Raw genomic sequence first — 144179 nt, forward strand, 5'->3', positions numbered from 1 at the left:
CTGCTGCTTTTGACTTATATTTTGATATAAAATACTGATCAATGAAGCAGAGTATCATGGAGAGGTCATGGGTCAGAGCCAAGAGCCCTGATGTAACTGTTATTATTTACTGTCAGATGTCGTACTGTACCATGACAACTGTATGCAACCACCAGTGGCATGTTAGTCATGTAAACTCTACTGTGTGTTGGGAGCAGGAAACACACACCACAGGGCCTAATCAAATACACACTTGTCTGTGTTGTACCAAAGTGAGTGTTTTATCTGTGGTGGGGTTCTTGTGATCATTGTAACCTTAAATACCCCAAATGTGTGTGAGACGTGCGTGGTGCACACCGCTTATTGTGAAAGAAGTTGTATAAGATTGTGGGGTTTTTTTTGTGTGTGTGTGTGTGTGAATGTCACAGTGACACAGTCTCCGTCTCTCTGTGTGATTGGGGTTTGGTTTTCTCTCGTTATGCACTGCATGATGTTGCTGTTATGATTTGCACTTTAATGAGTATTTATTGAAAAACAATAAACGAACATATAAAAAGGAAATTGTTTTTGTCCTCAGGTCTTTTCGGTATAGGGATTTTTGCACATTCACGCACACAAACGCATATACACAAAAAACAAACACACACACAAACATCACATCAGATTAATGTTGCATTGTCCCAGACAAAAAGGCACATTACAATGTCAGTTATATTTTACATCAACACGACCCCAGGTGATTTACCTCCTCCTCTCTCTGTAATACTTAGTTTTCAATAGCTTGAGGGAAAGTCCTAGAAAATAAGATGCACATAAAAGTGATACCTGCCAGATATCAGCTCCATGGAAACAAAAACAGTTTGACCTAAGACTGTTAAAGGGATAGTTCAACATTTTTGGCAAATTGGCCCATTAGCAGTAGGTTTGTTACCTTTATTTGTCGATGCAAGCTATTTTTAGAACGGCAGCGCAGAGCCGTGAGCTGCTCAGAGCTACGCTACGGAGGCTAATGGGATTTATGGGTTTCCCTAATCAGACTCATCAAATACACAATCCAACAACTCCAAAACGCTCTGGTGGACAAGTTGTGACCTGCACATTCACCATGCTTTGAGATAACGTGAAGACAGAGTTGTTTTCGAGGTAAATTCATGCAAAACCGCTGGAGTTGTTGGATTGTGTATTTGATGAGTTTGATGAGGGAAACCAAGAAATCCCATTAGCCTCCGTAGCGTAGCTCTGAGCAGCTCACGGCTCTGCTCCACCATTCTAAAAATAGCTTGCACCGACAATTAAAGGTAATGGACCTACTGCTATGACTATAGGGATTATGGCAATGGGCTATGCCAAAATGTTGAACTATCCCTTTAAGACACAACAGCTGGCACCTGTGGATTCTAAAGCTTACAGATAATTACATGATATCTTACAAAGTAAGCCTTTACATACATAAGGCATAGGCACGTTCATACTATGTGTTCACAAAATAATGAGTGTAATTACAAAGTAGAAAAAAAAACATTTAAACACAGATATAACAGGGGCGTGAATGAAAACATCACATCATTTGTGGGGTTTTATGATGGCCAAAAGGGGGGGGGGGGGGGGGGGGGGGGTGTTGCTGTTTTATTGTTTGCTACTGTAAGGTGTTAGGTAAAGTCTCAGACACTGGTAACTCACTGAGAAATGGCCTGGTGGATGGAGGACTGATAGTTACTGGAAATGTGGGTGAAAAGGACAAGAAAACAGTTTCTACCTGCTTTTCACTGCAGGAGTTTGGCAAGAAAAATATGCTGGTGTGAGATTTTTTTTTTTTTTGCTTTTGTCCTCCTTTTACTCCTAGCATGTTGTATTGATTTGAGTTGGTATTCACACATGAAAGTGACACATTTTTCCAACAGTATCACAGAATTCAGAAAACCTGTGAGGGCGTTGTGGGATCAGCAGCTCATCCTGGTCCCTTGGAGCCACCAGCCAGACTGGTTTCACACTGAACGTCTCAATGAACAGAAGAAGATTTCCAATAGAGGTCAATGCTTGAAAAAAAATCCCCACTTCCTGTTCTTCTTGTAAGTCATCATACACGATCCATGAACAAGGTCACCGGATAAAGCAGGTCATATTGAGGGGAATGGGGTGGGGGGTGGGGGGTGGGGGGGTATACTGTCACAATAGTAGGTGACTGACATGGGCCACAGTGTGAATAATAACACCATACACAAATCCTGTTTCTTCTGCCCAGATTCTTTTCATTGTGCTGTGACGGAGAGAAAAAATAAACATGATGAAGCTCTAAATGCTTTCAGATGAATAAATCTAAATTAATGATATTTTGTAATGAAAATAAAAATAGGTATACAAAAGAAAAATATATTTATAGACAATATTGAAATAGCTCATATTCCTCACATTACATTCCTAGCAGTCACAGTAGATGAAAAGTTAACATGGAAATACCACATTGAATTTATCTGTAAAAAGATGAATGCATACCCTTGTATTTTAACTTTTTTTTAACAGCTGAATTCATCCTCATATTATGTATTGTAACACTGTGTGGGCGGCAACATGTCCCACTTTTCTCAACAAGACTTTGCTCTTTCAAAATAAATTTTTGAGAATGATTATTTTTGCTAAAAAAAGCGACTCTTCTGCTCCTCTTTTCAGTAAAATTCAACTTATCAACTACCAACGTTCATCTTCCATATTGTCGGACTTCAAAATACAGAGGACCATCTCTTTGGAACAATCTGCCCACATCACTACACTTAACATCTACACAATCATTGTTCAAAAAAGATTTGTAGCACTTTTTTGGATCCGCAAATCTGTGTCTTTCATTTCCTATGTAATACGCTCAATTTCTGTATTATCACTTAGTCCTGACACATACAGTATAAGACCATAGTTGTTTATATAGGGGAGGTATCTTTATAAGCCTTTTTTGGCTTCCAAACCCTCCTGAACAATGTTTAAACTCTTTATTATTCTCATACTGTGTGAATAAAGCAGGAGTCCAGGTCACTCATCCTCACCTTGATCCGTAGCAGCTACTCTGTGGTGAGGTCGGCGTACAGGTCAGGGGGGGGCAAGATGAGCAGGTCAGGACCATCAAATTCCACATCCTGCGTCTCACTTGGCTCGGGCCTGTGCAAAACAGACGGGAGATAACTCATCATTTCCTCTTACACCTGTCATTGTTCTGTGTACAGTTTGCAGGCGCCTCCGTGTTGCCTACTGCAGGAGGGTCACCTCCATGTGACCATGAACATGACACCAACATAGAGCTGAGTCATTCTCCAGCGGCTACTTCCCTGTGTGTCTGTCTCTCAGCAACAAAAAGAATCTCTCTTTTCATGCTCAGCAACCAAGTGCAGGCCACAGAGAAAAGAAACTTGCCCGTCCGCACATTGCACAACATGTTCAGCATTTTTCTGTCTGTGTTTACTTACAGGTGAACGGCCTCTGCTTTCACCGGCTCAGGACCTGAAATAGAACCAGAGATGATGGATCAAGTGATTATTCCATGATTTATATCATGTTATTAATGCTGTTACATGACATTTACATTACACTCAATACAGTACAATAAAGATATCACTTACTTGACTCCAGTTCAGTGATACTGTAATAAAGAAAGGAAAATAATTAATTAAAACCTCACCTGTACATGTTTGTGTGTGTGTGTGTGTGTGTGTGTGTGTGTGTGTGTGTGTGTGTGTGTGTGTGTGTGTGTGTGTGTGTGTGTGTGTGTGTGTGTGTGTGTGTGTGTGTGTGTGTGCATTCATGAATGTGTGTCTGTGTGCATGTGCATGTGCATGTTTGTGTATGAAGCCTACCTGGGAGCCGGTGCCACAGGTACGGGTGAGTGGAAAAACGTCGCCAGCTTCTGAAGTGCTTCATGTCTCGCTCTGATTAAAAGACAAACACAAATATCCTGCATTTCCACACTCTGCTTATGTGTGTGTGTGTGTGTGTGTGTGTGTGTGTGTGTGTGTGTGTGTGTGTGTGTAAGAGCATAAGAGAGCGACAGGTGAACTCACTGCAGGTGGGAGCTGTCAGCGATGAGGTCACTGTGACTGTGCTGGTGGTTTACGCTCAGATCTTTGTTTCCTGAGAAAAAATCATGTGGAAGATGGATTAATATATAATCCACTTACTTATCACACACCCACAGCATTAGCACCATCAGGCCAAAACCTTACCTACAACATAAGTCAATAATCAACAAGCTGTCTATGTGAGGAGTCACGAAAGAGGTCTGGGTCAGAACAGGAAAGCATCCTGATCATGACCCAAGGAGCTTTAGTCAGAGTTTAAGGAAGTGCAGAGTTGCCATGGGTTCAGTAAGTTAGCTGTGGGTGACCATATTTACTTTTTGGCACCATGAACAGTATGTTGAAATGGATCCAAAGATCCAGTGGAGGAAAACTTCACAACATGATGATTCTTAAAGGGATAGTTCAACATTTTGGCAAATTGACCCATTGCCATAATCCCTATAGTCATAGCAGTAGGTTTGTTACCTTTAATTGTCGGTGCAAACTATTTTTAGAACAGCGGAGCAGAGGAGGCAGTTTTTCGGCATTTACCTTGAAAACAACTCTGTCTCGTAACGTTCTGTTATTATCTCATAGCGTGGTGAATGTGCAGGTCACAACTTGTCCACCAGAGCGTTTTGGAGTTGTTGGATTGTGTGATGAGTTTGATGAGGATCAGGAAATCCCATGAGCCTCAGTAGCGTAGCTCTGAGCAGCTCATGGCTCTGCTCCGCCGTTCTAAAAATAGCTTGCACCAACAAATAAAGGTAACAAACCTACTCCTAAAACTATAGGGATTATATACAAAATGTTGAACTATCCCTTTAAGTTATAAAGAAGTAGACTTATGGATGTTTATCTGTGATGACATTCTTACCCATATCTGGCATGGACAGTGTCCTGGTGTGGCCCCTGCAGTGGAAGACAAAGAGTAAGAAGAAACATAAAAGATGACTGTAGTGTAGATAGAAATCTCTGAAACTGAAGAATTCACTCAGACAAAGGCGACTTACGCTGGAGCAAATGGGTTCGTAGTTTCATGGGCGGGAGAAATGGTTTCATCATCCTCACCGGTCCAGTCCTCACTGTCATCTGTGACTACACACACATAGACATCCACATCAAACCGCTGCCGAGCACATCATCACATACACGCTGAGAGCACGGGTGAGAAGATAGGATACTTACAGCTTTCTGAGTGTGGGTAGTGGTTTGACCCCCTGGAGAAAAGAGACACAAACAGCTCTAAATAAGCGTTTTTTCTTCAGCTCCACAGTGTGATGAGAGATGAGTGAGGACGAGCTCACGTACCTGCTGCCTGTCCTGGGGACCTCCTCCTCCATCACGATGGTCTTGCGGTTTTCTGCGGCCTTCTTCCCAAGCTCCAACATCTCCTTGATGTCCAGCTCCACATGATCCACTGCAACGTAGCCATCTGGAAAACACACTTGCACACTCACTGCTGGGATCCACACACAGTCATGGAGCACAGGACACACTAAACTGAACTCACAGTTCACTCAGCTACTGGAGTGTTAACTTTACTTGTCACAGCGTAACTCTGTTTTTTTTATTTTATTTTTTTTATTGTGCAATACAAATGACAAACATAAAGACAGGAAGGACCTAACACCGCAACACAGAAAAAAAGGAAAGAAAGAACAAAACAAGAGAAGCTGAAAAAATAAACATCAGCAACCAATCAAAGAGAGTTAAAGGGATAGTTCAACATTTTGGCAAATTGGCCCATTGCCATAATCCCTATAGTCATAGCAGTAGGTTCGTTACCTTTAATTGTTGGTGTAAGCTATTTTTAGAACGGCGGAGCCGAGCCGTGAGCTGCTCAGAGCTACGCTATGGAGGCTAATGGGATTTCTTGGTTTCCCTTATCAAACTCAACAATCAACAATAGAGGCAAATGCAGAGACTGCTTGCCAATAAACTGCCCCCGACGGGAACACGCATCAGCAGTTTTGTATGAATTTACCATGAAAACAACTCTGTCTGGTAACGTTCTGTTATTATCTCATAACGTGGTGAATGTGCAGGTCACAACTTGTTGGATTGTGTATTTGATGAGTTTGATGAGAGAAACCAAGAAATCCCATTAGCCTCCGTAGAGTAGCTCTAAGCAGCTCACGGCTCTGCTCCGCTGTTCTAAAAATAGCTTGCAACAACAATTAAAGGTAACAAACCCACTCTTAAGACTATAGGGATTATGGCAATGGGGCAATTTGCCAAAATGTTGAACTATCCCTTTAAATAATTAAAACAGAACAAACCTTTCTCTTTTATCCCCTTTTCCTTTATTTCCCTTCCCATTTCCCCCCTTTTTTTCTTGTCCCTCCTCCCTCCTCTCCTCCTCGACCCCTCCCCCCACTTTCTATTTATTATGTGAGGTGACATACAAAACGTATCGATAATGAAATGAGACAAAACAGTAGGGATCAGCTATAGGTGTGTGTGTGCATGTGTGTGTATGAGAGAGAGAGAGAGAAAGAGTGTGTGTACCTACTACATATACATATTGTAACACCAGTTAGTTATAGTGCAATCTGATACCATATAAAGTTGAATAACATGATAAAGAAATAAATAATATAAAATGAATGGAGGAAAAGAAAAACTCACAGTTGTTGCTGCTGTCCCGGGCCAGCCACTTCCCTTTGGGGCAGTTGGTTGTTCGGATGATGCTGATGATGTCGTCGGTCTTGACGGGGAGATCGTTCTTGCGTCCTTTTGTTGTCACGGTTACCTTTGCCTGGTACATGGCATCCTCATGTCCTGTGATCTAGACACACAGTAACAGCTTGAAGGCTCACGTTCACAAGGATAATGTGTCTTTATTTGGCTTGTTCATTGTACAGTGCCTTGCAAAAATATTTATACCCCTTGAACTTTTCCACATTTTGTTATGTTACAACCACAAACTTAAATGTATAAATGTATTTTATTGGGATTTTATGTGATAGACCAACACAAAGTTGCTCATAATTGTAAAGTGGAAGGAAAATGATATGTGGTGTTCAAGATTTTTTACAAATAAAAATCTGAAAAGTGTAGCGTCCATATGTATTCAGCCCCCTGAGTCAACACTTTGGCTGCAATCTACATGCTGCAACTTTTGCCTGTTCTTCTTTACAGAACAGCTCTAGTTGAGTCAGATTGGATGGAGAGCGTCTGTGAACAGCAGTTTTCATGTCCTGCCACAGATTCTCAACAGGATTCAGGTCTGGACTCTGACTGGGCCGTTCTAACACATGCACATGCTTTGACATAAACCAGTCCACTGTAGCTCTGGCTGTGTTTAGGGTGGTTGTCCTGCTGGAAGGTGAACCTCTGTCCCAGTCTCAAGTCTTTTTCTGCCTCCAACAGCTTTTCCTCCAGGATTGTCCTGTATTTAGCTCCATCCATCTTCCCATCAACCCTGAAGAAAAGCCTCCCCACAGCCTGATGCTGCCACCACCATGTTTCACAGTGGATGGTGTGTTCAGGTTCATGTGCAGTGTTAGGTTTCTGCCACACATAGCAGTGTTTTGCTTTTTTGATTTGTAAAATATCTTGAACACCATGGATCATTTTCCTTCCACTTCACAATTATTTATTATTACTATACTTTGTGTTGGTCTATCACATAAAATCCCAATAAAATACATTTAAGTTTGTGGTTGTAACGTAACAAAATGTGGAAAGTTCAAGGGGTGTGAATACTTTTGCAAGGCACTGTATATACTAATATATGTGATGTTCTTTTGAAGTCCCTTGACATTTATGGTGATTGTCACAACTAGTTAATTAATTGTGTGTTGCAGAGGTCAAGCTCATAAAATCAACAACACAGGCACGTGTTCCTCTGCTCAACACTGGGAGGAATGAATCCGGACAGGTTTTTATGCCAAGACATGCACCCCGCCCACCCCCGCCACTCTCAATTTCCATACCTCCGATCTCAGACAAACAACTTCACTCACTTTGAATTTCTTCTTCAGCTCGTTCTCTTTCTTCTCCCTCTCTTTCTGCTCTTTCTTTTCACGCTCCTGTTTCTCCTTCAGTTCTTTCTTCTCCTTCTCCAGTCGCTGCTTCTCTTTCTTCTTCAGCTCTTTCTCGTCTGGCCCCTCTGCTGCGGCTTTCTTGTCGATCCTACAGAAGAAAAAACAGAGCGAGGGACACCATTGTGTTCATTCAGGTTAATCCCGGCAGTGAGTTTAAATGGCAAAGGAGATTGTTGAGGAAAACAAAAGCAGGCCAGATTGTGTCTTCACTATCAGTATCTGTGGGGTAACTGAGAAGTGGGTCAGAAAATAAGGCCTTACTTGCCAAACCTGCCCGTCTTGCTCTTTTCTTCATTCTGTAAACACCGACAAACAGATAAGGTTTGAATCCTTTTACACACAGTCATTAGAATCTCAAACAGATAAGCAACACTTGGTTTGTGATGTAAAACAGCTACTTACTGTCGGCTGTGGTGCCTCGTCATATGGATCTGTGGTGAACACACAAGATGTTTTAAAAAAAGTGTTTGAACAAATTGAGAACAAAAGAGAAGCTCAGATCATTAGGAAACATGAGGTTCAGTTCTGTTACAATTCAGATAACAAGATTAAAACAACAGTCGGCAGATACACTGAGATCTATGTGTGATGAGAGTAACCCTACCATTTATCATAATCTCAAAGCTCCCACATGATAATAAGGCAACTGCCCATGTGTTCTTTGATCATAAGTCAGGTACGTTCTCTATTAAAACTGGGAAAGTATTAAAGCCTCAGTCCCAAATGCATAGACTGAGCCTTAAAACCAATTTCTGTAACTTTGTGATGTCACAACAAAGCACTTTGCCTTTTGTTTTGTTTGCTTTTATAATGTTTCTGTTTTTCTGTTTTCTTACTGTACATATAATTCTGTTGGACTCCAGGAAGAACAGCTGTGGTTTTGCTGCAGCCAGTGGGGATCATAATAAACTAAACTAAAACCTGGACCCACCATCCAACTTCACAGGATTTAGTTCCTTTATTATTATTTTTTTTACCTGAAATCTGCTCTATTCTGTTGGATCACACAAAAAACAGTCAGCCAATTAGAAAAAAGACTCACATCCTTCTCTCTTCTGATTGGCCCACCAAACCGTTGTTACAAGAGCTCAAGAGCAAAAGAGAGAAGATGTAAAACTACACTCAGATGGGTTTTTTGCTTCTTAAAACCACAAATATATCCCCTTTTGGATCAACACTTCAAAACACAAGCACTTCAAAGAACAAGAGAAAAAAGTAAACTGAGAGACCTCAAACAGAATAAACTTAAGTCATGGTAGGATCTTATTAATAAGTCACATTTTTCTAGAAAGGCTTTGTGGAGCTCAGGCTGTAGTTTAACTTCACACACTACCACTGAGTCGAAGTGAACATTAACACAACTGGTTGATTCTGATTGTTATTATATTGAGCTTATTGATATAAATGCTTGGATATGGCATGTGTTCCAAGAAAAGTCCTTACTCTTTGGAGGTCCTTTGCGTTTCTTGCCGTTATCAGTCTTTCCTTTCTTCTTAGTGGCAGAGGTGGCAACGTCCTCATAGACGTTTTCTGTGCTCTCGTACATGTTGTTGCCAACTGCAGCTATAGGCCTGAATGGGGCATAGATAGGAGTGAGGGTTGTCAGGGATGACCAACTATGTCAAAGCAAAGAGATGTGACTTTAATTCATGTGTCTTACCCCGTCACTGATGGAGACTCTTGAGGGACAGGGAAAGAGGACTTTGGGAGCGGAAAATCTTGGTATTCCTCATCCAGCCCTGACCCTGCATGGAGCTCAGCTCCTGGAGCAGATATGCCATTGGTGTAAATCTCTGAAAGGTCCTGGCTGTCCACAGTATCTGCACCAGTGTACTCCCTGTTCCCCCACTCTGAGTCCTGCAGCTCTGGAGAATGAGCATCTGAAGTCTCCTCGTCAAACTCAGGGATGTCCGTCTCTGAGAAGTCGGCAGAAGCAAGGATCTCTGCATGTGGGGGGAGAAACAATATGAGAAAGGCTGTTAGTGGGTGGCTCAAACTTGGGTTTCACAAATTCTAAAGTCTAATGGTGAGATGTCTGCACCGTTATCCGCCGCAGGACGAGGAGGGGTAAATTCATTCAAGTTGACAGACAGAGGTCTGGCAGGCTTCTGTGGAGGAGGGGGAACCACCAACAGCTCCGGGACAACATCAGACCCATCATCGGTGACGCTCCCCGGCACTGGAGAGGCTTGTCCTGCAAAACAGTTACATTACATTAGACTTAATACAGGACTCAGAACACGTTGGTAGGATTGACAACCAGGACCCACTGAAGATCTCTGGCAGACAGAGTGAAAGAATCTGGAAACCAAACCAGTTGAACACACAGTGAAGGTTGTTGTGATTCAACTTTGCAGAGTGGAAATAATGTAATTATAAACGTGAAACCAAACCAGAACAGCTGGAAGAGGACTTAAAAGGTACTAAGTGATTTGAACTAATTACAGCACAAAGTATATCTCTTCAATCTTCCTGAAACTGCACTGACAAAAACTGTTTTTAAACCATCCAAATTATCCACTTACATGATTATATGTTCCACTTAAATCTTTGTTTCCTTGGACATACATGCACAACAAGTGCTATACAGATATAATGATAGAGCAATAGGATTAAAGACACATGGTTGTTTATAACTGATATCTATACAATTACTGTTACAATGAGCAGATGCACTGACAAGACATTCATGAGTTTTTCACTGTCTCCATGATGGACGTGCTCCTGTCATTGCTGACATACTTGTGCAGCTCTGCCCTGCCTGCTGCACTAAAAAAGGAATGTTGTGCTTGTTTTCATTGTGTATGAGTATGTGTGTGTGTGTATGTGTTCCTAACCAACCTTGTGTAACTCTGTGTCATAAACCATGGTACACATTCCAGATGTTCAGAATATTTGACAGCCTGCATTAACAAATAATGTTGTGCACCTGTGCAGCGCATACCGGATGTCGTGAAGAAGAGGCATGTTCTCGCATCAAGTGAGAAAAAGAAGTAAACAGGAAAAGGAAACTCACCAAAAATCAGCTGAAAGCGAAAAAGTAAGCAGGAGAAGAGAAGAAGTCAGAGGTCAGAGTGTGGGCTTACGCTGGTCGATGCCGTTAACTGGTTTCGCTGAGCGCGAGTTCCCTGCTTGATAATCAATGGGTGGAAGATCTGGGAGAGAGTGGGAGGGGCTCTGAGGAGGGGAGAGCTCTTCAGGCGGAGGGGTGATGGAGTAAGATGAGATGGGGCTAAGAGCAGAGGAGATCATGGAAGCTATTAGCATTCAACAGTAGACTACAATAGAATAAACAAGTCACAACGTGGAGCAGCTGCTCCGCGTGGTGTTTACCTGGTGGCCTTCTTACGAGCCTTCTCCAGAGCATTTAAGATTCTCTGGTCAGCTGGGGAAGTCCGTTTCCCCGGGTTCTTGTCCTCTGCCCTCTCCAGGGCCGAGAGCGCAGAGATGGGACGCTCAAGTTTAGGGGATGATGCGTTGGATAGCAGGTCTGCCACTTGAGGAGGGGGCTTCTCCACTGCAGCGTTGATTATAGCCTCTATATCAGGCTCTGATGCAGCCTCCGCCTCAGGAGTGGAGGCTACTGGCGGAGGAGCAGCAGAGATATCAACACTGGGTGGGGGGGTGGGGGCAGTGGTTTTGTTTTGGCTGTTGGGTCTGGAGAGAGACTGTGCAGGGGTTTCTATCTCAGGTGGGGTCTCACTGTCTGGGGTTGCTGGGTAATCAGGAATAAAGGCAGGAGGAGGGGCGAGGTCCGTGGAGGCTGGGATAATAGAGGGTGGGGTGGGTTTCACTACGGCGCTGTAGTCAGGTATAGTTGGGATGTTTGGCATAAGGGCCTTTGGTGCAGAGATTTCAGGCTCTGGGGGTGTGTCCCCGAAGCCAGAGGGGACGGGGACAAGCGGAGCGAGTCCTGGAACATCTGAACTGGGCATGTCCAGGATGGAGTCTTCTGCCACCTGCATTGAATCTCTCTTTAATGACCTCTTGAAGCCAAGGAAACCCTTCTTCTTGGTTGATGAGGTCTTAGGTGGAGGCGTGGCTGGCACCAGCTCTGCCGTGTCTTTACCGTTCTCTTTCTTCTTCTTCTGAGCTGAAGAATCGTCATCGTCCTTCACTTTATTTCCCTTGGTCTTGTCTTTACCGAGCTTCAGCTTCACATCGCTCTTCTCTTTTCCCTTAATGTTTATCTGGATCAGAGGCTTCTTGGCCTCCTTCTTGTCGTCCTTGAAGACCACTCTTGGGGCTCCCGCTGTTCTTCCTTCCAAGCTCTGGCTGATGGAGGTGAGCAGGGAGGGGCGTGCTCCTGCAGGGAGATGATGAGTAGGGCTCTGAGGGGGAGGGACTACCTTTGGTTTCTCTGGGAGAGCAGGTTTGATCCTGGGAGGCTTCAGGAGCAGTTCCTCATCCTGGAACTTGGCCCTCAGAGCCTTAAAGTCCAGTGTGTTTTCCTAGTGAAAGGGTTACACAATATCAGGTTGGACAGTCTGCAATTATCAGGACTTACATGTCATTACCTTGTGTGTTTGACAATAATTTAACAAAGAGGGCCTAATTCTCACTTCATGGATAAATGAGTACAGGCTACACAGCTAAAACAAGGCGATGTCTTTATACTGTTCGCAGGTTAATGAGTGTTTCTCTCAGAAAGTAGACCGACCTGATCAATGATGATCAGTCTCAACAAGATAATTACAACACTCACATTACATTTGTATGATGAATGTTCTTAAATCAGCCTCAGGTCACTTATGATTAATGTGAAGTGACAGTTGAAAATACATTATGACAAAAAGTCAGACACCCACAACACAAATGGCGATTACAGCAGTGATATAAGTAAGTTATAATCAGACCACTGGAGTGCAAGGATATGAAGATATTATAAGATGTACGTACCGGTTCCATAATGCGCTAAAATCTCCACCGAAACAACAGAGGCCTGTTTAGTCAATCAGATGAAGTCCAGTCAGTTTGTCCTTCACGCTCTCATCCTGTGTGTGATGAAGATTCACCACCAACAAAAACTTCTACCAGCGTTGTTGTCGATCCGTCTCAGATCACTGCGCGTTGCTTCAGCTCTGGTCGAAACAGGTGTGCGCCCCGTGCGCACAGGACACGGTTTCAGGGGAGGAATGAGGATGAGTGTGAATACACTCATTCATCTCCAGTCCGTCTCGTCAAACGGGTCCTGCTCTGGCGGAGAATTGAACGCCTCACAGTGCTCTGATTTTTTTTTTTTTTTTATGCTCAGGAATGTCGCCAAGCTCAGTGAGTGAGTCACTGTCATGGCACCTGGAGCTAGTTGAGTTTGCCTCTGTTTAACCTGCGACTCTTTTCTACACTGAACATTATATATGTTGATTTTGCTGTTTGTGGTGATCCATCATTATAGGCTTCATATGTGATTTGTCCTCTGTTGGCTTACAGGGAATCTTCAAGGCAAACATGGAGGAGAGGAAATAAAGAGGGCCGACAGCATTCCAAGTTGGTTACACTGACAGAATACTTAAGTGTTTAAAAAGGCATTTACAATATGACATAAACACAACATGTTACAGACACAGCTTCCAGAAGGATACTCAAATTCATATCCCGTCTCTCTGCCAGAATAACCTGTCATGATGGGTGTGTCAGGGACCAACACAACAGCTCAGTAGCTACAGGCCTAAAGTCAGCCTGACACACACTACTACAGCTGTCGATTGATTACAAACAGTCTCTGTGTAGCTGTACTGTCAGACTCATGAGATAAAGTCTATAAGTTTCTATATTTGACTCTATTCCTGTGTTTTCAGGCTTCTCAGGACTGGACTGTTTTGTAAGTGATCCAATAAAAATATATAGCATATTTCAGGTAAAATACCCAGAGAGACCAAAATCCTGCAGGATTGGATAGTGGGTCCAGGTGAGTGGGGTTTGGGACATGGCTGAAAGTGGTAACTGCTTTGTTGTGACATCACAAAGTTACAGAAGTCTTGAAGGCTGCATGGTTTCAAGGCTGTGTATTTCTCTGTGGACTGAGGCTGTGATACGTTCAGTGTTGATATACAATCTATTATAGACCTGCTTCAAAAACAGAGAACACAACCTTTAGACTATATTGGACCTTAGCAGTGGACATGACTTCAGATTTTAAAGTCAATTTACCAAAGCAACTTGTCCACATAGGTTGCATCTCTGCACGTAAATCACTTATTTTTACCTGCAGAGGTTTGGAGACATTGGTTTACACTCTGAGGTGAATGGGATTTTATTTGTGGTGCTCACAGGTATAAAAAAAAAAAAAAAAAAAAACATTTAAAAAAATTCAACTGCAGCTCGTCTTCCCAGAAATAATGTGCCAGCCTCCCCGACAATCCACACACCTCACTGCTGACAGGCCTCTGACAGTTCTCACAAAGGAAATAGTCCCAGAGAAAACTGCTGACAGTGAGGTTTTGTGGATTACCTGGGACAGAGTTCTCCGAGAGACACGCCGCTGTCGAATGTAGTCTTTCAGTGCTTTAAAAACCTTGAGCATAAATCTATTCGCCTCGGCAGTGTGCACGGCTGGTAGCAGAAACCCTTCAGATGAGTATCTCTAAAACTGAAACTGACAGGTACCAGATACTATTCTGGGTAATGGAGAAAATGTGTTTTCTTGTCATTTAGGTGAACTTACACTTTAAGTCAGCAGAGTTGCAGTTTGTCCTGCAAAACACGGAATTTAAAAAAAGTTGTTTTCATGCTTCGTCTTCTTCCGCGGGCAGGAGGAGGGAAGCAAATCAGGCATAAGGAGGCTGAAGTTTGGTTTCTAATAAAGCTCATGACAGCTTGCATTAGAGGATGCTGGTGCAGCAGAATGTGACAGGCCATTAGAGCCGTGTTAAATTACAGCAAAATACTGTGGCACTTGCTCTACACCAACTAAAGACACACTTGGGGTCACCTCTGCCAGACACACACCATTAGGCTCACTCTCTCTCTCTCCTTCTCTCTCTCATACACACATACACACACACACAGGGGTAGAGATATAAAGACATAAAAAGACACATTAGTCATTTGGGATGTGTTTATTTGTAACAGTAATACATGGTGGAATACGTAAATCAAGAGAGAACCAAAAAATCATCTAAAAACCCACTGTAGAATGTCATATTCATCAAGATAAAAATAATGCGTCAATTTACATTAAGAAACTGTTAGCTGAGGTAAAGTTAAAATAGGTCTAGAAATGTTATGTACTCAAACAGCAATGTTTCCCTTTTTATTCAACGTCTTTCTTGTCTTCTAGTCATCAGATTTTGAAGTTAATCAACATCACAGTCCAAAAGAGTGACATAGGGACTCTGGCCATAAAATAGGGAGTCACTGGCATCACAGTTGATGTAGTTGTAGCAGAGGAGTCTGCTGTCCACACACAGACAGACAGCAAGTGTTGTGGCACCTGACCAACAGACAGACAGCCAGACGGGCAGAGCATCGCACCGTCGTAAGGACTAGTCTGAGGGAGTGGGATGGAGGGAGGGAAGGGGGGGTAAGAGCAGTCTGAGCAACAGTGAGTGAGGCCACATCTGCTCCCTGCAACATAGGAATAAAGGCTTGTGGTGCAGGAACATAAACCATACAGAGGCTGATCTGCCTGGTACATAACGTGGGACAAATGCTGCAAAATTAGGAGCTGGAGTAGTATGTGAGGCTGAGACAAAGACCTACGACATCCATGCACAAGAAGGAAACATTAGAGGGAGGAGCTAAAATCAGTGGGGAAACAGGAAAAAGAAAAACATATGTTGGTATTGCTTGGGTTAATGTCAAGAGTTTGCATAACTAAAGCCTTCCTATTTTATGGCACAGAAGTCCAGTGGACAAAATGGTTGTTGTTGTTATCATTATTTACAAAATGAGTTTGGCAAACCAACGATCAGATGCCTTAAAGCCATGTTGACTCTATAACTCCTATAGAGCTGACCCCAGCGGCTTGATTGACTTATAAAATAAAAATTCAATTTTTCAATTTGTTTTGTTTTTTTTTAAATCGGTATTGTACAAAAGCTATAGAGAATGAAGAGTTCGATCACAGAATCTGTTCGACTTGCAACACTTCCCTCTCAGGGTCCGTTCCTCAGTGGGTCTGGTCCTCTGGCCTCTCAACCAGTCTGTCTGCGAGGAGAGACGTTTGGCAAATCACTGTGTGTGTCTGTGTGTGTGTGTGTGTGCATGTTAGAGAGAGTGAGGGATGACTGCATGTAGGTGTGTGTGTGTGTGTGAGTTGTCGTAGGGTGTGTGTGAATGGTGTGTGAGTAGCTCCCAGAGAGTCTGTTTCTGCATAGTGATCCAGCAGACGCTCACAAAAAAATGGGGAGAAAACACCCCAAATCACCAACCAATCAGAAGCAGCGATCCCAGAAACGGGCTGTCCCTCATTGGCCCCTTTAGAGTCTAGCTCCTCCTTGTGGGATCTCCCTGCTACCGATGCAGATTCTGTCCTTGTTAAGATGATCACTCCTGATCCCGATGGGTGTGTGAGTGCGTGCGTGCGGGTGTGTGTGTGTGTTGGTGTGTGTCGGAGATAGAGAGGCACTGCTTGATTCAGTCCCTCCTTGGCAGCACAGACTCTGGCCAGACACAGGAGGCAGAGGGAGGAGTGCGAGAGCGAAGATAGAGAAGGGGGTGGGCGGGGGGAGTGGTGGAGGGAAGGACGGAAGGAAGGAAGGAGGGAAGGAAGGAGGGAGAGAAGGGAGGATCAGGTGATGTCTGTAAGGCTGGGTGTGAGTCGCCACAGGGAGGAGAGAGAGAGGAGGAGACAGCGCAGTGGAGGGAGAACCGGATCCATCTCGGTGATTGATATCCCTCCTGCCTGGAGTGAATGACCGAGAGGCCTCTCTCCTCTCAGGAGGAGAGAAGACTGCAGAGAGGAGGAGGAGGAGGAGGACGAGGAGGAGGAGGAGAAGCACAGGAGGAGGAGGAGGAGGAGGAGGAGGCGGATAGAGGGAGTGTGGAGCTTCCTCCTGGGAGGTTGTTAGCTGGAGTAGAAGGAGAAGGGCTTGGCTGGGCAGGGAAATGTGCCAGACATTACACACACACACACACACACACACACACACTCCGCGCACGCACACACAAACACACACACACACACACACACACAGGTGTAGGTGAGGGTTCTCCTCCTGTTCTCTCAGTGCCAGTCAGGTCTGTCTTCCTGTGTGTCTCTTTATTTCTTCCCTTTGTTGATCTGGGCGTAGAGAGGGTCCTTCCCCTTCTGTGCACGGAGAGAGAGAGAGAGAGAAACTCATCAGATGTTGCGTTGCGTACGTGTTTTATTTTCTCTGCTGAAGCCGGTCTGGTTCTGAACTGAACGGCAGCTCTGCAGCTCATCTTGATGTAACCTGATTAAAAAGGGCGGAGCCGAGCTTCTGATTCATCCTCTCAACCGACTACGGCACTGCAAGACCAGACAAGCAGAGATCCAGACCTGCAGGTTTGTCAGCCAGTAACCCTGTACCGACCACAACCACCAGGTGGCAGTAGCACACTGCACTGCAGGGAATGTCCAATCACTTCATCCTCTCTGAAAAATTCACCCCTCACTCTCAAAACCTTTTTATTTTATTTTTTATGTGTGTGTGTCTGTGAGTTATTGTTGCTGTGTGTGTCATTGTGTGCGCACATGCATATTCCCTCCCACTTTAGGTTCCCTCCAGGACCAGTATGAATCAGAGGTATAAACTAGCGCCTCGAAAGACCAGTTATGAGTCATCATGTCTGTATTTCTCTCCAACTGAGCCGGAAACAGTGGATGATGGAACACCCTGCAGTCAGAGCACTGAGCCCGCTGCACTCACTCACAATGGGCCCCTTATTATTGTACACATAATTACAGCCAGCCACTCCATCTGCCACGCAGACAACTTGATTGGAGACTTCTGACTGGCCCATTACAGTCTGAGGGGCTTCTCTCACATGGTGCCGAGACGGGAGTTCAGAGTTTGGGGTCTCCCGGGCAACTCCTAACTTGCACAGTAAACCAGTGACTGCAGCCATTCACTCACACTGTATGACATGTGGTGAAAGTCAGAGGCACTGACACATCTAATGATGGTGTTAGTTAAAGGGATATTTCAACATTTTGGCAAATTCATAATCCATAATCCCTACAGTTTTAGGAGTAGGTTTGTTACCTTTAATTGTCGGTGCAAACTTTTTTAGATCGGCGCCGCATATACACAAACTGCACAGTATTTCCACATTTCATACACAGTGCAACAACTCCAAAACGCTCTCGTGGATAAGTTGTGGCCTGCACATTTGCTACGCTATGAGATAATAACCTATTATGTAACATAACGACACATGAAGCAAATACTCAGAACTACTTGCTTTTGAAATCACTCCGCCTAGCAGCCATGTCTGAAATGTAGTTCTGATTACATACAGTATTTGCATCGAAAACAACTCTGTCTCGTAATGTTCCATTATTATTTCATAGCGTGGTGAATGTGCAGGTAACAACTTGTCCGCATGAGCATTTTGGAGTTGTTGGATTGTGTATTTGATGAGGGAAAGCTGGAAATACCATACGCCTCAGTAGCGTTAGCTGAGCAGCTCGTATCTCTGCCCCGCTGATCGAAAAACAGCTTGCACCGACAATTAAAGGTAACGAACCTACTCCTAAAACTATAGGGATTATGGCAATGGGGCAATTTGCCAAAATGTTGAAATATCCCTTTAAAGTATGGAACTATATATACTATATTTCCATATAATTTATGTTTTCATTCATTAAGATACGTGATTTTGATGTAGTTTGATGGGGTAAACGTGGAAATACCGTGCAGCTCACGTCTCTGCCCCGCTGATCTAAAAACAGCTTGCACCGACAATTAAAGGTTATGAACCTACTCCTAAAACTATAGGGATTATGGCAAAAGGTGAATTCGCCAAAATGTTGAAATATACTTTAATGATCAGCCTCATACAGTGGTGATGGTGTGCAGATGATCAACATCCTGAGCTGTCAATAACAGACTTATTGATCAGCAGAAAATAAAAAGGCCAGTATTTGGATAATAGTTGATCACTGCCATAAACAACTAAACGCTCCCTTGTTCCAGCTTCTCAAATGTTGTTATATGAGAATAAATGAAGTGTGAGTCACACAAAAATCAACAATATGTCAACTTGGACTCTAGGATATTGCTGTTTTTCTGTTTTCTAACAGTTTCAGGGCAAAACAATAAATTGATCAATTGAAAACAATTAGCAGCATTGTATCCAAATGCAGCTCATATGCAGAGTGACAAGTCTTGGATGAAAACAGTGCAAACAAGTTGTTCCACACTCCACATCTGAGCAAGAGGCTTGGGGTCGGTGGGGGGGGGGGGGGGCGGCAGCTGAGGCTGTGGGTTATGGGATACAGAGCTTCAACTGTGGGGCCGGCCAAGGCCAAGACAGTCAGCAGAAAGTAGCTGCCAGCGGCTCTGAGAGAGGTGACGAAGAGGCTGAGACGAGCTGCGACAGCAAGCACACGCTGCTCGGCCTGGCGGTGTCAGCCCGCATCAGCCAACCAGGCCCACTGCACCCCCATCCAGCACAGCCCAGGACGGACGGACGGGAGGGAGGGGGGTGGGGGAGACTAGTAGCTAGAGGTATGAGTGATGTGCTGGTGCTACACAAGCATCATGTGCTGGGCCCTGGGCAGGGGCAGCGGTGTGAGATTGCTCAGTGAACTGTGGAAGCAGGCCATTTCACGGCTGAGACTCGGGAGCGTTCGCTGGACATGATGAGATCACCCCAGAAAAAAACACTTACACCCCCACCGGCCTGAACACATGTCTGTCCAAGCCCCACAGTGGGAGGGGGGGAGGAGAGGAGAGGACACACACACACACAATTTGGCTCCAATATGAGCACAGGTGGTGACACTATCGATCACAGGTGTGCTGGTCTGGGGAATAGCTGGGCCTATTGCGCAGGTGTGTGTGTGTGTGTGTGTGTGTGTGTGTGTGTGTGTGTGTGTGTGTGTGTGTGTGTGTGTGTGTGTGTGTGTTTGGGAAGATGTCTAAAGTCGATGTGATTGAGCAAGTAAACACCATATGGGAGCAGCGTCATTGGACCAGGACCAAAGCAGTCCACATACTACAGAGAAATAACTCTTGTGCTTCTGGCCATAACACAGTGGGTCTGCAGCCAGATCCACCGCTCACTTCTCCACTATCCGTCCTCCCACTTAAGGCCCACATCCACCTGCTGCCCTGCAGCTTCCAGACAGGCTGCATATGAGGACGGCGGCCAACAGGGGAGAGAGGCGGCTCAGCCAGCCCCTCTTCTCCTGGAGTGGAGGGGGGGAGGACTAGAAGGCTTCTTGGGTTTTAATTAAAGCCAATTATATCGGGGCAGTCATTAATCTTGGCACCTCAGTATTAGTTGATGAAAACAAAACCATTACATTTTTCCCTGTGTGAATGCCAGCAGCTATCATTAAGGAGCCACAGTCAGGAATTGAGTGGGCGAGGACAGCGGGTTGAGAGGCTGGGATCAAAATGGCTCTTCTCTTTGGTTTGGCATGTCCCTGTGTCTGTGTGTGTGTGTCCTTGCTGGGGACACACTACGTGATTTTCACAGTCGTTGCCGATTTAGAAAAGACTATGAGTTCAAACTAACCGACTGGCTTCAGCAGATCACACACTTAACAACTCTGCCAGATGAGGGAGCACAGACTATGTGATTTGTCAAACCAACTGAAGACACCTGAACGCACCAAACTCTCGCAAAAAACTCTTGCGGGAGTGACAGTTTAAGAGTGTAGTGTGTAATTAACACAAATGTGGTTAGTTGAGTCAAAGACGGTTTAGAAAGTATTAGAGTATCTTTGGTTGAGTTAAAGCAGAAGTAAGCGATCCGGTTGTTTTGGCTAACTTCCTGTCAGCAGATGGAGTAAGCAGTCCCCGCCCTCGTCCCTACGTCACCACATTCACACGCATCCCTTGGCTGCACACACAGAGAGGACCGCCCCTTTATGCCGTTCTCTCTCCTCATTGGATAAAGGTTGTAGGATACAAGGAAAGTTTTCTCCTCGGCTTACAGCAGAGCAGAGTGACTGACAGACCCGTGTTTCAGACCAAACAAACTATATAAGTGATTGCTGTCGGAAGATAGAACTATTTAAGACTTATATTAACACAAACATTCCGCTTACTTCTGCTTTAACTTGTGACTCGCTTTATTGGAGGAAATCGTGGGTAAAATCAGGCAAAAAATGGCCTAGTGTGTCCCCAGCAATAAAACTGCATGTTAATATGTCTCCAGCTGGACTTGGGTGAAAGTTTTCCTGCCTCGTCACTTTTCTTCGTTGTGATAAGAGCTGCTCGTCCTCATCAGCTCACTCCTCTCACAATGAGACGCACATTTAAAACTCACATTGCATCACAAAACATACATAATGCATAAAATGACAGTGCTCGTCACCGTTGTATTAAAGCTAAAACATCTAAGATCAGCATGTTGGTGACTCCCAGAAGACGCCCTGTCCACTGAAGCACACACTTTCTGATTGGCCGTCACACACTGTTGGCTTTTCCTGGTCAGATGTGTTGCTATTCAGGGAGCTGGGCGTTCTGTAGGTGCATGTCACAGAGACAGGACACAATGAGGGCACACAAACTGATCATGCATGATGAACTCCAGTCACCCATGCAATGCCACTTCATAAAAAACAGGTACTTACACAACTCCAGGTGGTGCTACAATAAAAACAACAAAATACTCACACATGCACAGTAAAACACTGAAAACCATTCAAGCCCAGGCAAACACTTGGATTCCTTTGAGCATGCGTGACAGCAGGAGAAGAACAGATGATGCCGAACTGTGAAAATGAGATGAGAGGCAGGGAAAGATGAAATAAGATGCAGCAATATTTTGATAAGTGGAGAGTGAACCAGAACAACAGAACAGAGCAGGGAGGGGGTGGAGGGGGTGGAGGGGGTGGAGGGGGGGTTAGTAGGGAGGAGGGACTGATACCTACCCTGCCCTTCTGCTATCTAGCTCCCAGTCTCTGGACTGGCCTGGTCTGGGCTGGGCTCTGCTGTCTCACTGGGACAGGGCGACCCAGAACCACACGCCTAAAGAGGGCAAGAAGAAGGAGGGCGGAGGAAGGAAGGAAGGAGGAGGGTGGAGAGCCAGGTTGGCAGAAGGAGGGAGAAGAGAAGGAAACGAGAGGAAAGTAGAATAAATCAGAGAGAAGGAGAGCAGGAACAGAGCCGACTAAAAGACTAAAAGAGTGGATGTAAACAGGAAGCAGAGAGAAAAAGGTGTCAATACTCTGAAGGAGAAATAAGGACATTTGGAGCGTGTCACTCCCTCCCACGCCGCTGGTCTCTTCTCGGAAACACATTAGCACATACGCACACACTGCAACACACACACACACACACACACACACTTACAGTGGTCTGGTCTGAAAGCATCAGTGGAGTTTGTTCTATTGATCTGCTGCTTTTTTCCTCAAACACTTCGCTTTTCACACAACATCCTGCAGAGAGTCAAAGTGTTGTTTTTTGCCTTTGCTCTGTTCTATGCTCTGTCTTTCTTTCTCTCTCTTTTTCTTTCTTTCTTTCTTTCTCTCTCTTTTTCTTTCTTTCTTTCTTGCTCTCTCTTTTTCTTTCTTTCTTTCTTTCTCTCTTTCTTTCTTTAACTCACTCACTCACTCACTCACTCACTCACTCACTCACTCACTCACTCACTCACTCACTCACTCACTCACTCACTCACTCACTCACTCACTCACTCACTCACTCACTCACTCACTCACTCACTCACTCACTCACTCACTCACTCACTCACTCACTGACTCCACATTTCTCTGGCTTGTATAAATCCTCTGTGTGTTAGTCAGGCCCGGTGACATTTTTAGCAGTGTGAAAGTCCTTTATTTTTTCCAATAACAGCCGAATTGGAGGCATAAAACTAATATTTCACGGCTGAAAGAGAAGAAAGTGGAAACCGTGAAAGAAAGAAAGAAAAAAAAGAGAGAGAGACAATAAAGAGAGAAATACCAGGGAAAATAGTAGCAAAGTCGTGATTCTACAAGGACTTGGTCAAAGGCAAAGAGAATCTCTCTTTATCTTCTTGTCTCTCCTTAATTTCTCTTTCTTCCTCTCACAGATTGAGGTGCTGCCGGCAAAATAAATATTAATTGCCCCTGGAAGAAGAATTGGGGCATCGCAGCTCCTCCATCTCAGCAGAGATGAGTCTGTCTGTATAGAAGTAGTGATGTATGGATGCTACCTGGCTGGTATTAATAACAGCTTAATGATGTCTCTGACAATTCCTCCAGCTAATTTAATGCTGTGTTGACCACACACACACACACACACACACGCAGACACATGGAACCACATACTTATGCAGGCGCGGTGTGGCTCGCGTTCACACGGTAACACGCACGCATTGATACCAACACAAACGCACTCTAAGGGGACACAGCAGCATGGGCCCCCTAATCAGCCAGAGTGATTACCTGGCCCGCCAACACTTTGCAAAGGCTATTTATCAGGAGATCTCAGCAGGCTGCGCAGGTTAGAGCAGCATAAGGAGTGAGTTATTAAAGGCACACACACCTGACTAACTCCACAAACTGCTCGCGTCATCTTCACACACACACACACACACACACACACACACACACACACACACACACACACACACACACACACACACACACACACACACAAACTTACAGCGTCCTCCTCTCCACTGCGACTGGGGCTGCCCTCCGCTTCCCCGAACGAGTCGTCTGTGGGGGGGTCTGTGGCGTCGGTGGGGGGGTCACTGACATGGGAGGCGGAGGACTTGGAGGGAGAGCTCTGCCTGGGAGCCGGGGTGGGGGCTGTGTGGGAGGACAAGGCTGAGTCAGATGGAGTGTCAAGGCCATGTGGTGATTCGTGAAAGAAAAAACAAACAAAAAAAACAGCCTGAGGTTCAGTGATGGGAATAACGACGTTATAAATAAATTGCACGGTGAAACCAAAAACCAAAAACGGTGATACTTTTTCCAGTAACAAGTAATCAAAAAAGTTACTGTTTCCATTACCATTACTGACAATAAGATGTGTTGTTGCTGTTAATTGACTCAAGAAATCCTGTCACAAAATACTGCACCCCTTTAAATGTACGTTATATAGACTACACATTTGTTACAGTTAAGGGTGGAAAATTTCCAGTAAATTTCCGGAAAATTTCCAGAAACTTTCCATGGGAAGTTAAGCTGGGGAATTTTGGAAATATTCCAAATTGGAAACTTTCCATGGGAATTATTGGGAATTAACTAGAAATTGGGGGTAATTTAAACAATCTGTATCATGTAAATATTTAGTTTTGTCATAAGCAGACAAGGCAAAAATAATACAATTAAAAAACATGACATTTCATCGGATTCATTTTTGAGTAGAACTTTATCACCACCACCACCCCCCCCCCAATAAAATGCCTGTTAATTCCCATATATTCCCGTGGAAAGTTTCCAAATTTGAAAATTCCTGGAATTTTGCAACCCTAGTTACAGTCCATCAACTGGTCGGAAAAAAGACGTTTATCTGGAACTAACCAACTCACTCAGTATTGTGGAGCCTGCCTGTGCGGAGGAATACTGAGTGAGTTGGTTAGTTCCACATAAACAGTGATTAGGGTTGGGGGGGGCCGGTCCAAGTAATTTGACATATTTGAGCATTTTATAATGTAATAACTTTGGGGAAAGTAATACCTAATAACTAATCCTTTTTTAAAGTAACGTGTCCAACACTGCTCAGAATAGACAGGTGTGCTCGGCGAGCGCACGCTTACGTGAGTTGGTGGACGGTGTGGTGGAGGTGACCGGTGTCAGGTTCATTTGAGAAATGTCAAAGTCGTCACAGTCGTCCGTGTCCTGGGCGGTGCCCACACGGCTGAAGTAAGAGCTGAATGCATCTGAGGTTCCTGCTAAGCTGGGCTGATCAGCCTTCTTGGAGGGCATGGCCGGAGGCTTCGCCAGCTGGAAATCCTGCAGGGGGAGGCAGAGGTTAGTCCGGTCTTCACTGTGACTCACTGTGTGGCTGTCAGGGTGGAACTGGTCCTTTATGAGATTTAATGGGACACCCCACAGGTAACAAAGCTAAAGGCCCCATATTTTTTACTTCTTTTCAGTTTCTTACTGGACATACTGATCCATAAGGGTGTTTTTTAGAACCAAAAACTGTCTGAGTGTAGTTTTGCACATCCTCTGTCAGCTCCTAGTTTCTCTGCTTGATGTTGAATAATTTGCTTTTTTCTTATTAGTGTCATTAATACACATTTTAGAGAAGTCTAAAATGCCTGCACAAGTGGAAATGTCTCAGTAGAAAACTCCATTCTGTTTGTAAGAAATGTTTAACCTATGATGCCAATGTTTTTGATATTGAAAAATGATAAATAAAGTTGTAAAAGAAAAGAAAAGACCATCCTGTTCTCATCACCTTGAACATCTCCTTGGCCATCTTCTTCCCCCTGTCCCCGTGTTGCGGACTCGATGACGCAGAGGGGGAGGGAGCTGAAGCGCCGGCCCCGGCACCTGAATGGCTCTCACCGGCCGGGGTCACCGTGGTGACGGGGGTGAGAGTCTGGAACATGGCAGCGGGCAGGGTGCCCACGGGCTGGGCGGGGAGGTAGGCTGTGGGGGGGAAGGCTCCGGCCGCCATGGCTGCCCACTGCTGCTGGGTGGCAGGGAAGATGTTGGCCTGGCCCCAGATCAGAGGCTGGCCGCCGGGCAGCACCTGAGCTACCGGGCCGAGAGGAGACTGGACCCCGAAGGCCAGCGGTGTCTGGGCAGCGAAGGCCTGCTGGGACCAGTGGCCGGGGGGGACCGCCCCCATTGTCACATAACCTGGTGGCAAATGGTGAGAGATTAGAGCCAAACCCCCCGACGGTCAGAGTAACATGTTCACTGGTTGGTGTCAGGGGAAAAAAATCTAACTGCACAGGAAGTGATGGCAGTCAGTCAGACATGGACAGACATCATTTACTGGTTGGTCCCTGTGCTTACTGATTAATAATGTCACCAAACATCTTGGGTTCATCTAACACGGCTCAATTAGTGGTAAAATACAGCAGCAACAAGCCCTGCCTCACAGCACTCTGCAAACACAGGACGGTATTACAATATTTACTCATGAGTCATAGGAGAGTCAAAGCCTGGGATCATTTCAAGAGGGTTAAAGGGATAGTTCAACATTTTGGCAAATTGCCCCAATGCCATTATCCCTATAGTCATAGCAGTAGGTTTGTTACCTTTAATTGACGGTACAAGTTGTTTTAGAACGGCGGAGCAGAGCCGTGAGCTGCTCAGAGCTACGCTACAGAGGCTCATGGGATTTCTTGGTTTCCCTCATCAAACTCATCAAATACACAATCCAACAACTCCAAAACGCTCTGGTGGACAAGTTGTGACCTGCACATTCACCAGAGTTGTTTTCAAGGCAAATGCAGAGACTGCTGCTGAAAAACTGCCCTGGACAGCGGATTAGGAACGCGCATTAGCGGTTTTGCATGAATTTACCTCAAACAACTCCGTCTTTTAATGTTCCGTTATTATCTCATAGTGTGGTGAATGTGCAGGTCACAACTTGTCCATGAGAGTTTGATGAGGGAAACCAAGAAATCCCATTAGCCTCCATAGCGTAGCTCTGAGCAGCTCGTGGCTCTGCTCCACCGCTCTAAAACAACTTGTACCGACAATTAAAGGTAACGTATCTACTCCTACTCCTAAAACTATAGGGAATATGGCCGTTTTGCCAAAATGTTGAACTATCCCTTTAAGGGCGACCCCAGTGAAGGTGACATGCAAACATAATTTTTATCAAAAACCAGTGTGGTGGACGGAGAGGTTTCGGTTTTGGGAGCAGAGCCTTTATATATATGTTAGGTTTGTTGTTGTGACTGTTTGTTGCATGTACAAAAATGAGATGGTTGTTCATCCCAAGGGGCTATCCATTAATAAACTTCAATTTCAATCAACAGAAAACACATTCACATCAGTCAATGGAGCTCACAGAATGATTGGTTGGACAGCTGTTACGTAGCTTTATATGACCAACTCGTCTTTGTAAAAGCCCTGTGTTGCTTGTAAAGTTTTGTGCTGAGCCGGATGAAGGCAACAAACTGAAATGTGTCAGTGTTATGTATTTGTACTGTTTATGACAGATGTTGCTGGACTTGACCTCTCTTCCCTTTTATGGGCTTTTACAGTGTTGTTTCTCTGTAAAGTATGACAGCATTACCAACGTGACTCTAACATTCTCAGCTCTGATGCTTCCCAAAACATGTTAAAATAATTAAATGAACACCATTAACATGCAACTAACAGGAAACTAATGGCTCGCAGTAATGATTACTAGTCGAATAGGAAACTCTGTGGTCGGGGGCAGCCCTAATGATTTTGTACCGTTGAGTTGATAATGTAAGAGAGTAAGAAGAGAAACCAGGAGAAGGAGTGATTGAACTACCCATAGTCCTCTGCACACAAACACACACAAAGATAATCACCAATGCATCACCAGAGAGCGCTGCCCCACTTCTGCCTGCAGCTAATGTGGTGTCTCTTAATGGTCATGGTGAACTCTCATAATTACCTCCAGAGTGAGGCAGAGCCATTATGAAAAGGCAGAGCTTAACACACTCATTAAAATCACTCAAACTCATCAGTAGGAGCTTATTCTATTATACACTTGCTCCTCTCCTGTTCCCGGCCTCCAGTTGTTACCTACAGCGGAGAAGGTTGACATTCGACCTCGGCCGCCCAGCGACACTGACATTTTGCAGGGAGAGCAGGAGAGGGGGGAGACACGGACACACAGAGGTGAGGAGGGGGGAGTAACAGTGGTGTAGTCTATGTGAAACTGAAAATGCATAAATATTTCAGTATACCCAGTACAACAAAACTATCTAACTAAAGTATATGTCAATGGTTCTCAAAGTGGGAGGGTTGACAGGGTTCAAGGGGGTCCTCAACTTTTTCTTGAAATTTTACCACTTTTTCCTAGAATTCTTTCACATTTTTAATTATTGTTTTAATTTTTTTTTCTTTTCTTTTGAAATTTTACCATTTTTCCTAGAATCTTTTTGAGAAATGTTCTGTTCTACTTTTTGCTATTTTTTAAAGAATTTTTTTTACCCCTTTTGTATTATTGTTTGCCCCCCTTTTTTTGAGAAGTTTTACCACATTTTTCTATAATATTTTGAAAAATTAAAATTTAATTTTTACCAGTTTCTTCTTAATTAAAAAAAAACTTTTTACTATTTACTATTTTTTACTTTTACCACTTTATTATTGTTTGACTTAAAAAAAAATATATATATTTTACCACTTTTCCTAGAATTTCTTTGAGAATTTTTACCACTTTTTTCTAGAAATGTTTCAACTTTTTTGGAGAAATTGTACCATTTTCCCCCCAGAAATGTCTCTATAATCTTTCAAAAATGTACGCCTAATTTAAACGTACATTGATTGTTTGTGTATTTCTGGTGTTTGCTTCAAAATTTTGTCCAATGGGGATCTGTGGTCTAATTTGTGTCAATTTTAGGGTCCTTGATATAAAAAAGTTTGAGACCCACTGGTCAATGTGATACAAGTATGTACCACACCTGACCACACCTGCCTCAGAAGCCACAGGTAAGTCAGCAGCATACTCAACCTCCCCTCATCTATATTTCTATTCTATTGCATCTTTCTGTATTTACCCCCCACCCCCAACTCTACTTTGCTTCTAAATCTTCTGACTCTCAGGCTCCCCTTCATCTCCTCTCTCAACTCCCCTCCTCTCTCCTTCTCTGTGCTCGTTCCTCCTCTTTTGTAGCAGTTGTGTATTTCATCTGAAAAAGGAACAGGGTCCTACCTGAGGGCACAGACGCTGGATTGAAGGGAGCAAACAATTCAGTGGGAGGCTGCAGGCCCTGCGAGGGGTCGAGGATGTTGGCTGGAGAGGCGGGGGTCTGCTCGGGGTATTTTTTGTTTGGAGGTCAAGGTGTGAGAAAGAACAAACGGGGAGACACGGCTCAGCTGGTAATGTTGGAATACGACGTGAACAATGTGTGTGTGTGTGTGTGTGGGACGGCTACTCACGGATGGAGAGGTGATGTCAGGAGGTGTGGACATGTCTCCGAAAATCTCTAACTGGTTGATATTCTGAGAATCAGAGAAGAGCACACGCCGGCAGTCAGACACAGCCACAGCACCGTCCCGGTATTTTTTTTTTTACGTTATCTGAGGTTGTTTCCATTCCAGTGCAACATGCATCAACCCACTGCATGCAACACGACGCCGGCTCAGTACGTTTTGCGGCACTTACCTCGGCACTGTGGCAGCGACTCAAGCAAGAGGGGTGACAGAGGGGGCGAGGAGAGATGGGATAATGAGATGAAATGATTGACTATGATGACATACCTACCAAGAGTTATCACAATCTTTGTCATCTGCTCCAGATAAAAGAAGCTTTCCAGCAGCTGCTCTAAATACAGACTTCCACCCCCCTCCCCCCCTGCATCATTACTGTACCAAAGCTTTCCTATGGACAAGTCATTAATGTTTCCCTCTTGTATTAGATGTGTGGAGTGCCTCAGAGGGAATAACTATCAAAGACACCAGCCTGATCTGAATTTGTTCTGTATCATTCTATGTCCTTTCACAGTCTCCCCATGATCCTTCGCTTTAGTATCTTCCCCCTTTTTTTGCACATTAATAATATCTTTAGGCCGGTGGCAAGTGAAGGAAACTATTTTTAGTCGATAAAGGAATTTAAGCCTTGAATACATGGTCAGAGATTTGCATAAATCATGGATGTGGATAATTTCTTTAGAGATAATGAATGTTCTTAGAATATCTTCCTCCTCATTCACTCTTGTAGGTCACACATAGTCCATAAAGTTCTTTTTACATATATCAGAAAATGGATCTGTGAGCATGGCGCTGTACAGTTACAGATCTGGACGGCTTTGCGAGGCTTTTGAACAAAGAGAGGAGGAGGATAGGAGGCTGTAATGTGGACTATTGTTGCTGCGGAGTCTAGCGTAGCAGATAAACATCGACTCAACAAGACGATAAGCTTGATACCCGAGATACACAAAACGGTTCATCTACAGGGACTGATAACAGGATACACATGGGATTAAATTCTCAAAACACAGTTTAACAAACATTTTTCTTGACCCAAAAAATGCATTACATTCCCGTAGTGTAGTGGCTCTCTGGAGTCTATCTACCGAGGCTCCGTCCAGCCAACAGAAACCACCAGCAAACCGCAGGAAAAGTGCCACTGGAGCGAGTGATCAAACAGCACAGGAAGATGGACAATTATAGACTTTCTGTCCACTTTCTCTTGACCTGACTCAATATTATTTAAGTGTGTGGTGGTTCTGTGGCGGGGAGTGTTATAAATGCTTTATTAATGTGCCAAACTCGGGGAGCCGGGTTTTTTGCACGCGAGGTGACCGGAGCCCTGACTTCTCTGCGTCCTCTCTGAGCGGAGGTCGCCAACATCTTCCCACTTTTGCACACGTGCGGGATGCGCCCGTACACTTGGCGCTCAACTCTACCCCTGGTTGCTATGGCAACACAGCGAGGTTGCATGTTTTATTCATAAATGACAAGGGTCAAGAGTCGGGGGTGAAATCGCGACTACGGAAGAACAGAGGTGGCGTGGCGGGGATTAGGATGCGAGACGGGAGATCATCTGAGGATGCCTAAACTGCCCTACAAAGGCAAAGTGCAGTATCTGCATTTTTTCAAAAAAAAATTTTTGACCAATCAAAAGTGTGGCATATTGTCTTCAATCTGATAGAATTTGATATTGGTACTGCTAAAATTTCCAGAGTTATTGGGCTTTTTATTTTGCTGTCCATCCAAAAAAGCACTGTGAAACCAAGGCAAAGTGCAGTATCTGCAAAGAGTAGGCTACTGTACTCCCTACATTCTATAATAATTCCATTGGAGTAAAACCAAGGCAAAAGTGCCGTATCTTCCATAAAACTGTCAAAATTGGTCAGAAAGACAAACTACAAAATACATTTAATTCAGTCCACCTTTATCTAATCAATTGGCAGTTATTCATAATTTGATGCTTAAACCTGACAATGAAAAACACTAAAAGCTGTTTTTCTCAGTTTGGCATTTTTACAGATACTGCACTTTGCCTTTGTAGGGCAGTAAAGGGCTGATGGGTAACCTTTAGGACACTTTATTCCCTGTTGAAAAGCCCTGAGGACAATAAGAGAACTGTGCTTTGCTGTATGTTTGTATAGCTCCTTACCTGAGTCACCATTCCCAGGTCTAAGTTTATGAGATCTGCCACAGCCTGCTGCTGCTGCTGCTGCTGTTGCTGCTGCTGCTGCTGCTGCTGCTGCTTCTCCCGCTGCTGTTCTTGTTGACCATGATAATGATGATGCTGATGATGGCGATGGGGGGTGTTTTGATGTCCGTTCTGCAATCGCAACCCCAGTGTTAGATGGCAGGTGGGATGGAAATGCGCTCGCACACACACACACAAACATATTAGTCCTGTTGATACACTCAGACAGAGACAGAAGACACTGAGATGAATTGAGGCTAATTCAAGAGGGGAAAGTGATGGTCTGCAGGTGTTCTAGTCCCAACACACACACACACACATACAAAGAGGGGGAGGGGTTCTTCCTCCCAGACTTTAAGACCAAGTGAAGATTTACAGAGGTTTAAAGATCATCCCTACCTTAAGTGTAAACTACAGCCCTGAGCTGGGGTTTAAACCCCCTTTGTGTTTCTGTAAAGCCTGCTCCCCTGTGTCAGGAACCACAGTGTGAGACAAATGGAGAGGCAGACACACACACACACACACAGAGGAGCTGGATTAACTAAGAGTTTGCTGTATGTGAGAGCGAGGGGCAGGACGTTGGACTATAGGTGAAGACGGCCTCTGTCCTCACTGACTGGACCTCCACCCAGGTAACAGCAGGTAATTAAGATTAAAAAAACAAAACTATCAGTGAATTTACCCAGCTAACAAGCTGTGTATCATATCTTAGCCACGTAAATAACCACATTGAAAACAAACAACAGAAACTATAAAAAATATGTCTAGAAGTTTGTGTTTTAAATCGTTGACACATCTTCAACGTTTTCCAGGCTGAGGACCCCAAACTGATGGAGAGGTGGAGCAGGGACCCTTCCCCATTGTATAAAATTGTGTTTTATATTAAACTGGGCCTAGTGTGCCATAAACATACCTAGTTATTGTGCATTTAATACTACGCTATCTAAATAATACACAGGATCATGTACTCATGTGTTTTATTTTAAACATGTATAGGTAGATAGTGAGTAGGGGGCGTGCCACTGCCTTATAAACAGAACTGTAAACTGATACCAAGGCCAATATCAACAATGTCTGTCGATTGCATGATAATCATGCATACACGCTATTAAAATTGACGCTTGATTTTATTTCAAACATAAATGTGGAAACGAAAAAATACTTTAAAATTGTCTAACCAACCAAAACTTCATGACCCCCCTGCAGTACTTCCGCAGACCCCCTAGGGGTCACGGACCCTCTATTGAAGACCCCTGCTCTAACATCTATAACTATGGCAGAATGATGATTAGACCAATGCGCACTCTGTTCTGACAAAGCAGGAGTGGTTGGTTGGTGCAGTACAATATTCTTTTATGAAGTATGGCCATCATTCATTGATAGTATAGATCAATAAAAATCTTCCCTGTACCAATCAGCTCTAGAAATCCTGTCTATTGTTCGACATGATTCTATTGGTCTCTATCCAGCTGATGTAACAAAGCTAAGTTGATATATTTTTCTACATTTGAATTCACACTACAGTTGTACAGGACAGTTAGCCACTGTCCTATTGGCTGAGAGCTCCTCTCTCCCTCTGTCCACCCCTCTCTTACTTGCCCTGCCAATTATCCCTCTGTGCCCATTAGACGCTCTCGCCATCTCTTCGCCCAGTCCTTTATCTTTATCAGTGCAGCCGCCACCTATCAATTAGCCATCTCCAGGGAAACAGTAATTACCTGTGCACATGTGTTCTGCATACAATTAACGCAGCCCCTTTAATTAACAGCACCTTGCTGATCTCCTGCCACACACACACACACACACACGCACGGACTCACAACTGTGAACAAAACACAACCAGAGTATAAACATTCTTCATCTCTGTAACTCATTTGCTCAGTCTCTCTCTCTCTCTCTCTCTCATTCTCTCTCTTTCTCTCTCACACACACTCAGGTTATTTTAATAACCTTTATTTAGATTTGGAGCCGGGCAAATGTAGTTGTTAACTCACAGTGATGCCTCACTCATCGTGTCGTACCACATCATTTATGTATGAGCGGCGTTGATCTGTTTGGCTGGTTGGTGGTAATATGTCAACCTACAGGCATCTGTTGATTCAACACACTCTCAGTTCTTACAGGGTCAAGAGCTCAGTACATTCAAATGGTGCAATTGTCGGTGTGCATGTGTGTGTGTGTATTTTATTGATTTGACATTGTTTAAGAAGGCGACAGAGTAAACAACAGAAGAGATTGCTGTGGACAGGAGGTCACATCTCTGCCAGTAGTATCAGTTCATCTGAGGTGTGTGTGTGTGTGTGTGATGTGATGTGTGTGTGTGTGTGTGTGTACTTGTACAGCTATACATGTGAGGACCAGTTTGAGTTTAAACCATCAGAGTGAGGACCTTTTGGGAAAGTGAGGACATTTTGGCCGGTCCTCACTTCCTCAGACCCCTTCCAAGGGCTGTTTGAGGGTTAAGACTTTTTATAAAACGGAAAGGTGAAATCCGGCGATCTGATTGGCTGTTAACCGTGGCATATACCACGGCTACTATTCTAAAGCCTTATCACAGCGTAAGCTATCACTCCGCGTCAGGCACGTATGACTGGTATGAATGGAAGTTGTTGTCATGTATCCATGACAACGGATTGTTGCAGTCCGTAGCCAAAGACAGCTGATGTTTTTACGATGTTAAAAAATGGACTAAAGTAAATTCACATGTTTAAGGTGAACTTTCACCTCCGGGGAGGGTTAACAATGGTAGAGGGGATTGAGCAGTGACTTACACCTGAAAAAAAGCGGAGGAAAAGACGAGATGTAGAGCTACTTGGAGCTATAGACACAGTCGGCAAGCAAGGAAACGTCACTTCCGGTCAGGGCCGTGGGGGAAAACAAACCGTGTCCCCCATACACACTCATGCAAAAACGCCGCATTTTAAACCTTTGTCAAAGGCTTTTTCGCCGTCCTGTCTTAGTTTTAATCACATGTATATGCTGACAGAGAGCTATATTTTTAGAAACTCATCACGATCTGGGTCGATTGTTGTCCGTACATTTAAAAATATTAGGTATTTCACAGTCAGTCATATTTGTCTTCCCCCACAGCTCTGACGCTCTCTTAGTCGCCGCTGGCCGGCTCTAGACACTCGTAGACACTGCCTGAGTTATTGTGTATTATTTTGCACCGCAAATAAATTCAAAAACCACAACCTGAACTTTTATATCGGAACTTAGCTCATCTTCTCCAAACGTGTAACGCTCTGACCGGAAGTGAAGGTTGCCGACCCTGCTGACTCGGTGTAGGCTATGGCTGTGAAAACTTTATATTTTAAGATGTACGGACAGCAATCGACCCAGATCGTGATGAGTTTTCTAATATATAGCTCTTTGTCAGCATATACATGTGATTAAAACTAAGACAGGATGGCGAACAAGCGTTTGACAAAGGTTTAAAATGCCGCCTTTTTGCATGAGTGTGTATGGGGAAAACGGTTTGTTTTCCCCCACGGCCCTGACCGGAAGTGACGTTTCCTTGCTTGCCGACTGTGTCTATGGAGTATTTCTGGTTGAATAAAACTACATGAAATTGATTGCGTATCCCTCTTTCATATTGTCATTATTGGTAACCTTTTTCTAAATAACGAGGTTATTATAATTAGTTTTAAGTTAAGGTTAGGCATTTGTTTTGCATGGTTAAGGTTAGGGTAAGGGGCTAGGGAAAACACTATGTCAATGAGTGTCCTCACAATGATAGCCAAACAAATATGTGTGTGTGTGTGTGTGTGTGTGCACACGCAGTACTGGTCTCATCTAAAGCTGCTGAGCACTGACAGTCTGTCTGCTGAGAAGACAATGATGCTCTTGCCTTTGGAATAAAGACCGATTCCCCCCTAACTAACAACAGTGCTGCCCCTGGTCGTTGTCCAATCAGTATTCACAGCAGGTACAGCTGCAGCGTTCACACCGTGCTGGCAGAAAATATTAGAAAATATATAAATATTAAACTGGCTATAACTATAACTATAGTATCATGCTTTAATTCATAATTATAAAAGTGAATGTTGATTGCACAGTGTAATGACCATGGAAAAATGGTGTCATCAGCATCTAGACTGGTCCCCTATAAGCCTCGCTTTCACTGACTGTCAGTAGCTGTGGCCAGACAGACTAACAACAGCAGTGACTCTGAGAAGAAGAGCATCGAGGAGGAGGAGGCAAAGAAAGTGAGTGATAAAGAAAAGAGAGGAAACAAATTAACCCTGGATGAAGAGAGCTCCAGGACTTCAGAGGGTTCAACACTGACGTTCAGCAGAATGTCTCCCACATCAGTAGGAAACTAAACCTACTCATTCATGTGTTTGTATCATTGCACTGAGATCTGTGTTTCTAGCACAACTTGGGTTTCGTCCTTCTCTTCTGGACAGTAGCCAGGCTGCCAGCTGTAGCCATGTTGCTAAGGTTACCTACAACAGACAAGAAACGAACCAGGAGCCACAAGAGACATCTGTTTGTTTCTCTCTTAGTTCTAAATGTCTGTTTATCGTCTCACATGTTGTTGTTGGTGCTAGGCTAATGACACCAACTGTGTTACCATTGACTATTTCTACTTTAAAGGTTAATGCATTATTTACTATTATTTATATTTCTATAGTCATTCCATCCAATATGTTGTGTTTACCCATGTTTTCTCAATTTCTGAGAGTCACATCAAAGATGAATTTCCACTGCTCTTGCAATGGACAATTAAGTTTTTCTGATTCTAATGTAAAATGTTAAAGGGATAGTAGCATTTTTTTTAAAGTGGGGTTGTATGATCTACAAATAGCCCCTAAGTACTTTAATTGCAGTAGAAGACTCTCTGCACTCCTCCCGTTAGCAACGCCAGCCCATAGCCCTGCCCAGAGATTTACAACATACAGGGTTGTGAACAGACCCAAAGAAACTGCCTATTTTCGCGGCCTAAAAGAGGTTTTACCTGAAAAAAAAATACACAGTTCCATTGTTGGCTATAATATAATTCTTTCCAGCCCTTCAAAGTGCAGGAAAAACACAATTTTTAATTGGATCTAACCAACTCACGTTAGGTCACCGCCCAGGGTTAGCGCCCGCCGATCAGCATTTTGTTAGGTCCAAATAAAAACTGCGTTTTTCCTGCACTTTGAGGGGCTGGAAAAAATTATATTATAGCCAACAATGGAACTGTGTATTTTTTTTCAGGTAAAACCTCTTTTAGGCTGCGAAAATAGGCCGTTTCTTTCGGTCTGTTCACAACACTGTATGTTGTAAATCTCTGGGCAGGGCTATGGGCTGGCGTTGCTAACGGGAGGAGTGCAGAGAGTCTTCTACTGCAATTAAAGTACTTAGGGGCTATTTGTAGATCATACAACCCCACTTTAAAAAAATGCTACTATCCCTTTAACTGTTCCATTCCAGCAGGTCATCAGTAAGTTAAACCACACCTTTAATTCAACACGCAGGCTGTATATCTCAGCCGCAATCAGTGGGCTGCATTGATTATATTGGTGTAAGAACTGGATTGTATTTACATTCCAGTGCCAGCAACAGTAACACTGTAGTGCAGGTCCCTCCTCTACATGCAGGAATATTACAGTTATCAGACGCCGGCATCTTGACATTTAAAGGAAAAGACCTGCTGTGACATCATTAAAAGGTTCGACCGACAGAGAGCAGCGGCAGCGGCGGTCGTCGTCTCTCTGTGTGTCTGGATTCATCTTTAAGCTAAATTAAATTATCTCCCAAACTGCATAACAAGCGTCTGCCACAAAAGAATTTCTCAAATTTCTATGATCCATTTACATTTGTGTGATCCCGGGTTATATTTCCTCCCTCTGATTGACTGGGAAGCCAGAAAGACTTGAATTCGCTGTATTCAAACCTGAATGGACGACTGGTCCAATTGGTTGCACAACAAGAGAGAAATATTGGATTTGTTCACGTCGAGACACCGGCCAACACAGAAGCAATCCAAATAGCAGCATGTGCTGTGGGTTGGGTGAGGAAGGAACAGAAATACTACGGTGCCTGTAAGCTTCTTACCAAAGCCGGGGATAAAAATGCAGCCAGAAAACCGTGAGACTGATTCCCGGCCTACCAAAATAGAGTGGGATTCTGACTGCCAGCAGTGGCATGATGGGGGAGTCCAGTTTTAGCGTTTAAATGATAAAAGCCCCCACTGCAGGGGGGAGTATGCAGAGATGGTGGGCTCTGGTTGGAATGAGGGAATACAGATCCACACAGCACCAACATGAGATGAAGTGTTGACACACACATACAGTACACACACACACACAACAGGACCTGCTTATTGTAAGTGTGAGGATTTTAGCAGATTGAACCAGGCGGCAATATAACAAGCATCTTTATAGGCAGATAAAGAGCAGCTGAGTTATAGTGCAGCCTGACAGTGGTCAAGGTCATCTTTCATTATAACCACTGGCAGTGTGAGCCAATAACAAGCGCTTACAAATACACACACACACACACACGCTCGCTCATACACACCCACACATAAACAGTGATATAGATTCCCCCTGCAAACACTCACTTATATGCATGAACAGTGTGAAAAAAACTCTCCGACATCCTGAGGTGTAGATTTAAAAACATGAGGCCATGCACATTTATAGTCACTCATATAATTTATATCCATGTGACAGTGAAAAAAATGTGTCTCCACGCAATCTGTGATAAGGTCATGCAGGTTTCTTTTTTTTTTACTGGATCCAACACAACACTTTGCAAACCACGGTCTGGCATGCTTCATCGAGCAAACTGACATGACACACACATACACACACACACACACACACACACATATATATATACTGTATATATATAGCATCCCATTTAACCAAGAGGAGCAGGCACCACGGAGCATGAGGAGAAGGGCACCAGCCACTACAGCACAAGCAGAAGAGGAGCACAGCACACTGCACAAGAGCACTGGGTCCCAGCAAACCTCTCAGAGGGGTGTGGGGGGGTCACACAGACACACACACACTGGGTCACTGTGTGGGAGATTAAAGGAGAATTCCGGTCATTTTTGGCCCCTAAACCATTGTCCTGATGGTCACCCGGTGTTGGGCGGAGCAAAAAACACGACTAAAATTGATGCAGGCAAACCAGAGTTACACCATGGCTACCCGGCGCTAGCGATAGCCACAATGCTAAAGTATGGGGGCAATTTTTTCAACCACAACAAACACTCAAAAAACAATCAAATATCTATGGTACATGACTGGAATCCTTATGACACACCACTGAACTCATAAACTGTATAGTATAAACCGGTATAAACAGTATAAACTTTGTGTTTTTGCATGTAGCCACTCACCTCAGATAGCCGAACTCTGGAACGTCCTGGAAAGACATTACTATCCTATCGCAGAGCGCCTTCTCTCCTCGCCACAGAAATAAACCCTTTTTCCTCGTTGTGATGATTTCTTTACAAAAATAAACGGTCAGAGATATTATGGACATTACCACTGCACTGCTCGACCGTTTATTTTTGTAAAGAAATCATCACAACAAGGAAAAAATGTTAGTTTCTGTGGCGGGGAGAGCAGGCGCTCTGCGATTGAATAGTAATGTCTTTCCAGGATGTTTCAAAATTCGGCTATCTGAGGTGAGTGACTACATGCAAAAACACAAAGTTTATACTGTTTATACTGGTTTATACTGTGCAGTTTATGAGTTCAGTGGTGTGTCATAAGGATTCCAGTCATGTACCATAGATATCTGATTGTTTTTTGAGTGTTTGTTGTGGTTGAAAAAATTGCCCCCATACTTTAGCGTTGTGGCTATCGCTAGCACCGTCTAGCCATGGTGTAACTCCGGTTTGCCTGCATCAATTTTAGTTGCGTTTTTTGCTCCCCCCAACACTGGGTGACCATCAGGACAACGATTTAGGGGTCAAAAATGACCGGAATTCTCCTTTAACAGGAAGTGGCATCAATGCAGATTTGGAGCGGCACAAGGCTCAGAAAGGAGAGAGAGAGGGTGGAGGGCTCAGGTGTGACAGCTGAGAGGTTTGACTGAGAGGGGGAGGCAGGCCGAGGTGGGGAGGGGGGGCGGGGGGTCGGACACAGGCAAACACGCGGTCACTCACTGGGTGTCGCTTTGGGACGTCATAGACCCCCTCCTTCTGCTGACTGGTGGGAACCTACACAAGTGGCCAGGAGAGCCTGTTACCTCTGGTCAGCATCAGACAGTCTGCACACATCACTGTTACAACTAACTGGGAGCCAACACAACTCTGGAGCCTGACCTGCTATCTGTGTGTGTGTGTGTGTGTCTGTGAACATTTGTTTGAGTATAAGAATAAGAGTATAATGAATTTCAGAGAAAACTATCAGCCAAAGTATTATGTGTATTGCCTATCTATGTTTAAATTAAACTAATTTTATTACGACAAGTTGATAAACTAAAAGTTATTTATAAGTTAGGTGCCTTTTCGAAGAGCGTCCTTCCTGTGTTTAAGTGATATATACATATACACTGCCCATCCAAAACAAAAAGCCACACTCTCTAATATTTCATTAGACCTGGATTACGACATGCATTCGCTGTGGCATCGTTTCAAATAAGCTTCTTCAGTTATTTCCAATCCGTCCAGAGTTGCATTATGTTTTCGCCAAGAGTCGGACCTCTGTGCAAAGTCTTCTCCAGCACATCCCAAAGATTCTCAATGGGGTTAAGGTCTGGACTCTGTGGTGGCCAATCCACTCTCCTTCCAGTTTTTAATATTGCATTGGACAGTTCTTCACCCAATTTTAGTAGTTTTTTAGTCTTTTCCACAACCACAGGATGTGTCTTCTGACATGGTTGTTTAAGAAATGAGACTGCATCAGTCAGGGTTAAATAACTTGTTGCCAGCTGAAACATAGTGATCCATACAGTAATTATCCAATGGGAGGTTCTTACCTATTGGTTTATTTAAAGGGACAACAAGGAGTTTCTCCATCGGCAGAACGAAAAATTCCGTGACAATAAAAAAGTCTCATATTAATGTGGATGAATCTACGCTACCCACACTTGTTAATGGGCCCATTTTCGATAAATATATCGTTTTGTCTCTATTGTTATTTTGTTATTATTAGTGGTGGTGGAAATGCCGACCAGCGTTTCCTTACTTTCGGTTTCGCGGACGCTGCCCGGCGAGTCATGAGAATAACGCCGCCGAATCGCCGTTTATGGTCGGAACTACGACGGTATGTGATCGCCTTCGAACCTCTGACTTTAATTTTTGGTGAATGAAAACATGAGTCTGTCTTGCGCCGGTCAAAGAATTTCATGGTGCGCGGAGGCTCATAAATGTAGTGTGAAAACACTTTGCTTTTCCAAAACTCGGTGGTGACACTTTTTTTGGACAGGCATGTATATAATATATCTCAGAGCCTTGCCTCTTGCTATGTTTTTTTTATATATATATATTTTTGGGGCTTTTTGCCTATAATGGACAGTACAGTTGAGACAGACAGGAAATTGGAGGCAGAGAGAGGGGGAATGACCTGCAGCAAAGGGCCGCCCGAGTCAGGATTCGATACGGACTACAGCCTCTGTACGTGGGGAGCCTGCTCTACCACGATGCCCCGCCTCTTGCTATGTTTGATTATTAATATTGATGTTTGTGCTCCATACCACATATGGTCGTGAGTTGAAAGTGAAGTGAAGTGGAGTGAAGGTTAATCAGAATTAAAATCTGGAGCATGTGGAGTAGTGATCAGTGGACCGTCGGCACGGTGACGGTCCCACTTTCCCGCTTTCTCCCTAATAAAGAATGGATGAGGCTGCTGCTTATCAGAGCCGCAGACATGTAATAACTCAGGTTGTCACACACATGGAGACATGTAATATCTATGTGACACCGGCTGATGGACCTGACAGTGTGTGCAATGAGAAGAAACAATGAGCGCGGAGATCAAGATGCTGATATGTAAGAAATTCTGGGATGGGTTTTTGATTTTTTTTTCCTAAAGTGACACGAGGTGTGAGATAAAGTTTCTTCTTGTGACGTGCCCTAATCAGACTGAAATGAAAAACAGCGCTGATGAGGAATGTGGATCTCTGTCTAGCGCAGTCTGTCCCATTCTTCTCCCCCTCTCCACGTCTTGTTTACTTCTTTCACATGTTTATTTCCAGAAGCTGCCATCTTTATTCATACATTAGTTCCTCTGTGGCTGGAGGCTGGCTGAGGCTCACGTTTCTTATGCCTGATGTGTGTGTGTGTGTTTGTGGAGGAGGGTGGCGGGCGGAGGGGGGGATTGTTTGTATGTGTATCTGTGTGTGCATTCCTCTGCTCGCGAATGTTTGTGCACGCGCCAGCGCTCTTTTCTATTTTCAATCCATTTTATTTAAAGATCAAACGAGAGGCTGGTGATTAATCTTTCTTTCCCCCACTTTCTTTCATCTCCTCGGGAAAAAGAGAGGGAGGGGAGGCGAGAGAAAAAGAGGAGGGGTCCGCCTTGCACACAGGCCAGGAATAACCTCCGTATCCCCGCCTCGAAGCACAGCTCCCTCCCCCTTCTCCATCCCTCGGAGGTCTACCCGCACCTCGGAGGAGAGCGCCCTGAGGAAGGCTGCTCTCCCTGGGGGAGCTAGCTTCGGCTGTGGAGGCCCTCCAGAGAGTGTTGGCTGCTTGTTTGCCTCTGATTCTCACTGTCTTATCATTATTATTCCCTGTATCTATATTTTATGTGTAAAAAAAAAACAGAAGCTATTACATCTATGAGCAGGCCACAATACATTTCTCCTGTTAAGGAAAAGGATGTAGCTGCTGCTGCTGCTGCTGCCTACTGGCCGCCAAGTGAAAAGATTAAAATCTCAAGATGATGACATAACTCAAGACAGGACAAGCTTGTGGGTACCTGATAAATGCTCTCTTCTGATTGGTCGCGGATGGGCTCGTGTCCCGCCTCAAACACAATGTACTACAACGTCAGCAGCAGAGGGGTAAGAGAAAAAACAGGAGGCGGGAGAGAAATTGGCAGATGAAGAAATAGAGAGAGAAAAGTGGTGAAATTGCAGAGGTGATTAGTCAAACAGCATTGTCAATAGGCTCTCATTAAAAAGCAGCTGAAGAACAGACCGCCGTCACACACGGAGGAGAATTTAAGCAGCAAAAATTCCCGCAGCAGCTGAGAAAACTAATACGTCTTTTCGGCTAATCATGCACCAAACTGGCAGACATGCACACGGACGCACGGTTACACACACACATCCCATCATCTACCACTGTAGACGACACACACACACATACACACACATCTGCACACATCTGACCCTCCAAAACTGGACTGGTACCGTCACCGTAAACCAAACAAGGGGGGGCTGTCTCCCCACAGTGCACACACACAGAGAGGAGCAAGCTGACTGGCTGGAAAACGAAAGCAGGTGGAAGCAGCAATGTGATTGGTCAGGAAGTTACCTGGTAGACCGGGTCCTCCAGATCCTCCTCCAGTATTGTCTGCGGGGATGAGCGGTGGCGGCGGCGGCGGCGGAGGCAGGGAAAAAGAGTGGGAGAGATCAAACGGGGGAGGGGAGAGAGGGACAGAGGGGGAGACAGACGACAGGAGAGAGGGAAGAGGCGGGGAGTTAAGCTGGAGGAGTAGAAAAAGAGTAGGCGGAAAGCACAGCAAGACACAGCGGCTTCCTCGCGTTCAGATAATCATTTGGCAATCATCAGAGAGAGAGACAGAGAGAGAAATTAACCAGCAGAGACGACAGGGCAGAATAAAGGTGAATCACGCACAATGGACAGATGGGGCCATTGATGAAACCTGAGAGTGGGCGCTCCATCCGCTCCATCCGTCACTCACTCACTTTGATGTGTTTTTAAGTCTTACTTGACTCGAGCGTCAAAGGCTCTCCCAGATGAAGCTCATCGCACTTATGGCGGATGATTAAAGGGAGAGTGACGGTGAGCTGGTAGGTATACCTGGTAGACAGCCTGCTCACACTGCTTGTCTTTCTGGGCCTTCTTCTCCATCTCCTCCCTCTGCTTGATCTCATAGATGAGCTGGAACAGGTCCCGCAGGTCCAGGATCACGGGCTCGGCCTAGGACGGACAAGGACAAGGTCAGCCATCGTCCTAACACCACACACACTCAGAGTTGATCACAAGTTATGTCCACGCTTATTCCACCTGCCAATTAATATTGTGACTTGTAGGGCTGGGACGATATGCTTTTCTCCCGATTTGATTCTTCTAGGATTTTTTGGATGGCGATTCGATTCAAATTGCGATTCTACGATATTGCGGATTCTCTCGATTTTTAGTCTGCATTTTTAACATTTATCTGCACACAAATACTGGGGGCCTATAAATGAACATACTCCATTATAAAGTTAACTTAAACCTTTTTCAAAACCTGTACTCTCTGTATGTAAAAAAGGCTAACAAATGCACATTGCACAATATTTAAAAAAAATTCAACAACAAAAAAATCGATTTTTGAAAAAAAAAAATCGATTTCAAAATCGTCAAAAAAGATATTGCGATATTTATGTGAATCGATTTTTTCTCCCACCCCTAGTGACTTGTATTTTTTTGTTTTGTTTTGTTTGTCTTTAACTCCTGTTATTACCACACATGTCTTGTGTTATTTGTCTAAAAATTAAACACTTAAAAAAACTTTTAAAAAAACATTGTGACTTTAAGGCCTTTGCACACTGAGTCTGTTTTTTGTTTTTTTTTGCTGCACGTTTATAAAGTAAATCCGACCTCATGTTGTGTCGATCTTTATAATCTGACTTTGAAACTTTCATCTGTCATTAAACTTTTCAGAAAAGGTTCGATTTTTCTGCGTTTTTCGCATTTGTAAAAAGCCTTTCTGATTCTGACCACTCACATCAGTGTTTGGAGGCTGTTAGATCCCTGCTGAGCTGCCTGTGTGTGTGTGTGTGTGTGTGTGTGTGTGAGTGTGTGTGTCCTGGACATACTGCCAGCCGCTGTTCAGGATCATGGAAATCGATATACTTCTTTTTAATGCGTGGCTCCAGAGAGATAATAAACCATCAAACTTTCTCTTTTTATTTTTCCATAAGTGAGAGGACCACAAAATCATCCTAACTGCCTGAACACTTTTGTCTCCCTTTTCAAAGTTTAGAACAGAAAATAAAAATGCATAGTCATAAAATGCATCAGACTCAGTGTGTAACGTCTGTGTGTAACGTTTTTTGTCAGGTGAAGATTAGAAAAACACATTTGAAAAAAAAAAAAATGGACTTGCTGTGCAAACACCTTTTAAAGGGGACATATTTTGAAGGCTCTTTAACATATATTTGGGTGTTCGTTTTGTCTTCCAGCCCCAAAATGTGAGAATTGACAAAAAAAAAATCTGTAATGTGCAGACTCCCTACATTGAAATCCGCGTAGTTTTACGAGCTGTTCCCTCAGTTGTCTTCCAGTGATGTAACTAGGATTTGAATTTGCATAACCCCACCCCTACCTGGGACCGGTAGAAGGGGCGGGGCAAGCAGTGGTTCATTTGCATTTAAAGGGACAGACACTGAAACTAGCCGTTCTGAACAGGGCTGTTTAGAGAGGATGAAAATAGCTGTGATGTTTGATCCTTGGGGGATTTTGACCAAAGTATGTCACAGACATGTCTTTAAGACACCTGCCGACTATTTTAATTTGTGGAAAAGGGGCAGAATATGTCTCCTTTAAGTTGTGGCATGAGTGCTGCTAAAACTACTCTCTCCTCCTCCCTCTCTCTCTCCACACTCACATCTGACTCCTGACTCTTCCTTGTCTGGCCTGGTTCAGACAGTGACGAGAGCAGATTCTGGCCCTGCTCCGTATACCTTGTTACACCCTCTTGTCAAAAGCACCGACAACAAACCGGTTAGATGTCTCGCAACTTATAACTACTGTCACAGCACAACAGCAGAGAGTCTAAGGCCCAATCCCATTTCACCCCTTGGCCCTACCACTTACCCCTACCCCTCCGTTTTGCGCGTTCACGTATAGGGGTAGGGGTGTCCCAATCCCCGTTAGGACAGAGGGGTAGGGGGAAGGGGTAGGGCTACATAGCCCTCCAAATGGAGATTTTTCAGAGGCACACTCCAAACGGAGGGGTATGAAAATTTCCCAGAATGCATCTTGCGGCAGCCGGCAGCCGTGGCTGTAAAACAAAAAGCTGTTTTATTTCTCACTGTAGCGCGGTTATTACGTCACTTTATTAAGTTTTAATATTTTTTCTTGCGAGAAAGTAACTATTTAGGTCCCAAATGTGCGGTTAGTTTACCCAAATGACGGCGGGTTAGAAGTTTGCTCCGACGATTTTTCGGAGAAGTGAAGCTCCAGGAGGAGCGGCTCCTCACAGAGACAGCAGCCGGTCTGCAGCGCTGCTCCACCGGCCAAATTACGTCCTCGTCCCGGTCCCGCCGGGAGAGAAGGCGGTCGTTAATTAACTTATCCGCGGGTTTTTAGAGGTTTACCACCGGCATGTTAAATTCTTTTCAGCATTTAAATGTTGGTCTCATTGATGATTGATGAAATCTGACAATTGTGGCAGTAGCATTAGTTTATTTGGATGAAAAGTTATGCTTCATGTACCAGTCAGAGGAGCAGGCAGCGCTGCCTCTGGGCTCTGTGTACAGAAATCACCACATTTACATCAGTAAATAAATGTTTTACAATGAACCGATCAGTCTGCATTAAGTTTTATCTTATTTTATTAAGTTATATGGACGCTATTTGATTTCTGGCAAAAGCTCGCCGCATCAGCTTACGTAAAAGCCAGCGAGACTACGTGATGTGATTGTTGAAGGGGTGTCCCATTTCGGAGGGGTTGACTTTCTACCCCTACCCCTTGTAGCTCCGATTCAAGGGGCGAGGGGCAAGGGGTAGGGGTAAAAAAGAGGAATGGGATTGGGCCTTAAAGTACAATGGTGTTTCAGATAATCAATTATTGACCGGAGCTGCGCAAAGTGCAGCCAGAGTTCACAGACTCGGTGCTGCCGTGCATGAAGTGGATCTATTTTAGTCTCTTCTGCAAGACGTCCTCGGCTGCATCGGGCTATGAACACACACACACACACTGGAGTAAACGGTGGCTCCTGCTGAGCCAACAGTGAAACATACTGTCACTCTGTCAGACTCAGATCCTTTCTGTCTATTTGACAACACGAGCTCTAATCTCCATCTTTTCCTTCTGTCTCTCTGACATTCTCCTCTGTTGGAACCGCGCGGTAGGAGAAGACGTAGAGGGCTGAGACAGGCGACGGATCCAAAAAGAATGTAAATGCAGAAAAAACTTTGAGGATGATGTAAGAGGAGTGGCCACCGAGATGAGATAACCTGAGTTCATCACTCTAGAATTAGATGACTAATTCAGAGCCTCGGGCAACGATGACAAATGATTTCAACAAAAAGAAGTGCTGAGGACTTTTAGCGTAGACACACTGTGCTATTTAAATCTGCACTGATCAGGGTTTCTCCACCCAGATTCAAATCATAGTTTGGTTGTTGGGGGGGGCTCCATGATGTTCCTGACCTTACTTCTATACATATATACTGAATCTTCTTCATCAATGTCACTATAGGGATTACTGCAATGATCACACAGAACAAGCCTGGCAGACAGTTTCAAATCAGACATATGAGCTTGAACAGTACAGTTCAGCTCACAAAGGGTTAAATTGTAGCTACATTTTAAAATATTGAGATTGTGACAAAACCTTAAGATATCATCACATTATTTATAGGCCTGGCCCTGCCCACAAATACAGTATGCTTCTAGATTTTTTTTTGAGTGCTTGAATCTATTAGGCTGAACTTTCTATCAGCAGCATCAGTGCTCACTACTTCACCCCACATATCCACACCATCACTTTACCTATTTATTTTCTTGATGCTATTGTTGTCTTGTTGTAATGATTTTCTCATAGATTTTTTCAGAGAGACCAAAATGAAAAACATCATAATGCCCGATGTGATTATTTCATTAAAAATACCTTTACGTTTCCTCTGGGACAACCCTCCATGGTTTCTCTGAACTCTTCCCTACAAATTAGTACAAGGATATTCTTGTAAAAGAATTGACCTTCTCTTATTAATTACAACTTTTCTTTAAAAAAATAAAAGTCTCAACAAAGACTGACTCTAAAATCCGTTCCTATGCAATTAGCGGACTTCTCTCTGCTCCAAAACTTGCCAAATAAAACATGTCTTTCTTGTGCTCAGACTTTGAGTTTTAGAAGTAAGCCAATTACTTTTGAATGTTCCCCCTAAATTGGCCTTTTCGGAACAACCTTAAGTCTGAGTCTTCATGACGACAGAGACGCTTTGTTAATTCACATCAAAGTGGTTACTTTCCAATTACAGCATCAGCCTCTGCCCATAAGCTCTCTGCCTCCACCCCTCTCATTGTCTGCTCCACATCTAATAGTCTGTGTGTCACTGATGGCTGTTTCAAACACTGAAAATGGGACTAAACTATAATTGTGACCTTTCCATAGGCACTTGTCAGTGAAATGACATCTTAGTGGACAGGTGAGAACTTGGCCCTGTGCTAAGCTGTAAGGCAGGGGGTATCTGCTTTTTTTTTTTTTTTTGGAGGCGGTGTGTATGGTGAGTTAAACCCTGATGGGTGTGTGTGAGGGGATGTGTCTGTGTGTATCTGTCTAAGTCAAAGAGCCATGGTTCATGGCCCTAGGAGGATGGATATGCCATTAAAGCTGGTGACACACACTCAAACCCTCATCGACTCACTATGGGAAATCAATACGCTACAGAGAGAGCCAGCTGGATCCAGACTAAACAAGCCGGGTCCATGGACACAACAGCAGCAGCAACAACCAGAACAGGTGCAGGAGGGGGGGGGGTCAATATCATATAGAGTATGTTGCTGCAGGACTGAACATGAATCTTGAACACACACACACACACACACACATGCACACAGCTTGAGTCCTACAGTGTAAACAGCTTGTTTGATGAAGAGCACAAAGCTGCTGTTGAAGGGTCCTTATCTAAATGTCAAGAGGTCTGTGCTACTGAGGAAGGACCCTGATGGTACATTAACCTACACACAAAGGGTGCGTGGGAGAAAAAAACACATGTACAGCACTCAAAGGTACACACACACACACGTCTTTACAGACACCCACCGACTGTGCCGTCTTGATCGCCATAAAGCGGTGGTTCCCCTCCTTCCCGCAGACGTAGCCGAAGGCGCGGTGGTCCGTGATGTCCTTGGCAATGTAGGAGATCTCGTGGACCGCATGGTGGTGCTGGAGGACCTGAAGGACACAGGACGTTTTCATGAATCAGACGGATCAAAGAAACTATGACTGAGCAGTTTTTTTTGGAAATGTTGATTTTATGCATAAAATCTCCAGTGATCCAATTCACATGAAATTAAAACTGGTAGAAAAATAAATACAGGGTGACATCTTACACATTTAATTATGTATTTAGCACTTCAAGCATCGATGAGATTAAAGGTACATTGTGTAGGAATTACTCCCATCTAGTGTTGCGGTTGTATATCACAAGCAACTCAATCGTATTTTTCATGCTGCATTCACGTGAAATTGGGCAGACGGCAGACGGACGACAGCCGCTGCACGTAACAGCATAAACAAGCCTCTATGTAAACAAGTGGTCCGTCAGCACGAGGCAAAACAATACACGTGACAATATGTTGTCATGGCGATGTGGTATTGTTTACCTGACCCACGTTTTACCGGCTTTCTCTGGACTTCTGTGACTAAAATGACATCTGGTTTGTTAGCGACGGCTGTCTGCCCGACTGCAGGTGAATGCAGCATCAGTGTAACGCTCCATTCCTCCTCACTGCGTTACCGCGGTAATTTTTCACAGACGCCACCTCCACCTGAGCCGACAGCTCCGGTGTCTCCGCTGAGTTTCCGTGGTTTCCTACCGTCACGCTGCCACTGAACGTAAAAACATGGAGACACCACATGGCAACCAGCACCGAGCTTACCCGCTCCATGGAGATATGAATGATATGAACGGCTCATTCAGAGCTGAAAGGAACACTTCACTTTGTTGATGGGGGGGATTACTGATTAATGAAAAACAGACTTTTGAACCAAATAATCGATTTTCGTGAATAGATAACAGGAGAAGTTACACAATGTCCCTTTAAATGAAGTTTCAGATGAGTGAAAACAAGCCTGTACCAAAGGTTAGCTACATGAACACACATACACTCGCACACAGAGATCTGAAAATGGGCAGATTCCTGCACATTGTTCATGAAACCTGTTGGGCCATTAAAAAAAACCCTCCCTCAAGTGCAGAGGGACAGCGACCCCTCTCACACCGAGACCTTGTATCTTGTATTAAACTGTTCCTCGCTCCCCTGCCCTCTCTTGTTTAGCCTGGGTGGGGCGTGCCAAGCTGGCGTTGCCCGTGGCAGATGGCACTGTTTGTCCTGAGGACAGAGGGGGAGATCAGTGACAATCACAGCTCGGCAAGCTGTCGACTTGATCACTTCATCTGTGCCCTCGCTCGCTACACACACACACACACACACACACACACACACACACACACACACACACACACACACACACACACACACACACACACACACACACACACACACACACACACACACACACACACACACACACACACACACACACACACACACACACACACACACACACACACACACACAAACACTATTCACATCTTAATATGCACTAACGGGCACTCTGTTAAAGTCACTACGCTAAATGTCTGCTTTGCTGTTAATGCCCATGCCAGATGCATGCTGGGTACAGAGACACGCAGTCAACAGAGTGACCCAGTAGCTTTTGAACGCATGCTAGGGGGCTGGAGTGCTATACATCAGAGGCTAAACACACACATCTGCTGGCTTTGAAGCTGCTCCAGGAGGGAGACATGGCAGAGTGTGGTGACCAATTTAGCACGGGGGCAGTGGCGCACACACACACACACATATACACACACACACACACACAGCGAGAGCCCCAGCGGAAACAGATAATCATTGGGTGAGTCATGTCTTCCAAATTTAATAATTAGAGTAATGATCATTATTATCACCTCTGATTGACCTGAAAATGACAGCTAAGGCAGCGCGAGCACACGCATACACACACACACACACGCACACACGTACACACACAAACTCCCCCGCACGTACACACAGCTCATTTGCAGAGGTTATTGAATTATCTCGGGGCGGATGGTGAGGCCACAGAGAGCGGCTCTGATTCAAAGAGAGCAGAGAATCTGATGAAATTCAATTGTTCCGTCTTGTCTTGGTGGCTGTAAACAGTTCTCACACACATACACATACAGTGTTGGGAAAGTTCACTTTCTATATTTCTACAAATTTTAAAATGAACTAGTTCAGTTCATAATTCAAAATTTTGAACTAAGTTAGTTCAAGGTTCCAAAGTTGAACTAGTTCATTCAGCTATTATTTTAGCAGTTTTAACCAGTATTATTAGTATTATAGTTACTACTTTACTTTACCCCAAAAAGTAACTGAGTTACGTGATGAAAGTAATTACCAGGAAAAGTGTCTATTGCGTTGCTATTTTATAAAATTCTCAAATATGTCAAATGACTTGGACTTCCCTCTCTAACCCCCGTTTATCTTTTACTAACCAACTGGGTCAGTATTCCTCCACACAGACAGGCTCTGCCACGCGCTGTATCACTCCGCCTCTTCCATACGCCGCTGATCCAAACAGCTGATAGCTGTTGCCAGATTGGCTGTTTTTTCCCGTTACATATTAAGGCCTGTTTACAGTGTGTTGTAGCTGGTTTTTGCCCGGAAGGCTTTATAGAAATCACAGTACGTTCAGTTCACGTTCACCCAAAATATGAGCAAATTCATGAACGATCGTTCATTGAACGCGTTCAGGCACAACACTGCCTACATACACACACACACACACACACAGCCAGCAACTGGTCTGTCAGGTGTGGGGGTGTAAAGTGGACGTCTCTCTGTGTGTACACATTTCACAGACACTCCACAGGAATGTTGGTCTAACCTGCTGGAGATACAGTCACACACTGAAAACATCCTGGTTCCAGAGATGCTGAGTGTGTTGTGGGGAACAGTGATGTGTGTGTCTGGAACAATCCTGTGGTGGTATTTGTTAAAAGCCACATTATTGGTGCTACTGGCTGTTTGTGGCTGGACAAATCTATTTTATGACAAACTGTAATTACAGTAAAGATTTCAGAGAACTATTTCAGTATGTCCCACAGGGTGACCCTGAAATATTAATGATGGAAATCAAAGTGAAATGGACTTTGCACTTTAATTCTATGTTGGCCAGAAATCTGCTGATTAAAGCCAAAAACTTGAGAAATTCCAATAGGGGCTTTTTCCAAACTAAACTTTGGAGATTTAGATTTTTTTTTTTTACATCATAGTCAGACTTGGAAGGAACATGTGTCTCAGCCAGGTGATCTGATCACCAGTGGACACACACAAGATACATTCAGATGAACAAAGCCTGATTTCACTGTAGTGCTGTGTGCAACACAATGACTCACACAGATACACACAAGCACATCGACAACTGACCTGTGTATCGATTGGATAAAACACAATGCACACACCTGTTTATTTGGAGATGAAGTAGGGAGGTGAGACCAATCAAAGGTCCAGTGTGTAAAATGGGGGTAAAACTGTGATATCTAGCGTTCAGATTCTAGATTGCACCCCTCCCATCTGCAAACTGATGGTGGCCTCAGAGGACAAAAAAACTTGCGAGAAGCACTCTCTGGCTGGCTGGATTTTCCATTCGGGCTGCCGTACAAACATGGCGGCGCAAGATGGCAACACTCTCTAAGCAAGAGTAGCCTATATGTATATATAAAAGAAGAATTATAAGGCTATGAAAACCAAAAATCTTTTATTTTATAGCGATTTTACACTTATACAAATATATTCATGGGTAGTATATTTAGATTTTGCCAATTATTACACACTGGACCTTTGAAGCAGGTGTGATCAGACTCACTTGGAGCTGCCCATTTGTGATTGGATCATTAAAGATGCATATCAACTCAGGTGATGGAGTGATTGTTGTGAATCACTCCTGACAGAGTTTGGACAGAGTGTGAGGTTTCCTCTCAGGAGGGAAGTTGTCACGGCAGCCATCATGTCTGGAAGCGTCTACTCTCCGACGCAGCTCAAAGTTACTGAAATCGATGTGTTCTCTGGAGAAGTGTTTGCAAAAACAGGTGGGTGTATCAAAAAAAAACTATGACTGTATACTCTCTCTCCTCCAGCACTGTTGATATGCTCTGCTGCTCCCTCTCGCACAATCTCTCACACACACACACACACACACAGTGTCACAGTGTCTCTGGGGGACTGTGGGCAGCATGCCCTTCAGCAGCTGCTGGCCACTGAACCGAGATATTCCCCATAACGCCGGGAGTGGAGAGGGAGGAGGGGAGGCAAACAGGAACCAGTGTCTCTCTCTCTCCTACAGCACCTGGGGGGACACGTCTTCAGAGGACCTGCAGAGACTGTCCCGTCTCCAGCCGGTGGGACAGCACTGAGATTAGCAGTTAGCTTTGAGTCTTAATCAATTCCTTGCAAGAGGTAGCACTGCTGCAGCTACTCATAGAGCTGTGTGCCAGTTATAAACACACACACACACACACACAACGTGCACAGAATAAAGTTGTTAAAGGCTGAGAGATTTACTTTAGAACAGCTGTGGTTATTTTACATTTGGCCTCTGCTCATTTTGCTGGTTTTAAAGTGGGCGGGCCTTAGTTAGAAAAAGGTGATAATGCATAGTTCTGCACCAATCACGATTAGGTTCACTTTAGACAATCTGTTAGCTGTTCAATCAAATCTGATTATCCACATTCACACAGTCTCTATTATGAATAAATAACAATAATGGTCACTTCAGAGAGCTGTCCAACAAAATGACACTCTGTTGTGTGACTCGTTCTCATCTAATTTACTGTCTTAACAGGTTTATGTCTTGTGTTTATTACAAAATCTACAAAATGTATTGGTTTCTCATCTTATAACAGAAACTACAGGGGAACAATGACATGTTGATGTTCAAAATAGAGTTTCAACAGACTGAATCAGGACCTTCCTGGACCACAGTAGTTTAACAATGACCGACAGTTTCATGCTTGTGAGAGCATCCAAAAACAGATAGAAACCCCTGCCTGGGGTGGTTCACCTGGTAGAGTCTGAACCACATAGCCTTCCTTCATACTAACTGCAGGAACCATGGGTTTGAATCTGACATGTGGCCCTTAAAGGGATAGTTCACCCAAAATTCAAATTTCACTCATTACCTACTCACCCTCATGTCGACTAAGAGCTGTGAGAATTTTCAGAGTCCTCTGTCCCTTCTCTGAGTTAAGCCCCGACATGAGAAATTGTTCCGCCAGTCAGTGCAAATCACGCGAGATTTGCACTGACACAGGAAGAGCAGTGAACCGAGACACTGGGAGCTTCCGCTACAAACAAGCTTGAAATATAGACTTATTTAATTTTTTTCGGAACAATTTCTCATGTCGGGGCTTCAATACAAGAGGGACATTACAGACGAGCAGTATGGAGGTATTTGGATGTTTTTTGGTGTGTCTTTTTGGACGAATACTGCTGCGCGGACCCCCGTAACTCAGAGAAGGAACGGAGGACTGAAAATTCTTACAGCTCTTAGTCGACATGAGGTTGAGTAGATAATGAGTGAAATTTTAATTTTGGGTGAACTTTTAATGAAGGTAAAAATGTAGCATAGCCACAGTAATAATCCTGCTTAGTTCCTCTTTAAGAACAAAGACTATTTTGACTCTTGAACCTCGGCCTCAGAGTGAACCCATAGTGCTGTGACGTTGATGCCGGTGTGTGCTCCATCGCCTCTCTCTCCTGTTTGCCTCGCTACGGCTGCATGAATACTTTACTTGAGGGTCTTTTTTTTAAAAGAGCTTTCCACCATGTGTTCTTTTTTAATATTGTTGACTGAGCTGGACTAATTGAATCGTTCTGATTTCAGTCCCCGAGGGAGCAGCTGCTCGGTGAGTTCGGTCCTTCACTCTTGTGTGACGTGATGTGGTGACGGGACTGACAAAAAGGGGGGCCGGACGAGGTGTCGCGCACGTGCGTCTCGTGTATGTGTGTGTGTGTGTGTGTACGTACATGTGTGTCTTCAGACGGGGGCTGACGGAGAGAGAGAGACATGTGGGCCTGCCCTCTGCTAGATTAATGTTTCCCATCTTCTTCTCCTCCATCTCAGGCACCACCTCCCTCCACCCTGCACGACCTTCCCTCCTCCAAGAGAGGCCATCCATCCATTTGTTCACCCATACATCCATCCGCCCATCTGGCTGACGGATGCACAGGAGGGGAATGAGACTGTCAAGATCCCTGAACCTCAGCAGAGACACACTCTCTCTCTCTCACTCCTTCCCTTGCCATTAGGAGCGGTTGAAGGACTGATGTAAGGACAGCACATCTCTATAGTTAATATTAATGTGCAGAGACAGAGGACAAGGTCTCCCTGCAGAGAGTTTTACTCTGACATGTGCTCACTGATTCTCCACATATCCCTCCAACTATTTTTTAGTCCCTTCCTTTCATCCTCCCTCCATCTCCTTTTCACTCCCTTGTTTCCTCTTACCTTCTACTCTCCTCTCCACCTCTGGTTCTGTCTCTTTTCCCCTCTGTGCACAGTTTGAAGCATTAACAAGGAGAATGAGACGGAGAGGAATGAGGGTTATAAAAAGAGGGATGAAGGACCGGACTCATGAGGGATGAGTTTGGCTGCGTGCAATATGGCTGCCATGTGGGAGGCGACCGGTTACTATGTCCTGCCTGTCTAATACCCCTCACTGTTGAGTTACTGCTGGGTGCGCACAGGCACGCACGCACACACACACACACACACACACACACACACACACACACACACACACACACACACACACACACACACACACACACACGCGCACAGTGTCACTGACATCTCGCTCCTATCGAGGTGTAAATCTGGGGCTTACCACGTCGGCCCCTTAAAGCCAGGTTGCCGAGAGACCGGCATCGCGTCTAAACCGGGCTGCGTTCACAATCAAGTCTATTGACAGCCAGGCGTAACAGAGCCAAACAAACAGACACAGACACACAAACAGCAGATGTTAATGCTGTATTACATTTTACGACTACGCCTATTTTCCTCCAGCTGCTGCAATAAATAAAAAAAAGTTTTGTGGACACTCGGAGCTAAGCACATTAAAGCAAGATTTCTTTAAAAGTTTCTAGGATTTAATGGGGCTCTGATTTTTACATTATTCCCACCAAAAGGAGGTAAAATGGCCTGTTTAGTGAGGTCATCCTCCCTCCACCCGGAGCCCAGAGTACCACGGGGGGAATGCAGGCATTATATTTCTTGTTCAAGGATGAAGTGACAGGTATGGGCAGTTGGGAGACTGAACCTCAATAATACCTGTCAGAGGATCCTTGAGTAAGAAATTAAAAAAAAAAAAAAATCACTACGCTCTACTGGTTCCTTTCCCCCTGGGCTGTTAAGTATCACTCTGCAACAGCATTTAACAACTGAATTCACGGTTGGACTGTCCACTAAGGTGTCTCCGTGTGACTGGTCCTGTGGCTGTAAATCTCGCTGTTGTCAATATGTCTCACCATCAGGCAAACTGAGACAAACCTCTGCACAATTATTGCTCCTTTTAAGAAACAGAGAGAGAGAGCGAGAGAGAGAGAGAGAGAAAAAAAAAAACTCTACCAGGCATGGGTGCAGATCCCTGGGGGGATGGGGAGGACATGTCCCCCCCAATAAAAATACACCAAATTATTCAAAATTGAACAAATGTATTTTCAGACTTCACATTCTTCACATTTTAGATTCACATCTAAAAAGAAATGATTGAAATGGTGGAACATAAGGTTTGACAAAAATATTTCTGACTCCACATCCCATCTCTGGTCTCCTCTTCTATGATGCAAATGAATGGGTGACGCTGATGACATCAGCAGGCTTTTAAGAAAACGACCTCCTCAATCTTAGGTCTTCGTATTTTGATATTCATCCATATCAATTAATCATGTATAAAGTAGTTTCATACACTGGAAGAAAATGAAGATGGTGAGAAGAATTGGGGATCTGGGAGGGTTGGAGGGAGGGGAAAGATAAGAACGTGAGTAGATATTACATGTCCAAGACCCTTAAAGCAGAAGTAAGCGGAATGTTTGTGTTAATATAAGTCTTAAATAGTTCTATCTTCCGACAGCAATCACTTATATAGAGTGTTTGGTCTGAAACACGGGTCTGTCAGTCACTCTGCTCTGCTGTAAGCCGAGGAGAAAACTTTCCTTGTATCCTACAACCTTTATCCAATGAGGAGAGAGAACGGCATAAAGGGGCGGTCCTCTCTGTGTGTGCAGCCAAGGGATGCGCGTGAATGTGGTGACGTAGGGACGAGGGCGGGGACTGCTAACTCCATCGGCTGACAGGAAGTTAGCCAAAACCACCGGATCGCTTACTTCTGCTTTAAAATTATGATTTACTAATATAACAGCAGTGATACGCGCTGTTGGCTGTTTAGAACAAATAGACAAGAAAGGTAAGCACAATAAATGATTCCCTGTGCAGTACTTTTTGAATGATATGGTGAGCCTCTACGGAGTTGTGATTTATGGATATGGGCAAAAAAAATAAAAATCACTTGTGTGCCCCCCCCCAATCCTGACATGGGATCTGCACCCTGCTACCAGGGGCGGTGATACTGTAGCAGGGTCTGAATAGATTCAGTTGGTCAAGCAGAAAAAACAGCCATGGAAGATGGAAAGTGCATAATCCAGGAGCATAATATGGAACCAGTGTTGTGGTTGTTTGCAGCGAGGCAAACAATGGGACGGCCATGTTCTCTCATCTACTGAGGCCTTGTTCTCAGGGTTTCAATTAGGGCCTCCTGATTTCCCCAGGGGCCCCTCCCTCTCATAGAGATGCCTCATTAACAGAGGAAACACACTCACACACACGTGCACACACGCAAACACTCACAAAAGGCAGAAATTTTCCATTGAGGCACGTACATACACACACACACACACACACACACTTGCTTCTGAGCTTACCCCTGACTTCTCATCAAAGATCTTGATCCCTCCAAAGGAGACGGTCAGAAACACCTTCTGTTTGTGTTCTCCTTTAGACCGTGCTGCTGCAGCTATACCCTGAAGACAAGAAGACACACACACACATACACACAGATATAGATTAACACATTAGAAGCAGGACAGGAGCATATGCACGGTGTAATGCCAAGGTATCTCCATATGGAGGTTCTCATGGGGCCACCTATTCACCTCATCTAGCAAACTCTTCTCTCATTCGATTATGTCTTTGAACTCGTCAGTAACTGTCGATGCGAATCTCTCTACTGAGTTATAAGCATCACATTTACTACCACTTTAGATGATAAAAGCTACAGTAGCCTCCAGTCTCATGAGACATGCTTCAATGGTAGATTCAGCTTATTTTGTCTAGCCGTGACCTGGATGACCGAGAGGCTACCTTCATTATCAGACCACTGGTAAGAAATGTTCAACATTATTTGGAAAAATAGCCTCTTTGTGTTTTTGATTGCTAGAACCATCAAAGGATATTGAGTAGTGAAAAACAAATAACTCCACGTCCAGTATGAAGCAAGAACTGCTGGGCTGTGTGTGAGACTGATCATTAGTCAGTGAATCAGCTGCAGTAGATTCAGATCAGTGATCTCAGTGCAGAGAAGCAGCAGGAGCTGTGGCACAGAGGCTGAGTGAGGTGGACGGTGTCAGCACAAAAACCTCTTAGAGCCATTTCAAGACATTCCCACAAAAAACACATTGGTTTCGGTGAACACATTTTATTTTGAAAATGTTCACAGCTTTATTTTGTACTAAAACAGCACTATCCTTTAGATCAGGGGTACTCAAATACATTTTTCGAAGGGCCAGAATTTTTCTTAACAGACACCTTGGGGGCCGCACATTCAAATAGGCCTAGATTGAAATTAAATTCACCTTTTTCGTCTAATAATTTAAATATTTTTATTTTACTTGTAAGCACATACTTTTTATTTATACACTTCATGGTGTTTTGTATGATATAAAATGAAAAATCTTGACATTATCATATCATCATTTACATATCATGCTGGAGCTTTACACTGCTGACTTGTATCCTCAGACATGCCCTGTGATTTTCAGCTTAAATATGAAAGGAGGCTGACCATCACAGGACATGTCTGACTCTGTTCTGAGGATACAAGTCATTGGTCCTGAAATGTGTTTCTCTTCTATAATACACATTCTACATCTCGGAGCGACGTCTTTCCACACACGGGCCTCCTTCACCTTTCAAACGAGGCAGAGCTCAGTGGGAAACAGTAGGAGACACAGGCCGATGGAACCGGGACACAACAGCGGGGGAGAAGCAGGTCGTGCAGCTGTGCGCCGCTGACGTGCACGAAAAAACAATTGCGTCTCATCAAATGCGCGCGGCTACGGCTTTTGAGTTGTGAGCGTGCATGACGCGCGGCTACATTGAATGGGTTTGAGCGCGCGCAAAAGTCGCTTCATCTGAACGGCCCCACATGCATGATGCACACACAGTTGAACCAAGACGGGGGTGAAAATCACCCATGGTCTCTGCAGACAGGCAGGGAAAACCCTGCAGTCCAGCCCGCCCCCCAAACACTCGCGCATGGTGATTTGGGTTCGTCAGCGTTTCTGTATCCCAGTGCAGCGCCTCACAGGCACACACAAACGCTCAGCACGTGTTTCCCTGTCCCAGCGCATTGACTTACAGGCGCACGGAGCCCGAGAAATACAGTATGTAATATATAAACTAGTAGAACTCAGTCGCGGGTCTGATTGGAAGGTTCGGCGGGCCGGATGCGGCCCGCGGGCCGCCTATTGAGTACCGCTGCTTTAGATGTACGGTTAGGGATCCACTGTATTACTACGCAGATCAGCTGTTTTAGTCAGACAGAGTTTATTTTCCAAAATAAAAGTCTGTTGGACGGGAGGTAAAGCAGTGAAATTATTCAAAATAAAGCTTACACTTCTCTGGCAGGGACATCCCAGTCCACTGCAGCTCATCACTCTGGATCTACTGCAGGTAACACACTGACTACAGATCAGCACCTCAGATAAACCTATGTCGAGTAACTTCAAACTATCACTTTAAAGGGATAGTTCAATATTTTGGCAAATTGGCCCATTGCCATAATCCCTATAGTTTTAGGAGTAGGTTCGTTACCTTTAATTGTCGGTGCAAGTTGTTTTTAGAACAGTGGAGCAGAGCCGCAAGCTGCGGCTCATGGAATTTTTTGGTTTCCCTCATCAAACTCATCAAATACACAATCCAACAACTCCACAACACTCTGGTGGACAAGTTGTGACCTGCACATTCACCACGCTATGTGATAATAACATAACGTTACCAGACAGAGTTGTTGTCTAGGTAAATTCATGCAAAACCGCTGATGTGCGTTCCTGTTGGGGGCAGTTTTTCGGCAAGCAGTCTCTGCATTTGCCTCGAAAACAACTCAGTCTCGTAACGTTGCGTTATTATCTCATGGCGTGGTGAATGTGCGTGGTGAATGTGTGGATTATGGCAATGGGCCAATTTGCCAAAAGTGTTGAACTATCCCTTTAATGTCAAAGCTTTGACTGTTGAAAAGCATTATGTGAATTACAGGTAACCAGTAACAAAAAAGGTGTATACAGCAAAAAAGTTCATTTGCAGCATTTCATGATATAACAGATATACTGAGTGAATGTAAAGTTGGAATTTCTCCTGAGCGCACACCCCACCTCCACTTGCATAGGTGAGCCACAAAAGAAGAAGGAAAAGAGGAAGAAGAAGAAAAGACAGGGGGAGAGATCAGAGATGTGAAGGAGCCGGGGCAGGAGAGGGAGGAGCAGTGTGAGAGAAGAGGTGGAGAGATCAGAGAAAAAGAGTTGATGGATTTCCTGTCTGAATAAATGAGGAGGAGGGAGACTGTTTGATCAATGAGCTGTCTGTCCTCTGCTCACCCCTCTGGGCCTGGGCTGGATGGAGTTTTCACTACACATAAACAAACCATAAATGTAATTCCCTCAATTTGAATACATCCTGCTGCAGTATCTGGACCTCATGTGTTACAGGACAATTAATAATGAATAAGACGCTCTTCATACAGTGTGTGTTTTCAAACTCTTGTTGCATACATTTACAGAAAAAAGAAGATCTGGTCTTTGTGTTTTGACTGTTTAGGGACGTTTTCTGCAGAGACATTATTTATACATGTGTTTTCCATATACAAGCTACAGTAAAGACCTTCACAAAACACGTTCATTAGTATGAATTAATAAAAACCATGCCCTATTTCTCCTCATCTTTATCCTTCCTCATCTCTCTCACCTATCGTCCAAACGATTCCCTGCCTTATATCCCCTCTCTCCTCTGCTAACTGCCCCATCTGTCTACCTCTCTCTCTAATTGTTCCTGTCCTTGCAAATGAGACATTTACCCCCCATCTCCTTCTCATCCATATGGCTAAGCCCCTCACTTCCTCCTGCACTGATCACCGTCGCCCCTGTAAATGATCACGCTCTCTTTTTTGTATCCGTTTGCTTCCGCTCCTCCGCCCTGTCAGCTGCCAACTATATTTGCATGCACACATACTGTACACACAGTGATGCCGTGATGTACGAAACATGTATTTTTTAAACTTGGACTTAAAGGGATAGTTCACCCAAAATTGAAATCTCATTATCTACTCACCCTCATGTGGACTAAGGGCTGGGAGAAGTTTCAGAGTCCTCCATGGCTTCTCTGAGTTACAGGGGGTCTCGGCGTAGCAGTGCATGTCCATATAACGGTTGCAAATGGATACCAACTGTCTTCGTAACAAAAAGACACACCAAAAAAACATCCAAATACCTCCATGCTGCTCGTATGTAATGTCCGTCTTCTATTGAAGCCCCAAAATGCGAAATTGTCCCGAAAAAAATTAAATAAGTCTATATTTCAAGTTTGTTTATAGCGGAAGCTCCTCTTCCCGGTTCGTCAAATTTGGACGAACCAGGGTCTGTTCTCTTCCCAGTTCGTCCAAATTTGACGAACCGGGAAGAGGAGCTTCCAGAAGCTTCCGCTACAAAACAAGCTTGAAATATAGACTTTTTTTTTTTTCTCGGGACAATTTCGCACTTCGGGGCTTCAATACAAGACGGACATTACATACGAGCAGCATGGAGGTATTTGGATGTTTTTTGGTGTGTCTTTTTGTTATGAAGACAGTTGGTATCCATTTGCAACCGTTATATGGACATGCACTGCTACGCCGAGACCCCCTGTAACTCAGAGAAGCCACGGAGGACTCTGAAACTTCTCCCAGCCCTTAGTCCACATGAGGGTGAGTAGATAATGAGTGAAATTTCAATTTTGGGTGAACTATCCCTTTAAGAACCAGCAACTGTGTTTCCCACTGCTGTTCATAGAACTTAATGCAGCCGTAGGCAATTATGTTACATTATTTCTAGCTGTCGGAGTCGAGCAGATTGAGACGCTTCTAACATGCAAAGATGCATGTTAGCAGTGAGCCTTCAGCAGTGAATAACAGGAGCAAGTAAATTCTTAATTGTGGAGCCATCAGCAGAGAGAGAGACACAGAGAGAGAGATTTCCTTACCTTGAGCTTCATCATCGAGTCCTGGCAGAGTTTGTCTCCCCGGGCGGCAGTGACCTCGTCCAGGCCGATGAGCTTGGCCTTGTAGCGGACGCCATCGCCCTTAAAACGCCTGATGAGAGTTGCCTCGCTGCGATCCTGCCCTGCAGACACACACACACACACACACACACACACCCTGCAGTCAACAGTACATCTTCCAGTCAAGGTCCTCCATCTAGCTCAGACCAGGGCTATTACCTCAGGAACATCAATCACAGCAGGGACCACAGTAGACCTGAACAGTAATCTTACAAAAAAATACAGGCCTGGCACAGGTCAGAGCTGCCACATCTTATTATGCAACTAAGTCAGATTGGAGCGGTGAACTGTGGCGTCATATGAACGACACTGCTCGATATATTCAGACACGTAAATCAATGAAAGTTGAGCAGGATTAGAGCTGAAACTGTGGCTGCTGGCCTTCCCTTCCCTTCCGATCCTCCTGCAAAACAATGGTGTGACATTTCTCTCTTATCTCCCCCCCGTCTCCCGCAGCAGCCCCCACTTCTCCTCTCCTCCTCACCCCCTTATTGTGTGGGAGATTGTTGGCATTGCGCGCATGTATTAACGAGCGCCGGCGATGGGGTGTGCGTGTGTTGACCTTGCACTCGTCCGGCGAGTCTCTGCGTGTTATCTTGTGAAGTGACTCTGGCGCTCCTCTTCACACTCAATACACAGCAGAGGGACAGAGTGGCTGAACCCGCTTCCTCTTTTGCCACTGTGCTCTCTCCATCTTTCCCTCATTCTCTTTCTCTGTCTGTGACCTGCAGTGCACCAGCGTTTCATCATCAAATACTGTACAGAGGGAAAAAAAACCCTGCATCTGTGTGTGTGTGTGTGTCTTTGTACTGTGTGAAAGACTGCAAGAACAATACTGGGAGAGGAGAAGCATAATGATAATGCAGCATATTCAGATAATATATTGAGGCATTAGTTCTGTACTCTATAACAGCATGACTCTTGGAAGGTCGTAGTCTGAGTGATGGAGAGGTCCCACTCCTCCTCTCCTCTTTCGTTCACACTCCCTCCATTCACACTGGATCCCTACAGCACTGCAGCAGAAGCCCTTTAACCACAGACGAGAGCTTTTGTGCTACGTGACGCTATTGAATCATCTCCGTCCGACAGTAATCTCTCACCTCCCTCTGCTCTCTGCCGGCCCACGTGAGCGTGCACTAGGGCTGTCAGTTTTTCGAAAAATGAGGTTCGAACGATTATTGAATGACCCGTAATTCGTTCGGATATATTCGAATATTACCCCCCCCCCCCCCCCCCCCCCCCCCGGGGCGCCGCGCCGCGCCGCGCCGCCGCAGCACACACAGTCGCGGTGTTTTATTTTGAAAATTGACCGGATACTCTCTTTGTCTCGTTTGACTTCCTGCCCAGCTTGACGCGATTGCTCGCGGCTCTCACACAAAATAGACCAGACGCTGCACGGCGCGAGCCGGCCGCGGAGGTGCACGCCGCGACACCACACCAGCGGTTAATATGGGCACAGAAAGTAAACTGGCTCCGCTTCTCGGCTGCTCGCGGCCCTTCCGCGTCCGGTGACGTTCCGCGGCGCTATGCAGGCACCGGGCACTGCAGCCAAAGACGGTAAATAGAGTATCTTTGCTGCAGCCTGCATATCGAGCAGGTCATTAATGCTCGAATACGAACTTTCCCCCCGACATTCGAACGAATATTCGAATGTCGAATAAAAAGTGACAGCCCTAGCGTGCACATGTTAACTTTGCATTTGCATCACCTGCGTTAAAATATTTTTCCACTGGATTCTAGAGGTTGGATGGTTTTTAAGGATGTTTAAAGGGATAGTTCGACATTTTGGCAAATTGGCCCATTGCCATAATCCCTATAGTTTTAGGAGTAGGTTCATTACTTTTAATTGTCGGTGCAAGCTATTTTTAGAACGGCGGAGCAGAGCCGTGAGCTGCTCAGAGCTACACTACGGAGGCTCATGGGATTTCTTGGTTTCCCTCATCAAACCCATCAAATACACAAGCCAACAACTTCAAAACGCTCTGATGGACAAGTTGTGACCTGCACATTCACCACGCTATGAGATAATAACGGAACGTTACGAGACAGAGTTGTTTTCGAGGTAAAGGGTTAAACTGCCCCCGATGGGAATGTGTATCAGCAGTTTTGCATGAATTTACCTTGAAAACAACTCTGTCTTGTAACATTCCATTATTATTTCATTTTTGGAGTTGTTGGATTGTGTATTTGATGAGTTTGATGAGGGAAACCAAGAAATTCCATGAGCCTCCATAGCGTAGCTGTGAGCAGCTCACGGCTCTTCTCCGCCGTTCTAAAAACAGCTTGCACCGACAATTAAAGGTAACGAACCTACTCCTAAAACTATAGGGATTATGGCAATGGGCCAATTTGCCAAAATGTTGAACTATCCCTTTACTGTAAGGTTAAAAAGAGACAGAGTAAAAACAGGATCTTCAAGCTGTGTTGTGTTCACAGCTCCACACAGTGACAGCCTTAAATAATCAGTCGTAAGGCTGCTGGAGATCACGCGTGTGGATCCTCATTAATCGGGAAACCCTCGTCCCTAGTGAAGGAAGAAAACTCAATCTGTTTCCCATTGATAAAAAATAACACCTGCACACATACAGTACATATGCACAAACACACACAAATGTACTGTGGATGAGCTTGTTCCTCTGAGTAACTGAGCAGACACACACTCAGTCAGAGTCCTACTTGGAGTAAATCATTACTGTCTGCGTCAAAGTCTTCAGAGACCAAAGAGCTGAGGAACATCTGTCCTTATTCGGAGCGGGTGAGAGGGAGCAGCGGCGCTGCGCTCTCTATTGTGTCACGTCTCAGTCGGGCTGAGATGAGAGTAAGTGATTAAACCACAGGAGGATTGTTCTGTTCATCACACACACAATTGAAGATATTTAAATGTTCCCTTCATTAAACTTAAAACAGTCCTGTGAAATTGAAGCGCGCGTGTGTAGAGAAGTGCACACTGCAGCAGTCAACAGCTACGATGACCCCCCCCACACACACACACACACGCACACATCTCAACACCACATCTCTTCCGAATGCATCAATCACATAAAATGTGTCACTGCTGCTGCTCATACTCATATTTCATTCACATGCAAGTAACAGCTGAGGGAATACACAGCTTTGAATCTGCATGTGGAAAACACACCACAAGACTTTAATGTAATATACTAGATCAACAGTGATGTAGAGCCAGTAACAGCACATACTGCACTAAAGGTTTCTTGTAAACAAAAGTTTGGTTTGCATTCAGAGTGACAGACAAGAAGTCGTCCGTCCTTATTCATAAACCATCAGCAAAGTGAGTGCGACTTGTTTCAATATTTTAAATCATGCATTGTTTACACCCTCGATGATCTGATGAAACCACTGACATGATGCAATTCCTATTACTTCCATGCCAATGTGTGTGTATATCCTACTAGTTTTCTCCACGGGGTATCTTAAAGGATAATTTCCGTTTTTTACAACCTGGACCTTATTTCTAGCATAAAATAAGATCATTTTACTCACCCAGAAACTTTGGTGTCATTTGGAGTTGTTTTGACGAAATTAGCCCCAGTGGAGCGGCGTGTATATCCGTATAATGCGAGAACACGGGGCACCCAATGCAGCCTCTAAATATCACATTATCCGCTGCAAAACTCGTTCATTTCGCCAATATTTTGTTATGATACACTAGTGCTATTCCCCTCCGAGCCCGTGGTGGCATGTTATCAACATGCTGCGCCTGTAGGTTGACTACTAACCTCCGACCTGGATGATGTCATCTCCGACCGCTGCCCGGCGCGGCTAACTTGCTACGGCTAATGCTATGGTTCGTTTCTGCGTGTTTCTGACTTGTCAGAACAAAATGGGCAGCTGGATGAAGTTCAGCTTCCACAGGCTTCCTCTCCTCAACCTGGACTCACTAAAGCTCCGGCTAGTTGAGATAAAAATGGACCCGAATGCCGAAGCAGAATGATTATTATCAGAATGAGCCGGGCAGCGGTTGGAGATGCACTAGTGTATCATAACAAAATATTGGCGAAATGAACGAGTTTTGCGGCGGATAATGTGATATTTAGAGGCTGCATTGGGTGCCCCGTGCTCTCGCATTATACGGATACGCGGCGCTCCACTGGGGCTAATTTCGTCAAAACGACTCCAAATGACACCAAAGTTTCTGGGTGAGTAAAATGATTGTATTTTATGCTAGAAATAAGGTCCAGGTTGTAAAAAACGGAAATTATCCTTTAATGTTCAGCATATATGTGGACAAAAAACTAAACTAAACAAAAAAGCTCCATGCCCTGCTTAGAGTTCACACAGTCTCAAAATGAGCAAAAGGCAAGAGAGAGAAACCGGAAGATACTGAAGGTGCTTTCACACAGGCATCGTTAAAGTTTCAGTTCTCAGAATTTCATTTCTACAATCGGGAGTCATGTAAATATGTAAAAGTATATGTGTTGTATTTCTTAATATTGCAATAAATATTGCAGAAAAAAATAATACGCCAATGTTAGTTTTTTCTAATATCATGCAGCCCTAGTCCAGGTGACATGGCAAGGAGCAATGACTGTCTTGTTGTGACATCACAAAGTTACAGGAGTCCTGACAGTCGGTTTTAAGGCTCAGTTTCTGAATACAGGCTGGCTGTGTGCAATGTGCATGTCTCAGTGGACTGAGGCTTTGATACATAGTAATCCTACATTAAACCTAGACCTGATCTATAATGAACCGACACATCTACCTTTAGACTATATGGACCCTTTAAAACTGAATTAAATGAAAAAGATTTAGTAGCACTACCACAACCTGCACTGATCCATATTTACACGTACATTTCATTCAAACATTCACTAATCTGAGGATCCGTGTTGTTCACTGTCGCACAGTCTGCTGTGTGTGTATATAGTGCATGTAAATGTGTTAAATAACACTGAATGTATCCTGCTGCTTTCCTCTCAGCGACACAGTGGATTCATTTGAGTTTGACATTTAAGGCCTGCTCCCTCCATCTGCATCCATCACCATTACTGCAGCTATACTTAGCACAGAGAGGAGCCGGAGCAGCCAGAGAGGGACAAGTCCACAAAGGCCAAGAGGGGAAGAAAGACAGAAAAGGTAGAGAAGGTCTGAGGTTATTCTCCTGCTGAGTGGTTTATATTATTTCCTTTTGGGAGCATGTTCCATGAAAGACCTTCTTGTGAGTGCATTAGTGTGTGTGTGTTGGTGTGTGTGCGTATGTGTGTGTGTGTGTCAGCAGGGGAAGCATTCAGTCTGCTGTAATTAAATGTCTGCCATTGCTGTGACCCCCACTGAGCTTCAAACACAACTAATGAAAGAATCTTCCGTTTCATCTGTCATGGCTGCTTCACACGCACACACATGCATGCAGGCGCACACGCACACAAAAGCATGTACATCTCTACCATACACCTCCCACACACAACACTAATGAAATAACCTTCTGGTGCATCAGTCATGGTTGTTTCACAGGTGAACACACACACTCTCTCTCTTCTCATTCTCGGATTCACAAACACAAACCTTACTCACATCTGTGTCACATCTGTACAACCTCATCACAACAAACACGTGACATGTAGAATTCAGCTTTCTATTAACAGTAAAGCAGTTACTACCTTATATTGTATATGTGTGTGTGTGTGTGTGTGTGTGTGTGTGTGTGTGTGTGTGTGTGTGTGTGTGTGTGTGTGTGTGTGTGTGTGTGTGTGTGTGTGTGTGTGTGTGTGTGTGTGTGTGTGTGTGTCATAGTACTTGGTATGCAGGGTTTGTCTGTCAGTCTGAAGCAACAAGCAGAGAGGGAGGGGACGACATTAAGCGCAAAGCAGAGGATGGAAAGGAGGAATAGGATGTGATGGATGGATGAATGAGCGAAGTCTCCGTTGGATAAATGTCACTCAGGATTAGAGCGTTATGACAGGCAGAACCCCCGACATCACACACACACACACACACACACACACACAGACACACACACACTTGTGCACACACTCTTCCACAGGTGATAGATGGCAGGTGACTGCTGGTACAGTATGTGTAACCCTTGAGGGAAGCCCCAAGCGTCGCCTCTGGCAACTGTAACCTCCTGCTGTCTGTGTGCCCTCCATCACTCTGAGCTGGTTCCCTCCTCACCCTCCTCCAGCCCCTCTTTGTCTCCTCATGATCTTTGCTCTTCAGTCGCCTTACATTTACATTACAAACAGATTTATATCTGATTTATTCTCCTCTTGCAAACTTGAGAATGAGACTAAAAAAAAAAAAAAAATTCCAGTTCGTTGCAACTTATTTTTGTAGTGTTGTCACAGCAGTGAAGTGATGAGCCAGAACTGCACATTCAGGCTGAAAATTAGGAGAGTGAGAAAAAAACAATCACACGTCAGTCAGGAGAGCCCAGCAGGAGCTCTGCAGATTAGCTGAGCTGTGTGTGTTGCTGTTTAAAGGGATAGTTCAACATTTTTGGCAAATTGGCCCATTTTAGTCTTAGAAGTAGGTTTGTTACCTAAATTGTCAGTGCAAGCTATTTTTAGAACGGTGGAGCAGAGCCGCGAGCTGCTCAGAGCTACGCTACGGAGGCTAATGGGATTTCTTGGTTTCCCTCATCAAACTCATCAAATACACAATCCAACAAGTTGTGACCTGCACATTTACCATGCTATGAGATAATAACAGAAGAGACAGAGTTGTTTTCGAGGTAAATGCAGAGACTGCTTGCCGAAAAACTGCCCCCGACGGGAACGTGCATCAGTGTTTTTGCATGAATTTACCTCAAAAACAACTCTTGTCTCATAACGTTCCGTTATTATCTCATAGCGATGTTATGTAGAATCTGTATTATAGAAGAGAAACACACATTTCAGGGCAGAACAGACATGTCCTGTGATTTAGAGGGGGAACAATACCTGACGGTAATAGTAGTACGAGCCATTGAGTAATTGAACGCTTCATAATCCAATTTTGGCTTCATGTTGAATATGCTCAGTGGTTGACCCTCCTGTGAAAACTGAACTTTCCTTTGGCACTACATTTTTTTCAACCACTGAGCTACTGTATTCCTACCCACAAGTGCACCCACTGTATTCTGCTGGAGCCTGAGGTCAGCTGAGGGAATCAGAAAACAACCTGGACTTCAAAATCTCACATATATTTTGTATTATTTCATATTTTCACCAAACATGGACTTTTTTTTTTTTTTTAATAATTTGTTAGCCCACTTGCAATATCTTCACGGCCCGCAAGTTGGGAACCACTGCAGTCTGAGGCCATTGGGTGAGATTGAACGAGGGATGGAGCAGCTGTCTGCGGAACAGAAAAGCGGAGTCGTGGCTTTGATTGGATTTCTGGCATCACGACGGACAGCGTCAGCAGTACAATCTCTGATGTGACTCTCGACGGCAGCTCACTCCATTTACTTTCTGCAGGCCTGTTTTGTTTGCTGTGGCTGCTCCAGTAGCGTGTGGAGCTGGTTCCGTGGCGCTCCAGATGAAGCAGCACCCAGAGGCTCTTAACTGCAGCTGGGACGGTTCCCAACAAACACTCAACAGCACATGAGGGAACCCGGCAGTTACTCTCCAATTAATCCTGCTTCTAAACCCTGCTGCTGAATGTGTGTGTGGGGTTTTCTCTTTGTGTGTGTGTGTATGCATGTGTGTGTGTTTTTTTTTACCTATCAGAGAGACTTGTTCATATGAAGCACTCACTTTTACCCACTCTCACACAGTCTCTTTTAAACCCACAAACAGCAGGTGCCAAGAAAACAACAAGTTCTCCCCACAGCTCCATGCTTAATTCTGGCAGATTGATTTGGCACACACAGACTCACACTTGATTCAGCGTGCGCATATGAACACGTTACAAAAAACAAAACACAACCATAGTTGCTGAAGTGAAACGTCGGGTGTAAAATGAGATGATAAAGTGCTGTTGCCACTCATCAAACAAATGAGCGCTGAGCCTTTGCTGATGTGCATTTTTCTGTCTTATTTGCAACAAGACTGCTTGTGTTTAACAAATGAAGGCGCTACAAAAGGTTACACACTGAAGAGTTTCTGCCTGTAGGCTTTCAAATCATTTTTCTGTCTCATCATCATGATAAATTTGTCATCTCAGCGAGCAGACAGGTGTGTTTCACATCAATTCAACACCATGAAAACAAAGCGTTAGAGCTGGACCTGTGGCCAACACCCACAACTTTCCTTCTCCCTCTGTCTCTATTAAAAGGGATAGTTCACCTAAAATTGAAATTTCACTCATTATCTACTGCGAAATTGTCCCGAAAAAAATTAAATAAGTCTATATTTCAAGCTTGTTTTGTAGCGGAAGCTCCTCTTCCCGGTTCGTCAAATTTGGACGAACCAGGGTCCGTCCTCCTCCCAGTTCATCCAAATTTGACGAACCGGGAAGAGGAGCTTCGAGAAGCTTCCGCTACAAACAAGCTTGAAAAATAGACTTATTTCAATTTTTTCGGGACAATTTCGCATTTCGGGGCTTCAATACAAGACGGACATTACATACGAGCAGCATGGAGGTATTTGGATGTTTTTTGGTGTGTCTTTTTGTTACGAAGACAGTTGGTATCCATTTGCAACCGTTATATGGACATGCACTGCTACACCGAGACCCCCTGTAACTCAGAGAAGCCACGGAATTTCAATTTTGGGTGAACTATCCCTTTAATTCCCCCTTTTCCCCCCAGCTCCACCTCCCTGTCACTGATTGCTCTGACCTGACTGACTGGCACAGCCACACACCTGAGCTGTCTGTGCATAAGAGTGTGTGTGTGTGTATGCATTTGTGTCCCGAGGCATCCATCCACCCTCTGTGGCAGAAACCACAGAGCAAATTAGAGCTGAAAAATCCGCCAGCGCACCACTGTCCATCACCGTTCCACTGCTATCCTGCAGATATTTAGTCACATTCTCTTTATTTGACTGCAAACGTTCGCAGCTCCTTTTGCTGCTTATAAATCGTGACAGTATTGAGTTGTTACTTTCAAACTCCATCTCACATCTCTTTGCTGCAGCGTGTTGTAAAGGATCCGTTGCGTTATAGCTGCACACACTTGCCGTGGGCCTGGACCGCGCTTTGTTATTGTTGTTATTTTTTTTCCTGGTGCAGAAATCTTTGTATTCAGCCACAAACCCGCTGAGGATTTTGTGAATGTGCACAACATATTTCGGCGAGAGTTACTTCTCCTGCTTCCTTACTGGTATGCGCAGTGAAGAAGAGGAATTTTAAGAAATGCTTGAAGCTGTTAATGAAGAACAAAGAGCAACAGCTGCTCTCCCTGCTCCGCGTCTGTCAGAGGCAACTGTGTTCTCAGAGTGCGTGTGTTCTGGGTTTTGTTTATTATTTTCATCAGAACTACAGACACTCAGCTGGAGGTGGTGAAACACAGTGTGCTGTATTTACAACAGCCTGTTGATTAAGAGCAAATAAGTGAAACTGGAATCATTAGCTGATGCGGATAGCAGCAGATAACATCTAAGGCAGAGAGGTCTTCAACAGATACTGCAGACAATTAAAAAAAATAGATTTTTTCGTTTCCACATTTATGTCTATGTATAAAAATGTCAATTTGAATAGTTTGTCTCATGCAATTGACAGACATTGTTGATATTGGCATTGATATCAGTTAACATGGCATGTTTATAAATGGCAGTGGTACGGCCCCCTACTCACTGTACCTGTACATGTTTAAAATAAAACCATGAACATATGAACCTGTGTATTAAGGTCCTTTCACACCGGAAACGCGTCAATATTTTTTCCGAACCCCAGTTTTCATTATGGATCCTTTCACACCGGCCGCGAATGTTACGCAGCGAAAATGCAACACAATCTTTTGTTGGAGTGAGGTCGATTTTTCTGAGCTTTTGCCCGGCGAATTAACGCATCAACCAATCATGTAGCGTGAAAAGGAGGTACGTCACAACACCATGACAACAACGTAAACAACCTGTGTCGCTGTTCAGGGCCGTTGTATAGGGGAGAAAGGTGCCAGCGCCCAGTGGGGCCCAAACCCCAGTAGTCTAATCTTTGTATGACTGAATTATTCTGCATAAGACCCTGACTGATACTCATAGTAATGCTGCATTAGCATCAAAACAAAGTAGGCTAAAACATGATGATACATATGTAGTCGGACTGGACAAGTTAGGGGGTAGGGGCCCACTTTAGTGTTCTTTAAGGGGCCCCAGAATTCCTAGCAACGGCCCTGTCGCTGTTTAAAAATAGCAATCGAGTGTGTCTCTCACCACCTTCTCATCCCTTTTTATATACAGTCTATGTTCACCACCTGGTCTTGTTTGACAAGGGACACAAACTTTAAAAATGAAGGACAGTGATCAGATATTAATCAGTGATCAGACCGTGAGCTGCTGTGTTGATATACAGTAGTAAAGCTGGTAACAAGACAACAGTGGCATAGCGAATACATGAGGGATAATTAACAAGGAGTTGTGTTAAACGAATTTAAGACACAACGTGGAGGCGAAGAACCGACCGTCACAAAGCAAAACTAATAATTGTCACATCTGTCGCATATTCGTGTTGCCGCAGCGGTGTGAAAACAATTTTCTAGTTTCTTGTCGTTTATTCGTTACGTCCCTGGTGTGAAAGGGCCTTTAGAGTATTCAATGCACATTAACAAGGTACATTTATATATAGACACTAGGTCCAGTTAAACATAAAACACAATTGTATGCAATTATATATAGAAGGTGGTCCCTGCTCCATCTCTCCATCAGTTTGGGGGTCCTGACTCCTTAGCCTGAAAATCGTTGAAGGAAAAAAAGAATCGTCTAAGGAAATGACTCTCATCCAACACACACACAGACACACACACAGCATGTTCTATAGGGGAATGAGATTATTTAATCATCTCCTCTACCCTTTCATTTCATCTCCTCCTTTCTATGTTGTCCCCATTTCATAAGAAGCCCACAATAGCAGCCAGCATGCAGCTCCTTTCAGTCCTGTTGACTCTCTAGCTTTCACTCTCACTCCCTCTCTCACTCCTCTTCTCCTCTGCTCACGTTCCCTCTCTCTATCGAGGAGTCTTGGTGGCAAAGCTTGTTTCTCGCCCTGGCTTTAATTACAAGGTAATTGGTCTCACTAACGAAGGGGAACACGCAAGCGTCCATGAAGCTGTGTCTATGTGCATAATGCACGTGTGTGTGTTCTGTGTTCGGTGTATGCATGTATCCGTTTTGCTGGTGTGTGCGGCGCTGTGGTTTCTGGGCTCTGACAGGGCATCAGAGAGTGGGCTGTGTAAACAAGCCGCTAGCATCCTGTCATGCAACGCTGAAGCAGTTTCCCCCATGGACTTTACTGTCACACACACACACACACACACAATTCCACCTCTGCAAAAATGTTCATATAGAACTGTGTAGAAAACAACAAGTAGCTCTCTACTGAGCGCAGCATTGTGAGCTTCCTCTAAATACTTCCCACCATCAAAGGAGGCAGAGAAAGCAGCACACACTTTGTCCTTGTCATTCTTTTCTCAGTCCCATCAGTCATCTGAATACACACACATACACACGCACGTGTTTAAAGGGATTGTTCAACATTTTGGCAAATTGGCCCATTGCCATAATCCCTATAGTCATAGCAGTAGGTTCGTTACCTTTAATTGTCGGTGCAAGCTATTTTTAGAAAGGTGGAGCAGAGTCGCGAGCTGCTCAGAGCTACGCTACGGAGGCTAATGGGATTTCTTATTCTAATAACGGAACGTTACGAAACTGAGTTGTTTTAGAGGTAAATACAGAGACTGCTAGCTGAAAAACTGTCCCTGAAGGCAACGCGCATCAGCCGTTTTGCATGAATTTACCTCTAAAACAACTCTGTCTGGTAACATTCCGTTATTATCTCATAGCGTGGTGAATGTGCAGGTCAGAACTTGTCCACCAGAGCGTTTTGGAGTTGTTGGATTGTGTATTCGATGAGTTTGATGAGGGAAACCAAGAAATCCCATGAGCCTCAGTAGCGTAGCTCTGAGCAGCTCACGGCTCTGCTCCGCCGTTCTAAAAATAGCTTACACCGACAAATAAAGGTAACAAACCTTCTGCTATGACTATAGCTATTATGGCAATGGGCCAATTTGCCAAAATGTTGAACTGTCCCTTTAAAAAGACACATCTGAATGAAAAGTGTCAAAAGTATTTGTCTCCTAAATCCCACAATCTGCGTTAACTGGAGGCGTGTGTCTGCGCATATGTCGATGTGTATCGGTGTGTGTGAAAACACTAGGGGCCCTTCGTTCAAAGCATTAGGAAACACAGGTAACTCCTCAAAACACAGCAGTGGTTCTTTCATGCCAAGGCGAGTGTGCCAGAACAAAGCCCTCTCTCATGTCTGTCATCTCTGCCAAAATATGGAACCACTTGAAGCTGTTGTCCGTCCCCCCTCCTCCTCTCTGTCTTTTCTGTGTCTCATCTTGCGTAATGAACCCTCTCCCTTCATTCACTCAGCCAGGGTCCTGGAAGAGAGGGATGGAGCAGAGGAGTGCTGAAGAACATCATACAGCATGGAAATGAAAAAAGTCTACCATCTGCCAGATTCTCTGTGTCTCTGACTCTCTCTTATCTCTTCCCTGTGTAAATACCATCATCACTTCCTCATCCGCAGTCCGACTGAAATCAAATCACTTGTTTTTTTTTGTTCTGTTAGCAGCAAACAGATCTGCCTTGTAAATACCACATCCTCCATTCTCCTCTGAGAAAAACATCAGCACAAAGACAGTAGATAAATAGTTACAGTGCAGAGAGAGAGAGGGGAGGGGGGGGGGGGGGTGATATGCAAAGAAAAAAAAAGATCCTGACAGAAGTGATGGGAGGACATCGCACTCATATGATGTTATATTCTCAGTACCACCGCAAACAAAATGCTGTCTGTCTGTCAGCTGTCAATCAAACCCCCCTTCTAAAACATCAGCTGTACTTTTGAAAACACAGAGTTATTCATATATTATATTATATTATAAGAATACACTGTGTGTACAGTATCCTTGATGTGTGATTTTCTTCTCTGTGAAAAAGTCTGCAAGGCTGAATTTTGACATCTGTGTTGTTCACATCTGCTACAGTGATACGTGAGCGCACAAGATAAAAACATTATCTGGACTTGTTAAAACTAGAAAATAACTTATCATAACAAAACATCATTGGATTCATTTTGCTGTTATTTTTTTTACCGTCATTATTATAACAGATTGAGCTGCACCTCCGCACTGACAGCTGTGTTTATGGTGAGAAAACAACATCCTGTCCACCTCTGACTAATAAGAAATGACCCTTCAACACACGATCCTTCAACCAGCGCAGCGGGCCGACAGGATCGGCCTCTAACAGAGCCTGTGGGTGACATTGGGACGTTTTTTTTTGTGTTTTTTTTCCCCCTTTTGTGCAAATTATGAGCAGGGAGCAAACTGTTGCTATGGAGACTGTAGTTAGTGATGCGGTGGGCAAAGCCACGGCAACTAGTGTGGAGGAGAGGACTAAGCTGAACATACTGAGAGGATCACAGAGTACACAATCTACCGCAGCCACACACACACACACACATATTGACGTACACAGTTCAAGACTCAGGAAGGCAAATAAAAAGCTTTCACCGATACATATTTCTCTCTGACTAACAGCGCTGAATGCTGATTCGCTGTGGTCACATCTGAAAGCTCGGATGAAGTTTTGTGAACACTTTGGAATAGACGCAGAGGAGTGTGTCATTGGAGAAAGAGGATGTGGGTTTCATCCCGCCACCTTTACCTTTAGAGGGCTGGAGAAAAGGTGGCTGGATAAAAAAAAAAAAGATGAGGGCACAGACTGATGGGAAAAGAAGACGGATGGATGGATCACTTAAATTACCAGAAATAAACTGATGGGAAAGAAGGGCGGCCGATAGCAGGGGAGGACAGAGAGGAGCCAGTTATCTCTAAATATAGTTTGGAGGCTGAAAAGCCGTGCTCTGAAAGTGCGTGTCACTATCTGCTACTGAGTGTCACTCTTGTCGTCTATTCCACCCGTATCCACTATTTGGCCTCCACCGACAACCACGGCAGCACACATCCAATTCAATTCAATCACTGTCTGATTGGAGGCAACAGATCTGATTTCCTCTCATAGCAGACACACACACACATGCACGCACACATGCACGAGCACACACTCAAAATACTGTTGTTTGTGCTCCAAGATTCCCCAGGGACAGATATCAGAGTAAATGGCTGCAGTGATTGTGCCAGATAGACTGGATGTGTGCATAATATCCACACCAAGAAGATAATGTGTTTGCTAATCGCACACCAGAGACGAGCAAACACACACCCACACGTATCCACACGTATCAACACACACACACACACACACACACACACACACACACACACACACACACACACACACACACACACACACACACACACACACACACACACACACACACACACACACACACACACACACACACACACACAAAGGCTAACAGCTGCACTGCTATAACCCTTAACCACTCTTTTCATGGTGCCGGCTGCCAGCAGCTACACTGTAGAAGCACCCTCCCACACATCCTCGGACAAATCCCACTGTGGGAGAGTCGTGATTTTTCTGAGTTGCGAGGACAGTTGTGATGTGTGTTGATGTGTCCAAGGCCGCAGAGTCCAGCAGAGGCTGAGTCAAAGGCAACTGGACCTGACTGTGGACAGCTGAAGAGAATTCAGCTCCCATCTTCAGTGATGAAGCCTCAACAACAGGAGATGATGCTGATGGAACTTGTGTTTTGTTACCACAGACAGGAAGTGAGTGTGTGATTTTAACATTTCATGACCTAATCCAGGGGTCTTCAACGTGTTTCAGGCCAGGGAGCCCTAAACTGATGGAGAGATGGAGCAGCTTTGATATATATTGGATAAAATTGTGTGTTAAACTGGGCTGGGTGTAAAATTAACTTTTTACCTCATCGGCCATTGGCTAATGACCTCCAAATATTTACCGGCCAAACCGGACAAATGAAAAAATAATGCCTTGTTTGACTAAAAGTAACTGCCTTACGTTTTTAGTATGAAAATCCAACATTTAAAAAGCTGCACATCGTGGTATCTGAGAATCTTACTGTCCCTCCTCTGTTAAATATAAAAGGAGGCTGAAAATCACATGGCATGTCTGTTCTGTTCTGAAATGTGTGTTTCTCTTCTATAACACACATTCTATATCTCGGAGGTGACGTCTTTCCACATACGGGCTTCCTTCACCTTTCAGACGGTAGGTAGAAACAGTAGGAGAGAGACAACCTGAGTGAGCAGGTCTGTGGAGCTGGGCACCGCCGACATGCACCAATACACGGCGTCGTGTTGGGTTGTGAGCGTGCATGAAGTGCATAAAAGTTTTCATCGCCGGTGATCAGCTGTTATGTGAGCAGATTTAGGCTTGTTCAACCGCTGCCGGCAGTTTTTTCAGAGGCAATTTATAATTAGTGGGATGATGAGCAATAAACCCCGACAAGATGGACAGAACAGAACCCTGACGGTTCCCTATAGGGGCTAGCTATAGAAATAAACTCTGTGGCAAAGGAATTGCAGTTCAAAATTTCCATCGGCCATTGGCAGGTGTGTGTTTTTGTTTTACACGCCAAACTAATTTTTTTTACACGCCACTGGCACTTGGTGGAAGTTAATTTTACACCCTAAAACTGGGCCTGGTGCCATGTATAAACATACCTTGTTATTCATTCATTCAACACTAAGCTATTCAGTGAGTATGGTGCGGTGCCACTGTCATTTATAAATAGACTGTGTTAACTGATACTAATGCCAATATCAACAATGTCTGTCAATTGCATGATAATCATGCAGACAAGCTATTCAAATTGAGGTTTTTATTTGTGACATAAATTTGAAAAGGAAAAAAAAAAAAAAAAAATTCTAATCAACCAAAAATTTTGCGACCCCCCCTGCAATACCTCTGCGGTACCCGTAGGGGTCATGGACCAACTGTTGAAGACCTCTGACTTAATCAATATGATACCTCAAAATCCTAAAACTCCAAAGTCACTGTTGGTGTATCATGAGTCAGCGTTTAGAAACAAAGAGCAGACGGATGAACATGTGACTGCTGGTCAGCTGCCAGAGCAGCCGCTCGGACAGACACACTGCCAATCACTGTGGCAACTATCAAAGAGTTGGCCAGACTGGAACACTGGTTGATGTCCATACATACAGGCACAGAGCCAGAGCCACAGATTGTTATTCAGCGAGTGAAAATCTCACTGTCATGAACTCAAGTCGTGCTTTTGTCAGGATGCAGTTGCTGTACAAGCTGAACTTCACACTGCATCAGCTGTGAATGAAAATGGCAAACAATCTGTTTTTCTATTACGCAACCGAGCTGAATTAGAACACAGTGAAATATCTGCTGTGTCTCTGCTGTTTGGTTTGCACATGTTAATATCTGTCCCCTGTTTATAGTAGAAAACTACAGATCCTCTGGAGATTGAAAGATATAACACATATTCATTATTACCTTTAATACACAGCATTTGAGAATTTGAAATCCTACATTGTTATGTCAGAATGATTTAGTTGCACAGTGATTCAAAGATTCCCCAGAGTGAGGTGCCTCAGCAGCAGGTAGGCATCGAGATGAAGAAGTTTTAAGTGGAGGCTGTTGGGCTCCTCACGAATGTCAAACGGGCTCACTGTTCTAATTTGACATTCACAGAAAAGTGTTTGTACTGGCAGACTGTCAACTTCATGTTTTATTAATAATGAAGAATATCAGGCTGTTATACTATTAAGCAAACATCCACTCTAAGGATCTGACTGTACTCGTTTATTCATATACAACACAGCAACAGCACAACACAACACAACACAACACAACACAAAAACTTCACTATGATTTAAATGTCCACATTTTACACTTTATTTTATTCGAAGTCTGATGATCGGTGAAAAAAACAAACTACTCTACTGAGCTCTTCCGATGTCTCTTTTTTAACTCTACCATTTTACTGTTATTAGGTTAAAATTCTGGCCAATTAGGGCGCAGAAACGTTGAGTGACAGGTCCGAGCAGCTCCGTGGACAGCTGCTTCGAGGCCAGTGGGCGGGTTCTCGGCCGGCCAATCCAACATGGCGCTATTCAGGCCGCCATATTTGAGTCACAAAAACGACTCCCCAAAACCAATGGGTGACGTCACGGACGCTACGTCCATATTTTTTACAGTCTATGTGTAAAACGCATGGATCATCACACCAGCCTTTAACAATGGATATCACACAAATTGACATCCGTGTTAAAAGCCAGCGTTAATAGATCCATGCGTTTACCGCAACTATGACAACGACTGAAAACCATGGAAACGTAAACGTACAATTCCACCAAACTAGCAAAACCGGCTTCCAGTTTTGACCATAGATGACGTTCGGAAACTTGTGGATAAACAGGCCACAACAGGAATCTGAATCAGTGTAAAAAAAAAAAAAATCACAGTGTCCATGTTAAGTCAAACTAACAACCTTTTACACAAATATTAACTGGGGACACTGTGATGATAATATTTTCCTTCCACCAATCATCTACTGTAACAACAACAGATCCATATTGATCATTTCTGGCTCCATTGCCAACATGTTGATTGGTTCTGTTGGTTTGTCATCATACACCAGTGTGGTGAACAAGGTGAGAGGTGGGAGCACACTCAGCTGCAGACGCAAAGAATTAACCACAGGTGATCTATCACATCAGCTGACCAATCAGGGAGTCTCTAATATCAACCAATCAGTGACATTTGCCCTGTGAACCTCTGTCCAGAATAATGATACTTATATAATATACTTATAATAATATCCATTGTGGTTCTTCTAACCCACTGGTATAACACTGGACTTTCATCCATGTTACACTTTCAAAATCTTATTTGTCATAGGTTTAATCTACTTTAATGACTATATGAGCTCAGATGATCATGGATTTATGACAGAGCAATTGAAATAAAGAGCACAATGAAACCTGTCGCAACAGGGTTTAGTTTCTTCAGGTCTCTAAAACTGTTCAGTTAAACATTCAACTGTGGTTGAACTGCAACCTGTCACAAGGAGCAGTGAGGAGTTATTGTGAGGCTGTAAAGAGCCACAGGCCAATCAGATTCAGGACAAGGTGTAGATCACCACCTATGTTACTATCTGCATCATCATGAACTGCAGGTAACAAGAAGAGGGTGAAGAGGAGGAGGGAGGAGGGTTGAGGGGTAGAAATCAGTCATCTCTCTGGATTAATTAGGCATTAATAAAGACTGTTAGACTGAAGAGCCTGACCGAAAAGAAAGACTCATTTACTGTCAGAGGAAGCAAAAAGCTGCAGTCACTCAGCTCAGGTCATGTGAATACTAAAGGTCAGAGGTTATCTCTACCTTGTCATGGTAATTCAATAAAACCTTCCAGTGGAGAAAAGAGTGTCTCAGAGGAATGACCTCTGGGCTCACCATCAAACATAATTGTGTGTAAAAAAAGAAGAAAAAAAAACACGTGTGCTCACAGATACCACAGATACACAGTGATGCATAGACCCGGACGCACACCCCATCTGTGATTAATGTGTGACACGCTGCAGTGCCGTAGTCTTTTCTTTCTCCATTCTTCTCCACAGAACTGTGAAACAAAGGCCTGAGATTAAACAGCTCTCCGTCACATTGACTCATTAGTCTCTCTCTCTCTCTCTCTCTTCGTGATCAGTCTCTCCTCTGCGTCTCGCTCATCCGGGGCAAGGTCATTTAGGAGTCAGACCAGTGGGAGGAGGAAGAGGATGAGGAAGGATATTAGCAGAATGAGGGACTATTCAGCAGGGACTCTCACACAACAGCAGAGCTGCCAGGGATGGTTAGCAGCTCGCTGGATCTATTTCCACTCAGAGACAGGACGTAGGAGGCTGGACAGAGACGGGGACATGTGTGTGTGTAGTGTGTGTGTAGTGTATGTACACCAGGCTTCCAGGTCACACACATGAAGCACAACAACAGGAACATTATCAAAGTGTCCTATTCCCACAGCACGCTTGTTACTTGTGTTTGATATATGATTGCATTTGACTTTCATCACCCTGCAGAGAGAGTATGTGTTTGCGTGTGTATCTATGTCTATGTCTTTGTGTGTGTGTGTGCGTGTGTGTGTGTGCGTGTATGTATGTGCCTATTGGGATGAATGACCCAGATCAGAGGAATCTGTAGTTTAACAAATTCTATGCAATTTTTTAAAGAAGAAACGCAGCCATAAGGTGTGAAGCGGTGTGTGTGTGTGTATGTGCATGCATGTGTGTGTGTGTGTGTGTGTGTGTGTGTGTGTATGTGGGAGAGAGAGAGAGAGTGAGAGAGGAAGAGAAAGACTGGAGTCTGAATGCTGAAGGCGAACCATTCATCTTTCCTCTCATATGCTCTTCTGGGCTTCAATCCCAGTTCCCTGTGTGTTGTGTTTGTGTGTGTGTGTGTGTGTTCGCACGCGCATCCCCAAATATGGAGAGCAGTCTGAATGATGAACATGATCTCCATTGCAGCAGAACAATACTGTTTCTAAATAGGACATGAGAGGCATTCAGCCTTCCCCACACGCTGTCCAACGCTTGTTGCAGGGGCTGCAGCTCACAGTGTGCAATGAGGCATCTGCTGCAGGTGATAGTGAGTGTGTGTGTGTGTGAGTGTGAGTGTGAATGTGTGCGTAAAACCATTAAGTGCTGTTCCCAACGGTGTCCGGAGTTTTTCCTCCATCAATCAGATGCTTATTCAGAGAAGGCCCGGGCGTCACTCCCTGTCGCTGGGCAGCTGGCGCCCGGCAGCTGGGTGATGGCTGCCAGTCTGGCCCCCCCTGGCCCCCCCCACAGTCTGGCCCCTGGCATCACCTCTGCTCTCAGACCACCCAGCACCTGCCTCTGGAGCACTGCACACCTGGACCTGTTTGCTTCTCACCAACCACCACCACAACAACATTCCTGCACCTGTTTGGGAGGGCAACCCTACTGTACAGCGACGCCAACCTCCATCCCATGCACCTGTTAATTAGCCACGAACAACAGCAGCCCTGCATCCTGTCATAGAGCCAATCAGAATCCATCATGATCGCCGGCGAAACGAGACACAACAGCAGCAAATCAAGACACAATTAGCAAAGAGGGGAAGAGGAGCTGATGATGGTGTGTTTGTGTATATGAGCCCTCAGAGCATCGTTATTGAATAAGTGTAATCTCAATACTCGTCCCAGTGCAACACTACATTTAGTTAATGGTCATTACATTACTGACGTGATGGATGTGCAGACAGACGGATGCTGCACTGCAGTGAATAGAAAGTATGTCACAATCTGACAAGGGCAAGTTATCAAACCTCAGCTGATACAGACTGACCTCATATGATGTTATCATCATATTTTTGACATGAAATACCACTGTGAGCCTCTACACTACACTATGTGTACATCAACAGATGAGGAGCAGGACAGTATTTTTTTTTTCTTATAAATGCCGCGCTAACAATTAAATTCCTACCAATTAAAGGTACATTGTGTAGGAATTCCTCCCATCTAGTGTTGTGGTTGTATATCGCAAGCAACTCAATCGTATTTTTCATGCTGCATTCTAGAGCTGTGCGATATGGATTTTTTTTTATATCCTGATATAGACAATTTTATATCCCGATAACGATATATATCCCGATATATTATTTTGTCTTAACATTATATATGAAATGAATGGCAATTTCTCTTATCTTTTCTCCTTTTATTTACCAAACACATTTAATTCCATACAGTAAAAAATACATTAAAAAAAAATATAAAACACAAATATCCAGTGGACAAATGGTCCACATAATAATCAGTTTCAAGTGTGTAGTATCAAGTATAAAGAGAATTTAGAGATTGCCTCTGTGATTTTAGATGCTTATCAGTAGGGTGACGTCACGGTGCGTTCCACCCGGCCGCCGCCATGCTGGGTACCGAACACTGAGTTAACCTCTATTCAGCTCAGTGCAGCCACATCCTCTCTGACCAGAAGACTGCTGCCTGATGTAGTTTGGATATGGATATTTCTCATTTTGATGGCCTTGCCTTGAAAGCACACACCTCCCGCACCTTTCTGCTGAGACGAGCTTTGACAGCGCGGTGCGCCGCTCTCTCTCCCGTTAAAAGTTAATCTAGCTCACCCAGTGGACCTCTCTCTCTCTCTCCTCGTGCCTTTGGCGAATGCCTCTTTCAGGCCTGTTTGGTTGTCTTTTTTCTTTTCTTTTTCACTGCGCGGTTTCATGCCGTGTTTTTAAATGATAGAAGAGGTTTGTAGTGTTCGAGTCCCTCGTAATCACTTGCTGGCGGCATATTTTACAAATTACCGTGCTCTGGTCGGTGTCATTCTTTTTAAATCCAAACCAAAGCCAAGCGACAGAACTTCGGTTCCCTCTTTTTGGTATCAGTTCCTCCTCTGGCTCGTTTCCCCCTGCATTCTCAACAGGTCTGTCCTCCAAACTTTCCTCCGAACTCACCGCCCCCTCCATGTTGTTGTTTGCATCCATCTCTCCTCCTGTGCATGCTGCAGTGCCAGTGCCGTAAAGTCGCGGGTGACGTAAATGCCGCCGCAAAGTAGTGGCGAGGTGCTGCAATTAGAGCCCTCTCTGATAAATGTAGTTAAAATTACGATTTAAACGATAGACGGCTCTTTCGTACGGTAGACGTTTTTATATCGTACTACGATATATATCGTAATATCGCACAGCTCTACTGCATTCACGTGAAATTGGGCAGACGGCAGACGGACGACAGCCGCTGCACGTAACGGCATAAACAAGCCTCTATGTAAACAAGTGGTCCGTCAGCACGAGGCAAAGCAATACACGTTACAATATGTTGTCATGGTGATGTCGTATTGTTTACCTGACCCACGTTTTACCGGCTTTCTCTCCACTTCTGTGACTAAAATGACATCTGGTTTGTTACCGACGGCCGTCTGCCCGACTGCAGGTGAATGCAGCATCAGTGTAACGCTCCATTCCTCCTCACTGCGTTACCGCGGTGACTTTTCACAGACGCCACCTGGACCTGAGCCGACAGCTCCGGTGTCTCCGCTGAGTTTCCATGGTTTCCTACCGTCACGCTGCCACTGAACGTAAAAACATGGAGACACCACATGGCAGCAGCACCGAGCTTACCCGCTCCATGGAGATATGAATGATATGAACGGCTCATTCAGAGCTGAAAGGAACACTTCACTTTGTTGATGGGGGGGATTACTGATTCATGAAAAACAGACTTTTGAACCAAATAATCAATTTTCGTGAACAGATAACAGGAGAAGTTACATACTGTCCCTTTAAGTGTTACGTTAGGTAAATTCACATAAAGTTACTGTGTATTTACCTTTACTTTGGCGTACAAAGCCGGGTGGTTATCCCACAGGTGTTTTCAGACGTTCATATCAGAGACATTTCCTCCTTTTGCTGCTATTTCATTGCGGCGTGTTTGACAGGCTGGCGAGCCGTCGTTGCCTTAATAGGTTTGTTTGGACGGAATCAGTCTTCCTGTGTACTTTGAACACTGTACAATTAGCGCGATATAGCGCATTTACCGTTTATTAGTGGCCAAGCGCGACCTGTCCATACGCCCGTGTCTGTGTGTGTACGTACGTGTGTGTATTAGGGGTTGCACGACTTCAGATTTTTAAAAGTCGACTCTAATGTTATGAAAGTCGAGTCGACGTCGACTAGTCGCTGATGACGTCATTCATATTTTTCCCATCATAAATTACAGGAGGAGGGAAATGCTTGGCAACAATCTGTAGATTATTCACTGACAGACGCTCATGCACAGAAATTAGTCCACAGAACAGCAGCTTTAGCCTATAAACAACAAGCTGTAAATCAGTTTGTTTTTCTGTAACATGCACTCCTATACAAGTGCAAAAGAAAATACTGTAGCTACTGTCCGTTAAACAATTAGGGAGGAAAACGACACACAGGCCTCGTCACCGTCACAGTCTTGCTCACTCACAGTTTCACTCACATTTTTTTTCTGGTTGGTTGTTGCTGTTGTTGGTTGTCGTTGTGCGCGACGTAAAGCTGTCGATATGAGCGGAGTTTGTTTTTTGTTTTTTAATTGCCGACAGCCCGACACACTGGCCGCGGCAGCGGAGCGCCTCACAGGCGCTTGGCTGGTGTCAGGCAGCAGCTTCTCCTGCTCTCTCTCTCCGCTCCGGTCAAACATCGACCCGTCTGTAGGCTACAGGTCTGTCTCTAGCGCTGTATGTATGGATGTGTGTCTTGTGTGCAGACGCAACTGACAAATATCTAGGCGGACAAGCAAACTTAATCATCATTTATTTTATTTTGAAAATCGACCGGATTCTCTCGCCTTTTCTGTGCCCGACTTCCTGTCTGGTACGCGCTCGTTCTATCCAGCTTGACGGCGCTCGTTCTATCCAGCTTGACGGTGCTCGTATTTTTTTCATTCAGCGCACTCAGCTGTTGTTTCAAGGCGCTACTCTTGTAGCCTACTACCACATGATCAGCGACTAGTCGACGTCAAGCTGAAAACGTCATTGTGGAGCAGTAAAGTCGACTAGTCGATTAGTCGACTAGTCTGTGCAACCCCTAGTGTGTATACGTGTGCGTGTACGTGCGTCGCGACCACACGCACGAGAGAGATAGTGAAACGTTGTTTAATTTTTTTTTTTTTCTGAGAGACTGTGGCGGGCCCCAACCAGACTGTGGTGGCCCGCCACAGTCTGGTTTGGGCCATTTTTTCCCATTAACTGGTTTTCCATTCTTTAAGCACCAGTTCGGGCACAGTTTAAGTAAGCACTGACACATTTCAAAAGTACCGGTTTGGCACCAGTATCGTATAAAACCTAAACTATACTCATCCCTAGTGAGAGGACGGGGGCCTGTCTCTCACGTACTGTCAGACGCAGAGGAAGTGGGTCAGTGTGATGTCAACATCAGTTATCAGTGTCAGTCCGCACCTCAAGCCTGGGTGAAAACTTTGTCAGATGACTCTCAGACTGTCCTCTGATGCCTCAGCCGCTTCACACACAACTTCAAATATTCCATGGCAACAAGTTTTTGTAGCTTGTAGATATCAGGCCACCAAAAAACAGACATCAAGAGCTTTTTCTCCACCAGAACCTCAGCGAGAGGCAGTAAACTAACCAGCCAGCAGCCACAGTGATTAATAAAAACCTGCGTTTTACTGTTGTAGCTGGTTTGAAATGGGAATAGCGAGCGGCTTACTGTATTTTCACCGTTAGTAAGAGTTTGCTTGTTGTTTCAGTCTTTGAACTGTTCCTATGTATAGTCTCTTGAACGTTTAAACACTAGCAGACCTGTGTGACCGCGTGCTTACCTTTCCTCTTGGAGTCCCGTCTGACGCTGCTGGGCCTGACCGCTGGCTGTAGCTCTGTCTCTGTTGACATCCTCAGACTCCAACTGGGCTAGACAACCGCTCCGCTTGGCTCCGCTGGGATCCGCTGGGCTCCGGGGGTCCAGTTCACAGCGTCAGTGCCGGCTGTGCGTGCGTGGGCGCCGGGTGTGTGCGTGGAGGCGCCAGGTGTGTGTGTGGGCACACAGGCTCATGGGAGAGGGATGGGCTTTAGCCCTGACACAACATCCCACACACACCCACAGAGAGCTGGAGAGAAAGAAAAAGAGAGAGAGAGAGGGGAAGAAAGAGGTTTGTGTCAGTTAGGTTGTGTTTACTCCTGGCAGGCGAAACCCAGCAAGAGTTCTCAACAGGCATGACAATGAGCTTGTTTCTGATTGGGGGTCTTGAGTAGGTGTTGCCTATGGTAACCGACTGAAGAGACCTGCTCCTTTATTTTCATTTCCTTCTTTACTTTTCCAAATAGATTTGAGGGTTAAAACCTGCCAGACATCCACTTCTTGGTCTGTTTCCAACAGCATCTCCACCTCAAAGTCAGTCATATAACGCAGAAATATGATAGAATAACAACTACTATCACTTGTGTATTACAAGTTGTTGGAAAAAAATGACCAAAACTTATCAGACCCAGGTTGCAGTAAACTGTGATGCCTCCTCAGCAGTGCTGCCACCCCCTGCCCGCTGCCTGATAGGCCCCTCTGGCCCCACCAGTCTGTCCCTTCTTTGCCCATCTGCTGCTACTTTATTCTGAAGTGTTGCCTGGCAGTGACGACCACAACCTAGCAAGCCAAAGCCACTCAGATCCACACTCTAATAACCCTGTCGCATGAACACACACACACACACACACACAGACACACACACACACACACACATTAATGTGCACGCACGAGTGCAGACAAGCTCTTTTCTCACTCGGGGATCCCGAGGTAAAGCGGCAGCCGGGGACAGCTGCGGGTTGACATCCTGCATAATGAATCCGACTACCTTCTGAGCTGCTCTTCACCTCTCCTTTACACTATCAGTCTTGACCTCTCCTTCCTTCTCCATCTCCATCTAACAGTGGCTGAATGCAGGCTCAGACAAAACCAAAAAGACTGGTGCTTCTTGGGGAAGAGGGAAATCTCTCTTATTCTCTTCCTCCCCCTCTCCACGGTGTTTCTGTGTGAATAGGAGGCCCCTGTAAGCCTCGGGCGAGAACAGATGAATTGAGAGGCTTTTAATTTGCTGCAGACAGAACAGAACAGAGTCCATTTAATTCTGCCAGCAGAGGCCATGTCGGCAAAATGCTGACAATATTCTTTATCTGGTCCAAACACACTGGAAAAGTGTGAGTCACTCCAATTACAGGCATTATCAGCAGCACTGTTCCACCAAATGGATGGAGAGAGTGAGTGTGAAGAGAGAGGGGTGAGAGAGAAGAGAATTGAAATGAGTGGAAAGAAAGTGAGGGGTGAGGGAACATGGAGGGGGTGAGTACGATAATGAGAGGGGGGGTAAAAGGGGAGAGAGGCGGGGAAAAAGCCCAAGGAAGTGAAATCAGCACAGAGAGGATGGAGCAGGAGCGGCTTCAGCTGTAACCCTCAACATGTCCCCCTCTGCCCCTGCCTCCTTTTTGTTCTTCTCCGAGCTGCAAAGTCTTTCAGGCAGCATCTGGAGCTGTTAATCCTCCACTTGGACCAGAAAAGAGGCAGAGTCTAGAAAAACCCCCTCGCTGCCTTAAACCAGAAAATAACAGCTTTACTTCTACTACTAAAAAAGAAAAAAAAAACACAGATTCACTTCACTTCTGCAGAGTGTATAATCAAATTTATCTTGGTGCTGAATGCTACTGTGGTTGTGAATGAGTCATGGCTTCTTTCATCTTCACTCATAAAAATAGAAAAATGATGAAGGATGTGATTTTTGTTGGGGCTTGTAGCAAACATATCTGTTCTCTTACATCCACAGCAGGGGTCTCCAACACAGGACTCACAAGCAGCTTGTGAAAAATGCTCTGAGAATAGAGTCCATACAGTACAAACCAGCACAAACTCCAAGCTACTAGGGATCTACCCATTATTGGCACTGCCGATAATATCGACCGATATTTAGTTCTTTTCTCGGCATCGGCTGTTTTATTTTTTTTCAACGATAAAAAAAGTGTATTTTAAAAGGTGCTCCTTTGGCTCTGATGCAGCGTCTCTCTGCCTGAAGTCACCACTCTTGGCTGTGTAACAATGTCCCACCCACAGCCCCCACTGAACCAAGATCTGTGTTGGAGTTTGTGTTATTCTACAAAAATTGAAGGGCTTTCCATCACAGGTTTTCACAGTGTACAAAATTGTACTGTATTCAGTCTAATCCAGTGTTTTTCAACCTTGGGGTCGAGACCCCACGTGGGGTCACCTGGAATTCAAATGGGGTCGCCTGAAATGTCTAGTATTTGATCGTTTTTTAAACAAATTATTCTTCTTTTTAAAATTATGATTAAAAACACCATGCCCAATCTTTAACAACTGTATTCTATACTTTCACTTTCTAGTATATAAATCGAGTTTAAATAAAATGCAGGATATAAAAATATCTCAGCTGGCACACAGAAATTTGTGACGTCAAAATGGGGTCACGAGCCAAAAAAGGTTGGGAACCACTGGTCTAATCCCAGGTGTGTTGTTCAAAATTCTGACACCAAAATTTTCCTTTTTACTGCAAATGAATATCTGTACTAAATATTGGTTTCCTTGATTAATAACAGGCCTGCACGATAAGAGCAAAATGTGCGATGACACTGTTCGATATTCGATGACAATATGACTTGTGATGAATAAGCAAATATTTAAAAGTTTGCATATTAACTATGCTGTTCCTGGGTCTTTCTGTTTTAGTAGGTACCCTGCTAATAGTTACCCTTAAACACAGAATATAAAAATATAAAACATACTTTTATTGAACAAATTCCACATGAATAACCAATACATTTAACAGAACTTTAATTTAACCCTCTCCTGCCTCCTCTCCTTACTCCTTTTGTGATGTATATATCGCGATGACGATGAAAATACGATTAATCGATCAGCCGTAATTACTAACAATCAGTATTGGCCCTGAAAAAACATATCGGTCTATCCCTACAAGCGGCACAACTTCAGAATCTTCTGAAGCAAAACACACAACAGGCTGTCAGCTGACCTGCCCCTGTGAGAGCGCCACTCGCTTAGATCAAGAAATTCACACCACCCGACCGCTGTGAACAGAACAGCCCCCGGTCCGCCAGTGAAAATGAGCAAGACACAAGACTCTGAGGCTGAAAATGAAAAATCTGCTGCAACACCACACTCCAGACGTCTCCTCGGCTCCAGACATATGGTCCTTCCTCCAGAGACTCGGGGGGAAGAGTTCTACATCTAAGCTACAGTCCCTGGAGGGGAGAACAAGCTAATTTCTCAAGGCGGCCTCGTGTCTCGCTGTACAAATTCCCTGCCTCGTGTACACACACACACACACACACAGACTAACGTGACGTGAGGAGCGGCAACCGTGGAAAAGCCAGCACAAACACTGATGGTCTGACCTGGAATCAGCATTGCCAGCTAAAAGTAGCAGCAGAGTAGGATGTGAACATGGCTTAGCGTGTCTGGATTTAGACATCAGTACGAAACCCAACCAGGAAAGAGACACAGACTGGAAGGAAAGAAGGAAGGAAGGAAGGAGAAGGGCACGGGCAGTGAATTGGACGTCCGTATATGGGGCGCTGCCAACAGGCGCGAGTGTGTGATGTGAGGCTCGGTGTGTGTGTGTGTGTGTGTGTGTGTGTGTGTGTGTGTGTGTGTGTGTGTGTGTGTGTCTCCACTGTACATGTGTGTGACTGGATAAACAGGATGCTGCCAACAGGAGCTTAATGCCCAGAAATCATCTGCAGCTACAGTAAAGTCTGCCAGGCGAATGGAGAGAAAAAAAGAAAACGAAATGAAGGGAGAGAATGGGGGGAGGGAAGGAGAGAAGGAGGGTGGGTGGGTGCCGGCTCTCCCTCCTCCTCCCCCCCATCTCTCGCTCTTTCTCGCCCACCTCCTACTCTCTCAGGGTAATTGTGTTCTGTCCATCAGGCTCAGTTAGATTAGTGGCTGCACTCATTCAACTCTCCTGCCATCTCAATAATGAATAATCACAAGCCTCCTCCTCCTCCTCTACATTACCTTTCTCAGTATCTGTGCTCTGTCCATCTAAAGCACACCCCCCCCCTCCTCCTCCTCCCCTTTGCTTCAATGCCACCTTTGTATCCTGACACCATTTCAGAGAGACTCCTTATCAGCAACAAATTTCTCCTCAGAGCTGTACTCGTTGATGAATAACCACGCCTGCGTGTGCTGCTAAAGGTTACCCGGCGTTACGCTCCGTCATGGTTCGTATATGGAGAACGGTAAATGAAAATCTCTGCTTTACAGTACAGTAACTACATTAACAATCAAACACAATCTCGTGACGTCCCAGGGAACCCAGGTGGTGAAATGATCCTTGAAATGTCAACCGACGTAGCACACATGAGTCAGTCAAGTTTATATCTCAAGAGAGAAAAGTGGAGATACCAAAACACTGAGACCTACCAGTGTGTGTCCACTCGGATCTGCAGGTCCAACCAACTCAGAAGAACGAAAAACAGAGAGCAGCCGAAAAAGAAGCGAGGAAAGGGTGAGAGATCAACTTCTAGAGGTTAGAGGACAAGACGCGCCGATGGGTGAACGAGTTAGACTTTGTATGAGAGAGAGAGGAAGAGGGACGAGATAGAGATCTGAGAACATGAGCTCCGGTTCAAAGTTCAGCATCACACCTTTGTAACTGCTGTGTATCGCTGCACTTTGCCCAGCACTCAGTCAACGATGAACGGAGAGCAGCGTCATTCATCACTGTCTCCGAGTGAGACATTAGTGTTAAAAGATGACTGACAGATACATGATTAAACATGTGGCAGCTGCACAGCCGACCCATCCAGGCCTGTGTGTGTGTGTGTGTGTGTGCGTGTGTGTGTGTGTGTGTGTGTGTGTGGCTGATGGTTTCTGGAGAAAACTGATTCCACCAATCAATCAGTAGGCTCGTTAATGATCGATAATGGATTAATCATTAAAGGCTCATTGAATTGGTCTTTTTATGAATGCTGCACCTACAGTAGATCATCTGATAACTGTTACCAGTTTAAACCTCTCACATGAGCTACTTTCACAAGACACGTTCAAGTGAATCAGGACGTATTGGACTTATAAAACTGACAACAGCCAGTAAAATAATTTGGTTGTTCAAAACCAACCAGTTCTACAGCTCCAGCTCCTCTTCCTGCTTTTACCTGTCACCCATCAGTAAACAGCCTCATAAAACTCTAACACAGGGGCCACATTAAGAGTAGTTTGATCTCAAGTGGGCCGGACAGGAAAAAAATAACATAATATCTAAGTAATATAATAATAAGTAATAAAAACCCTAAACTTTTCTCTTTGTTTTAGTGCAAATTTAGTTATTTTATTAGTGCATTATTAAGATGTTTACATTAAAGGGATAGTTCACTCAAAATTGAAATTTCACTCATTATCTACTCACCCTCATGTCGACTAAGGGCTGGGAGAAGTTTCAGAGTTATCCGTGGCTTCTCTGAGTTACAGCGGGGCTCCGTGCAGCAGTGCATGTCCATATGACGGTTGCAAATGGATACCACTTTTCTTCGTAACAAAAAGACACACCAAAAAACATCCAAATACCTCCATAGTGCTCGTATGTAATGTCCGTCTTGTATTGAAGCCCCGAAATGCGAAATTGTTGAAATTGGATGTTTTTTGGTGTGTCTTTTTGTCACGAAGACAGTTGGTATCCATTTGCAACCGTTATGTGGACATGCATTGCTACGCCGAGACCCCCTGTAACTCAGAGAAGCCACGGAGGACTCTGAAACTTCTCCCAGCCCTTAGTCGACATGAGGGTGAGTAGATAATGAGTGAAATTTGAATTTTGGGTGAACTATTCTTTTAATGAATTATCCTTTTACAAAACATATTAGGACCAAACTGAAATTTCTTGAGAAAAATAGCTGCAATTTCTATAACATAATTTTTACATCTGGTAAATTCATCCCGCGGGCCAGATTGGACCCTCTGGTGGGCCGGTTTTGGCCCACGGGCCGCATGTTTGACACTCCGGCTCTAACGATCAAACATAATCCTGATCAGCTCACGTGTTTTCCTGAGGACAGTCAGCTTTGATTTAAAACACAACACACATAGACACAGGTTTTTAAATGCAGGTGAACTTGATAAAAAGAACTGACCGACCCAGTTTCCTCTTGTAGTCTTCACCTCTCTCAAAGCGGCAGGGAGTGATGTCATCACGTGCACTCACAGAGGAGAAACAGTGAGCTGCTGGGCGATGTGACTGGTAAAACACATCTGCCCCAAGTTGGAGCAAAGACCAGAAACTTATACTAGATAGAGTCTTCAGACTTCACTGACACTTTAGTTCTATCTTCACTAAACGCTGAACATAAATGTGTAAAATGAAATCTCTCCAGCCGACCACCTGAGCACAGTTGGTGTTTGGCTGGGGGTGGAGACCGTTACTGTTTGGCTGCCAGGCAGGGCAAACAACATCATGGGTCAATTCAGTTATCACCTGCTGAGAGGCAACTGTCGAATTACATATAATCACTTCACAGCATAACTACAGCGTGATGCACACCCCATCACAACCCTCACACAACATCAGTACCACCGGATTTCACCAAATTCTCTTCAAGTTGACGTTTTAGAAATAAACACTGGACAGTGATTAGGGCTGGGACGATATGCTTTCCTCCTGATTCAATTCTTTTTCTTTTTCTTCTTTGTTAAATTGCGATTCTTCTATAGTGTTGATTTTTGTGATTGTTTGCTTTTTTAACACCAGACAGACCATGTGAAAAAGTTGAATGATGATGATGATGATGTCTACAGACTTTATCAGGAGCCACATTTCCCCAAAAATGCACATCACATGTGAGTCAGTTTTTAAGATTTATTCAGCAGCAATATACAGTATCTGAACCATTTTAAAGTAAACTGCTACATTTAGCTGAACTAATGCTCTCTTTTCAAAAGGCTGCTGTAGGGATGTGAAGCTTTGGGTGTCTCGATTTGATTCAAAATCAATTCTCATATGCACATGAATATACAGTAGATGGTTCAAGGTTCATGTGCATCACCTGTAACAACGCTGCCAAAAAAAAAAAAGGACGGCGCTGCTCTCTGCTTCAACAAGCCGGTCAGATTTTACAGTTATTACAGGCAGTATGCCCGATTACAACAAAAAAAAAAAAACTGACAGTGTGAGTGTCATGACTTGCTGTATCTGGCCCTTCAAATTAAAAGCCATGTAGCCTTTCATATACAGTTCAGTCATATTGATTTTGACAAGACACAGCTCCAAATCGGCGTCTTTTTTATCCTTTATCCATGCCCTGATTAATTAAAGGCCTTTTACGCATCACCTTGTTTCCTTGTGTGTGAGTGCCTGAAGCAAGCCTTGTGCTTTTTTCGTCTCTCAAAATTTTTTCAACTTCAAGAGCACCCCGCAACACCTTACCTTACTCCTTTGTTTCCACCACGAGCACTCAAACCCCCCACCCCCCACCCCCTCCTTGAAAACACAGCTCCAAATGTTTAGTTTTTTTTCCTGCGACCAATCGATCAATTCAATTTTGCTTGACAAATGCTTGGTCAACTACTTGGGGTCAGCCCTAACGGTTAATAATCAGTTAACAAGCATCGGTTATCCTAGTTCCTGCAAATGCTGTGTACGGAAGCCTGTGAGGGTGGGAGGAAACGTTAAAGGTATAATGTGTAGGAATTACCCCAATCTAGCGGTGCGATTGCATATCGGAACGTATTCTTGATGTTGCATTCACGTGAAATCGGGCAGACGTCAGACGGACAACAGACGCTGCATGTAACAGGATAAACAAGCGTCTATGTAAACAAGTGGTCCACCAGCACGAGGCAAAACAATACAGGCGTCGTATTGTTGTCTGACTGCACCTGAATGCAACACCAGTGCCTCCGTCCTTCCTCACACTACACAGTGGTGACAGTTTTAACAGGCGCTACCTGGAAAACTGTCTCCCCGAGCTGACAGCTCGATGCAACATGGCCGCCGTGGTTCGGTGCGTCGCCCACTTATGTATTTGTAACGACTTGTAACAACTCATTCTAAGGTACCAGAAAGCTTTCATTTGTATGCGGGTGTGATTTGACTGTATTTATGAAAGCAATATTTGATTTTTGCTAATAAAAAGCCAAATAAGTTACATACTGGGGCTTTAATAAAAAAAAATCTATTTTTGAAGTTTATGAATTGATTCAGAATGGTAGAGGATAAGAATCGCGATTCTTAAAGGGATAGTTCACCCAAAATTCAAATTTCACTCATTATCTACTCACCCTCATGTCAACTAAGAGCTGTGAGAATTTTCAGAGTCCTCCGTGCCATCTCTGAGTTACGGGGGGTCCGCACAGCAGTATTTGTCCATATGATGGTTGTGAATGGATACCACTTTTCTTCGTCCAAAAAGACACACCAAAAAACATCCAAATACCTCCATGCTGCTCGTCTGTAATGTCCCTCTTGTATTGAAGCCCCGACATGAGAAATTGTTCTGAAAAAAATTAAATAAGTATATATTTTAAGCTTGTTTATAGCGGAAGCTCCCAGTGTCTCAGTTAGGCCTGGGACGATAATCAATAAATCAATTAATCGCACGATAAATGAAAATGAATTCGATAGTTTTTCCGGCCTCGATAAATCGCAATGCGCATGCGCACATATTTGTTTTCCTCCAACCAGGCTGGATGACAAGAGGCTTCACTCATGCATCGGTCTCAGCACCTGGGCCGTTTGTTTTGCAGAATGAAAGGAGTGAACCCTCTTTTCAGTCATCCAGGATCTTTGTTTCCCAGAATGCATTTGGCAGCAACCGGCAGCGCTAGCTGTAAAGCTAAGCAGCTAAAAGCTAAGCAGCTAAAAGCTATTGTGCCGTAATTCTTGCTGCAGCGCTGTTAACACGGCACTTTTTAAAGTTTTAATATTTTTTCATGCGAGAAAGTCACAGTTTAGATCCCCAGTCTGTGGTCAGTTTATCCACATCGCCTGTTAGGAGATTTCCTCCGACGTTTTTGGAGCTAATGTGGTAGCAGCAAACAGGAGGAGCGGGGCTTCCCACAGTCTGCAGCAGCTCACTGGCCGGTCAACCTCCGTCATTGGGGGAGAAAACGACTAAGAAAACTTATCAGCAGGTTTTTAGAGGTTTACCGCCGGCTGGTTTAATACTTTTTAGAAGATAAATGCTAGTCTCATTGATGAAATCTTACATCTGTGGAAGTCACATTAGTTTGTTTGAATGAAAAGTGGAGCTTCAGTGTAACGTTATTGGACAGAAGAGCTGCACTGCACTGTTTAGTATTTTTTGTTTATTTTTTTTTTTTTTAGGATAGTAGCTATATAAGTTCTTGTCATTCCAATTACAATGGTTAAAAAAAAATACTCATGAGAAATAAAAGTTTATCGCATTTAAAAGGGTCTACTTGCATTATTATGAAATATTATTATTATATTAGTGGTTAATTTGTTCTCAAAAAAATGTGTCAATAATATCGTTTATCGTCAATAATTTGTGGGACAATATATCGTCCAGCAAAATTTGTTATCGTCCCAGGCCTAGTCTCAGTTCACTGCTCTTCCTGTGTCAGTGCAAATCTCTCGTGATTTGCACTGACCGGCGGAACAATTTCTCATGTCGGGGCTTCAATACAAGAGGGACATTACAGACGAGCAGCATGGAGGTATTTGGATGTTTTTTGGTGTGTCTTTTTGGACGAAGAAAAGTGGTATCCATTCACAACCATCATATGGACAAAGGACAGAGGACTCTGAAAATTCTCACAGCTCTTAGTCGACATGAGGGTGAGTAGATAATGAGTGAAATTTGAATTTTGGATGAACTATCCCTTTAAATGCATCGGTTTTTTCCCCCCACCCCTAACAGTGATACTGTATCTTTATCACATACAAACAAACAAACACCTAAAAGTTGTATCTGTGCAGCGTTCAGGTGGACAGAGTGTCAGCCTGTACGGACGGTGGTGCAGCTGGTTCAGCAGGCAGTCAGCCAGGACAGCAGCAGCAGCACACTGCAGGACACACATATGGACACACACGGCTCTGAGCTGCTCTACACACTCCACATGGCTCCCTGCCTGCCTGGATGACTACGAACAACCTTCAGCAGAGGCCTCACCAGGAGAAGGTAAACACACACACACACACACACACTTACCCACCTCCAACCTCCTGCCAGAAATAGGATACCCCACAAGATGATAGGCTCACATGCACATGGAGATTGCAAATTAACACAAAAACATGCACGCACACACACACACACATCCAAACACACATGCCTCACATCTCACATTGCCTTAACCTAACCTATTTACAGACACGGGGCTGAAGATATCAAAGCTCTGCTCTCTCTTTGGGGAATTCCTCCTTTCTCATGTTTTAAGGGGAAATAGATGAAAACGAATCTTGTTCTTCCTGTACCTCCCCTGTGTGCACCAGTGTGTGCGTGTGTGTCTCCGCAGCCCAGTTAATGTGCAAAAATGTAAATTGGTCCTGCTCGACAATGTGTGTGAGGCTGTCTTCTTCATGCAGAAAGGAAGCTGTGGCTGTGCTGACAGACCGTGGGTACGCCTTTTATTAACAAAGTCACACTGTGATTTCCGCTGCTCTGTCTGATTTCCTTCAGCCCCTCTCAACTATTCCACTACAACAGTCTGCATTAGTCTCATCCTCACTACCAACACATGTAAAAAAAAAAAATAAAAAAAAAACCCATTCCAGTCTTTTGCTCAGCTCCAGAATCAGCATTTGGGCTGTGACTGATAATTTTTTTTTATTTTTTTTTTTTTACAATTTGCGCGTTTCATCTCCACGGATGCGTGACTTCAGACGGTCTCTCTGCTCGGCAACATGTGGAGGTGGGACTGTCGCTCCGTCTTCTGCGGGAGGTGATTTAGTGATTTATGGTTGCCCGTGGTGCACAGAAGCAGGCTGCTGTCAGCAATATGGTAATGGATTTTCATGATCAACCGAGTATGGCACAAACACAAACCAGACCTCCATTCCTCCTGACCCTCTGGATGCAAGTAAATACCATTTTCATTTATTCTCATGGCATCTTTGCTTTAATTTTTTGCATCACCAATTGTTGAATGAATGAGGGGGGGATGACATCAGAGAAAAAACAGCAGAAGTGGAGGAACACACAGTCTGGCCACTTGCAACCGGTGTGTCCCCGGCAGCAGGACACACATCATCAGCTGAGCTACAGTTCATTGTGCTCCTGGCCCGCTACAAAAGTCCACTCAACATGATTTAAATCACCCACAGCCCCTCTGGACCCTCATCAGCAGAGCCTGCAGTGAGTGATGGATCTGCTACATCTGTGGAGGGGAACGGAGGAGAAGAGGAGGATTCTGCAGCGTAAAAATAGAGCCAGAGCCTGTCGGAGCAGAAGACTGAGGCTTAATGAGGGGTGCAATCATCAATTATTCAAAACACTTAATCATGGTGTCGCACGATGCTGTTGTACAAACACACACACGTGTGCACGCATGCAGACGCACCGCGGATTTCTCCTACTGCTTCTTAAGGCAGACACACACACACACACACACAGATGGAGGAGGAGGGGAGGAAAGATACAGAGATGGACCACTGCCCTGGCTCACCTGTGCATCTCTGTCACTACATCATGACACAATGGACATTACATAATCCAGGAGTCACACACACACCATGACCTTTCTCTTCATGTATCACATACACCTGCTCACATTGAGTCAGAAGGGCTGGGTCAAAGAGACAGGTCACAGAGATAACATCTACAGATACACAGATAGACAAGTGTTCAGCCCAACCCCCCCCACCCCCAACCTGCATGTCCTCTAACACTGTCCACCCAAGGGAGACCTATACCTTTCTGAATTGCAATTCTACAAGCATCTATTTAGCTCATGTTAGCCCATTTTAGGCTTGGACTAGTATACAATAACACTGCATGTTGCAATGTCTACCATCATATGCTGTATTTCTTATAATATCAATGACTGTAAGTTTAAAGGTTAAAGGTCATAGCTACAACTTTTTCATCAAAAGGATACATTTTTCAAAAATAATGCATCCACAGAATGTCTAGAGGGGTGCAGAATAAAAGTACAAATTTTACTGAAGAGCGGATCGATCGTCCGGTGGGGGGGTGGTTCGGCGCCGTATTAAGTTTCGCTTTCACCACGCGCTGCTGTTATGCATGCGCGCTTCTCTGTGGTGTGTATGTGCCTGAGAGGATGCGGAGATGAATGAAGGCGCTCGTCCGAATATCACTACATTTTAATTTTTTTAAGAAGTTAGTTTAGGCGATAGCTCTTTGTTGTTAAGGCGGCCGCCGTAACAGGAAAGCGCTGCGGGAAACCCTGGGTTACGTTGGCAACGTCGGCTTGGAATGATCTCTGGGGCAACAGCATTAGAATGTTGATGTCATGTGTCTACTGCTGTAACTGGCAACCAGTAAAACGGAAGGTTGGAGCGAGAGCAGGCAGTTCTACACCTACTGGCCAGGAGGAATTAAACTTGTAGCTATCACCTTTAAGTTTTACAGTTTTACACACTCTGCTCTGCTGCTGAGTCAGACCTTCACTTCACTGCTTTGCTTACTGTTCTTTATCCAGGGTTAGGGTTAACCCTGTACATGCAGAAAACAACTTTAAAGGGATAGTTCCTTACCTTTATTTGTCAGTGCAAGCTATTTTCAGAACGGCGGAGCAGAGCCGTGAGCTGCTCAGAGCTACGCTACGGGTGGTTGTGACCTGCACATTCACCACGTTATGAGATAATAACGAAACGTTACGAGACAGAGTTGTTTTAGAGGTAAATTCATGCAAAACCGCTGATGCGTGTTCCTGTCGAGGGCAGTTTTTCGGTAAGCAGTCTCTGGATTTGCCTCTCTGCTCTGCCGTTCTAAAAATACATTGCATCGACAAATAAAGGTAACAACCCTACTCCTAAAACTATAGGGATTATGATAATAGCCCAATTTGCCAAAATGTTGAACTATCCCTTTAAACAGTTTCATATTATACCAAAATAATTGAATAACAGAAGCATAAAAAACAACAATATAATTACATTGTAACTATCTGGGTTGGTTTGTATTAGGATTAAATGTTGCATATCACTCAAGCTGAGCCCATTTCTGTTTGGGGGTGGGGTGGGGGTTATTTCATTCCATTCTGCCAAAACAGTAATGACCGCCCTCGTTTTCATTCAATATGGAAGCTGTAGTTGTGGAGAGCACTTGAAATTTTTAATGGGGATCAGTCGATCTTAATTTAGCTTGTCATCACTTCACGTCATTTGGTTTCTGATGCAGCTGAGAGAAGATGACAGACTACAGATCCAGCAAAGCTCTGATTTGTCTTTCCAGCTGTTGTACTGTAAACTGCTGTCCCTGGGTCAGAGGTCGACACCAGGGAGGTCCCACAGACCTGGTGGTTTCAGACCAAATCATTTTGAGCTGTGAGGAGGAAACACTGTTAATCACTGCTTCATCATTCTGCCCAAGGAATCAAAGGATCCAGACCATCGGCTGTTTCCTCCATCGTTTACATTTATTTATGATTCCGTTTTTAGTGTCATGTTACCTTGAATAAACACAGGGATTGGCAGCATCTGATCTGTGATCAGTTTCAGCAGATCCCCTGAGCTGAAGTATCAGAACAGGTTCCAGGTGAGAAAATGTTTGATTGGTGCATTCAGAGCTCACGAGGTTGCATAGGGATCATAACCATAGTCCAATACGATGGGGGGTGACACTGTCTTACTTTATTGCATGCCTCTCTCTTCCTCTGCTGCTTTTATTGATAACTAAAAGGGATAGTTCACCCAAAATTGAAATTTCAAGCTTGTTTGTAGCGGAAGCTCCTCTTCACGGTTCGTCCAATTTGGACGAACCAGGGTCTGCCCTCTTCCCGGTTCATCCAAATTTGATGAACCGGGAAGAGGAGCTTCCGCTACAAAACAAGCTTAAAATATAGACTTATTTAATTTTTTTCGGGACAATTTCGCATTTCGGGGCTTCAATACAAGACGGACATTACATACGAGCAGCATGGAGGTATTTGGATGTTTTTTGGTGTGTCTTTTTGTTACGAAGACAGTTGGTATCCATTTGCAACCGTTATATGGACATGCACTGCTACGCCGAGACCCCCTGTAACTCAGAGAAGCCACGGAGGACTCTGAAACTTCTCCCAGCCCTTAGTCGACATGAGGGTGAGTAGATAATGAGTGAAATTTCAATTTTGGGTGAACTATCCCTTTAAGTAACAACAGTGAAGTGACAAACACACTTGTTTGTATGACTGACTGAGAAACTGAACTCAATGAGGTGTCGTTCTCGTCTGTGCTGATCTTATATCACAGTGCAGCTTCTACACACAACAGGCAGCTTCACTCCTGATCAGAGAGTGTGTGTGCTCGCTTGCAGCAAGCCTGGTTATAAGCTGTTTTGAAACTGTGGCAATGCAAATTAAGTTGAATATTCATTTTGATACTACAAATAACAATAAGTTACAACAGTTATGCAACAAGTGAAGTACAGCTCCGTCATTTGCAAAGGCAGGATTTCCAGTGATGTTCTGATGATGGTCCGTCATCAGCACAGCAGATTTCACTGACCATAAAATCTGTTCAGAAGCTGCTGAGAATGTTTCCTGCATGTCATTTCTCTGCCTCCCCATTTCCTGTCTCTCTCAACTGTCCTATCTAATAAAGGCATGAAAAGCCAAATATATAAAAAAAAAATTAAGAAAAAAAAAAGTTCTTCTAATTGTATGTTGACACCAAAAGCATCCAAAACATCATTGCCGTACATTTTCAATGGAACTGGTGAGTTGAAAAAAGCTCATGCAAATGAGCAGTGTCGCCGCCGAGGCAGCAGCCAATTGCAGACCGGGTTTCCTAAGGTGAGAGGAATTGAAAGGGAAAAAAAGAAGGAAAGACAAAGATGGAGGAAATACTCATAAAAAAACTGTATGATGTCTCTGTTTTCATATAGTATAATGAATAATACACAGTTGATATAATTGATAGGTCATCCTTGTAAAGTGCAGGGCAAGTCAGCCTAGATCCGTGTTTTTCAACCTTGGGGTTGGGACCCCATGTAGGGTCGCCTGGAATTCAAATGGGGTCGCCAGAAATGTCTAGTAATTGATTTTTAAAAATTACTGATAAAAATATATTATTTAACTAATTATTATTCTTTTTTAAATTATGATTAAAAACACCACACACAATCTTAAACAACTGTATTCTATACTTTCACTTTCTTGAATATAAATCGAGTTCGAATAAAAGGCATCCTATAAAAATATCTGAGCTGGCGCATCTTGATTGTGACCAGAAGTTTGTGATGTCAAAATGGGGTCACAAGCCAAAACCACTGGCCTAGATGGACAGATAGGCTACATCTCCAGCACAGTTTGAAAGCCCCGCCCCTTTGGGCGCTGCTGGCCGGCGGCGCGATGCCGGCGACCAGAGCGTCTGTAGATGGTGTGAACTAGAGCACTGGAAAAGAGAGTAACGAGTACGACACCACCATTGACTCCTGTGGTAAGGGTTTTGCGCCCCTAGTGGCAGGATATGGGTAGTGCAAAAGCTCCCAGAAAACCCATTCACTCCAAAGTATGTGTGTTGCCCACTTGCTTGTAAATTGATGAAACGGCCGTGTTTTTGTTTTTAGGTGTCTTGGTCATATCCCAAAATGTAGATTGAAATATTAATGTAGACAACTGTTTTTTTGTTTTTTGTTTGTTTTACTCGCCTATGTGTTAATGTTTATCTGTGAAGGGTCCACGATGATGCTATTAACGTGGGTGATCTATAAATGTCCTTAAATTATTGAAAATACCACACTTGCTCATTTACCAACAATGCAGAGATGTCAGTTCTTGGGCGCTTTTGCAATACCCACATTCCGCCATCAGGAGGCGCTTCCATTGGACCAATGCGTGTCGTTACTCTCTTTTCCGGTGCTCTAGTGTGAACGTACCATAAGAGCGACACAGCAGGGTTCTGCTGAGTCTCTGCACATTAACGAAGACAGGTTTGACAGGGATGCAGAGAGCAGGCAGGACCAGATGGCAGAGAGGTGTAGGCACTGACTAGAAGAAGATGCTGGAGGCTAAACCTTCACTTCTTCTTCTTCTTCTTCTTCTTCTTCTTACAAGCCGCTGGCGAACCCTGACTGAACAACCAGCACCAGGAGCAGCCAATGGGTGAGCTTTATCATTGGAGCAAGTCTCCACTTGTGTCCTTAGAGTCCAGTCAGAGCTCAGAGGGAGTTCCTAGTTCAATCTACCCTCTTCAACCTCTGGGGGGAAAAAAAATCCCCAAGGGGAAACAAGTACAACTTCTCCAGCCCCCCCTCCCCCTCCCCCCCATGCAGCCTGCTGCCACGGGGCCATCAGTCAGTCACACTGCCTGCCTCCTGCCCGTGTGTCTAATCGCCCACGCACACTGTCACAGCCGCCTGCCCCTCCACTTAAAACACTGACAGCCAAACAAAATCAATCTTTACTGAGTGTCCGTGTTTAATAAGGGCCTGTTGTTTCTTATGGACTCTGACAACATGATCAGCTCCCGCAGCACTTCACACACACACACACATACACACAGAGGAGTGACTACAGCACCACTGCGTCTCTCTGAGAGCTGGATATTAAACCGCGCTATTTTTTGTTGGACTGATTGGCTGTCCTTTCCTCACAAAGACACACACACACACACACACACACACACACACACACACACACACACACAATGACGACTGCACCATCTGATGTCATCAGAACGCACACAGTGAATCACTGCGGGATTGTCAGACTCAGAAAATGATTTGCATAATAATGTTTGTGAATTCCAAACTCTTTGAACTTTGCACAAACATTTCCTCCTAAAATCACACAAAAACACTCACACACACAAACAACATCCTGCAAATGTGGAAAAAATCTCATGCAGCATATGGAGTCTGTGAAAGTTCCTGGAGGTGAAACTTTGTGCCAGTGCTTGAAATAGAGCCTTTTAGCACCCTATGGTCTATTGGACTGCAGGTCTGTCTGAACCCTCACTGAGAGCAGAGGGGCTATTGGCATTCAGTTCCCAGTGGGACTCCGAGTCAATACAAACCTCTTAAAACCCAGCAAAGGCTGTGTGTGTTTCTCAGAGTGCGAGTTTGTATGTGTGTGAGAAAGAGAGAGGAAAGGGGAAGAGAGAGGGAGAGAAAAGGGTGAGAGAAAAAAGGATACATTCAATTCTTCCATCTGAATGCAGACATCTGAATGGCGTCATATATCCCAGACTGGGTCATGTATTATTTTTTAAAGGGATAGTTCAACATTTTGGAAAATTGGCTCATTGCCAGTAGGTTTGTTACCTTTATTTGTCGGTGCAAGCTATTTTTAGAACGGCGGAGCAGAGCCGCAAGCTGCTCAGAGCTACAGTACGCTATGGAGGCTAATGGGATTTCTTGGTTTCCCTCATCAAACTCATCAAATACACAATCCAACAACTCCAAAACGCTCTGGTGGACAAGTTGTGACCTGCACATTCACCACGCTATGAGATAATAACAGAACGTTACCAGACAGAGTTGTTTTAGAGGTAAATTCATGCAAAACCGTTGATGCGTGTTCCCGTCGGGTGCAGTTTTTCAGCAAGCAGTCTCTGCATTCACCTCGACAACAACTCCGTCTCGTAACGTTCCGTTATTATCTCATAGCATGGTGAATGTGCAGGTCACAACTTGTCCACGACAGCGTATTGGAGTTGTTGGATTGTGTATTTGATGAGTTTGATGAGGGAAACCAAGAAATCCCATTAGCCTCCGTAGTGTAGCTCTGAGCAGCTCGCGGCTCTGCTCCGCCGTTCTAAAAACAGCTTACACCGACAATTAAAGGTAACGAACCTACTGCTATGACTATAGGGATTATGGCAATGGGCCAATTTGCCAAAGTTTTGAACTATCCCTTTAATAAACACACACACACACACACACTGTATCAATCCTTGCTTGTGTGTGTAGGCCTGTACATACTGTATGTGTGTGTGTATAGGCCTTTACGTACGTGTGTGTGTGTATCTGTAGACCTGTGTGTGTGTGTGTATCTGTAGACCTGTGTGTGTGTGTACGTGGTACAGGTAATGATAGTGTGCTAAAGCACAGTCCCACCTAGCCTCTCAGCACCATCCATCATAGTGCAGCGGCTGATAATGATACCAATACATACATCAGCACAGAGTGTCAGGGGAGCTGGAGAGAGGTGTGGGGAAAACAAAAAAAGGTGGACAGGAAGAGAGAGAGAGAGAGGAGGTGGAGAAAAAGAGAATCAGAGAGGGAGTGAAAAATGAAAGAGGCAGCTGAGATTAAAAGAGACAGAACAACAGCACTTTTGCTGTTATTCTATGACTGTAGGTTACGTTATATAAAAATCTTTGTCACACCAATAAAGCTAATTTGAATGTTCATTTGCATTTGAGAGAGAGAGAGGGGGGAGGAGGGGAGGGGGGATGCGGGGAGAGCGAGCTGGTAGAGAAGAGGCAACAAGCATGAAGAGGGAAGGAAATGTGCTGTCACAGGCTGAGGAGTGAAAAGACTCTCTGTGTGACTGGAATAGGCAATCTGATTCTCCCAGTCCTCCTCTCTCTCTCTCTCAAACACATACACACACACACACTCAAAGACACAAACACTGCCCAGTGCACAAAAGACAACACACAAAAGAGCTGCGGCTGAGTGTGTGTGTGTGTGTGTGCTCTGTATGAGCTCCGTTGCATCTGTGTAGATTAATATTAAAGGCCAGTGGATGTTGGTGCTGTTTGACATGACCTATTAGCTCCTCAGGAAAAAAGACACAAGACTGCACTTATGGAGATTGTGTTTCATCTTCAGAGGTAATTCTAACATTTTGACACAGAAACATGAAGAATACATATTCATATTTTAAACCACGCAACATACCACCAGTGATAAACTGGGACTTTTTTTTTTTGGTCTACATTCATAAATGTCTCATGAAATGTCATATGAGATTCCTGCAACAACAGAGTTACTGAACAAGACGTTTAAAGAGGACTCTGATTGCTCAGGGCGCTTAGGTTTGTTGGAATAAACAATACTAGATAAAACTGCAGTTATTAAAAAGCCATTTTAATACCGCAAATGTGCAAAATTCTTCTTTATCAAAACACCACAAATGTTCTCTGTAAAAGCATCTGACTACATCGCAGGAAAATAATATTTAAAAGCTTCTCTATGGCCCCAAAACATGGTGTTAGATGAGCCTATAAAAGCCCACACACAGAATCTCAGTTTACCTGCTTTCTAATTAAAAACCACTCATGATTTATGTCAGTTGACTGCTCATAACTAATACAACACAGTCCACACTTAACATTTTTCTTTTGCCAAATAAAATGTGTATTTTCCAGACTACCTTCAGCTCATTGAGGATTCAGCACGATCTGTTCAGAGTGACTGAGACAGAAAAGGCTGGAGCACTTCTCCCCCCCCCACCATCTCATCTTATTCCCAAGACACATAACCCTCCTCACTTCCTGGAGCCAGATGAAGGCCGGCAGGGCTGTGAAATTATCCTATCAGATGCCTCCACCCGCTAAAGGAGACTTCTGAATATACTAATAGGCAGGAGATTAAGATTCGTAGCTTGGGGCGCAGACACATGTGCACACACACATGCGTTCGTATGCACACATGGCGCACGCCACACACACACACAGAATAAAATCTTTTCTTCTATGATTATAGAAAACAAGATGATGATGGTACAGTAGATCTCGAGAGCAGAGAGCGCTTCAGAGGACGTTGGTGTCTTTGATGAGGATGCAGGTAATGAGGAGGATTATTTCTTATGTAAGAGTGAAAAAAAAGAGAAAGAGTTGGTAAGAAGAGGCCTGTGTGTGTGTGTGTGTGTGTGTGTGTGTGTGTGTGTGTGTGTGTGTGTGTGTGTGTGTGTGTGTGTGTGTGTGTGTGTGTGTGTGTGTGTGTGTTAGGGATAGACCGATTATCGACATGGCAGATAACATCGGCTGATGTTTTGTTTAGTTTTAAGTTTACGTTTTATTTGCACAACTATAGAATCACCAAAATAAATGAAATGCGGGTGAGGTAGAAACCTACTCTGGGCTTTTCTATAAACCTCACCTATAAAAAGAAATTACACAAATAACAAAGCAAAACAAACAAACAAAAAAAACACTAATATTGTATTAGCTATATTTTGCATTTTTTCGATAGGTTAATTGGTATCGGCTGTTTTTTCACCGATAACCCATAAAATAAACATATTTCTTAAATGCAGTGCTTTGGCTCTAATGTAGCTGTTTCTCTGCCTGAAGTCACCACTCTCGGCTGTATATAACAATGTCCCGTCCACTGAACCAAGATCTGTGGTGGAGTTTGAAGGTAGAGTCTGGAGTTTTGTTCGTTGCAGTTGAACTGTGTAGCCTCCTGCCCCTGCCAGCAGCAGTTGTCAAGACCGCAATGGAAAGGTAATAAGTTACAGTCCGAGTGAAGCGCTGGAGCCGTGGACCGAAACCCGACCATCACCAACAACGGGAGCCTCCGTGTTATGTTGTTATGCCGTTGTGGTGAGCTGGGAAGACGGTGTTAGCGGCGGATGCTAACCGCTACCGCTAGCCGAAGTTAGCATCGAGCTAGCTCACTACAACTGCCCTAATACTTGTTACCAGTTGAGGCTTTAGTTGTCGGTGACGGTCAGGAATCGGTGGCTCCAGCGCTTCGCTCAGACTGTATTTCTTTTTCTTTGCAGTCCTGACTGCTGCTGCTGAGAGGGAGAGAGAGAGAGAGTAGCACCCGGGACAGCTAGTGCGGCTAGCAACCCTGAGCCCCAGTCCGTCATTGGCTTGAGAAAAAACACAGACTCTCTCGCTCTCCACCCAGAAACATCCACGTGCACAAGAAAACAGAGCAAAAGACCAAAATACAGGCAGGGGGAGGGGGCGCTGCAGACACAGCCACCACCACACAGGACTAGAAGCCCATAGGTGATGATGATTAAGACAGCATTTGTAGCTATAATAATGTTTATTTTTGGGCACAAAACTCCAGACCCAACCTTTAAGTAGGCCTATTACTCTACAAAAAATAAAGGTCTTTGTAGCCTATCACAGATTTTCCTGGTGTACAAAGAAGAAACAAATAGTTTACTGTATTCAGTCTAATCTCAGGTGTGTCATTCTAGTGACAAAGCTTAATTTTTACTAGGGGTGGGAGAAAAAAATTGATTCATATAAATATCGCGATATCTTTTTTGACGATTTTTAAATCAAATTTTTTTTTGAGAATTTATTTTTTTTGTTGTTGAATTTTTTAAAATATTGTGCAATGTGCATTTGCTAGCCTTTTTTACATACAGAGAGTACAGGTTTTGAAAAGTGTTTAAGTTCACTTTATAATGGAGTAGGCTATGTTAATTTATAGGCTCCTACAGTATTTGTGTGCAGATAAATGTTAAAAATGCAGACTAAAAATCGAGAGAATCGGCAATATCGTAGAATCGCAATTTAAATCGAATCACCATCCAAAAAATCGTGGAAGAATCGAATCGGGAGAAAAGCATATCGTCCCGGCCCTAATTTTTACTGCAAATGAATATTGTTCTAAATATCGGTTATCAGTTTCCTTGATTACTAATAATCGGTATCGGCCCTGTAAAAACCACATCTGTCGATCCCTAGTGTGTGTGTAATGCTATACAGAAATCAGAGCGGTACACACTAGTTTCCCCTGCCACCACAGTGCTACACAAACAGCCCCCCTGATCCCACACCACCAGCGTCCCACTTTTCTCCTCCATCTCCCTTAACAAGCTGCCCGTGAAAAATATCATCCCTCCCTTCCCTTTGTCTCTCCTCCTCTGCATTTTTCTCTCCGTCTGATCGCTCATCTTTCTTCATTGCCGTGCCTGCCTCTCTCCCAGGGCTCGCCATCTGTACAGTAACAGGTGTGCTGTGTATGTGACTGATGTGTTTGTTACCTGTAGCGCTGCCTGCAGCCACAGCCTTGCGTGGAGAATTGCTGCCTCCTGACCTACTAGCTATAGCGCCGCCCGACTGTCTCCTCCTCCTCCTCTGTGTCTCCTTCAGATGACGACGGGATGAGGATGAGGAAGAGGAGCTGGAGACGAGCGAGTGTAATGAGTTAGAGAGGCAGCGGCAGGCTGTCGTGTGTTTGTTTGTGCGTTTGGATGAGCTTCCACCAGCCGCTCTGTGGTGCTGCGTTCACCATGGTGGAGTTTGGGTAATTAGTCCCACCAGTCTATGAGTGTAGGAGTGTGTGTGAGCATATACACGCGCGTGCATGTGTGTGGGGTCCGCTGGCTCCTCTCATTAGTCTCACAGGTGAGTGATTAAACGCTCTGCAACACCTGGAAGTGTTCCTCCTATTGCGGCAGTTGTCTTAATTTACAACTACACCCCTGAGAACTCCTCTGGCCCAGTCACAACACACTCCACAGGAGAGCAGCAGCACACCTGACGACACACACACACACACACCTCCCTCCAGCCCCCCCCTCCAGACAGAGGCTGTAACATTGCAGGGTCAACCTATCCGTTAAACTAATGGCTTCTGGGCACATGCACGCCTCCACTGTGGAACTGTGGCCAACGGAGGAGGTGCAGACGTTTCTCTTGTATCCGTCCTCCATTATTCATGTGTGTGTTGGTTTGTGTATCGTCTCTAGAGTAACAACACCACACTGAGGGGGAACTGCCTGAGGTTGAGTTGAAAAAACACTTCAGGTGTCCTATAGCATGACGCTGAGCTCCGACAGGTTAGAGCAGAGCCTTTCATGGTGTGTACATGGTGGAATGAGAGGAATAACATTACTGCCACATAAACTGTGCCAAGCCACACTGCAGCTAAACCTCCACCCCATTTACATCTTTTTCTCTGCCCTCACACACATACACACACATACACCTTCTAGCACATTTTCTTGACTGACCGACTGACTGATAGACTGGATGGACATGTGGTGGGAAAAGTGTGGATCTGGGAATCTATGGACAAGAAGTGGACTGAAGAGGAAAGAAAAGAGAGTTGCATATTGTGGGTGGATGTGTTTGCTGTTGGGGAAATGATATTGTCGGTGTTGAGTTCGTGTTGAGAGTAATTGATGAAAGGATGAACTGATGAGCAAAGGATTTAAAGGGATAGTTCAACATTTTGGCAAGTTGTGACCTGCACATTTACCACGCTATGAGATAATAATGTTCCGTTATCAGCTCACAGCGTGGTGAATGTGCAGGTCACAACTTGTCCACCAGAGCGTTTTGGAGTTGTTGGATTGTGTATTTGATGAGTTTGATGAGGGAAACCAAGAAATCCCATTAGCCTCCGTAGCGTAGCTCTGAGCAGCTCACGGCTCTGCTCCACCGTTCTAAAAATAGCTTGCACCAACAATAAAAGGTAACGAACCTACTGCTAAAACTATAGGGATCATGGCAATGGGCCAATTTGTCAAAATGTTGAACTATCCCTTTAAAAGTGCACTAAGTAACATAATTTATCTTTTAATCAGCTAACACCTGCTGGTATTTGCAATAGCACAGTTAAATAACTTTTGTTGTGAGAGTATAGCTTATTTCCTCTCTGTTTCATGGCCGAAGCTGTTGAATTGTGACTTTGTTGAATTTGTCATTTTTTGTTTTATTCTATTATTTTATTTTTCTCTTTTTTTTTTAACAAATGGTACAAACTCAGTGTAATTATTTTCCTCCCTAGTCGAACCTGAACATTTGCAAACTTTCTAGCCTACAACAGTAACAATCACTCACTCTCAACGTCAACTTAATTTGCTGTAGACAAGTGTTACATCAGTCCATTCCATAAGAGAACTGAAGCAAAAGCTGCAACTTTCATTTGATATTTCAGAAGCAACGTATCTGAAGTGGGGGCAGCTTCAAATAAAGAAGAGTATGTGGAGGGAGTACGTCTCCTCCACCAGCAGCCAGCCGACTGAGGCTCTGATTTGACTTGTATTTGCTGACATGTATGTGAAGTGCTGTGTTATCCACACTCAAAGCAGCACATTTATTAAGACAGATTGTTTGAGGATTACTGGCTTTCAAAGTATTACTTTTTTTTTTCCTCTTTCACCCTGTGCAGTGAAGGAGAAAAAAATCAATGAAAACACATTATTACAGAGCGATCTGACATGAGAAGAATCTCTTCACAGCTTAAAACCGCCTCATCCACAGTAGTTTTTGGTTTGTTAAACCTGCACACATTAAATCATACAACTAGACTACACATATAATGACTGGGACGCCTATAGCCACAGCAGGACGCAGCATGCTGCACAGAAAACCATAAAGCCAACACCAGCACAACCCAGTCAGTCATTTAATAAAGCTCAGCTGCAGTCATATGGGCAGCAGAATGGAGCTGCTTGATATTATTATAGTGTGCGTGTCCCTGAGGGTGGGGGATGTGGCAGATGTCAGCGTGTGGGTAATAAATTGCGGAGGTCAATCCACTCTGCCGAAGAGGTCCACTTTCAGAGAAGGCCACCTCGTAGACAATACAGGCTTCAAATATCCCCCTTTAGCGCACATTTCCATTTATTCCTCCAGTCCCTGTTTTGTCAGACTGGGCATCATTAAGTTGTTCTCTCAAGAGAGCTCTGGTCCAAGGCGGCGCGAGGGGGATCACAGCACAGAACTCATTTGAGGGGCGATTTACAGCAAAGGCCACGGTAAGAGTGTGTTTTCTCCGGGCGAGCCGGCAGTCTCCGGAGAGAGGGTATAGGAGGAGAGCGGGGGAAAAGTGAGACAGTGAACTCGTTGGCTGCTCTGGAACCCATTAGACACCCACATGAACGCATGAGGGCACATGCACACGCCAGGTGGCAGGGTGCAGGTGAGGCGGGCAGATCACAGCAGCAGGTAGTATGACTAATAACAGCAGAGCTCACTGAGGCACACCAGGCAGTAACAACCATTTCTCACCTCACTTCTCGCCGTCTCTCACTTCGTGCTGCTCCTCCTGTATTCCTTCTCTGTGTCACACACTCCTTCCCCTGCTCACCCCCCTCACCTCCCTCTCTGCCATGTAGAAGTTGCTCTATTTTAATCACACACTTCAGATTGTCCCTTTTTCTTCTAACCTAACTTTTTATGTCACGTTTCTTTATATTGCACCTGAAGCATGGGTGCAGATCCCGGGGGAACGGGGGGGGACATGCCCCCACCAATTTCTGAAAAACATGAATTGTCCCCCAAATAAAAAAATACCCTAAATTAAGGGGCGGTGTTTAGCTCAGTTGGTAGAGCACCCGCCCCATGTGTTGAGGCTATAGTCCTCACTGCAGACGGGCCCGGTTTGAATCCCGCGTCGAGTGGCCCTATCCTCATTCCCCCCTTCTCTGACTCCCACTTCCTGTCTCTCTCTCTCAACTGTCCTGTCCATTAAAAGCGAAAAAGCCCCCAAAAATATACCTAAAAAAACAACAACCCTAAATTATTAAAAACTGAAGAGATGTATTTTCAGACTTCACATTCTTCACCGCGTTGCGGTTGTAGATCGCAAGCAACTCAATCGTATTTTTCATGCTGCATTCACGTGAAATTGGGCAGACGGCAGACGGACGACAGCCGCTGCACGTAACAGCATAAACAAGCCTCTATGTAAACAAGTGGTCCGTCAGCACGAGGCAAAACAATACACGTGACAATATGTTGTCATGGCGATGTCGTATTGTTTACCTGACCCACGTTTTACCGGCTTTCTCTCCACTTCTGTGACTAAAATGACATCTGGTTTGTTATAGGGGTGTGTATTGGCAAGGACCTCACGATACGATACGTATCACGATACTTGGGTCACGATACGATATATTGCGATATATTGCGATATCCAAATTGTGCGATATATTGCGATATTACATAGTTCGCTGAAAAACTAAGAATGTATTATGCATCTTAAAATCCGAGTTGTAGGCCTATATTTACATTCAATGATAGTAGTAATTCATCACCAAATGAAAACTTTGTTAACATCTGTGTTTTCTAGACAAACTTCTCAGTCTGTTTACCTTACTTCAATCTTTTGTATTGATGCAAAATGGGCAAATATATGCATCTGACAAATTGTTTGTATTTCATACTAGTTCAAATTAATTAAATACAAACATGTAGATTGCTGCACTCCTACAAGTAAAAATAAAATTAAATATGTAGTTTTACATTTAAATAAAAATGTTAAATTGAAAATGAAATAACCTTATTATCTGAGACTGACATAACCTGCTGTATATTTACACTCCTGCGCTTCCACGTCCTGTCTGGCAATAACGGCTGCAGTCACACAGACACACAGACACTGGCAGTGAGAGACACTCGTCCGTCACACAAACACAACAAACAGCTGTGGATTTCCCCGTGTGCTGAGCAGTGAGCGGAACCTACCACAGCGTCTCGCACCACAACAACACCAGCTCCCGTTAGCTTAGCGGCTAGCGGAGCCTGTCGGCTCTACAGTCTATGGTCAGCTCTGTAGCATTAGCTCCTCCAGCTGGGCTGCAGCGCTCGCGGTGCTCTGGTTCTACCTGGTTTCCGTGACAACGTGAACACAGCGGCTCCTCCGCTACGCTGAGAAGCTGTGAACAGTCTGCAGTAATCCGTGTTGTTGACGAGGGAGCGGACGCTTGGTGGCATGAGTGCAGGCGCTGTTAGCGTGTGTGGATTAGCATGTAGCTCGGCACAGACGCAGCCTGGCTTGCCCCGTCTAGGTGATCTGACAAGCCGCCTGAGGTGACGCCTCAGTGGGGTTGCACCAGGTGCAGCCCCGGTCTCTCCTGGTCCTCCACGGCGTAGAAAGCCGAGCTCATCCAGCACACTGCACTGGGGTTTGCTTTGCTACGGACGAGTATCAGTCGGTGTCGGTCGCACTGTGGCACATTCTACACTTTATAAAACATGTGCATTATGTTTGATTTAAACAATGATGGGGCTTTCCTGATCTCTTCCTCTGATGCCTCCAACAACGCCATCTACTGGGCTGAACAAGCAACTACTACTTTAGTACCAAAAAAAATAAATTCACCTTTTTTTTTTCATCTCAATTTATATAATAAAAGATCGATACTTGGCGTCCTTGTATCGATACAGTATCGCCGTTCAAAATATCGCGATATTGTGCCGTATCGATATTTTCTTACACCCCTAGTTTGTTAGCGACGGCCGTCTGCCCGACTGCAGGTGAATGCAGCATCAGTGTAACGCTCCATTCCTCCTCACTGCGTTACCGCGGTGACTTTTCACAGACGCCACCTCGACCTGAGCCGACAGCTCCGGTGTCTCCGCTGAGTTTCCGTGGTTTCCTACCGTCACGCTGCCACTGAACGTAAAAACATGGAGACACCACATGGCAGCAGCACCGAGCTTACCCGCTCCATGGAGATATGAATGATATGAACGGCTCATTCAGAGCTGTAAGGAACACTTCACTTTGTTGATGGAGGGGATTACTGGTTAATGAAAAACAGACTTTTGAACCAAATAATTGATTTTCGTGAATAGATAACAGGAGAAATTACACAATGTCCCTTTAAAGCACACACCTCACCCACCTCATATCGTCATATGGGAAAATATGAGAGTGGAAGATAAATGAGTCGGTCTGAAGCAGACTGAAGCAAAGTGAAGGCGCAAAACTGCAAAGAGCATGGCTGCTATTTTAAAATCATACACACACACACACACACACACACACACAAACACACACAAACACACACACCAAATATGGTGGTCCAGTCATCCACATCATATTATCAAATATTTCTGTCAGCTCCAGCGATGGCTATTATGGGTGTGCGTGATTGAAACCATCAGATCAGTTCACAGTCATTTAATCTTGCAGCTCTTAGATCTCGCCTATTCCATTAATCCAGCTTTATGTGCATACACACACACACACACAAAGTGAGCATGGCCCCATAGCGGAATGGGGTGGTCTTAACACCATCGTTCCCAAAAATTACTTATCATACTCATCAGCCCTCACACAGCTATGGATAGAGGAGTCATTATCTGGAAGCATATCCAGCTAATTGAAGGCTGCCTATCTTAATGCTCCAATATACAGTAGAATGGCTGGGAGGGTGTGTGTGTGTGTGTGTGTGTGTGTGTGACAGAGAAAGTGATAGGCAGAGAGGTGGTGGTCGGAGGGAGTGAGAAAGTGGGAGAGAAGGGTCATGGGCTAAGGGTAAGGAGGCCATCAAAAGCAATGGTATACTGAGAGAAATCATTTACCCTTCAGTTATTTGTCCTCTTCATCATTTGACTGTGTGTGTGTGTGTGTGTGTGTGTGTGTGTGTGTGTGTGTGTGTGTGTGTGTGTGTGTGTGTGTGTGTGTGTGTGTGTGTGTGTGTCTAAGCGTGTGTGACACCAGAAGCCAGCAGAGTGTGTCAGTCCAGTAGATGCTCAGTGGAAACTCGATCAAGGAGCACAAATGACCTGAGAGAGGTGGTGATTGAATCCTCCACTCATCCTTATAGAGGACTGCTGACCTCTCCACACACACAAACTCTCTCTCACACACACACACACACTTGAATGCACTTTCAATCCATTCCTATGGGCAGCGCCTATATCTTCTAGATGTGACATTAACCAAATAAAGTGCCTGCTGCTGAGTGCATTAAATAATGTGTCTCTCTGCTGGTGGAGGCTTCCACAGTCCTATTAATCCCACTGAGACTCACCAACAGGTCCACACAGACCTCAGCTGCTCTCACATCATTGATCTGACTTGCTGCTCTGACATGACTAAAACAATGCCAGTTCACATAAACCACAGGCAGTTCCTTCCAGCACAGTAACTCACACAGTCCAGCTCCCTGCAATGAGATCAGTAAGAAATGGTGGAGTGGTGACAGCCAGGAACATGTAGCTGAAGAGTCCGAGCCATCGTGAGCCAAAGAAACCCACTTATCTTTGTCAGCAGTGGGCGGTGGGTGCCGCCATGAACAGAACAGTAACAACCGGCCGTGAACAGGTGGAGGAGGACGACGTCTGTGCTGATGTGACAACGCAGCAGCAGCAAAGCTCCATATTGTGACAGTGCTTCCTGCCTTCAAATACACTTTAATACGGCTTTAAGCTACTTTAGGCTTTCATGAAATGATTGCTTCACTTGTATTTAATTTACAAATGCCAGTCTAATAAATACATGCTTACGAGTGCTAAAGCTCCACTTTTACAGCTCAATCTGAAGCACAAAGCCATGCTAACTAGCTCAGGGCTGATGCGAGCTGGAAATTCCCAGCAGTGAAGTGAAGACTAATTCATTTTATCTTTATTCCTAATGTGTATTTATGTGTCTGTGGGTCAAATCCTCTTACATGACTGCCAGTAAACAACATTTAAAACTGAGGAAATATTACTCACACTAGAGGGTTATACGGTGGGTCATTAGGAAGGAGCTGTGAGTAGGAAGCCATTAACAACATTACATATAAATGTATTAAGTAAACTATGTTTCTTTGTCTGGTTTCTCTTTTTGTGAATACACTGATGTATGGAACAATTTACGGTCCCATGCTACAGCACATTACTGAGGCTACTCTAATGAATATAATGCAACAGCTTGTATGTGATAAGTGCATGTTTAAAAACTAGACATACCACCTCACAGTTGTAGCTTACGCCTTCACCAACCACTTAAGTTGCAGGAAATACTGGGTTGGGTTGCTGACCATAATCATTTTGCATAATGGTCAAAATGGTTTCCATTCATCTGTATAAAAGCAGCTGGATCAAACTAACAGAAATGTCACATTTTCTTTACTACTTCCACCTCGTTTTGCACCTCCTGAGATGTGACTGGTGCTCGTTTAATGACATCATCTCGATGCGCCCCCTTCTTCTGCTATGGCTTAATGACACATGAGTGGAGAATTAGCGCCAGAAACTGTTTATCTCGAAGTGATTAGTTTCCAATATTTGACAACCTCGTGGATTTAGTCGCAAAGCCAAACACTACAGCACGGCTGTGGGCACATTTTGGTTTTAAGCCAAATGAAAAAGGAGAGCCCAATAACTTAGAGGAGGCGGTCAAAGGCACTAATACCACAAATTAAAAAAAATTAAAAAAAAACATTTAAAGATCTACCGCCCCACCTCATTCGGCGATCTTGGAAAGACAGCCGCAGTTCTGTTTAGGCAATTGGCTATTCCTGAAGCTTTCAGATGAGTGTCTAAAGATAAACATGACAGTACCAGATGGCGCACGTTACCAGACAGTGTAACGCCATATATAGCCGAAGAAATGCAGCCGTTCAATACAGTTAAAAATCCAGAATTTAAAGAAATGCTGCAAAAGTTTGACAAGCAGAAAAAGACAATTAAATCGTTAATTGCAATTATTTTTAAGGTAATTAATCATCAACTAAAATGTCTTGATGGTGACAGCCCTACCTGCCATCCAGCAGCCAGCCATGCAGGTTAACTGGTGACTCTAAAAGTGCCCTTAGGTGTGAGTTTGAGTGTGTGACCTTGTTTGTCTCTTTATGTCGGCCCTGTGATAGACTGGTGACCTGTCCAGAGTGTACTGTACCGCCCTCGCCCACTGTCAGCTGGGACTTACTCCAGGATAAGCTGTGTGGATAAAGGATCATTTTACAGATAACAGTGAAGTTAACCTTTAACCATTTCGATATAAAATGTCATCATCTCACATTTCTGACCAATCACCAAAAATGTGAGGTGTCACAGTAACCTGTAACTTTCACTTTATTCCGATGTTTTTATCCTTTAAGCCGCATATGTAGACAAACAAAACATAATGGCCGCGTTTCCCAGATTCGATCTTTCTTAAGGACTTAAGAAGGCTCTTAAGAAGGGTTCGGCTAAGAAGGAGCGCTAAGATACGGGTGTTTCCCAGACGCGTTCTTAACTGCCTTCTTAAGATCACGCCAAAGAAGCTTCTTAAGAAGCTCTTAACGGGAGCTGTCCACCACCACAGTACTGAAACTGAATCAATCGATGCCAGGCAAATCGATTATTATATCACACACCACCTAATACACACATAGATCACACACAGTGACCAGCGCAGCTGCACCGACGGGCGATGAATAAACCGAAGACGGGATTTCCAAACATGGGGTTAACACAGGTCCCGGTGTCCGCGGGCCTGATTAGAAACTTCTCCGCTGTTGTTGCCGCGTTGGTCACGGGGCAGTGACGGACTGGCCATAGATGACACGGCACAGCCGCGTAAAGATGCGGCCAGACGGCTGCGTGACCATGTGATTGATGTGTGTGAAAATAAAAAATAAAAACGTGCGCAGGGGCTGGCTGGTTTACAGCCTGACAACTCTGGAAAAGAAAGTGGAAGCATTGCCGTGGTCTGGGTTCGAATCCACCCACTAAAATATTATTTTGGTGATCAACACGTTTTTCTTTTCTCATCATCATTAAATGATCAATGCAAGGCTACATATGTATATAGGCTACATATATATTTAGGCAGTGGAGTGTTAATGCGTGACAGTCTTTTTGGTGCCAGTATAACATGGCACAGGAGGATCAGTGTCACGGCTGCCACACTCCGTGACACTGACCCTTGCTTGCGATGCCCCCACCACACCAAGAAGCTGCCCACTGTGTAAAAACACGATGAAACAGCGACACTAGGGGTTGATTTAAGAACGGTTGTTTTTGATGTTCATGCAGATATGGGACGTGGATGTGTGTGTAAAAAGTTATGATGAATGATGATGATTAATTTTATTTGTGTGCCTGATGTGCAGAGCACATGTTATTCCTCATATTTAGTTTATTATTGTTCTTATTTTATTTTTTTATCTCTTTATTTTTTATTTCGGCACATAATTTAATGTTTTAAACATACGATGTGCACTGTTTAATATCTTGCTTAGTGTGATATTGATTTGCCTTGAAAACGTGAGTGTTGGTCGCTAAGAAGACTCGTAAGAGTGGGTCCGCTCGATCTTACATTTCCTTCTTAGTGAAAGATCTTCTTAGGCTAAGAGCGACTCTGGGAAACACGTTCTTCTTTCACAGCGCTCTTAAGAGCGCTCCAAAGAAGATCTTAGCGCTAAGAGCTTCTTAACAAATCTGGGAAACGCGGCCAATGTCTGTAACCTGGAGGTACAGTATACGACAGCTACTTTCCAAAATGTCTGTAACCTGGAGGTATAGTAGCCTATACGACAGCTACTTTCCAAAGAAATAAATGTTCAGGGCAGGGGTGATTTTATTGGCAGATCACTAGAGTCAGGGCCGTAGCATAGGGGAGAAAGGTGATGACAATCCTAGGGGCCACAAAAATACCATTTGTCTTATCTTTCTATGACTAAAATATTCTGCATAACCCTGACTAATACTGCCCCAGGCACTGTCAAGAACATAGAATAACAGAAAAATACATACATACATACAGTATAGTAAACACATACATGAAAAGTCAAGGGGCAGGGCCCACCTTCAGTATTATTTTGGGGGGACTACTATGGACTATTCCAGGGAGGCCCATGGGATTGCTTTATATTTGCATGCTAAATTTATCCTGGTCAAATGAAAATGGATTGGAAAACTGAAGAGTGAAGACTTGGCTACAGTATGGTCTTGGTCCTAAGTGTGGTAGGATCTAATAAAGAGAGAAGACATCCTACAACAACATCCAACATTGTTTTCCTTGAGCAATTAAGAAACTGCCAGCTGTGCCAGTTTAAACTGTGCATCCACTCTATAAACGGAAACCAATGATGTGGCAAAAAAAACACAAAGCACTTAAATCCCTAAAGGAAGCAAGGATATCTGTCTCATTTCAGGTGTAGTCATAGCAGCATGACAAGAGTTATTATAGGCTACTGTAGTTTGGAATGAGACGTTATCCTTATTAACTTCATTAATCATTAAAGGGGTTAGCTACAAGCTTAATTTCTCCCAGCCAGTGGGTGTCAGTAGGTGTCGCACTCACACTCGCCCGCTCTCGTTCCAACCTTCAATTGTACTGGTTTCCAGGTACGCCTATAGGAAGCAGCTATTAGCTAATGCTAAGCTAACGCTAACCGTATTAAACGAGCAGCATCACGCCTGCACCGGAAACGTTACAGTACCACCTGACCATTAGTTAGCATTAGCACAATGCCATTTCTCCACAGAGCGTCCACGATCTTATTTCTGTAGCCTACTATAAAAAGAAATTTCAGTCCAAATAATACTTTTATTCTGCACCCCTCCAGATGTTCTGTGGATGTATTATTTTTGAAAAATGAATCGTTTTGATGAAAAACTTGTAGCTATAACCTTTAACTTTGGTGATAATATGACAGTCCTGACCCCCACTGTTGCTCTCCACATACACACAACCTAGAAACCTAGTTTTAAATACATTAGGTCTGTTGAGTCATAATGTGCCCCCCCCCCCACTCTTTCTCTGCTGGAGGTGGCTGCAGTGGTCAAAGTGACTGACCTCAGCACAGCAGGTCCAAAACATGGCCTCTGGAGACACTGAGGGGAGGCATGACAGGCTGCATTCAGTCTGCTCCTTACATGCACAATGAGCGGGAATGACCCAAAGAGTGCGAGTGTGAGTGTGTGTGTGTGTGTCCACAGTGGGAGGCAGTGCGATGGGCAAAGAGAATCGCAGTGTGTGTCCAAGGTTTTGCATGAGTGTGTGTGTGTTGCGGAGGATAAATGGCCGAGGCTGAGCAGGGAAATGGCCTCTCACAGCTCTGCAGCACCACTGACATTGAAGTTATTCCTCACCTCGGCCTTCACCTCCTCTCAGCCTTCCTTTCTCTTAAGCTCACTTCATTTTCTTTTTACACGCAAACATTTTGTTTGTCACTGTTTTTTTTTCTATCTTAGGATGTACAAAGAAATCGATGTTTTATCCTTTTTTAAATTATATTTTTAGTTACTATGGCAACAAAACATGTAGTACCTGAGCTGCTTGTATAGCTACCAGATCAGTTACAGGTAGACAGTAAGCAAAAATATACATAAAGAAAATAAAAACTCTCTTTAAACAGCTTTATCCACTGCTGCTTTAATGCCGCATGAAGACATGGATCTCATTTTGATCATTTTTATGTTTCTACCTTAATTGATACTTAACTTGCTTTATAGGTGGAGCAGATTTCATGACCCGTGAAGCCACATAAAACTCCACTCTGTGATCACCAAAGTGCTCGGGTGCGACACGCGAGCGCAGCGTTGCCGCGAGCACACAAATCTGGGAGTGAGTGAGTGAGGAGTTGTGTGTAGCACAGATGAATGTGTGCGCGAGGGCACCCTCACCCTGCCTCTGTCAGCCAAGTGGTCTGCAGCAGATGCTCCAGGGAGGCAGCTTGTGATCTGGCTCTGGCCTGAGGACGGATCCTCTGTCCTGGACACAGATGCCAAACTCAGCCCCTCTCCCTCTCTCCCTCTCCCTCTCTCTCACTGTGTGTGTCATCTGTGTTAACAGATGTTTGGCACACAGGGCAGCCCTACCGCCACCTACAAAGAGCTGCATTAGGTTACCAGCATCTTGTCTTTCAAAACAAGACGGGGTCAAAAAAGGCCAAGTCACGTCAGTTAGGGAGGAATTTGTGGTGATGCCGGTGAAGAATTAGAAGTACCAGAGTCCTGTATGTCTTATGCTGAAGGAGTTTATTTACTTGATCAAGGAGAACAGAAGAGTCGTCAACACATCATGAGTGCGTGAGGCCACCTCAGGGGAGATGTGTTCACATCCAATTGGCGTTATAGCATAGGTAAATCCACCGTGAATGATAACTCCATGATAGTGATTAAATATTGCATTTTGTGATTAAAAACGTGTAAATAATGATACCGGACTTCCATTGTGAGGCAGTCGCTCGGCTAATCAGAGGCCCCGATTTCTTCTTCTTTTGTTTTTTGACGGTAGCATCCAATCAGGAGCAGCCAAAGATCAACTTGAGGAAAGACAGTTTTCTGCCAGAATTGAAAGGAAAGGAATAGCCAAATAATCCTCCATGGCCGAAATAAAGAAAAAATAAATATTACACAAAACCTTGACAGGCCCTGTGTTTGGTTTCAGACAGGAACTGCTTCAAGGAGTGGCAAAAGTGACTGGATTGAGGAAAGCGAGCCGAGAAAATAAAATTAATTCATATTTTGTTGTCTGTTGGAATTTTTTTCTCCTGATAGCCAAGGCCTGGGACAACCATATACCTATTTAAAGTTGGAAAAGCCTCTTCTTGTTGATCTGTGTGTTTTTCAAAATAAAATTTTTTGAAATTCAATTTCCGTTCTTTGGAACACCGCCACATTTAAAACCACTGCTCCACCCCTGGATTCACACCAGCTAGGAAAGTGACGGTGAGCGTTATCATCTAACTCTACAGCTGTGTCTGCAACCAGCCAGAGACTGAGATTGAAGACGCCAAAGAGGGACAATGGCCTTGGCGTGTTCCTCAGAGAGAAAGTAGGGCAGATAACTGACCCCAGCAGTAATCTAACAGAAAGTCCTCTAATTCATATAGCTCTCCACTATATAACACAGAGGGATTGACCATCAACTACACAAACTATCTATAGGGAAGTGAAATTATTCTCTAACAACGTCCACATGAGTAAAAGTGCTGCGCTGCTCCTGCCATGTAATAAGTTACTGTGGTGTGTCAAACACCGCTGTGGGTCACATGGAATGAAGACGGCGGCTCGTCTTTACAAACACAGTGTAAGAGAGAGAGACAAAGGGGAGAATCATGGGATGGTTAAAAATTCATTAGCGAGCAAGCCGAAGAAAAAGCAGAGATAGAGAGAAAGCAAGAGGCACAAAGAGAGAAAGAAAAAAGGGGGGGAGGTATATAAAGAGAAAATCCTCAGAGGAAAAATCTTCCCGTTCCCGTCTCCGTCCTTTTCTTCCTCTAACTTTGTTGTAGTCTCTCAGAGAGTGTGGAAGTCAGTGGAGCTGCTCCACAGGGAAGTGTCGCTAACAAACCCCCCCCCCCCCCAAGCAAAACCCAGAGCTCACTGTCGTCCTGCCGTCCTCCGTGCTGTACATGCATTCATTATCTATTGTATTCCTTGAATAAAGAGCAGTGTACAGGAGCAGGCTTCTCCTCTCGTCTGCACGCGGCTGCATGAAAAGGCACAGAACACAAATTAAAATGTAATTTATGAAGCTTTGTTTTCTGTTTTCTCTCCGGCTCCTGAAATGTCACCAGGAGCATGTAATTCTGCTGAGGCGCGCGTCTGTGTGTGCGTCTGTGTGTGTGTGTGTGGTTGAAGGGAGGTGGGTGGTCAGGGATCTCGACTTCTGGGGGAATGAGAATGTAAAGCGTTAAATTAATTGAAGTGTTAATGTGCTGCGTCTCCACTGAGCCGCACGCCTCTGTATGTGTGTGTGCTGTAAAGTGCTTTTGTTTGCTGTGAAAACTCATTAACAAAGTGAACACCTTTGTGATTTCACCCCAAAGTGATGCTCGCTAGAGGAAGGAGAGAGGGATAGAGAGAGAGGGAGAGAGAGAGCAGGAGAAGCAGGCGATGTGTAGAAGAAAGAGAAAAAAAAATAGCAATAACAATGGTGATGTGAATATGAGCCGAGAAAAACAGAGAGAACTTAAGAGTCTCTGTTCCATGATCAGCATCTCATCTGAAATAAGAGGATCCCTGAAGCTACTCTGTAGGCGGAGAGAGAGAAGACGAAGAAGAAAAAGGGGGGATAGGGGGAAAAGACAGAGACAGAAAGAGAGAGAGAGAGAGAGAGGGAGGAGTGTATCAGTGGTGTAGGAACAGCAGAGATGGAGAACCAGAGGCACAGAGAGGACACAATGAGGGCAAAGATGTGGAACAGTGATTAAGAACAGAAAAGCAGCGGGCCACGAGGAGACCGGGTGTGAATGACGAAAAAATAAAGCGATTGCTGTGGTTGTTTGTTGACTTTCAGTGTGAAGGTACATGTGTGAGGTCGGGCACAGTCCATCAGAGGGCATCGTGCTCCGTCTGCATGTTCTGCACACTTTTATGATCACACTGTGACTGTTACTGTTCCTGTTCACTGATGGATAGTGATTCATGAACCTAATAAGATTCATACTATAATAAGCATAACCTCTGTGGCATGCTAAATCCATGCAGCTGTCTCTTTGTGGTCAAATATCACTACAGTGAGTGTGTGCGTGTGTGTGTGTGTGTGTGTGCATGTGTGTGCTGTTGTTGTGTCTGCAGATGCTAATCCCTGTGGTGTGTGTAGATTGTGAGTGTTTTAAGAAGATCACAGATTACAGGCTGCAAGAGGTAATCATGATTTAGTGCTAATGGCAGTTCTATGCACATCTGGTATCTTTGTGATGTGTGTGTGTGGTGTGGTGTGTGTGTGGTGTGTGTGTATTGATTTGCCAGGTATCACAAACACACATCCCATTTCCTTTACAGCAAATAAGGGCAAGAGATGTTGTACACCCACACACTTACACATACAGTACACACAAACACACACACACTCCCAATGAGCTGTAAAGATATCTTCAGTGCCAATTATATCTGAGAGAATGTCACACACAAGGAATGTGGATCAATGGTGAGGGCGGTCGGCCAAGAGCCAGTCAATTCTCCCTGGCTCCCTCTCTGGGCCAGTGGAACCCCCCACTGGAAAAAAATACCAATATTTAACATGTTACAATCTGTTTAAAGAGCCTCAGCAGAGCAGGAACAGGTTTCACTGCCACGTCTTCCTCTCTGCTCTCCTCTGACTACCATGCACAGGTAGGAAAGACAAGAGGAGATTAAAGGGATAGTTCAACATTTTGGCAAACTGGGCCATTGCCATAATCCCTATAGTTTTAGCAGTAGGTTCGTTACCTTTAATTGTCGGTGCAAGCTATTTTTAGAACGGTGGAGCAGAGCCGTGAGCTGCTCAGAGCTACACTACGGAGGCTAATGGGATTTCTTGGTTTCCCTCATCAAACTCATCAAATACACAATCCAACAGAGTGACAGAGTTGTTTTCATGCAAAACCGCTGATGTGCGTTCCCGGCAGGGGCAGTTTTTCAGCAAGTAGTCTCTGCATTTGCCTCTAAAACAACTCTGTCTTGTAACGTTCTGTTATTATCTCATAGCGTGGTGAATGTGCAGGTCACAACTTGTCCACCAGAGTGTTTTGGAGTTGTTGGATTTTGTATTTGATGAGTTTGATGAAGGAAACCGAGAAATCCCATTAGCCTCCGTAGCGTAGCTCTGAGCAGCTCGCGGCTCTGCTCCGCTGTTCTAAAAATAGCTTGCACCGACAATTAAAGGTAACGAACCTACTCCTAAAACTATAATGGGCCAATTTGCCAAAATGTTGAACTATCCCTTTAAAGTAAAGAGTGAATCTACATGGCTGGCTACAGAGAAAAGGCAGCATAGGAGGAAGAGGACTGATGCACAGTTGTACCAAAAAGAACAACAATATTCACTGCACTGACATGGTGTAGTGCAGAGAGAAAAGCTCCCCATCAGGAATCAAACAGGAAGAGAGTAGTAATGAAGGCGGGGGACCTGGTGAATGTCTCTTATCTACATGCACAAGTTTAATTCGGCTGCAGCTGCCGCCTCATTGTTTTCACCACAGCTAATTTGAAGAAATGCCACCGAGACACAGTCGAGCCGAGCCGAGCAGGTACCCTGAATAGGCTGTCAAACTTATTGTGGTGTTGAATTGTATCCATAGCAACAAGTGTCATTGGGGTACCATGGCAAAATAGGCAGCCATGTGAATGACAAGGTTACAGTAGAACGGGTTGTGGGAGCGATTTGGCCAATTTATGATGTTTTTACTTTTTTGTTTGTCACAAAGCCTGGTGTTGGGTTCCTGTCAGATTCTCATTGGATGATTAAAATCTCAGGTGGCGTTGTTCTTGGCACATGATCCACGTATCTTGTGGTTTTCAGGGGACACATCAGACTAGATCCCACCACACCATGATGTGCTTAATGGCCTCCCTTACTCCTAAAGTACCCGTTGCCTTTAGTCAAACTTTACACAGTTCAAATAAAACCTTGTGCTCTGTCATTCTTTGCAGGTGGCTCCTTACAGACATTTACACGATTCAGTTTCTGTGCTGCATAAAACTATTCTGTGAAAAAAAAGGGGGCCTTTCTTGATATCAGAGATACGCCATGTCTCCAGCTGAAGCACAAATTCAAAGTTACAACTCTGCTTTAGCAAAAGGCTGTGAAAAACCTTAGGAACGGGAACAGTAAGCTCCGGCTTCCAAATGATTTCTTGATGTCAAACTACGGCAGCCTGAAAGAGATCCCTTCTTTTCTGTTTCAAGATTTAGTCCAACGGTGGTTCATTCAGGAGCATTGTCTACTGCTGCACAGACACAAGACCCGCTATAGAGCAGAGGAAACGCATAAATTGCAGGAGGCAGGCTGCACTGTGTGGACGGAGAGAGAGAAAGGGAAGGCTGCAGACGGAGCAGACGGACATGAGGACTGAAGGAGGGAGAAAGAGAGCCTTCATTAGTGTTTTCTTTGAGAGTTTCCCCACAATTCTCAGTGGGTTTCTATGACGACCTGGAGTCGCCTGCTGGGCCCATACAGGCAGAATTAAGAGGTCTGCTTGGCAGGAGTGGAAGAAGTATTCAGAACCTCCAGCTATTAAAGCAGCAGCACTGCTAGAAATAAAACTCTGCTTTTACAGCTAAAGAGAAATGAGAAACAGTTGTAAAGAACAAGCAAAAAAGAGATTTATTGATAGACTGCTATATGCACTGCTGAAAGTTGGAAGTGGTTTTAAACTACTGTACTTTTTGGTGTTGTATTTTACCCTTTTACAGATGCATTTGTAATATTTACGCATCTTTTCCCTGTAAAATCTGAGCCTGCTTCATGGCCTGTGTTTCCACCTGCTGTGCTGTAGCCTACGATAGGCTACAGTACCATGATTTAGAAGTGCTCAAATCACTGCCGGGGACAGTTGCTGAGTAATACTCATCCATTATACACACACATGCAGGTGGCTGGAGCGCTTGTGCGTAACACACTGGTTTGGCATTTCTGATCATCAAATCCAACAAATTGTCACGAGTAGCGTTTTTATGGAGTAGAATTCAAAGCCTGACACACATATATTAAACATACATATCTGCAACATCTGCTCTGACTGATGCAGCTTGTGTGCAAGACAGAGGGAGAGAGAGAGAGAGCAGAGAGTGAGGGTCTGCAGAGCACCACAGCCTCATGATTAATGCGGCTTTTAGCTGCAGCAGAGCCTGGGCCCCCCAAAGCAAACTGACCGGGTCGCCCATTCACACTGGCTCCTTCCCTCCTGTCGCTCTCTCCCTCTTTCTCCCTCTCTCTCCCTCTCTTTCTCTCTCCATCAAACCCATTGACAGAGAACTGGCCCGAGCCTCCACACCTCCGACTACGTTCCCTCTCTCTTAACACCTCATCAGCATCTGCAGAACCTCCACTGTGCCGTGTTGCACTTCATTTCACCTGACTCCCATTGTGAGCTAAGTGGCCAGAGCCCCCACACATCAGTGACAGTACACTGACCAGTTAGTGAGCCCGGCTGGACTCACAAACATGAAAGATGGTTTTTAAAGGTGTGTGTGCTCCTGCTCTGGAATAAATAAAAAAAAGAACAAACTATGAGGCAGAAGAGAAAGGTCACCAAACGCACCACTGAAGACTCAGATCACTGTGAAGGGACACAGATACATCATGTATGGTGAGCAGTATAATAAGGTTACACTAAAGTCACCATGGAGGAGCACACACAGCACAGCACGGGCTACATTACACTCTGCTTTCTGCTGGGGGGAGTGGGGCAGAGGAGCCGTCAAACACACACTTATACACACACACACACATACACACACAGTCATCAGGCAACCAGAGCACGTTGAAGTGCGCGTAGAGACGCAGCATAGAAACTTGCCACGGTCTCATCACTTTACACTGAAGCATTTTGTGTGGCGGTGCCGAGGCTCCGACAGACGGACGCCCTGAGACGCGCACACAGGAGACAGATGCCAAATGCAGCAAAAAAAGACACTGTCGTTCCTCCCGCCTAACACCACACACACACACACACAAACACACTCAACCTCTGACCACAATTTCAAAGAGGGGTTGACCCCCCCCTCCCCAACAATCGCCCGGTGCACAGTGCACAGTAAAAGCCCGCTGCAGCAGCACCAACAGCAGCAGCAGCGGTAGATAATTCATCGCAGCAGCAGCAGCAGCAGCAGCGCGCGGTGAATCCACAGGCTCCACTCGGGTCCAAACGCAGTGCACTAACTATCACACAGTGAAAAGTCCACGCTGAGCGCGGGAGCGGCGCCACGAGCCGCCACTTGCGCTGCTGCTGCGCCCCGGCTCGGACTCGGACTCACACGCACACACACACACACACACTTACCTTTGCACTACAGCGAAATCGAGCAGTTAGTTCCCATTTTGCAGAAAAGGCTTTAGAATCCATTCATTCCCGTGTATCTGCTCCTGCTTCACTCAGACATCCACAGCGTGTTGCGGCAGGGACAGTAATCCAGTTTTCCATCCCTGTGAGAGCGCTGCGAGCTTCCTTACATCTTTTTTTTTCTCTTCCTCTTCTTTTGCACAATCCCCACAAAACTATGCCAGGCTTCTTTCAGCGCGCTCTTCCCCCCCTCTTCGCTCCTCTGCCCCCTCTTCTTCTTCTTCTTCTTCTTCTTTCCTCTCTCCCTCTCTCCCTCTCTGAGGTTGCCTGGTTACCTCTTTTCTGTAGGCTGGTTCAGACCGCCGGCCGGCAGCCAATCACAAGGCCGGGTTCGTCTTAACCCCTCCGCTGCTGAACTGTCCTGATTTCCAGCTTTCAAGGAGTGGGGCTGAGGGGGGGTGGGTGGGTAGAGGAAGGAAAGCACTGGGTGGTGGTGGTGGAGGATTTAGAAAATGTATATTAACAAGAGTACAAGCAGCAAGAAGTGATGAGGAGAGGAAGAGTCAGACTGAGGAGGAGGAGAGGGGGGAGGAGGAGGAGGGGCTGGTGGATGGACTGAGGTTTGAGATGAAAACTTATGAATCACTCTGCTGCCCAGAGTTCACCAGCATCACTTTATCTACACACACAGTAATAGGCCACATGAAAAAACACACACTCACTGAGTCATGAATACAGGAAAGCGTCAGTCATTCAGCGTAGACCATTGATTGGTTAGCCACCTGCTGTTAAGTCGTGCAGCCAAAATCGTGTCTACGCATCTGTGTGAGTCATAGACTTGGCAAACTCACCATGGAGTGTAACTGTCTTGCTCTGGGAGCGGGGGCACGCTCAACGCATAAAGTTAACAATGAATGAACATTTTTTTTAAAAACACAGCGATCCTAGAGGCCTAGAGACAGTCAGAGATGTCTGCTTTGTTACTGTTGTTTGTGGATTAAAAAGACAAAAGGAAAAAAAGGTTATGTGAGACTGAATCACAGTATTTTGCCATTTCATGGTTCTCCTGCTTTCTCCGTCAAGCGTTAACACTTCTCAGCTACCCCCTCACCCACTCCCCCTTAATCCACACCTCCTCTTTTCACTTATTTGTCCCAGCGCCTCCTCCTCTCCCTTTCTCCCACACTTCCTGGCCTCAGATCATCCTCCTCTCCGGATGTGGAGTGCTGCTGTCAGGAGTTTAGGAGCCTCAGTGTGGACACAATTCCTCTGATCTCTGCAAAGACTGGAAGGCTCTCAACAGTAAATCCCCTTCTCTTCTGTATTCAAACAGGGATGTAGGTTAGGGAATATTTCTCTCTCCCACATAATAAATCACAATATAAATGTTATGTGATGTTAGTTTAAATTTAGTTGGATTTTTGTCATGGTGGCCACACAACACAACGCAACATCACACACATTTAAGTCCACAGTTATTCAGAGAGAACTACAAGCTATTGTGATTGGTGATAGCAGCCTTAGATTATCATGTAAAAAACAGATCACTTTGCCTTAATGAGGTTGATATTCTGTTCAACATTACTCATTACTGTGATTTCTTTTTTTTACTTTATTTCTGTGTTCTTGCTGAACGGATGTGTTGTATCCCTCTGACTGACTGACGACTTGTTGCTTGAGCCAACAGGTGAAACTAATGTTGACAAAGTGATGATTTTACGATCAGAAATTGATCCGTTGTGTTGTATTTTGTAATTTGACTTCCTGTGTGGGGTGATCTAAGGCCGTGTTCACACCTTGTCCACTCCAAATCAGATTTTTGCCATATCCAGTTCTAGTTTATCTAGTTTGATTTCCTGACAGTCTGAACAGCTGAAAAACCACATGAGATCCGATTTTTCCGAAATGGATTCAAACTGCATACAGAGGTGGTTTCAAATGAGATTCAATTTGTAGAGATCTGATTGAATGCGATCAGTGTCGTTTCTCAAATAGGATTTGGAAGCTTCTTGTGAGTCACTCGCAGCGCGACACGAGATGGACAACGTCATTCCGGAGAGACAGAAGACATCGGTGTTCTGCCACCACCGTCATTCCAGCGGTGATTGCAGCATGGACGGCGGCACAGCTCAGCAGTCGCCTCCATTTCTGTCGCTTTCACGTAATTAGCAGTTTATTTACACCACGGCTCCACATAACGACTTAGGACACACACAGTTCCCTGTCATCCATTCTGTTTGATTGTTTGTTTGTTGGCGTAGCTTGTTACCGTAAAAACCAATGTGGACGAGACACGCAATATGGACACATGAAGATCGGATCTGATCACTTGCAACATGTAATGTGGACTTGACAGTCAGTGAGATCGGATTTGTGCTGCAGTCTGAACAAGGCCTAAAATATAACCTAAAAAATAGACCTATTGCGTATTTCTGCTGGACTGCAGCAGCTGTAACGGACTGGAGACGGACCGCAGTGCACGTTGTGGAAATGCTCTGATTGGCTTCAATGGGGGCAAATTGCTCCGGCATGCACAACGTAGATGGAACGGAGCGGAGCAACAACACCAACACCTGGAACCTCCCAGTCCTTCATTCATCTCCATGCATCACGGCTGGTTAGCCTGGCTACCCAGAGAGCAATAGGCGGTGTAGTACCAGACTAGCTCAAAGCTCAGCTCACACAGATTAGAAAGAACTAGTTCACTCTCATTTCTTATACATTTTTTAATGAGCTCTTCTGAACTGTTCTTTATGTATAATCCCTCCCCAGCCTCTTGTCATCGCCACATTACTGTTTACCACTATGGAGTCAGAACCAGACTTTTAAAAGAAAACAACGTGAGTAAATGTTTTACCACTTAAACAACATGTCATAAAGCAGAACAACTCCAAACAGATAATTTCCCAAATGTAACTCAGTTCTACATATAAAAGAAAGAGGTGCTGTAGATGGAAAATTTATTCAGCCTGCATGAAATTATGCAGCGGTTCATAAACATGAAATAGAGTGGAGGCTTGTACCGGCTCCACCACTGGCTTCATTAGCTGAAAGATGTGCTATGATTTCAGTTTGGATGCTGGCTGCTGTAAATCTACAGGTTGTGCTGTAAAAACCTTCTTTTGATGTGTTTTTTTTTTTGTGGTTGGTAACAGGGGAGGGTCCAGAGTATTTTCTGGTAGGGGGCACAAGGGGTAACAACAGTGAATCTGAATCTGGGGGGGGGGGGGGGGGGGGGGGGGGGGGGCAACCAAAAGTAACAAAAATGAAGGCTGCTTTTGGCCGCTCTCTTGAATATTTATATTGTACAGGTACACACTGTTTACATGTCTGCATCTTGCTTTTATTGGCCACATTGAATCTTTCACCTTGTAAGGAAGATGCCTATGACCTTTCCATTTTCCACTTGTCAATATTAAAATTATAATCAATCAATAATCAACTCTATCTTGTAAATAAGAAGTCTTAGCAGAATAAGTAACACAATAAATTCTCAAAGTCAATCAATATCTTGTACTCTTACCCAGTAGTTAGAGCTCAGCTCTGTACAATAAACATCTCAGTGTTTTAAGAGTCAGTCAGTTATGCAGAATAACCAGAACAAGCATCACTCAAATGGTCCAATTGAGAACAATAACAATCTTACACCATTTTCTTTATTTCCTACACAGAACACTATAGGATGTTTGCTGTACAGAGTTGAGCCTTAGTCAGAAGTTAGTGCTTATAGCTCTTTACAGTGAACATGGCAGTGGGAAAGAGCTTTACACAATGATTGACATTGCCACAAGTCAATGACCATTGGGGGGGGGGGGGGCACACAGGGTGGCCAATCAGATTGCAGGGGGGGGCAGGTGCCCCCCTTGCCACCATGGAAGACCTGCCCTGGCAAACAAGTCCACTGTTCAATAAATGTGTTCTTCTAATCTTTACTTTTAACTTCCTGGACCTTGATAGCAACATATTTGTTTTGTCTAAACATATTAAATCCTGATTTTTCCATCATCTGTGTCAAATTTCTCCATTAACCTCATCACGCTTCAGCCTTTCTGTCCTTCCTCTCTTCCCCACCACTCCCTGCTCCTTCATCTTCTCCTCTCCTGGTCTGTTTTCCTGCCTAAGTAGAGCTGTAGTTTACCCTCTCTATCTGTGCAGAGTGCTCCTGTCTATCTCCCTCCCTCACTATCTTCCTCCTCTCACACAGTCCCTGTCTGTCTGTCTCAGCATGGCTGCACAGATAAATCCTGGATGCTCATGTGGGCAAGCCAGCAGCTTTCTTCCTCCCTTTCCTCTCACCCTTTCCTCACACACACACAAGTCACATAGAGACACATCTGAATTGATTTAATCACATCAATACACATACGCATGGCTCTTTTGGGTGATCCATGGGAGTTGTCCAGCTGGATATAATCTCCAGCGAGACTGTAAAGGACAGCTCCCTCGTTATATTCACATCAACACACACTATTTTACATTGTGTCCTTTAATTCCTACATGCACATAGAAAGGGACAGAGAGAGAGATGGAGGATAAAAAGAAGAAAAGTTTGGGACAGACAGGGAAGCAAGAGACAGAGAGAGAAAAGTAGAGAAGAGGACAAAGAATGGAAATTTATGCAGATTATCAGCAAAACGGGTCAAACTCGTTAAAAGCAACAAAGGCAGCTCTCTAATTGCCTGAGCACAGCTCTGCACTGCTGAGCTACTGTAATGGCAGCAGAGTACAGCAGGGTACTATGTGGCAGTCAGATCATGATTGGACATACAGTAAGTCTTGTTAAAACCTTAAGCCATGCAGCACATAACATGTTGACCAACATCCCTTAAACTGCACATACATGAGATTTGGGTAAGAGGCATTAAAACAAGGTCAAATATGAATGACAGGGGCTGTAATCTGTCCCTCTACAGTCCAAACAATATGATAGGATGTGGAGATGAAACCCGGAGCACATGGTTCTCAGCACAGTGCAGCACCTGACCACTGAACAAGCGGCAGGTCTTCAGTGTGAGAGGAGGCAGCAGCTGGAAAGACACTTTAATTCCCTGCATCCAGCTAATAGAGCAGCTCAGAGGATTAACAGGTTCTGGATGTTGCTTATGCATTCAGCCAATGGCATATTGACACAGTATGCACACACACATCACAGAAAACATCTCCTCATTCAGTCCATATGGTCCAGTAGCTTTACAGTACGACACATCCATCCATGGGTTAACAGTGACACGCCATCATATAGCCTCCCACCCCCCCAATGACAATCAAGTGCTAAACTATGTCAATGCAACATGTCCATATGATCATTTATCAAGACAAATCATGTATGTTTCTACTTTGAACTGCAGTGAACATCACAAACCCACGGTATCAATCTGGTAAACCAATCAGAATGGAAACTGCTATGACTGAGGCTCAAACATGTGGCAGAGACTCTCTGATGTTTCCTCCTCTGAACATCTTTTTGCTCTCTGCTGCTCTCCATCAGCCTGGAGGAAGCAGTGGTGAGTGGGGCTTAAAGGGATAGATCAACATTTAGGCAAATTCACCTATTACCATAATCCCTATAGTCATAGGGGTAGGTTCATCACCTTTGATTATCGGTACATGTTTTTTTGAGATCAGCGGGGCAGAGACGTGAGCTGCTCAGCGAACACAATGGAGGTGAACGGTACAGGTCCTCTGTCCCTCATCAAACTAATCAAATTCACAATCCAACAACTTCAAAACGCTCTCGTGGACAAGTTGTGACCTGCACATTCACCACGCTATGAAATAATCATGTATAATTATGTAACATTATGACACATGAAGCAAATACTCTGAACTACTTGCGCTTTTGAAATCATTCTGCCCAGCAGTCATGTCTGGCATGTAGTTCCGGCTATGCATTTGCCTCAAAAACAACTCCGTCTCATAATGTTACATTATTATTTCATAGTGTGGTGAATGTGCAGGTCACAACTTGTCAACGAGAGCGTTTAAGAGTCGTTGGATTGTGTATTTGATGAGTTTGATGAGGGACTGAGGACCTGTACCATTCACCTCCATTGTGTTCACTGAGCAGCTTGCGTCTCTGCCCCGCTGATCTCAAAACAACATGCACCGATAGTTAAAGGTAATGATCCTACCCCTGTGACTATAGGGATTATGGCAATAGGCGGATTTGCCAAAATGTTGGACTATCCCTTTAAAATCTAATTCGGCTCTCCCAATGAGATATAACTAGATGAGTTTACAGCCTCAATTTTCCTTTTCATCTTAACTTAACAACCAACTTCAACAAAATAATCATATTTTTACACATTACATACAGACTATTTATTATGATGTGGAAATACGGCAATTGCTAGATTTCTCCATTGTCCTATGAGATGCATCTAGATCATCTCAACTGCTGCTACAGCTCCTCACACTGATGTTCATCAACTGTGCGGTTTGTCACATGACCTTGTATTCAAACATCATGTAAATGACACAGTCTCCTCTGAAAACGTGTCAATACGTCTGGAGGTGAATTTGAGAGACGCATCTAAACTGGAATGAGATTAGCTCTGACCCCAATGCACACACAAGAGCACGGTGACCTGTCTTACCTACTGTATCCCTTGCTGCTAATTTAGCTGCAAACACTGGGGCGCCTTGTGTGAGTGAGTGTGTGAGTGAAGGAGCAGGGAGGCAGAGGCAGATGGAACACAGCTAGATTGTAAGACCCCCAATGCCCCCCCCTCCACCCCCCACCCCCTCAACCCCCACCCCACCCTCTATACTCCTCTACAGACGAAATACCACAGCTGAACCGTATCTTTCAAAGCATGCCACTCTTCAATAACTCAGATGTGTCAGGATATCAGATGCCTGACATGTGAGGAGAGTGAAAGAGCGTGAGGAGATGGGAAGAGATGAGTTAGGTGGGGGTGGGGGGGGGGGGGGGGGTATAGTGAATCTAAAAACACACACATGCAAATGGAGCTGTGACAATGCGACACGTTATTCTTATTGTATTCTGGTGTTATTAAACTGAGAGAGAGGTAGGGAGTGCTGAGGGCGATCACAGCTTAAATCTAGGTGACAGGTTGACTTGTGTGAAGTTGATACAGGGAAAGGGGAGCTTGTGTGTGTGTGTGTGTGTGCAAGAGTGAGAGTGTGTGTGTGCGTGTTAACCCGCAGGGGCTTAGATATAAAGATGTGCTGAGTTGAAATGTCACACATGTTTATGTTTTTCATCAGGATGTGTAACTTTGAGGGCTTTTGCCTCTGGGAGGATCCATCATATTTCATTAACACTTTTCATGCCTGTGCAGACGCGGGAGCATGTGAACATGCCTACACCAGTTTCCTGTAGAATAAATGGGGAAGTGAAGGCTTCTGCATGTAAACCCCAGTCTGAGCTGATCAGACTCCATCAGCTCTGACATCCTGAACTGCTCTGACAAACAAACATCAAGTGCGGCGGCACATACGGCGTCTGCAACACGTCTCTGATTCAGACTACTGCTGATAATCTGATAATAGTGCGATGCTGTATTGATCCCAGTCCAGTGGCTTTACATACATTAAAGCAGCCACCAGTTGTTTTCCCAGCAGCCTCTGGTTTGGTACCGGTGTGTGTGTGAAGGACAATTATGTGTAAGCTGAAAACAAACACACAAATACATTAATCTAATGCTACAGTATTTTGTGAATGTGTGCATGTAACATAATAGGAATGTAATTTGTGCCTGAGAAGTAATTAAAGGAGTTTATTAGCAGGAGCAGATTAACAGGGTCTTAGTGGAGGTGACAGTGGTGACAGCATTAGCAGCAACATTAGTAACTGATGTTTTTTTTCTTCCCTCCAATAGTTGTTAATGAAGCTAATGTTCATCTCATTTCTGTCTGCCTGTGACAATATTATAACTCCTCTTTATTTATCTGTCCATTTAACAGGAGTGACAATAAGAAAGTTATGCGGAATAATGTAAATTGTGTTTAAACAGTGACGGCACTGGAAATAACTCAATAGAAAAAAGTAACAATAGGAGTTACTTTTAGTAAATATGACAGCTGTTAATGCAGCTCCCTCGGGCCACAGAGCTGCACCACGCTGACAAATGTATGCTGGCTTTAGAAAACACATGCAAACAGACAAAACACCAACAACATCTTCGCTGACGTTGACGGCATACACAACACAACCATATAGAGCAAATGTGCTGCAGGGAGCTGAGACCACCACACAAATCACCACATGTTAGCTACATAAAACAACCCCCCCCCCCCCCCAGAAGAAGTGGAGACCACAACAGTCTTCTATTAAAAAGAGAAAGCTTTTATATCTTTACCCTCCAAACACTAACCCCCAGAGGCCTAAACCAGGAGTATGATATTAAGCATTTTTTTAAGTCTCCTTCGAACAGGATTTTAAAGGGACAACGAGGAGTTTGTATTATTATTATTATAAAAAAGTCTCACATTAATGTGGATGAATCTACACTACCCACAGTTGTTAATGGCTCCATTTTCGATACAGTAAATATATCGTTTTGTCTCTATCGTTATTTTGTTATTTTAATTAATGGTGGAAGTGCTGGGTGAGCCGACCAGCGTTTCCTTACTTTCGGTTTACGCTGCCCGGCGAGTCATGAGAATAACACTGCCGAATCGCCTTTAATGGTTGGAACTACGACAGTATGTGATCGTCTTCGAACCTCTGACTTTAATTATTGATGAATGAAAACATTCTTGGCAAGTCGCCCGTCTTGGGCCGGTCCAAGAATTTCACGGTGCGCGTGGAGGCTCATGGTAAACGTAGTATGAAAACACTTCGCTTTCCAAAACTCCTTGTTGTCCCTTTAATGTTTATTCTGTAACTTTCAATGATGTTTTCAAATATGTTAGTGTGTGATGTTGGATGTTGTTTATACATTTGTGTCTATTTTGGACTACACACACGGCTTTTATTCTTTTTGATTACAAATGGGTTTCCACTTACTACCAGTATACTATATATATATATATACTGTATCATATATATATATATATGTATGTGTGATTGGGTGTTTTATCATAGCCTAATTTTGGTTGTCTAATAATAGTGTATGATGTTATTTTCTATATTTCAAAATTTCGACATTTAAAAAATTGTTCAACTTTTCCCCTGTTCTAACACACAGTGAGACAACTTCAGGTTGGAGGATGTGCCCCTCACCTTCACACTTGCCCCCTTTCGTTCAATTGGACCACATAACACATCAACACACCTGTGACCCATGTGGTCCACGTCTCTCTATATATAGATGTGAGTGTTCTATTGTTCTGATAGCACCTGAAGAAGACCATACAGTTGAAAATGTTTGTGTGCAATTAAAGTCACTGTGATACTACCTGAGTGTGCGGGCATACCCTCAATATAAAATCTCTCAATAATGATCTTCTCTAGACAAGAGAACTAATCTCTGTGGAGGTTATGATGAGACCTGTCCTTATTCTAAAGAATATTGCAAACACCTGAATGAAGACTGGTGTGTTTATCTAGTTCACTGTGATGTATTTTAAAGAACCACAAATTCACCCTCATGGAAAAATCTTGAAAAATACTTCTCAAACACAAACACAACACGTCGTCTCAGAGTGGAGATGGTGGGTCAGAATCATCTGTTCTCAAGACAATATACTGTTGTCGGGGGATGAATCGCTGTTCCCATGTTGATGCTGGGAACGACATGAAACTGTCCACACCAGAGAGAAGAATCTACATAGATCTGTCTTTGTTCCCTGTTCTTCCATCTTTTATTTATAAGGGGTATGGTATTACGTTGGACGCATCCAGGAACACAAGAATATATTATTGACAGACCGGTAATACAACTAAAAAACAGATATTACCTTATTATACATAAGTACCACTCATGCAACCTCCACGAATCAATGAAATAATAACGTCCGGACCTCTGCAGCCACAAATACACGTGTCCTTCCTTTATTACTGCAGAATCTACAGCAATTCATAAATCTGTACATGTGAGGGGGAAAAAAACCTCATCATTGAATATTATGTAAAACCAAAACATATGCCTGTCGATCCTGACAAAGTAGCTCTTCAAGCTGCCTTGTTTGCTTCCAGAGACAAATCCTCACCACACAGAACCAGGACATCCACACTTTATCTCCGAAGAAAAGCTCTGAGTGTATAAAAACCTAATCCAAAATGAAGTGAAGATCTGCTCTAGACTTTACTCCTCCTGTCTCTCCTCTGCTCCAGCAGACTGAGGTGTTATGATGCTGACCCTGCTCAACCTCCGGTAAACTCTGAGAATCAGACGGAGTCCTTGCACAACCCCTAAGAAGAGATGTGTTTATGTGTGTGTGTGGAGAGACGGGTATTGGGAGGGGGGGGAGAGAGCAAAAGAGGGCAGAGGAGGTGGTACGAGTCAAACTGACATAGTTTCAGTGTATTCTCAACATTGTAAATAATGCAGCGCGGGCTGTTTCTCATGGATGTTGTCTTCATTCATTTTTAACTGGCTCACTTACACAGTAGTACTCCACCTCTCTTCACCCTCTGTATGAGTGGAGACATGCAGGTGCACGAGTGCAGGTATGTTTTTAACACGATGAGCTGCCTTTGTAGCGCAGTGTGGAGCGTGCAGGTTAACTGTTCGCTACTAATTGTATTGTTTCATTGTCAAATCTAATTAATACGCTTTCAAATCCACAGATCTGCACTATCACTGTCTCCTGCTACATCTTTGATAATGATATGAGTCAAGTGATTCCATGAATTCATATAAAACTTGCATTAACTGAATTGTTTTTGATAACAGCTATGAACTAAAAAGCCCATGTCTCATAAAATCTTTAATTAGCCCAGTGTGCCGCTTGATGAGTCTGTCAAGATAGTTTTTTCCTTGTAAGCACAGACTGAGAAACATTACAGTACAGTAATAGCAAAGGTTACTGTTTTTTTTCTCACAGTGGATTTTACCTGTGATCCGTGCAGCTGAAGGCAAGGACACAGCAGGAACTCCAGCCCTCTGTGTGCTTTCTGAGGCTTGACAATACACCTAACTGCATTACATTAGTTCATATGGTCAGACACACTGTTGATGAAACCCTGTAACCTCCACCTCGGCCTTAAACTCACAGCATGGGTGTGTGCGTGCGTGTTTGTGTGTGTGTGTGTGTGTGTGTGTGTGTGTGTGTGTGTGTTTGAGGGAGCAAAGTGTGTTTCTGTGTCTTGGTGAGTGTGTGTGTGTCTGGGTTGGTGAGTGAGGGCTGCCTGGGGCTCATTGCTCATCTCAGTGGGTATAAATAGAAAAATAGAGAGACAGGAATATAAAAGCATCACAGTGTGTCTGTGGGGTGGAAGAGGCTGCTCACAGCTACGAAAACATTAGATCTGATAGCAGGTGGATGGGCTGCAGGATTCAAAGCTAAACTAATGTTCGCTCTTATAACAAGTTTAGTCTGTTGCGTTGAAATAATAATATCACACAGACACACTGAGCTCTGAACGAGACAATCCATTATCCTGTCATAACTTCCCAATACAACACCACAACTGTGACTCTGCATTTGATTTTTAAAGCCCCAGTGTGTAACTTATTTGGCTTTTTATTAGCAAAAATCAAATATTGCTTTCATAAATACGTATTTCACTGAAGTCGAATCACACCCGCATACAAATGAAAATTTCTCGTACCTTAGAATGAGTTGTTACAAGTCGTTACAAATATACAAGAGGGGGCGCACCGAACCGAGGCGGCCATGTTGCATCGCCATTTTTTGGCAGCGTGACCGTAGGTAACCACGGAAACTCACCGGAGCTGTCGGCTCGGGGAGAAAGTTTTCCAGGTAGCGCCTGTTAAAACTGTCACCACTGTGTAGTGTGAGGAAGGACGGAGGCACTGATGTTGCATTCAGGTGCAGTCAGGCAGACGGCCGTCTGCAAACCAACCGGATGTCATTTTACTCCACGAGAGAAAGACGGTAAAACGTGGGTCAGGTAAACAATACCACATCACCATGACAACATATCGTCAGGCCTGTATTGTTTTATCCTTACATGCAGCGTCTGTTGTCTGTCTGACGTCTGCCCGATTTCACGTGAATGCAACATCAAGAATACGTTCCAATATGCAACCGCACCGCTAGATGGGGGTCATTCCTACATATTATACTTTTAAATGCAGGATTAATGCTAACAAACAGGCCATAATATAGACTATTGTCTCTCCATTTGTCTGTTAGCTCATTCACTTTCAACAGGTTCAGAAGGAACACATCACAACACTGAAGCAGCGTTTGCAGCACCCGTCCCTTGTTGCTGTGTGTTGCCTCAGTGCCCCCTGCTTCGCTCTGTCATTGTGTTTCTGTTGTCCCACCTCAGTCTCGGTGATTAGTGGTGTGTGTGTGTGTGTGTGTATGTGTGTGGAGATGAAAGCTGCACATCTTATGAAAACTTCCATTGTATTACAGTCTGTAGGCTACTATTTGCTCTGTCTCCATTTGTATTCAGGGCTCCATTACAGATTGGATTTGAATATTCTACTCTATTCACTGTCATCATTTGCTATGTAAACTGATTTAACCTGTGTTCAAAATTCATGAAACTTATGAGTCATTGTCATTTTACATCATAGCTGCTGCGGTTCAACCACTCTGAGGTCATTTTTACATCTATAAAACATTGAACATTGACAATTGAAGTAGAATGCCGCTCAAAGTAGCAAGTACTGCACATGTCATGGATGGACACTATTTTATTCCAATGTGCAAATCAAAGAGGGCACTATGTATGTGCATGAATTTCACACTCAGAATTCAAATGTTTAAATAAAATGGCAGAGGGGAAAATGGTGAATATAGAAATAGGGTAAATATATAGAATATAGGAAATAGGAAATAGGGAGTGATTTAGCTCAAGAGCAGCTGAGCAGATGGCAGAAGTAGCAGAAGAAATAACAGGTTAGGACGTGATGACAGGGCAAGATGCGCCGGAGCATGAGCGACATTACATACAGTGAGCTATTAGTATTAAACACATACCTGGGTGTCACCACACCTGGCGTCCATATCACTGCTCCTCAAAGAAGGAAAATGCACCTGCAGGAGAGAGGAGGGGAGACGGGGGAGGGGGAGAGAGGGCCGAGCATTAAGAAAAAGCACTTGTCAGGTAGAGGTAGCCCTTCAGAGTATCATTACAATACCATTCCCTGCTCCCCATCCTTCTATAGGCCTCTAGTCACCAGCGGGGAGATGAGATCATTACCTGTGACTGCGAGGCTAATGTCACACACTGCCTCAATAGACACACACACACACACAAAGAGGCTAATATGACAAAAACTATGGTGACCGCGGGGCTCGTCTCCATTTGGATACGGCGGCCTGTTTTACAACCTGCTTCCACCACCAGCAGCCGGCGAGAGGAACAAGAGGACGGAGAGAAGAGGGAGGGATGAAGAGGAGGAACATCTAATTGGAGACATGATGGGAACGAGCGGACACCTCTCTCTTCCTGGTGGAGGAAAATACTGTACGGAGAGAGAGGTACAGCTGCAGACATAATGTATGGAACTGAATAAGCTCATTAGCAGCGGTGGGACGGTGAATGACAGATGAGGAGAGAAGTAGAGGGGGATAATGGGGAGGGGTGGAAATGGGTCACAAGGTGGGGACGGCTGGCCTGGCCTCTAATTAACTTCTCCCTCAGCCCTTTGGCTCTCACTTCATATTAGGCACCTGCACAATAGTACGGCTGCCAACAACACGACACGTTGTGCAGTAGTGTGTAGATGTAGATGTAGATGTCTTCCTACAGTGGTGCATTGAGGACTCATTTTGGTTTGAAACCATCTTTGTGGTGACTCGGTGGCTGCTGGGGTCAGGTTAGAGTCGGGGCAGACACGCTGGTGAACTGAGGGACTTGCCATGAACTTGACCAGCCATAAAATAACGAGCAGGAAAAGACTGATAGACCTTCCTGTGCATGTAGATAGATACCTCACTGAACTGCTGTGTCTTTGCATGTGTGTGAGCATCATTGCTGCAGGGGCACTGATACTTCCTGCCTTTGATAATGCTCATCAATAATAATTATTATCCATTGTTGCTGAACACTTGGAGCAATTAAGAGATTTTCCCCTTTTTTTACCCTCATTTAGAAGAAGAGAGAGCACTAGAAAAGCACTGCCCTTTACCTGTTTTATCATTATCTATAAGATAATTACAGTGGGTTTAAAGGGACATTGTGTAACTTCTCCTGTTATCTATTCACGAAAATCGATTATTTGGTTCAAAAGTCTGTTTTTAATTAATCAATAATCCCCCCCATCAACAAAGTGAAGTGTTCCTTTCAGCTCTGAATGAGCCGTTCATATCATTCATATCTCCATGGAGCGGGTAAGCTCGGTGCTGCTGCCATGTGGTGTCTCCATGTTTTTACGTTCAGTGGCAGCGTGACGGTAGGAAACCACGGAAACTCAGCGGAGATACCGGAGCTGTCGGCTCAGGTCGAGGTGGCGTCTGTGAAAAGTCACCGCGGTAACGCAGTGAGGAGGAATGGAGCGTTACACTGATGCTGCATTCACCTGCAGTCGGGCAGACGGCCGTCGGTAACAAACCAGATGTCATTTTAGTCACAGAAGTCCAGAGAAAGCCGGTAAAACGTGGGTCAGGTAAACAATACCACATCGCCATGACAACATATTGTCACGTGTATTGTTTTGCCTCGTGCTGACGGACCACTTGTTTACATAGAGGCTTGTTTATGTTGTTACGTGCAGCGGCTGTCGTCTGTCTGCCGTCTGCCCAATTTCATGTGAATGCAGCATGAAAGAATTGCTTGTGATATACAACCGCAACGCTAGATGGGAGGAATTCCTACACAATGTACCTTTAAGGTGCGCACACAGCTGTTTAGTACACATGTGGCCCAGAACTTTATCCTCTAATAACATGCAATTCCTAAAATCATTTAAAAAAGAAAAATAACCATATTTGTTGGTCAGTAATCTGCATAACTCTCCTCCCAGATGGAAATAGTTTGTTGTATCAACAAACAGCGTTAACCAACAAACTCAGCAGCCTCTCCTCTCAGGTTTCAGTCAGCAAAGGCCCAGAGATGTTTTTCCCTCAGCTCCATACACTGTGCTGTGTGTTTTTAATGTAATATATCATGGAAGATTATTATCCGGAGTCTCCATTGCTCTGTGAATCTGTTAAATTATTGTAATACACACCATTAATACGCCATGACATCACAGCAGGCTTATTAAAGGCTCCAATTATGAACATATTATGAACAATTTCAAGGGTTGCATTATGGGAGATGGAATCTGTATCTCCTCTCTCTCTCTCTTTCATTTTCTCTTTACTTTTTCCGTGCCGTCTGTTTCCAGAGGGGAGAGTTTAATGTATCATATGCACTACAAACACTGTGGAGTTACTTATTGTGGCACAAATGAAAAAGAAAAAAAAAAGAAAAAAACGGAAGTCTCATTTCACACAGCATGAAAATAAAGCTGGAGGTGCTCTCTGTTTTTATTCTCACACTGCTCAGATACACAACACCACACACATTTCACCCCCCCAGTCCTCCACTGCTCCACTCATCTCCTCCTCTCTCGCTTTTTCGTTGTAACTTTCAATCTAATGTTGTTTTCTGTTTCTATTACTTAAGAGACACATTAGCATTACTGGTGAGCACACACAGTATTAACAATACAATTTACTAAATGTGTGATTTAACCCTCTCTCCTTCACACTGCCTCCCCCTCTTGGCCCCTCTCTCACCTCGCAAACAAGCACACCCACCAATGTGTCGCTCTCACAATCATGTTGCAATCATGTGAAAACGCGTAGGAATATTAAATATTAACTGCACATTCATTCTAGGGAAAGCAGAATATGAAATGAATTAATCATGGCGTACAAGACTGTCTAGATTCTTATCCTTTATCCTTATCTGCCTCCGTGTGCTGTGACGATGCTGCGCAGGAAATTAACAATGGCCAGATCCCAGTATGTGTATTGTACGTA

At 44.3% G+C, this 144179-nt stretch overlaps 1 protein-coding gene across 1 annotated transcript; it reads right to left on the minus strand.

Annotated features, from left to right (window-relative positions):
* Positions 1 to 17273: 17273 nt before the first annotated feature.
* Positions 17274 to 86682, minus strand: dab1a (DAB adaptor protein 1a; the record flags this gene model as incomplete). The annotated part of the gene is made up of 15 exons (XM_083969598.1): positions 86548 to 86682; positions 62104 to 62243; positions 57519 to 57617; positions 48532 to 48663; positions 43352 to 43471; positions 42842 to 42880; positions 42282 to 42344; positions 39524 to 39577; positions 29190 to 29252; positions 28963 to 29059; positions 25549 to 25955; positions 24902 to 25097; positions 23800 to 23948; positions 22117 to 22182; positions 17274 to 17321 (listed from the first exon to the last, which is right to left on the minus strand). Exons 1-15 carry the CDS (start codon positions 86615 to 86617, stop codon positions 17274 to 17276), a joined length of 1743 nt encoding a protein of 580 aa, XP_083825724.1. The 5' UTR covers positions 86618 to 86682.
* Between the last annotated feature and the right edge of the window lie 57497 nt (positions 86683 to 144179).

This window comes from Trachurus trachurus (assembly GCF_905171665.1).
Source record: "Trachurus trachurus genome assembly, chromosome: 4".
NCBI lineage: Eukaryota > Metazoa > Chordata > Actinopteri > Carangiformes > Carangidae > Trachurus > Trachurus trachurus.